Below are 144,179 nucleotides of genomic sequence, written 5' to 3'. Positions count from 1 at the left end.
CAGAATAGCACACATCCTTTCAACATTTTTCAGAAATCCTAAAAATAATAGTCCACAGCCACACTAACCCCACCTGCTTCCATAAAACCCTTTCACTAGTGGACAAGAAGCGAGGAAGGTGGATCAAAGAAGATGCCGGGAGGCCAGGTGGAAGCTAACCCAAACCCCATAACTGCATTGTCCTGTGCTCTCTTCCGTCTCCAACACCCAGATTCTCCCTGAATTCTCCCTTCCCACCTGCCTCTTTTTAAATTATTTAAACTGATTATGGTAAGAAAAAAAATCCTTTCTCTTTCCCAGGTGGAAGGTGGGGGAGAGTTGTCCTTACAAATACAGAATTCACTCTGTTAGCTTGTGGCAGTTGCGATGACTGTGAACATTCCTGGATGAAGGATTGAAAATTTTTTTTAAAAAACTCCTTCACTAAATGAGGTATCAATAAATAAATAAGCATTTTCATGCCCCCAGGCATCAAGGCATCCAATCAGAATAGAGCATAGAGACTGTGCAGGCCCTGGATGAAGCCTCAGTTCATTCACTACTGTGTGCTGTTGGGCCAGTTACTTCAGCTGAGCATCCATTTCCTCATCTGTAAAATGGGGATGATAATGGTCCCTCCATCAAAACGTTGTTGGGAGAGCTAAATGAGATCATCCATACAAGATTATGTATATAAACGGTAGTCAGTACATGGCACAATATATGCACCTAATGCATGTTAATAATTATCATTAACCTTTTTTTTTTTTTGAGATGTCATATAGGATATGGGACAGGGGCAGGAGGGGAATATCTATAATGATTCTTAGAATAAAGAAACCCATGTTCAAACTCCTCTGAAATGGATTCAGTTAGTTTCTGAACATCAAGATTTGCTGTCCTGGAGGCTTCTGGGGAGAGCCTGAAGACCAAGTATTCACTACTTATGTCTTTCTAATAGAAATTTTTATCATCATAATGGCTATAAGCAGTCACTTTCTATATCAGTCCTTACATGGAAAGCCACAAGTATATTAATTGCTTGCTGTGTTGAATTGCCTTCTTCTAGTCACATGGTCTATGATAGAAAACTGGATTCTCTATACTTGGGAGAAACCCTAGGGTTTGAGAGAAATAAAGTGTTTAGCCTCATAAGGAGGAGTTCACTGCTCTATCTCCCAAGTAGTTTCAAGCAGAGTTCAAATCCTGCACTGACACTTCCTGGAAAACCTGAGCAAGTTATTCACTCTCTCTGAGTTCATTTTCCCATCCGAAAAATGGAGTTAATACTACCTGTCTTGAAGGATTGTTGTGAGATTATGGATAATATATAATGCAAATCTATGACACATATAAACATATGATACAGTATGCCCAGCATGTTGCAGATACTTAATAAATAATAGGGCTTGTTATCCAAATTGGAATGGCATGTCATCATTCTTGGTCAGATTGGAAGAGTTTCCTCACATTCTGCTTCAAGGTGTTTGACCAATATTAGGCTTGATTCATTCTGGCCTAGAAATGAATCAAGTCCCCACTTACTTGCTGTGTGACTTTGCACAGTTCACTTGCCCAGGCTGAGTCTCATGCTTCTCTAGTAAGAATGAAGAGGCTGGATAAATCATCACAGAGACCATAGAGCTCAGATACTTGGAGTGCAGGGTTCTGGCGTCTAGAATTATGCTCCTAGGCTGGTTGTGTAACAATAACATGATCAAAAGTACGTATATCACTTAAATATACGACCCACTCTCAGGTATTTATCCAGCAGAAAAGTGACCACATGTTCAACAGCATGTGCAAGAACATTGATCACAGTGCTATTTGTAAATGCTGAAAACCGGAAACAACACTAATGTTCAGCAACAGTAGAAGAGTTAAGTGAATTCTGATACAGTCACACAATGGAATACTACACAGCAATGAAAATGAGCAAACTATTGCTACATATTACAAAATAGATGGATCGTAGGAATAAAATTCTGAATGAAAGAAGTCAAACATAAAAAGGATACATACAGTTTGAATCCATATATATTAAGTTCAAAATCAGGCAAAACTAACCCATGATGTTAGAAGTCAAGATAGCAGTTAACTTAGATAATGAGTGAAGAGAGGTGAGGGAAGTTTCTAGGGTGCTGTTTATTGATACAGATGTGTTCACTGTGAAAACACATAGAGCTATACATTTATGATTTCTGTGTTTATACATATATGTATATATGTTGTAGTTCAATAAAAAGGTTACATCAAAAGTATACATAGAACCATCTTCAGTTTCCAGGCCCCACTTTTTAATCCCTTCTCTGTGCCTGACAATGTCCTGGAGAGGGATGGATAGAGGCGATGGTGTATACAGAGGCAAATAAGAAGACGAAGCATTGCCCTGGCTGGCGTGGCTCATTTGGATGCAGCATCATCCCGTAACTGGAAGGTTGTGGGTTTAATTCCTAGGCAGGGCGCATACCTAGGTTATGGGTTCTGTCCCAGGTCTGGGCACATATGATTTCCAGTTCAAGCATGTATGAGAGGCAATGAATCAATGGCTCTCTCTCACATCAATGTTTCTTTCTCCCTTCCTCTCTTTCTAAAAAGCAATGAAAAAATGCCCTCGGGTGAAGATAAATAAAAAATACAAAGCACTTACCATCAAGGAGATCACAGTTTTGAGAGAAGACAGACAGGCAAACAAAAAATTAGATGATAAAATGCTACAATGTAGATTTGAGCCAATGACTGTGGGAGCCCAGAGGAACAGAGGGAATGACATTTGAAAAGGGTCTTGAAAAGCACACCAGGCAGAGAGAACCACACATGTGTAAATGCCAAGTGGAGAGGGGGATTAAGGAGGGTCAAAGAGATGATGAGGAGGGAGATATAACCAGGATGCTTATATTTCAAGTCCTTGTGCCTCAGGCTGAAGTTAATGGACTCTATGGTTAGGGCACAATAGGGAGCCATTGAAGGATCTTGAAGTAGCCAAGAACTTCCAAAGAACCTCCCGTCACATCAACTTACTTACATTCTTCTTCCTGTCTTATGGATGAACTGTCCTCTTCTAAGATCAGTTCCTTCACACCTACAATCAGCCCCATCCCCTTTCACCTATTCAAGAACATGGCTCCAGCAATGTTCCTTCTCTATCCTGCATCATCTACTTTTTCTCTCTGTTGGGCCTTTGACACTAGCATGCAAATGTGCAATTGTTTCTCTCATCCAAAAAAATGATCTCAACCTCATTTCCTCGTCCAGCTATCACTTCTTTATGGAAAATCTTCTAAAAACATTATTAATATTTGTGGCTTTTACTTTCTATCCTCCCATTCTCTATTAAACACACCTCAACTGAGTCTTCACTCCCAGAACTCCATCAAAACAATGGCTTCCATTTTATTACACCCAATGGTGAATTCTCTAATCGTCTTCACTTTATTTGACCTAGTTAATGACCCTCCTCCTCAAAGCATTTTCATTCCTTGGCTACCAGAGCATTCTGCTGGCTTTCTCTCACCTTACACTCTGTTCTTTTTCAATCTTTGCTGGTTCCTCTTCTTCCCTGGACCTCTTAATCTTGAAATTACCCCAAAGTTCAGTCTTTGAACCCCTTCTCTGTTTATATTCACTACCCTGGTGATCTCATTCAGTTCCATGCTCATAAGTTCCACCAATAAGCTGATGCATCCCAAGTTTATATCTATGGCCCACATTTCCTCTCTGATTTCCAGACACATGTATTCAGCTACCCAACTGGCATCTCCATTTGGAAATATAATAGGAATCCCAAGTTTCACATACCCCAAACTGAACTCATAATCTGTCCCTAAAACCTGCTCTTCCCATAGCCTCCCTCATCTCAGGTGGGGCAAGCCCATCCTTCCACTTCCTCAGGTTAAAATGGTCATCTGGACTCTTTTCTCATACATCATATTCAATCTGTCAACTAAATGCTTCCATATGGTGGGAAATCAGAGGGGATGTATCAGGTATGTCATGTGCACCTCTCTAAAGGACTGCTGAGCATAAACCTGAACATGAAAGTTGAACATTGACCATTGTTCTTTCAAACAGTGTGGCCTCTTGTACTATATTCTTAAACACCTTTTAAATAGCAAAGTTCTGTGTTTGAGTGAATAAAAGTAGAATAATTGATAGTAGAGAGCAATTGTTCAGCATTAGATGGAAAGGATTGTGCAGACCTTAGTTGGTCTCAAACTAATTGTTTCACCTAATCAGGGAAGCTATCAACTGGAACCCTTTGCCAAAGATAACCAGCTTTGCACCACACGGTGAATTTCCAACATGGGCATATAGTTGCTTAAAAAATAAGCAGCACTTCCTATTGACTAACTGAGGGCTCCTTTCTTTTAAAAACAGAGGGCGGGGGTTTAAGATGATCACAGCAAGTGCTTTGCATTCATGCCGCCATCCCTCCTCTTGTGTGATCTAAGACATTGCTAATCAACCTTGGTACTCTTCCCCGCTGAACAGAGATTTGGCTTCAGGACAATTTGCCACCCAGTAGCCCACGCAGTCACTACCAATTGATCCATGAGCATTGGCAAACAAGTTTAAACCTAATTGGCCTCCTCTGTCTGGTCCTTGCCAGGTATTTTTATACTCACAAATGCATACTCAAAAACCAAAAAGAGATAGTAGCAGTGATGCTATGCTGTGAAATTTAAGCTTAAAATCCACCTGCCTCCAGTGGGGAGGGTATTTCCACTCACACTCATACTCTCTTGCCCTGCCTGCATAGCACATCATATTTCCCACCTTCTAACAAGGCATATCCCTGAAAATCAAATTATAACTGGACTATATTTTTTATAATAACAATAGAATGCTTAGAGGTTGTGTTTCTGACTAAGAACTTTTTTCTCGACATAACAAAAAGCAAAGATGACCAACGATAAGTCATGCAAAGTTATCCAAAAGTAGTAGCCTCTTATGACTAATTAAAGTGTGAAACTTTAAAGTTCCTTAAAATGGGCGTAAGTATACACTCCATATATATGGATTAGTCAGTGTCTATAAAGTACTCAGGTACCACATGAGAGCACCCAACTTTCCTGAGTCACCAGTTTAACCCATCTGACATGAATACGAGAACATCAGTCAAAGGTAATTAACTTCTTAATTTAACAAATTGAGTTTGCCTTCTTAGGAATTAAGGCGGGTTTGGGGGATAATTTGGATAATCCAGATTTCTTTAAAAAAGAAAAGAAGCTGCCAGAGGAAATCTGAACCATGACTTTCTCTTTTTCCTGAAGAGACGACATTGGCCAGTGTTTCTCAAAGGCTGCTCTGGCGGAGGCGCTGTGCTAAGGGCTCCGACAAGGGAAATGATTCAAACTCCTCCCATTGGCTTCAGATCTGCACCTGTGGGACCATTCTTTCAGAAGTAGCTGTTGCACTATTTAAATATTGGAAGACCTCACCACAGAGCTTGATTGCAAACCAGATGTCACCTTTTTGTTTATCTTACTTTCTCTTTTTATTATATATTTTAATGTTTTTACTAACTTTTCTTAATTTACTATAAGCATGTGAAAGTTTCACCCAAATGGCCTGGAATCTGCAGGAACTTCTACCAGTGCTTCTCAACCCTAACAGTACATCAGAATCATCCAGGGGACCTTTCAACAATCCTGAGGCCTGGGGGCAGGCACCCCAGACTAATGAAATCAGACTCTTCTGGGTAGGACCTAAGCAGCACTACATTTCAAGATCCCAGGTGCTTCCAATGTGCCCAGATTGAACACAAGGTTCAATTACCTTCTCTTAATGAAGCAAGCAGGTGTCCCTCCTTACCACTCAATAAATACTTGTCCATGCCTGAAGCAAACCTCCCAAAGCTATTGGATTGAGTCAGCTCTGTTCTCCAGAAGAGCATCTGTTTTTCCTAAAGAAAAGTGGGTTCTGGCTTCCAGTTATCAGTTAATATGATAATCAAGTAACAAGAGAGAAGCCTTTGTGAATTCTGTCCATTCTTGACTTCCCGAAACTGTCACAATGTTTGGCTTCCTTTTCCTGGCCTTTTGATGAAATGTGAGACTGTCCGGAGAACACTTCACCAAATGAGGACGCTCAAGTCCAAAATCAAAGTGTCAGCAGGACCATGCGCCCTTTGAGCAGGACCATGTGCCCTCCTTCCTTGCCTCTTCAACATCTGATGGTTCCTGGCGTCCTTGGCTTGCAGCTCTATCACTCCAGTCTCTGCTGTCCTCTCCCTTTGTGTTTGTGTCTCTCTTCCCTCACAAGGATGGCAGTCATTGGATTTATGACCCACCCTCATCCAGTGTGACCTCATCTTAACTTCATTACATCTGCAAAGGCTCTATTTCCAAATAAGGTGACTTTCACAGCTTCCAAGAGGACATGCATGGCAGGGATAGGGTGGGGGGGCACTCTTGAACCCATAAACCTCATTAATTACTTAAGGGTATTCTTGTCCTTCATCCCCAGGATGGAAGCAGTAGAAACATTCATCCCAGTCCATCTGTAAATCTACTTAGATACTTGATGCTTCTCTAAAATATTAGAAAGAAAGCCATCTGCCCACAGTCAAAAAACAATTTGGCTAATTAGGTTGGTCTTTTAAATATTTTTAAGGCAGATGAAAAAGGCAGGTATTATGCTTGTGGGGTGTTTTTTCAGACTTCATTCCATACTTTTAGCCATTTTGGCTGTTTTATGCCTATTTAGAAACAGCAAACATGTAATATTCGAAGTGTAATCAACTCATTTTTTTTCCTAGTGAAGCTTAACAGACTATATAACACACACACACACACACACACACAGTGAACTGCAAACTTCTTTCATTGTTCAAATTTAACATAACATTCATTTAGATGGCCCTAGGAAGTCAAGGACAGCCCATGCTGATGGTCAGTCTACGTAGGAATTTCTATGTGATAATTGTTTAAAATCACTTAACATTAGTTGCTTCAACTTCATCAAGAACAAATCCAAGGCAACTGTGAGCTAAATCTAGTGTTTATATTGCTCTTCAGCCTCACACCCCAGGAGTATTTGCAAAATTAAACCGTGTTAGGCTTTGAAGGATGCGAAAAGGCATTTATAAAACCCCAAAAGGCCCTAAGGTCCCTGGGCTGACCTACAGGTCTGGGTTTGGGAATTCACTATTGTCATTCCCATTTCTTCTTGTCATTTGAGCTGTTACCTTGGAGATGTCACAGGCCATATGTGCTTCCTTCTGTGAAATGAGGCCCATGAGCATTGGCTATAAAACATCAGGGGAGCTGGAAGAGCAGCCAAGAAACCTTAACTTATTCTCACCCACAAGTCACACTGGCTCTGTGCTCAGAAAGACAGCAGGCAGTGAATAGCAGATCAGGGATGGAAAATAGATAGTAATAAAAAGTCAAAAACAACGATGCAGGCACTGGAGTTGGACCGTCTGGGTCCCAATCTTAGAGGGTGTGGAGGGCAAGATACTTAACTTCTCTAAGCCTGTTTGCTCATCTGTAAAAGGAGGGTAATGACAGCACCTGCTTCATAGAATTGTGTGGAAGTAATGTGATAATGAATGTAGCCCAGCACATAGTGAGCACATAGCAAGGGCTAGTTCTTAATAACTTGAGTACCACCTCTACTGAATGCTCCTGGATGCCTGAATCAGAGTCTTGAGAGGTCATGTTCAGACCTAGTGGGAAAGGATAACCACGATAGATTATTGATGTCTGCCCAGGGTGTAAAAAAGGAAAGTGGATCTACTGGAGTCACACATTTGCCATTCCTGCAAGAAACATGATAGATTCATCTCTGTCCTCCCACAACCCCTTTTCAAGCTCCTCTACATGGGAGGTATTCAGGATATGCGTAGTGAAATAATTACTTGGTTAGTGCTTCTTGCTATAGTGATGTAGGCAGGAGAGAAAATGGCAACTTAAGTGGGTTCAGAGATTGAGACAAAATCTCTCTCCCCAACATGGTTCTTGATATCTCCCTTTTATAAGTCAGGCCATCACCCAGAGTAAGTAGAGTCTTACTAGAAGGTAAATCCTTGCTTTGAAACTGACTGGACTCACATGCAATGCTGAAGTAAAAACCTGGGAAACTGGTGGGCTAATGCTGAACAACTGGAGGCAGATGCAGTAGAGGAAGGAGCCACGGCTGGTCCCAGCTTCTCCAACAACTAAGCCCACACCAGCCCCTCTCTGGACATCAGCTCCCTTATTCATAAACCAAAGATGACCATCTCAATCTGGAGTGTTGTGAGGCTCAAATGGCATAAGACATAAAAACGTGCTCTACATAAATTTGTTTTACAGGAGTAGAGGAGTAAAATAGGAAATTTCACCCACTTGTCAAAAGCCTAACCAAATATCAAAAAATATATTGAACTATAGTAAATCTGCTGGTATTTCCCCCAAATTTTAGCCAGCCATCTTTGGTACTTCTCTGTCTCCCTCTCCATCTATCCTCATCCTGGGATAAGTATTAAACCATAAATGAGCCTTCACCTTACCCTTGACAACCAGTTCCCAGACAAAGCCTTTGGAGAATAGACTACCACCACCTCATTTAACCAGAAGTTAGATTTTAGCCAAACTGCTGATTCAAAGCTAAATGCTGCTCATATTAAGTATGTGGCTCCAGATGCAACACCTCAACCCCACCCTCTGGACAAGTAAAAGCTAAAGCCAAGAATTTCAAGCATTGCCCCACCAACCACACCATTTTGAATTGCTGTGGCCACAGCGGTAACCTTGAGTAAATCATCTCCATTCTCTGGGCTTTGGACCCTCCCTTAGCCTGGAGTCTATGCCTGAAGTTGGGAGAAGCAGCCAAAGAGAGACCTAGAGCCTCACAGTCTAGGTGCATCACACATACCTGGGGAAGGGGTTCAGAGCACGTCTGCCCAGAACGTGCCACTTTGGCATGTAGTTTACTTTGAGCTGACATCAATCAAGACCCAGCAGACCAAACAAATTATCCAAGGTGATGAGAGGAGCAGAGGGAGGAAGAGGAGGAAATGGCTTGGTGGGAAGAAAGAAATGATCAGAACCCAAAAGGCCTGCCAACATTAACTGCTATATCTGACCTTAGGAAAAGTTAAATTATTGTGTTATGTTTTGTGCAGATGCTGTACTTGGAAATTGGACAAGTGAGACATTATACAAGCATGATGTCATGCCAACCTGGTGAGGCAGGGATACATGCCCCGTTTCCCAAAGGAAGAAAGGGAGGTGACATGGTTTACCTACAGTCATTCATCTGCTTGCAGGCTGAGCTGGGACTCCAGAGCAGGCTTCCTGATTCTAAAGCCAGATGGGAGCACTGGTGAGGAGGCTCTGTCTGGATTTTTTTTTTTTTTTTTTTTGGAATATTGGCAGTGACCTGGACTGGACTTATTTCTATGAAAAATAAACATGAGACGGACAGATTAATACAACCAGGACAATGAAGACCTATCTAAGCACATAGGAAAGCCTGAGGGAGATTAAAAATAAAAATCAGGATTCCCAGGCCTCCAAGGTTTCCCTGTCCCTTGGCAGAAGGAGGGTGTGAACCTGTGCTGTTTTTACACAAGCCCCAGGAGTACAAAAGCTGGAGCCACCCAAGGAGAGGCAGGCAGGCAGGTAGTACACCTGTGTGAAGGTAGGCAGAACTGAACCTTGCTGCTGAGACCTGTAATTCCCAGCAGACAGCAGGTCTGAGAGGAGCTGCCAGATCGGACACAAAAACAGGAAGGGGAGGAAGGAGGCGCTGCATGTGCTGGTGGGCAGGGCGGGAGTGTGCACCAGGCAGGGCGTGCACCCCGGGTTACCACGCCCAGGCTCCCTGCCCAGGGCTCGCTGACCCTTCTGCCCCAGTCACTGCTGCCTGTCTCGTGCTCGGAGCATCCTGGGTTAGTGCCCTACTTTCTGTTTGTTACTTTACTTACATTTTATTGTAAAATATTCCCAAAAGCCAGTAGATTATGGAGAATAATATAATTCGTGCCCACCACCAGGCTTTGTCAAATCCTAACATTCTTTTCCATAGCTACCTCAAATAAACATTTTAAAGACAAAACCTCACAGATACCTTTGAAGCCTCCCTGATTTCCTTTCCCTTTTTCTATTCCCAGGGACAACCACTCTCTGGAATTTGATGTTTATTCTTCCTATGCATGACTTCTTACTTTTACTACATGTGGACAGCCATAAATAACCAATGGTATTTTCACATATTTTAAATTAATCTTAATGGAATCATAGTGTTAATATAAAGTAATATAACATAAATAAATTATAATTGTATATTTTATATAATACAAGCACTAGATAATATATGAAATGTAATGGTAAACAAATCAGCTGCTGCTTGCTTTGTTTTTGCTAACATTCTTGATTTGGTATTCATCTATGTTAATGCTAATTCATTTATTTTGATGCTGTATAACATTTCATTGGATAAAAATACTATAATTTATGTATCCGTTCTCCTTTTGATGGATAGGCAATTTTTCCACCTTTTTTCCAATGTTCCAATTTTTAACTACTGCAGACAATGGCACAATGAGTATTCATGCACACGTGTGGGTTCGTCCAGACTATGTACCTAGGTGTGAAATGGCTGGTTTGGGGAACGCCTATCCTTCACCTTATGCCTCAATCTTTTTTCAGCCTCTTTGCCATTCCTGGGCATCATGGGTATTTTCCCAGACATGAGAACTCCTGGAACTGAGAATAAGGTCAGGAAGTGCTACCCCCTGAAACAGAAACTGCTAGCCATAAGCACTCAGCCCATATGTGAATGCACCCTCTGAGCTAGGGTGTGTGTGCTCGCCAGTGGGACGCAGATGATCTCCAGGAGCTGAGGAAATCAAACGGCTGGACTCAGACCTGAAGACTCGATCTAAGCCGGCAGTGACCCTACCAGCTATATTTTGGAGCCCAGCCTAAAATAAACAGCTGCCTTATCTGTATTTCTTCAGTTTAAATATTTAACTTTCTTTTCCCCTATCAAAGTAATGTGTACTCTTCACATAAATTTAAGAAATTTTAGAAAAATATTTTCATGGTAATCACCCAAAATATCACTCCTTCCAGAGACATTAGCTATTAACATTTTAGTCTGTTTCTCTGTAGTATGTTTACTTAGCACTTTTCTCTTACGTATACTGTATTCTGATTTTTAACCTAATATTACGTAATTGTCCATATTGTTAAAAACACTATAATTTTAATGAATTCACATTATTTTATCTATTGCTTAGTTTTCTATTATCTACTTAATTATTTCTATATGTTGGATAATCAGGTTATTCCTAATTTCTATTTTAACAATTAAAACACAGTGGACATCTTTGGGGATAAATCTTGGATGCACTTTTCACGTTCTTAAGAGAGGATCTTAGAAGTATAATTCTCAGAAGGGCATGGGACATTTTAAAAACTTTTGATAAGTATTATTAAACTTTTCTAGAAAGACAACCATGTTACAGGCCCACTGACAAAGTGTTCGGTTTACCTGCTGGCCTACCTTCACCCAGTCAGCTAATTGTAAGATCTCTTTACACTAGGGCTCAGAGGTGGAAAGAGGAAGAACCTTTAAATGCTGGCATGTCTAGCCACAGACTGTTGGGTTTGGTGGAGAATAATGCTTGGCATCCTTCCAAGCAGTGTGTATTAAGCTGCTTCCTTCCATGAGAACTAACAAGACACCAAAATGGATGAATCATACTGTGGGAAAAATTGTAACTCCAGAAACTAGTTCTCTTATGCATAGTAGACAGTGGAAACAGGCCACTAAGACAGTCGTAGGTCATTAAAATTTCTTTAGGTTGAACAACAACAAAAAAACTTTGGCTAATTTAAGCAAAGCAAAAAGGAATTTGTTGGAAGGGCCCTGGCATAGAAGAGCTGGGCCTGCTGTCGGGCAGGTTCTGCGCCGCGCACGCGCAGGCCCTGGGGAGTCATTCGCGTGTCGAGCGGGGTGGCGCTCCCCGGAGCCCTGCCGCGCAGCCTGCACAACCGCCGCAGCAGCCCTGCTGGAACCGCTCACACAGCAGTGCTTCTCAGGCCGTCTGGGCTGAAGGACCAGGTTTTCAAATTATCGTTAAAATCCATTGTACATCAACACTTTGGTAAATTAAATAGACATGAATTACTAGAAAAATGAAATGCTGCTTGATGTCTCAGCAAGGTCCAGTATCCTAAGTTACTGAGCATTCAGTTTTTGAATTTACCTCACTAGAGACTGGTAATACATAGTTTGGGAGACAGCTCTAGCCCACAAACCACACTTTGAGTACATTTTGAATAGTACTGACATAGATTATCCAAACTGCATACAAGGGGAATGGAATGGGAAGTCCAGGATAAGGAGATCAAGTAGTCAAATGAAGTAGACTTTTCATCTCCCACATGTCTCTCTCTCTGCCCGTTGGCTCTGTTAAACCTCATTAATTGCTTTCTCCAGATAGCAGAAGACAAAACAATTAACAGCTCTTTACATTTTGCACCTTATAGGCTATACCACCGGAGGAAGACTTATTGGCCCCAAATCCCAAAATTCCAGAGAAAGGACTCAGTGGCTCAGTCCAAGTCCAGTGCTCAATCCTATGGGCTAGGAGACCACATGTTATATGTGGCCAAGGGTAGGCACCTAAGAAAACACCAGCTCTCTTGGGAACCATGTGAATGGTGCTGGGAGCAGTTCTCAGAGGACGGGTATGATGTTACCAGAAATAAGTGTATTCGCCAGGCATATAAAATAGTACGTTTCCAAATATTAGGTCACTATTTTCCTACATCTATAGTAACTGAATAAATTTCCTGAAATATATTTGACCCAAAAAAAGGGTTTATGCTCAAATAAACATAGGAAAGACTATAGCATTTATCACCTTCATAGAGATTCGAGACATATTAGCATATAGACTCTGAGAAGTCCTGTTTGGTTTTTTTTAACACTTGTTTTATTATGTTTAATCCAGTGTTTATTTCAACTTATTTGATGACTAACAGTTTTTTTGATGTAACATCCAGTAATACCCCATGGAAATTAGTGTTCCAAAAACACTTTTGAAAAACGCTTCTAGGTCATAGATGTTCTCTAGAAAGATGTGGCTCAAATCCATAAATAAGTAAGTAAATAAATAAGTAAATAAATAAATAGAAAAAAAATTAAACAAACCAGAGAGATAGATATTTGCAGAAACTTGTAAATATTTGAAAAGAGTCATTTTACAACATAAGTTAAACACCATCAAAGCTACCAATTTCTAAGCTCTGAGTTTTGTATGTTCAATCTTATTAACATAGAGTACATCTCTGCAACTCCAAACCTTCCTTCTCTGGAACATTCCCTTCCCAGGGCACTGTCACAGGTTGTTCAGAACACTTTTCATGTGACGCCTTCTCTGAGGTTAGGTGTATCTTTATGTCATTATGTGGTTTGGCCACTGTGGTTTGCAAAACCAACCTAATAGCACAGGACAACTGTTCTACCCTGTGTGCTCGTGTAATAAAAGGCCCCCCACTGGGGTGAGCAATACACTTGAGTGCAGCGTTAACAGCACCCCACATCTGGGGAAGCTTGGAGGCAGGGCTGACATTAATAAGTATAATGAAGGCCTTCTCCACTCTAATGAGAGATTAGACTCTTATACCAAATCAGCCCTGGAGCATAGGCACAAGTAAAGGACAGAGTAAACTGCCTGGACAGCCAGCATCAGAGGGCATGATATAGGCTGGCCACCAAGTCTGGAAACACAGGCAACTCTGTAATAAATGGTTTATCGATATTACATTATAATGCATGATAAAATAATATGTATGTTTCCAGACTTGTAGTCACGCTGTACTCAAAGCTATTATTTATATCAAGCCATCACTAAATGTCAGGAGGCACTGTTCTAAATGATTTACTTGAATTAGCTAATCTAAGTCTTACAACCACCCTATGAAGTCGGTATCATCATTTCCATGAGAATAGGTGAGGAAACTGAGGCACAAAGGGATTCAGTATCTGACCCAAGATCCCACTGTTGGTGAGTGGTGAGCTCTGGGCGTCGGAAGCCTCATCCTAGAGCCCGTACTTACCACACTGCAGCCGCCTCCCCTGGAGGCCTAAGACGCCTGGGCGTTGCTGAACAGCCATCAATAACCAGGGATTTTGGATTCTCTACCTTGTCTTTTTTTAACCATGGGTCCATAGGAGTAAATCACCATAACACATCTGTTCTGTTCTTTGCAATTTGGTCCTCATGCAACCCATTACGGTAAATCAAGCAGAAACTATAGCTCCACTTTATAGATAAGGAAGCTGAGCCTTTAATGGGATCCCTCCCTACCAAATGGCAGAACCATGTCTTCTGATTTCAAAAGTCTCATGATTTCAATCATCTCATTTCCTGTGTTGGGTTCTGTGGTAGCCAGCTTCCAAGATGGTCCCCAGTGATCCCTGCCTCTTATCCTCTCTCACATGAAAAAGACTTACTTGGTAAACCACCAAGAAGGTGTGGAAATGACGATGATGACCTTTGAAGCTAAGTCATAAAAGACATCAGAATTTCTGGCTTGATCTCTCTGGATCACTCACTCAGGAGGAAGCCAGCTGCCATGTTGCAAGGATGCTCCTGCAGCCCCACGGAGAGGCATCCCAGCGGGGAATTGAAGTCTCCTGCCCATACTGCACAAACGTGCCAGTCGTGTCCATCAGCCCTCATAGCAGGAGACCCCCCGGCCCCAATCAGGTGACTGCAGCCTCAGCGGACATCGTGACAGCAATTTCATGAGATACCCTGTGATGGTTAATTCCGTGTGACCCCAATCCAATGTGACTGGCCCCGGGGTGCTCAAATTAAACATTGCTGGGGGTGTCTGTGAGGGTGTTTCTGGGGAAGACTAGCATTTGAATCCGTGGATACAGCCAAGTAGATTGTCCTTCCCGATGTGGGTGGGCACCATCCAATTTATCAAGGACCTAAATAGAATAAGAGGTAGAGGAACAAAGAATTCACCCCCACTTTTTCCTTCCTCTCTGCTTGAGCTGGGACATCTCATCTCATAGTCTCTCTTGCCTTCAGACTGGGACTTACACCATTGGCTCCCTGGCTTCTCAGGCCTTTGGACTCTGAACTATACCACTGGCTTTCCTGAATCTCCGGCTTGCAGATAGCAGATTATGGCACTTTTCAACCTTCATAACTGTGTGAGCCAATCCCTTATAATGAATCACCTATAGGCATACTACTGGTTCTGTTTCTCTAGAAAACTCTGACTAATACAGACCCAAGCCAAATTTGCCCAGTTAAGTCACTTCCGAATGCCTGACTTATACAAAAACTGTAAGACTGTGAGATAATAAATGCTTATTATTGTTTTAAAGCCAGTTTTTAAACTTTTTAGAACATTTTTGAGGAAATCTGTTTTGCAGCTATAGATAACTAAAACAAGTTCCAACTCCAAAGTTCTGACCATGATGAAGGTCACTAACCAGCTGAGAGTCTTTGGAGCACTCTCTGGGACTCAGTTCCCTCCCCCGCTAAATGATAACCTAGAAAAACTTCTGAGTCATTCCTAAGGTGACTAATGAACCATTACAACTGAGTTCAGGGATGGCTCATTGTAAAGATGAACTCCTGGCACAAATAATTCAGTTCGTGGCAAACCTGCATCATGTACCTCTAAATATTTAAGGATCATTTCAGTTGTGCATCTCATCTGTCAACTGAAAAAGATCTAATTTGAGACTGTGTTAGCAATGGCCCACAAATGGTCATGTAGTGTCTCTTAAGTGCCCTGCTCTGTGCTGAGATACCCAGGAGAAAACAGACCGTTGTTGACATGCGTCATTCACCAAAAATGCTTCCCCTTACCCCCCATCACAAACACATTCCTTGCTGAACGCCCATCTCAAATGCCTCTGAACCCGCCCGTGTCCACTTCATCTGACCCTGCCCCCTAGCTCAGCAATGGTGTGTTGATAAATGTTTTAAAACCAGCTTTCTTGAGAGAAAAGATCCTGATTTGTATCCTTTCTTGTTTTTTGTGCTGTTGATACTTCTCCCAAGGCTGATTTAAGCTCCCAACATGACGTCCCTAAGTACAGAGTTGAGAAAAGCCATACACTGTCTCCTGAGCCAATAGCAGCCGGCTCCAGCACACCCCCACATTTTGGACACCTCACTCCCTGACTGTCCTTTGATTATTTTGAATTGTCCCTAGGACCTGTCTCCCTCTCCCAACCCCGGCATTCTCTCCCGCAGCCCAGCCCTTTATTATATCTCCTGCCCGGACTATGGTGAAGGCCCCTTCCCTGTGCTCTCCACGTCTAGGCCCTCCTCACCCCCTTCCTTCCTCCCCACCACTGTGGTACGAATGGCATGGTACACCTGTGCCATTGGATGGTATGCTGTCATCTAATGGCACCGCACTGCTCGTTCTTAAAATCCTTCAGACCCACGGTTTTCAATGGAAAGGCCGAAGTTATTGGATATACAAGCTCTTTACAACCTGACCCCTGTCTCTCTGTCCATCTTCACACACACACATACACTTCTCACACGCTTAACCCGAACGTACCTCTCTGATGAATCATGGTACTCGTCGTGCTCTCTTGATATTCCAAAACCTAAAATGCCATCTCCCAAGCCACAAATCCCACTCCTCCTTCTGAGCCCGTAGGCATTGTCCTCTTCCTCAGCCCCTCTTGTCTCCACAGTTCCATGGCGCTTTATTGAGAACTCGATTGGGGAACGTACTGTGGGGGAATTGTGGCTGGTTTTGTGTACCTCTGTTTCTTTCTCCCCTCCCAAAGCCATAAGCTCCTTGAGGGCAGAACCCTCAGGTGAACCTCCTCTTTTTCAGTGCCTGGCACCATGTCCTGGCCTGTCTGGGCCTGGATAGGGGAGGGGTGTTGCTAGGAGGTCCATGGGGTGAGGCAGTAGGAATGGGTAGGACCTCCCTCACCCCAAATCCTAGGCAGGCTCCTGGCAGACAAGGGGATAGGTTGCTGAGGTAGGGGGTGTGGAGGGTGGGGGTTGAGGAACAGAAGCTGTTCTAGAACTCTCTATAGTGTCTGAGGCTCCCGCGACCCGACTCATACCAGCTTCCTCTAACCCTCTCTAAGGGCTGAAAGCCCAGTGCCCATACTTAAAAACCATCTCTTAGGTTCTATGTCTTTTATGTTGCTTTAAAAATAAGTGAGGACTCAACACAAGCACTGGACCACATGTCGAAGGCTCTGGCCCAGGCCCTGACCCAAACGGTGGAGGGCAGCCACTCCCTTTCCCCCAAAACGTTCAAACTTAAGCCATGAATTAAATGGGTAATATCTTGAATTTCAGAGAGTTTTCTTAAAATAATTGCAAAAAGCACCTTGGAGGTTAGTTCTGCTTTAATTACAAAGAGACCTCAGCAAATCTCTTTGGTCCAGGTGGTTTTTCCATCTGAAAAGGAAGTTAGCGACCAGAGATCACTAATATTTCTGACACTGTGATTCTAAGCCACATCTTTCTCTCTGTGTCTTAATTTCATCATCTATGAAATGAGAATAATAATATCTACCCATCTCGGAGGGCTTTTGAAGATCAGATGAGATAACATAAAAATACCATTGCAAACTATACTAAAATATATTAGTTATTATTTATGAAATTGAATTAGTATGCTAGAAGTCTTTAAAACCTTCCTCAGTGATTTAAATGGATTTTAACATGATTATAGTCATCATGGTGAACATTAAGTTAGGAGAAAAGCAAGAGTACAATAAGGGCATGTCTTCCTAAGTGGGGACTCATCACATGATTGGGTAAACTCAGAGGTTAGACATCTATTGAGGGAGCAATGGACAGACACAGCAGGCCAGGCCTTAATCAATAGTTTTCATTATTTCATTTTATTCCCCAAGACCTACACAAAGGATTGGCCATCAGAATCCAGGAATGCTTGTTTTTAAATGTTCAGTCAGCCTTTTAACAAATATGCTAAAGAGAATTAAAGTAACATATACCTGTTCGCCTTTCTCAGGTAGAGAATAACTAGGTCATTATAGTATTTCAAACGTCGTCTTTTCATTACCATTATTATTTATTATTATTATTATTATTATTATTATTATTATTATTCAGCTCTTCAAAAGCAAGGACAAGATTCAGGAATAAGCCCAGTCTCACTTTGATGTTCAAGCCCCAGGGCGACACTCTGCCCGGTAGCCTTCATCCCCTCATCTCCAAGCCCAATAAAAGTCTAATTAGGAAATTGTTACAGCATCCTTGAGAATTGCCGGCCCAGGCCTCCCTGCAGTATTTTTTCATGTGCTACCCTGGCCACCCAGGCCCGTCCTCTGCAGCTGCTACCACAATATTGGGAGTGTAGTTTCCGTTTCAGTCATTCCAATGGATGTTTAGAATGAAAGGTTGAACACTAAGCAGCTCCCTTTTTTATCAATGCACTTCATCTACAAAAGTAGACAGACCTGGGTGGCTAGATGGCCAGTCTGTAGGTGACTATCTATTTTGCAACAATGTAAAAACCCTTGCTGATAAAAGATACTGAGTAAGAAAAAAATGACTTGCTTTTCCCATTATTCCAAAAGCAGGAGTTAGCCAAGGCCTCTAGTCCACTGACTAGCAAATCTGAATCATCCTCTTGGTATCTGAAAACAAGCATGAAAGCCTAATCCAATGGTGCTTTTGTGACAGACTAAATATCATTATCAATAATAACATCTTATTATTATTATTATTATTGTAAAACTTTGATATTTGTACATTATTTTACCAGCAAAAAAGTACTTCCTTCATGACTGATATTCTGCTAGTATAGCCATACTGATAGATAAAACATTGAATTATTTCCATATCTGTTGGTAAATAGTCACTGATTCGAGCCTCCATACGTGACCCTTTGGTGTCACTCTGACCACCCAGGCCCTTCCTCTGGAAACTCCTCTGTCCCCCCACCCCCAGCACACCACACACACACACACACACACACACACACACACACACCCCCATCCAAGATCCAGGAATCAAAGAGTAAATGCCTGGCCAAACAGGGGCTCCCAGAACCTGTGCTAGGCCAGTGCTATGACCAATGTCCATTCAGACAGTATGTGAACATGACATGCTGGTCATTAAATATCTTAATACCTCCCCGGCCTATCTGCCCTGAGGAGTCCAGGATGAAATAGCCTGCAGGGTTCCGGCACTCCATACCCCACACTCTGCTCTCTGGCTCTGTGGCCACCCCAGTGTGGGAAGACAAGCCAGGTGGCTCCAGAAAGCCACAGGGCAAACGCTGAGTGCCTGGCCAGCCCTTCTTTAACTGTGAGGGAGGGGTGGGAAAGGTCCTCAGTGACTAGCCCTTAAAGGTGGCCTCCTTCCCCTCAGCTGTGGCCCAAAGCTCCAGGTTGAGTGCCTCTTAAAAACCAGAAATAATAACACATAACAGTCATATGGGAAAGTCCCCAGCCTGCCATCTACATCAACTTCTCTCTATTCAATCCAATGGAGAGAGATAATAACCTATCTTAGGCTTAATTAACATCCAGGCCTTGCTGCTGGGAGATTCCCAAACCCACGTCTCCCAGTAATTGCAAACCTTTATTTAGTTGGGCACTTTGATGACAGTCACATAATGGGAGCTATGGGCCCAGCCTCACCCACAGCCTCATTCTTGCCAGCTGCCACCTTCCCTTCCCACCCCCACCTGCCCCTCCCTATTACTCTCCTGCCTGTCTACCCACCAGTCCCCCAGTATCCAATGTCCATATCCGTCTGTCCTATGTCATTCTGTGCTTATGGAACATCAGAAGCTGGAGACTTGGACCACAGTCTCAGATCTGGCCATTACTTACTCCATCACTCACCATGAGATACCCACACGTGAACTACCCAGCACTTTGCCTTGCATACAGTAGGTGCTAAACACTTGCCAGTGGCCTTCTCTTTTACTCTATTTTGCTCTTTAATCCCCAGGTCCCTCACGTGAAAATTGTGTCACTGATGCTCCCCTGCCTGCCTTCCTGAGTGGTTATAAGCGTCAGGAGAGAAAATAGCTGAGAAGCATCATTTATAAGTTGTATGGTAGCACACACACAGAGGGTGGCCTTCTCAAAAGGATAGGGGGGTGGAGTGCCGTAGGAATCACTGGCTAGACATGGCCTTCCAGGGGAACCGTTCCTTGGCGGAGCCACCTCAATATAGGTCTGGCCTTTGGGAATGCAGGTCCAAAGGAAATACTGGGTCTCCATCCTCAAGAAGTTTTGTGGAAGCAGGTTACCCAGGAAGCACCGAGAGAATAAAGTAGGCTCAGCCACTGTGGGGCCAGAATCTGTCCTGAGAGCCAACCCCAGCCTGCCCTCCAGGTTCCTCCAGGAGGACAGCAATGAAAATTCCTCATACGTGTAATCACGCTTTCCCATAAAAGTGGCTTATGTTCATGATTTCCTTTGAATTGCACAATGCCACAATGTAGCATAATTATGTCTATTTACAAACAAGGACCTCAGAGAATTGCACCTCTTTGTACAATACCACTCAGGGAGCCTTGTAGAGCTGGGTGTAAACCCAAGGACAGGCTGCAAAACCAAGAATGGGGTAAAACTCAGGCCTCTGAGGTGGAATGCTGTGCTTCTCCTCAGGGGGTAGTTACCTCCACAAGAGACACAACTTATTAACTTTGTTTTCTTTTTCCTTTCTCCTTTCCTTTCTTTCTTTCCCCCCTTTCTCCCCCCTTCCTTCCTTCCTTTCCTTGACAAGGATGCATTTATTTAAACTTTTGGCAGGTTCATCCCTAAACTTATCAAAGAATAGTAATAAAAAAAGTAATGCCATAACCCATTGATACCCATTCCAGTAAATTTTCCAGATAATCCTGTTAGGTACCATAAGCTTTTTTAAAATTTCATTTTGAATTAAATATGTCTACAATGCATTATACAGCTTTTTTATTTTTAAATTAAATTAGATTACTAGTGTAACATGCTAAGAAAATTACAAATCCAACCAGTACAGTCTGGTATAAAGTAAAAGTCCCCTTATCCTGCCCACACTGCGAGCCAGGGTGCTGCTTTGGCCGGTTAGCAGAGGCCTTTCTGACAGCGGGGAGCAGGGCCCCTACCAGACCTCCGGGGGGAGGGCGGGATTCACTCGGAGCTGGAGCTCGCAGTGACCACTGGAACGGCTGTCCATGTCTCCCTCTTACTTGGAAAGAAGAGCCGTTCCTCTCCCCAGGTGTCCAGGCTCCCCAGTGGGAGGAGTTGAGGCCTCCATGGGAGAGGAGGACACAAACCCTCAGTGGGCTGGTCTATCCAAGGACAAGGTCAGAAGGACCTTGCAGAGCTTTTGATCCGCCTGGTGCATTGGGAAAGAATGAGCCAACTTGCTCCCTGCAGTTCAGAGGGAAGTGTGACAGGTTGCAAGGAGACAACTCTTAGAACTTTTCAAGAAGCAGAGCCATCCATCCGAGGGCTGGGTTGTCTTAACACAAAAAGATCTCCCAAAGGTCACAAGAATTTGCAGACCCCCAGAAAGGAGACAGTCCACCTCAAATGTCCCTTCTAGTTTTGAGCTAACGTTTGCAGTGCTTGTTTCTGAAAAGTTGCTTGAGCTCTGGATCCCGAGCTATTTAAAGCAGCCCTCAGGACCGAGTGAAAGCTGAATGATGAATGCCTTCACAGACTCCTGTCAGTAACAATTTCCCCTGATCCTCCTGAAGCCTGAGCTTATATAAACCTGGGCCAGTGTCATGAGATGAGGGCCTCTGTTGCAGAGACTGCGTACCTCCTTCCCAAGCCCATTTCCCTTTTCTTCTGAGCCCACAGCTAGACTGCATTTTCCAGATGCACTTGAAGTTACATGTAGCCACGAGCTGAGTTCTGGTGAATGGAATGAGGTCAGAAGTTGTATGTATCACTCTAGGCCTGCCCATTAAAAACCTTCAAATGATCTTGCACACTCTCTGTTCACTTGAGGACATTCTCTGACCAGAAGCCTATGACCCAGAGAGAATTCTGAGGTACTAAGGTAGCGGTCAGCAGACATTTTCTGTAAAGAGCCAGACTCTAAATATCTTAGACTTGTGGGCTGCAGTCTTTGTTGCAACTACTCAGCTCTGCTGCTGGGGTGCAAGGTAGGCATAGACAACAGGTAAATGAATGAACGTGATTGTATTCCATTAAAAGTTCATATACAAAAACATCCTTCTCTTTGGGGAGTTGGGGTGAGTTGGCTGCCCCCCACTGCATCCCCTCAATACTGTACGCATGAGCTGACCACTCCTCTTCTTCTATAGGATAGGTATTACGTGATTTTGTCTTTTCCACCAGATCATGAGCTCCATGAGAGCAAAGACTACTTCTTGTTCCCCTTTCCTGTTTCCTTCTTGTTTACCACCTCCATCCCCCACGTTACACTCACCCCACTGTACCCCCAAAGCTAGCACAGTGCTTGACACACAGTTGATGCATTACATATGTTTCCTCAGTGAAGGAGAAAAGAGGACTGAATGAATGAAGACATGCACAAGTTAAGGTCAAAATTACCTGTTATAAGGCAGAAAAATGATATCATTTATCATCCAAACTAAGATACTTTGAGAGTGAGAGGTAGCTATGTGCCACATAACAGTTTTGATCAAGGGAGGAGCACATATACAATTGGATTGAAAAATTCTTATTGCCTAGTGACCCTAGTGACATCACAGTCACTATCGTGTTGTAGCACAGCACATTACGGTGGTTTACAGCATTCAGTACAGTAACAGGCTGTACAAGCGTATAGCCCCGGAGCAAATAGGTTACACCATACAACCGAGGTGTGTAGTGGACTCCACCATCTAAGTTTGTGTAAGTGTACTCTATGGTGTTCACATGACGATGGAATCACCTAATGACGCATTTCTCAGAACATATCCCTATCATTAAGTGATACATAACTGTAATTACATGAGGACATCAGGCGTAAATGAGGACTGTCTGGAGCAAACCAGAGCCTATGGTCATCTTAGCAATGGGCCCCTATGAGTCATAGTCTCTAGCAGTGCAGAGCCTTCCTAAAGGAAATTGGTGATTTCTATTAGTCTAAGAACCTTTCGGGATTAAAAACAAACAAAAAAACCTCAGAGTGCAATGGAAAGGAAAGGGTGATGTGATGTGAAGTTTTCCTTGGCAGAAATCTGGAGGGTCAGCATAGCTCTCTCATTGCGCTATGAGTTTTCACTGATCATTTCACACTAATGCCAACCACAACAACTTGAGTTTACAACAGCTCATGTTCACCCTTGAGCACAGTCCCAGGCATACCAGAGGGACACACACACCGCAATTTCATCAGGACAAGAGGATCCTAAATATTCCTGTGTGTACTCTATAGAGAATGCCTCCAAGGAAAACCTCAGAACCTCCACATTTCTAGAAAGCAGTCTAAAGGATTACTTTAGAAGGATCGTGTCCGTCTCAGGAACATCTGTTTGAAGGGTAAATGAAATCATGATGGCAAAAATATGCAGGAAAACTATTGGGGAACTGTGTGTGTGTGCATCTGTCTGAGTATAGAATACTAATCACACTGCAAATATTGATCTGGGCTAAGAATCACATGCTGACAAAATGAATCCCGTTACAGGAAACCAATAAATTCCAGTTAGAGGGCCCAGGCGGCTGCCCTGTTCTCCTGTCACAGCCAATGGAAGAGACTGAGCTGGAGATGGAACCTCACAGCACATATGGATAGCTAGCGCTTCAGACGTCTTTCCACGGAAAGCCTGCCATTTAAACACCCACCTACCATTTCCTATGTTTAATAGGTTACTCCCTCTTTTCTGCCTGCTTTCCCTCCTTGGGCCCTGGGATACGTTCATGGAAAATGTCCCTGCCCACGCACACACTGGCCCTGTGGGGCGGCCCCACGGAGGCCCACTCACCCCAACTGTGTTATTTCAATCTGAATATTCCAGCAGCAACCACTCCTTACCTGTACTGCACTGTACAAAGAAGCACTTACTCACACAATATTTAGGTTTGGAGCCTCCATACCACCTGAGAGGTAGTTTGGTTAAACATTTCTCTCTCCATCTCACAAAAAGAACGAGCTGCAAAAGGAAACTTGCCCAAGGTCAAAGAGCTAATATATGAGAAAACCAGGGCTAGACCCGCGTCTCCAGTCCAGTTCTCTTTCAGCTATACCTTGCAGCCTCACCCTTGGGAATACACTGCCCTCCCCACCCCCGCAACATAGGTCCCTCCAATCTCACATTTGTCAGTTAACATTGGTAACTTGCTAAGACCTGGGTCAAAGGAATAGAACGGCAGAGCTATAGTCTAAGACTGAAACCTGTTTTGACTTCATCAATGTGAACACATCCAAAAGGGTCTGACCAGCCATGGACTCTGCGAGCTTCCTTCATCTATAACAGCTGCTGCTCAGATGAGAGGAAAGACCCCCACCCCTTGGTGTGTCTACACATCTCACAGGGCAAGCAGTGTGGTTTGCTCCAGGCACAAACAGGAACACCTAGTAACGTGGTGCTCTTTTACAGAAATGAGCTTCTCTACTGGAAATCAGGTGATGAGCAGTTTTCACTGGGAATCAGGGACACTAGGGACAAGTTGGCATGCAAAGGCTGAGACAAGTTTATCTGCACAGGAAGCCTTGGAGGACGGACAGCAGCTGTGGATAATGAAACGATGACGGTTTTGTAGATCTGTAGACAGTGCTTGGGAATCATTTGCAAGCCCTGAACTGCAACACAGAACTGAGAGCGTGCTGGTGCAGTCGGTATCCAGTGGCCCTACCCAGCCCCCATCCGCCCCCATCCCTGTGAACTCATGTGACCTTGGAAACATCACTTACTCTTCCTCTGTGTAAGAATTCAGCTACAAGAGTGGAACTTTTAGGAATACGGATTATGATTCTAGGAGAATAGCTGTAATATTAGGAGAGGTACTCCCTGCACCAAAATATTTCTTCTTGCCTATTCTAGCTTCTTCCCATTGTGGTCTTTGAAATACACTTTTTATTTGGCATTTTATCAGGTTGGCCAAAAAGTTCATTTAGTAACTTCTGTACAGTGCTTCTAGTAGTGCTTAGCTGTCTTTAACTTCATTCAAAACAATTCTGTCAGACAGCTGTCATTTAGTAACTTCTGTACAATGGTTCTAGTAGTGCCTAGCTGTCTTTAACTTCATTCAAAACAATTCTGTGACAGCTGTCATATCAGTGTGCATTTTTTTTAAAAAACCTTATCAATATTGGTTACTTTTTGTGCAGCAATTTTAATATTGAAGATGAAAGAATACAGGCAACATTTTTTGGCATATTGTGCTTTGCTATTTCAAGAAAGGTAAAAACACAACTGAAACGCATAAAAGAAAAAGATTTGTGCAGTGTTTGGAGAAGGTGCTGTGACTGATTGAATGTGTCAAAAGTGGTTTGTGAAGTTTCTTGGCACTATTGACATTTTGACCAAATCATTCTTTGCTGTAGAGCTGTCTTATGCATTGGACGATGTTTAGCAGCCCCCCGGCCTCTACCCACCAGAAGTCAATAGTGGGGTGGTAGCCGACATGCTCAAACATCCAAATCAATAAAGTTATTGGTGAAAATGAAAATTGTGTCTCTTATTTTTTGGAAAAAACTAAATGGAATTTTTGGCCAACCCAATATATCTCAAAGCCTTTTAATATTCAAGAGTCCTTCATTAAAGTACGAATTCTGGGCCTCAGTTTCCTTATCTGTAAAAAGAAGGGACTGGACTGGAGAAGCTTGGAGTTTCTGCCTGACTCTCAGGCTCTCAGAGCAAGGGAGGGGAGAAGATCTTGGAGTGAGCTGGTGACCTCTTGAGCCATTGTTGGCTAATCCTAGAACAGAGGGAAGGAAGGATCCCTGACAGGCAGCTAAGAATAAATTCTCCTCAAAGAAGAGTCCAGAATTAGGGCGGCTCCTGGACACCTAGGAGCCTGCTGCAAGGATTGATGGGGAAGCTTGCCTAGGCTGTCAACTCCCTCTTATTCCCAGACTTGGCATAGGTGGGTTCTGGTCACCATTGTTAAGAAAACAAAACACCCTGCTGCCAGGTGCCCTCATGACCTTTCATCAGACACTTGGGCTCTGCAACATTTCCTTGGAGAGTGTCTGGGTCGCCTCCAAACTCTCTTATCCCAACCCAAAAGATACAAGAAAAAGAGTGTGAAACTTGGAGACAGGAGACCTGGGTTGTGGCCCCAACTTGCCGAATGTTCTTAGGCAAATCATTTCATGGGTCCCAACATGTCCCTTACATTCACTGTCAGTCCCTATTTTAAGACCGACCATGGTCTCCGAGTTTTGAGGTAGTGAAAGGGGTGCCTAACAGACAACTACCGATCTGCCTTGGTCATGTCACCTCCAAATTAGGCTCTGGTGAAGGTCCAGGCCACAGTGGGTCCTAAAGATGGGCTCTGGGGACAGAGAGTTTCTAGCCCATGGTCAGAGGTTTCTTCTTTCTGTCCCATTAGGGGATGGAAGAAGACAGAAACACACTTGACCTTAACTTTTGCTCCTTCTTCAATTCAAAACATTTGTGCTAAAAGTCTTGCTATTATCTAATCCAGCCCACCCATTTTGCCTATGAGAATCCTGAGGCCAGAGAAGGGAAGTGACTTGAAAGGGTCAATGCAGAGAGAGTCCAGGTAGTTTAGACCAAGGCTCTTCCAGCAGGTTTTCTCCCTTCATTTGGCTAAAATTACAGATCTTTGGCAATAACCTGGGAGCAGAAATGAGCCATTCAAAGCCAGTTAAAAATAAACCATCCTTCTCCAAACTAGAACCATCTCTTTCTCAGAAGGTCAAAGAAATTCCAAGGAAAATCTTCAGAACTGAACCTACCTCATGTAGAGGTAAGGAGTCCATTGAATCCTAATCTTCTTTGCTTTCCAAACATATATCCTTAAAATCTTGGCTCTGCCATCTGGATGATGACCTTGAACTTTATCAGATCTATTTTCCTAGGCTAAAGTAGAATCACTTCCTTATTCCATCCTTAGCATTTCCTGAGCATCTACTAAGTGCCAGGCTCTGTGCTAAGTTTGGTGAATCAGAGATGCCTAAAGACACATGTCTGTCCTTGGATTACTCAGCCAACCAGTAGGGATACAGATGATTAATAATATTCATGATGCAATGAGGAGAGCTTGCCCACCTTAAACTAGACCTGCTCTTCTAGGGCGAGGTCTTGCCTGACTAGATCTCAGGTGGAAGCAAGAGGAGACCATGTCTCTCTGGGGGCTGCTACTCACCCAGAAGCAATATTCTCCCCAGGAGGACAGGCATCTGACTTCTCTACCTCCAGCACGGTGCAGCTAGTACAAACTCATACCCACTTGGTAATGGAAGTGGCATGTTGATGGATGGCATCATGTATATATATCATCAAGCATTTGCCATGTTTGAAATGTAGGGTATAAAAGAAAGGGAAAAATAAAGAGTTTAGCTGTCAGTTTCTGCCATCCCAAAGATCTGGCAATAAGCCATAAAAACTGGAGGAATGTGGTTGGGGGGGGCGGGGGGGAAGCATGAGCTTAAGAGTTTGGACCCCTGGGCCTTGATCCATTTTTGTGTAACCTCGGGTGGGACATCATCCTTCCTTGCTTCCGTTTGTTCATCTCTAATTCCAGCACGCCCTGGAATTGTAAGAGTGGTGCTCCCCAATAAATGTGCGCTTCGTTTGGTTTTCCCTTAAAGTTTGGGTTTTCTTTCCTTTTAGGTGATTTAAGGTCTGAGCTAGGTTTGTGGAAAGGAAGAGAAGTGAAGGCAGGATCAGGGGGAAAGCTGGACAATGAGAGAAACCAGAGGAGAATGATGTGTTACAGGAGGAAGTGGGCTGGGAAAGAGATGACGAGGAGACATGGGAGAGGGAGCTGTCAGAAGGACCACTCTCTGTGGCGGAGAGTAGAAACAAGGACTTTTGCTAGTGCCACTGAACAGCCTAGAGAGAGGAAGGAATGAGCGCCAACGTGCAGGGTCACCTAGCCGTTCAAACCACCAAAATAAAATGGTGGTTAAGCAAGGCTGCTCAAATTGCGTTACTTCAGAGCTGGTGGTGGTGTTCGGTCCAAGGCACATTGTGGCCTGTGAACATGGATGAGCCAGGAGGAGCAGGAAAGGTCCCAGATAACAGTGAAGCAAGATCCAGATATGGCCATGTTGCAGAAAAACCTGGTACCTACAGCACGGAGCGCCCTGGCCCCAGCAGCCTCCTGCCTGCCTGGGGCCCGGAGTAGTTCCACGCATGTCAGACATGGCTCCTCGCCCCAGCAGTCCAAGCACATTTCTAACTCTGTCATGCATCACCTACCAGCAGATGCTAGGGCTACTGATGCATACCACACAGAGGAAAGAGTTGTGCTTATTAAATTACTAAATCCTGTTAGAAATGAGGGCAACTTACTCCTAATAGAATTTTTAGGTTTCTCGTGATCCTTCGTAACTCCCATGAGGTTTTTAATCTCCAGTGTGGTACCAGGGACGGATTCCACCAGCCAGCTCTCTCTTTCACAAGCAGAACCCTTAAAAGCGACTCTGTCCCTGGGAGGGAATTGTGCTTTCTTAGTAGAACAGAGCCTTTCTAATTTGTTTAAAATCTGCTGTTCTGCTACCTGTAGGGCAGTGAGAGGAATGTTTTCTTTAGGGAGGAACATGTGTGCGTGTGGAGTGGGTGTTCTTTGAAACTCTAATAGTTGAGAGGGTATGTAACACTATCGTTTATTTTACCCTGTCCTACTCCTCCCTCCTTCCCTCTCAACAACCGAACAAGAGAAGTTGATGTGTGGGCTCACACTGCCACCCTGCAACAGTCTCTCTTGCAGCGGAAGTCACTCCGCTTTTCAGTCAAGGCTGCATTGTTGGACATGGAGGATTACTGAGGCCGGAAAAGAACCTGGAAAGTGTCTCACTGCATGTAAAGGACCATCAGGTTGCGGAAAGGAGAAACACAGGTCTCACCTTGCATGAAGGAAAAGCTAAGTTTGATGAATAAACTAAACAGGACTCAGGTGCTTTTCTGGCATGTGTATTTCATCCGGCTGTATTTAGTTTTGCTACTGTCATACCACTCCTTCCACTCTGAGTGTCAGGAGCAAATTTTGTTTTTGTTTGTGGTTTGTTTGGGTTTGTTGCTTTTTTTTCCATTTAAAACATCTCTTCTTACGTTAGTGATATCATCCCTGGAAGGCTGAGCCGTAAGAAGAGTGAATCATGTATCACCTTCACATCTCTTCTAGAATTACATCAGCCAGAACCCTAGGGTGCAGTGAGGATAAAAGCCAAAAAGTAGAGGGGAGGAAGGAGGGGAGAGGAGGGCACCAGGAGCAGGAAGGGAACTGGTTTTGCAGTCTGCCTATTACTTTCTTCTTCCTCCTTCGTCAATCCCTAAGCCCCCATTTCCCTGTTTATAAATCAGCTAACGGGAAAAAATCAGACTTTAAAGAGACAGTTGCCTTATATTCACTGATGGCGTTGGCTTAAATGTCATTTGTCTGCACTTTTTGACCAGTCACCATACCCCCATCAATCACAGAAGAAAGCCAACCTTACCATTCTCACTGGACACATAAACTGGATAAAAATGAAGACATGCAGACCCTGCCCCACCTCCAAGTATTAGCCCTATGATCTTCACCATTTAATGTTCTCATCAGTTTCAAATAGCAAAGGAACTTGGCAATGTGTAGAAATAATTTGAAATGTGAAATCTAGCCATGCAAGATAGCGACGGCCCATACAGCTGCCAGCCAGGTGAAAACAGTGTGGAAGGTACATGATGTGGGTGTCCAGGTAGGATGGCATTTGACTTTCCTGACCTCTCTCTAGCTGGAGGTTTTAAAATGTCATTCAGTGAGCTCTGGCCAGTGTGGCTCAGTTGGTTGGAGCGCTGTCCCATACACCAAAAGGTCGTGGGTTCAATTCCCAGTCAGGGCACATACCCAAGTTGCGGGTTTGGTCCCCAGTTGGGGCGCATGTGAGTGGCAACTGATTGATGCTTCTCTCTCACATCAATGCTTCTCTCCCTCCCTCTCTCCCTCCCTTCCCCTCTCTCTAAAGTCAGTAAGCACCCTCAAGTGAGGATAAAAAAGAAAAATAAGATGTCATTTAATGATATGTATCTGAGGTTCTCAGGGAGAGAGGGACTCTCAACTAAACAAAAATATGATAGGTTCAAAGGCCTGGACCTTGTCTTAATGCCCCTAAAAAGTGACTCCAAATATTTTTAAAATTATTTCCCACCCACCTTCCCAAACTTGGCTTTGCTTTCCTAAAGATAGTCTTATGCCTGAACTGTTCCTATTAATTAGGAGGAAAGATCTTTCACACCCCATTCCTCTATGGTCCCAGTGAATTCCAGACTCCTTAACATTTCTGGGCCTAGCTGCTTAGAACAAATTTATGATGAAAACAAAACAAAGTGGCCTCAGGGCACCAGGGAAGGCCAGGAGTGCGATCCATTTCTGCAATTCATAAAAAGGGGCCCAAAGGGGCAAAAGGAAAAAAATAGTTTGCAGAAGGCACAGTTCTGGCAGCATCTTATGACAACTTCTAGCTGACCGGGTGTAGCCAAATTAGAGACATCTGTTCGGAGTTTACAACAGAAACAAACACACAGAATCCATGAAAGCCCTAAAACACACACACAACAAGCTGTAACGGCTCTTCTCTGCCTTGACCCTCACACCATTCCCACACTGGGTCATGCTGGGTGGTAGAGGGGAAGGAAATAGGTTCTTCCACCTGCCTCCGCACCCACCCCACCTGCACCTCTACTCATTCGTGCCATCATTGGAATGTCCCAACTTTCTTCTATTCTTGACTTACCCCCTGGAAAACAAACAAAACAAAACAAAACAAAGATGGTCCTACTCCCCAGAGAGCCCAATGGAGACTTTCTTTAGGTCTTTAGTTGACCTTTAAAGCTCCTCAAGCTGTTTGTAAAGGAAGATTATATTGCATTCTTACACTTGATCATTAGCCCATGAACCACAGAAGAAGGTGGTAAACCCTCACAAGATGCTTTAAGTCACTTCTCCATAGATAACCTCACAGGTCTGAGAGTCAGGAACAGACTCACCCTGCATCTCCAAGAATTAACTCAGAGTCAAAAGAAAGCCCACTCTCCCAGAAATTAACTAAGAATATGGGACATACTTGAGAAGGCTGTTCCCAGCCACAGTACCCAGAGTGGCAAAGAGCCAGAGGGGCCCCTGACTTAAAGTAGGATCCCCTCCCCGAATCACCTCAGAGCAAGGCAGAGACCACGCACTGACCACACCATCGCACGGCCGCGCGCTCTCAGCAGCACTTCCAGACGTTCGCCTGATCTGTTCAATTTTCCTCTTTATTCTCTCCCCACGGGCGGGCAAACAGAACCAGAGTAGTGCTACTCTTCAAAAATAACAAAATGTTTTATACACACTTCTGTATATACAACTGAACAACATTTTACATGTCCCTTTTGCACAGCAAAAGATATAAACATCCAGCTCTTGAGAACACAGTTATGTACAAAAACAAAGATGTCAAAAATACTTCACAACAGTGCAAAAATATTTTTACACAGTATCATGGAGTGAGATCTTTTGAGCAGAAGGAAGGTGTGTGTTTCTAAAGGAAAACTCCTTTTTTAGATATTAGATGTCTTTAACTGTAAACAAAATACAACTTTCTTTCCTTTCCCTCCCCACCCCACCCCCACCAAACAATTATCTGAGGAATTTGGCAGAATTTCAAGGGTCTTAGTCTGAGGTAAACAACCCAAGCACTCGCACCAAAAGACTGGGGGCTAAGAGGGGGGCACTAAAGCCTCAAACCTTGTGAGTAAATTCCCTTTCCTTTTAAATAACATGCCAGTGACAATGCGAGCCTGCTCTCAGTGAGAGGGATGGGGAGGAAGTTAACCCCTCCTCCCGAGGCCCCAGCTGCCCCACAAACAGGAAACTGGCCGGCAGGCACCTGACGCCTGCGGGGCTTTGCTAAATTCAGCGGGCATTTCCCTCACCCGGGACCCCGGAGGGCTGCCTCGCTCCTTCCTTGTAGGGTCCCCACCCCTGCACATCCCACCCAATCTCCACAGGCAGCCTGAGCTCCACTTAAAACTGAGCCAAATATGTTCGCCTTAAGTGTCCATTTCCCCTTTCCTGGGCGCGAGCTGGGGCCGGGCGGCGGGTGGGGTCAGGAGGCGGTCGAGAGACGCGGGGGGTCATGCCGCGGCGCCAGGGCGCGCGCAGAAAGTGGCGGGGAGCTCAGCCCGAGTTCGGCTCATCTGGGTTGGCGCGGTCCGTAGGGCCGGACTGGTCCCTGGCGGTGGCAGGGGTGGCGTCTGGGCCCCCGCCTTCTATGGAACTCTCGCTGCCGGTGCTTTCACCAGACAGCAGGCGCGTCACACGCAAGTCGGCCTGCAGGCTTCGCACGTCGTTGCCGAAGCTGAGCTCGCCCAGGTCGTTAATAACCTGCGACAGCTCCGCCTTCACGTCGGAGGAACTGCCCAGCAGCAAAGGTGGCGGCCCAGCCCCGGGGCTCAGCGACACCCCGCCACCCCCCAGCGCCTCCTCCCTGCCACTCTCCAATGTGTCCAGCAAGTCCCCGCATTCAAAGTGCATGGCCACCATCAGGGCCCGCTGCTCCTCGACCTCTTCTGCCGGGACCCCCTCCCTGACACGGTCATCCTCCTCCTCCTCCTCCTCCTCCTCCTCCTCTTCCTCGTCGTCCAGATAGCCCTCGTTCTGCTCCTCTTCCTCTTCTTCCTGAAGCTCCTGCTCCTGCTGTTCGCCGACCAGGTCCTCAGTGATGGAGCCGAGCTTGGGAGCGCTGCGGCTGCGCTCCACCGGCGGCTTGTAGCAGCAAGGTCCGTGCAGGAGCAGCTTGCGCAGCGGCACTAATGGGATGGTGTGCGCGCCCACCAGCTCCTGCTGCTGGTGACGCGCGTCGTCCCGCCGCTTAAGCCGTTTAAATTCCGCCAGTGCGTTGGCCGAGGTTTGGTAGAGCAGCAGGGCCATGGCCTGTGCCTTTTCGGGCTTCGACACTAGCACCGCGTGGCATCGCAGCATTACCGCCTTGTGCTTGAGCTCGTGCCGGTACACCCAGGCGAAGACCTTGGGCAGCCGCGCGTCCGCCACGCAATAGGTAACGCGGTGCAGCAGGTAGAGGTGGCCCGGACGGCGCATCGCGCGCTCCTCGGCGTGCACCATGCGGATACCCTGCGCGCTCACAGTCAGCTTCATCTTGGTGCCCTGACGGCCTGCCTCGCTCTTGCTCCAGATCTTGCCCACCGCTAGGTCGGTACAGCCGTCACCCCGTGCCTGGATGGTGGTGGCATTGCCCAGGTAGAGCACAGTGTAAGTGGGGTCCTCGCTGGTGATGTGCAGCTTCTTTCGCTTGGAGCGGAACATGCTGCCCACTCGGCTAAGCGCGCCTTCGGGGCACGCCCGCGCCAGTGAGCTGAGCGCTGAGTAGTGCAGGCTCACCGCGTAGTGCTTGGGCTTGGACGCCTGCCTTGGCGGCGCCTCGGCCAGCAGCTCGAACTTGTGTTTCTTCCACGGCAGCATCTCCGGAGGGCGCCCCCGCGCAGCTGGGCGGCGGCGGCGGCGGAGCACCGGGTGTGAGCCCCGCTGAGCCACCCGCCTAGGCCGGGGTCGGCCCGGGCAAGACCGAAAAATAAAACTCTGCTGGGAGTGGCCCAGTGGTAGGGAATGGGGGGTGGGGAGGCAGGAGAGGGGTGTAGTGCTCGGGAGCCCTGCAGGGGTTAGGGGTAGAATTTTTTTAAAGGTCAGAAAATATTCGGCTGCGAGTGTGGAAAAAAGCGCACACAGGATTTACCCCAGCCTGGGCAGGGACAGAGGCAGAGTCTTAGGCAAGCAAAATGAGAAAAAGACCGAATGAGAGTTGTGTGGAAAATATCTTTAGGAAACAACAACAACAAAAAAAGATGCGCCTCTGAAAATAAATAGAGGGACCCCGAAGCAAAAGCAGCCGAGATAGTGCGAAAATAATGCAGGAACTCCTCGGCAAATATGCGAAGGGCCCCCTTCTCACACACACAAAATTCCCAGGGCTGGGGCGAGAAACCTCGGAAACTCAACAGCAAGTGAGCCTAGGGGCCAAGGGGTGCTGGAAGCGGAGAGCCTCTCCGCTGGGCTGGTCCCAGAAACAGCTGCTTGCCGCAAGCGCGGTCAGATGGTGGGTCCCGCTGGCCGCGGAGGGCCCCGCGCAGCACTCCCGCCGTGGCTCTCACTGCATCTTGGCTCCGATCGGAGGCGGGGGACTCGCGCTCGGCCGGCTCACTGTCCGGGCAGGTTCTGCCGGGTAAGCACCGGGCTCCAAGGGCGGGGCGCGCGCATGGTCCGCTCCGGGGACGGTCGCTACCTCATTTCTTCCTTCCGGGGTTGTCCAACTCCGCTCCCGAGCTCCCCTTGGTCTGCTACTCGCCTATGCACCGCGACCCCACCGGTGCTGCGAGAGCTGGCCAGCTCGCCAGCCTCACATCCTTGCGATCCGGGAGGAACCTCACGGGTAAATATAGGCCGGCGCGAACCATTCGCCGCGCGGGGACAGGGGAGGAGCAGAGAGGATTATCCTTTTCGGTCTCGGACGCCCGGCGAGTTCCTGGTCTCTTAAAGGGACCTAGTTGCAGCCATTAGTCAGGGGAATGGGGAGACTGGTATAGTCCAGCAATTACACCTCAACATTACCAGCATCTCTTATCTACAGATATCGCCAAGACCTGGGGTTACCCCTCTGGAAAAGCATCTTAAATTATGACACTCCACCCTCAGGATGAATTGCAACTCACTGAATAAATGTCTCCATCGAAACTTATGGAGGAGGTGGTAGAAGGTAGGATTTTATACTATAATTTACTATGCAAAAAGGTTGGGGGAAATAGTAGTTCTTTCATTGTGTGACAGCTTTCTGAGAATGGCTAGGGGCTGTTTAGTATTTTTTTTTTCCAGAATTATATTCTATTAAAGAAAGTAGAGAGGGGCAAAGAAAACACCAACAGGTATCTTTCATTATCTGGAGTCTTTCTCCACAGGTAATAGTGAGATGACTGGAGTGAACAATATAATATATGGTCTATAAATAAGGTGCTACCTGCTCCTAACCCCAGCAGTACCCCCTGCTGCTGTCAGGTTTCAGACTATCTGTTTTCTGAGATATATTCAGTTTCCAAGTAATGTTTATGTGTGACCAGAACTCAGTTTATTTGACAGCCCAGTCATTCAATTTGATTACATCATTGACACCTCTTGGATAAGAATTCCTATTAAAAATTCAAGTGACATTTTTTACCTGAGTGTCAAATAATGCCAGGCCACCCTCCACTGGGAATGAATAATCACATAAATCACACTTTTTTATGTGCCAACTAGACAAGTAGCTTTAATCACCTGACCATCTTGATCTTTGGCTAGTAACTCATTTCTGGGCCTTTGAAACAACCTGCTTACCTCTATGGTCTTCTCAGTCAAAGCAAAAAACGAACAAACAAACAAACAAAAACAAACAAAAAGAACCCTTCTAGCTAGAATGTGTGGTAAACACCAGATGATCCTGTGTCGAATTCCCAGGTTCCACCTGGAGTCGGACAGCGTGACCTGCAATCCTCAGGCCGGGTCCTCTGGGGGATCATGGATGTTTCTGGCTTCCATGCCAGATTTCAGAAGCACTGTTCTCCTTCCTGGAAATTCCCTGGCCTTCTACCTTTGCTAAATTATAACCTTTTTTAAAACTCCAACCCAGTTTTTTCAGTCACTGAGGCTGAGTTTCAGTTTAACTGACTTCTGAGTACCTTTTGGTGCCAAACCCTGACCTAGTAGTCCCTTGCAGACTCACTTCCCGTCTCCTCTAACAAGCTCCCAGTCCAATGCAGGACGTAAACTCCACCCAACTCTGGGTTTGTAGGTTCTATGAGACTACCCTGTATCCCTAGTGCTTGGTGCAAATAGGCACTGCTTAATTGTTGAATTAATGAATGAGACACGCATGTGAACAAGAAGACAGAATGGGCTACGTGCTCTGAGAAAGACCCAAAGCTGGAAGAAGAAAAGGTTCATTGTGACTAGGAAAATCAGAGAAAGCGCCACAGAGGTAGTAGTGTATGAAGGATTAACAGGATTTCTTCAAGCAGGGAAGAATTGAAGGGCTTTCTGGGTAGAGAGGACAGCAAAGTTATGGAACATGAAAATGCATGCACATGTGCAGATTAGGATGGAGTTTAACGATTGTAACAATGGAAGAAGAAAATTTCCTGATCAAAGAAGAAAGTCCGTTGGTTGCGCATTTCGGGCCCTCCTATTCTCTGGGGGAAGGGATGCTTCTTCGTGGCCAGCTGGCCCCAGGCTGTCATGGGACCAGAGCTGTGATGTCTTACTCTTTGGTTGCATGGATGGAAACTAGGCATGGTGCTGGAATGAGCTAGTTAGGGTTATAATAAGACATACAAGCTGAAGTTAATACCTTTTTCTCTCAAATTTCGGGATATGTTGCAGTGGCAATGAAATAGACAGTACGTGCTCCAAACAACAAATTCCAGTAAAAATCCATCAAATTAACTTGTGCTAAGTGACCTTTAACTGTTCCATAATCTCAAAGTCTAAACTCTACAAAAATATACATCCTATTCAACCAGTTAACATTTCCAAACTGCTTGGAGGTTCAAGGGTCAGAACTGTTTGGGGGGGGCGGGGGTAGGACAAGTGGGAGCTAAGGTTGGCCTCAGCGTCTGCAAGGGGTGCCACCAGGGGCTTCGGGCGGTGGCAGGGAAACCAACGGCAGATTCCCCTGGCGGGCCAGGTTTTTCAGTGGCAGCCAGAGTGCCAGTCCCAGACACACAGGCCCTCGGAGCTGCTCCTGTGGACTGGTCTCTGCCACAGCTGGACTACCTTCTTAGGAAGCTTGTCTTCAACCTCAGGAGGATAGAAAGATTCTAGACAAATGGGGACACTCCTGTGTGTGAGTCCCACTCTGTGCCTGTGCTCTGAGACCCAGGAGGAGGACCAGGCTGTCTCCTAGAAGCCTGGATCAGCCTCTGGGACCCCCCTCCCCCGCTTGGAAAGCACAAGTCACAACTGAGTCTTTGTTTATTTTGTTGGGAAAGCTGATGGCGCCATTTATGAGCAGACACCGCAGGTCTGAGATGCAGGGCATTTCCAGAACAGAACTTCAGCAAAGTGAGATGGGAAAGGGGTTAGACACCCCACTGGAGGGCAGGGTTTTTTTTTGTTATGACACTGCCCCATCTACTGGTGCCAGGCAGAAGTACCACTTGGGGAGGTGGTTCTCACAGAACCAGATAAACCAGTGGTTGAATCAACAGGCAACCAAGTCACAGCTGCAAAGCAACCGGGCTTCTAACTTGACACCTGAGAGTCGGCATTTTAGCTCACAGAAAGCTTTCAGGCTGGCTTTCTCCCACCTAATTGCTTGCATAATGCTCCTCCCTTCTGGCCCCCTCCCCCAGCATCCTACTAAAAGAACATTGGCTTCAGGGACAACAAATGATGAATCTGGAATCTTCAAAGTCATTCAGCAAATATTTGTTGAGAGTCTATTGAGAATATGACGTAGTTGCTGGGGATATGGCACTAAAGAAGACAGGCCTTTGCCCTCATGGGATTTATATCCGTTGGGGAGGCAAATAATAAGCAAACAAATAGCTTACAAGACATCAGATAACAATAAGTCTCTGAAGAAAAGGGGGAAAAAAAAGTGTTAGGAGTGGAAGGTGGCTGGTTTAGACAGTGTGGCCAGGAAAGATCTCTGGGCAGAAACCTAAATGAGATGGAGCCAGCCATGTAAAGATTTGGGGCGGGGGCGGGGGGTGTGGAGAGAGACATTCCATACTGTGCTGGCAAATACGTAGCCACATGAGGTTAATAAGCACTTGAAATGCAGTTGGTCCAAATTAAGATGTGAAGCAAGTGTTAAATACACACTAGATTTTGAAGAGTAATACAAAAATGAAATAAAAATATCTAAGTAATCTCACAGTAATTGTATATTGAATGATAATGTTTTGCCTATGTTGCATTAAATAGAATACACGATTAAAATTAATTTTGCCGGTTTCCTTATACCTCTTTAATGTGGGTACTACAATATTAACAACTATATATATGCACAGCATATTGCTAAGCAAAGGGCATAGCTAATATGAAAGCCGTAAAGTGGGAATGAGCTCAGCAGTTTCAAAACTGAACTCCAGCTTCAAAAATCCCACTGTGTGATCCCAGCCTTTTTACTCTGCCAGCCCTCTTGATTCCTCACTCCCATCACATGAGTTCTTTAACCTCAAGACTTCCAGGATCTATATCAGCATTCCTCACAGAGTGTATTCACCCATTAGCTGCATTCAGAATTTGCTGGGCCAATTCCTAGATGCCACCGATAAACTGAAATCTCTGCTTAAACTTCCCCCGTGACTGAACACATCCTAAAGCGCAGGGGCCCCCGCCCTAGCTCACTTCATTTCTCCCAGGGTCAGCTCCTTCCTAGCCTCTTATCGTTCTGCTCCTCCTCACCCAAGACCTTCCAGATGAGTGTCTGGCCCACCATTTCTGTACACCACACCACCGAGCAGAGCCCCGCCCTGCACCCCTGCCCTGGTCCTCGTGCGCGGCTTCTGGAGCTGGACGGCCCAGTAGATTCCCTCAGATACTTGACCCTTGTCACACTGTGGCCTCTCCTATGGTAAGCAGATTAATGATCCCACCGCAGAAACGCCTCTGTCCTAATCCCCAGAACCTGTGATTATGTCACATTACCTGGCAAAGGGGAAGGAAGGTTGTAGATGGAATTAAGGATGCTAACTAGCGGACCTTGACATAGGGAGAGTAATCCCAGTTAGCCAGGTGGCCCAATGAGATCACCAGTCTCCTCCAAAGTGGAAGTGGGAAACCTCAAAAACATTATGTGAAGTGAAAGAAGCCAGACACAAAAGCCGTGTATCATGGTAGTCCATTTATATGAACTGTCCGCAACAGGTGAACCTATAATGACAGAACACGGGTTGGTGGTTGCCGTGGGCTGGGAGAGGCGGGAATAGGGGAACACTGCTTAACAGCTATGGGGTTTCCTTCTACAGTCATGAAAACACTTTGGAACTAGATGTAGTGGATGCACAACACTGTGGATATGCTAAATATCACTTAATTGTTCACTTTAAAATGGTTAATTTTATTCTTTATGCCTCACATTGTGATTTATTTTTAATTGGAAAGATGGAGGCAGGAGGGTATCAGAGTCATGCATATGAGAAAGGCTCATCCTTCCCTTGCTGGTTTTGAAGATGGAAGAAGGGGCCAAAGCCGAAGAACGCAGGCGCCTCTAGATGCTGGAAAAGGCAAGAACTAATTCTCCCCTAGACCTTCCAGAAAGGATACCCTATGACCCCTTGATTCTAGCCCAGTGAGACTGGTGTTGGACTCCTAACCTACAGAAATATAAATTTGTGTGGATTTAAGCCAAATTCACGGTTATATGTTACAGTAGCAATATACCTCCCATCCAGCTATCTTTTCTCTTATCTTGACTCTATTTCCTCTCCCACCCACTCCGTGAGTACCCCGAAACTTCACCACTTTTCCAAAGCTGCCCACTCCTCATCAGAGCCAAGCAATGGACTTGGTGCTTCCTTAATAAATCTGAGCCAGTTACAGCAACTTTAACTGTGTGCCAACCCATTTAAGCCCCTCACTGAGCCACATCCACACCCATTCTCTCTCTCCCCCAGGCTCAAAAGTCTTTCTTCTTTTGTACCTGTCCCCTCAAATCCATCCTTCAAAGCAGATCTGACCTTTGACCTCTTTCCAGCACAAGCATTCAGTGGCTAACCACCAATCACAAGTCACAGGCTCTAGTTCTCAGTACAACCCATGAGAATTTTCAGGTGTGGCTCCTGCCTACCTCCCCAGCCTCATTTATCACTTCTCCTGGCCTTGTAATTTCTGCACTCACCATTCCCAAGAGACTGTTCCTTCTCTTCCGGCCATTCTTATGTGGTTCTGTTTAACTACAATGATCCGCTCCTGCCACTTCTCCTGGCTGACCCCCACTCATTTTTGAAGAGCCAGCTCAGGTTCCATCTTCTCCAGAAAAATGCCCTGGCCTCCCTAACTCCTCTTCTATGCTCCCTGTGTGTACCTGTACTTCTGCACTCGCCTTATTGTAATTATGTCTTTGCCTCCTTCACTAGGCTATAAGTTCCTTGAGGAAAGTGGCTATATTCAATTCACCCTTCTCTCCTCAGCTACTAGCACTATGCCTGTCAAATCAGTATACCATAACTGTTTGAGGAATGAACACTAACCTTGTGTTTACTTTCACAGCAATTACACCATCATAAACACAGACTGTCAGAACTGAAGGAGGCCTTCCAGACAATCATCTAGCCACCACTGCCCTCCAGATTTTACAGATGAGGAAACTGAGGCCCTGAGAGTGATGTATGTGGGCATACAGTTATTTAGCAGCTTAACCAAGCGTAGGACCCATGTAGCCTGAACGTAAATTCAGGGCACTTTTCTTCCACTGAACATAAAGCCAGAGGCTTTTAAACACATAACTGTGTAGAATACACATTGTACACTCTCTCCCCTTCAATGAAGGGCTGTGTTTTGGGGCTTATGGGTCCATTGGATAGACTGGGCAAGAGCAGCCCTTATTAACTAAATATCCTTCTCCCTGTGATGTAAGGGCTGCCACCCCCATTGGACCCTTGTACCCTGGCCAGGTAACTCAGTTGCTTAGAGCATCATCCAATATGCCAAGGCTGTGGGTTTGATCCCTGGTCAGGGCACATACAAAAATCAACCAATGAATGTGTAAATAACTAGAACAAATTAATATCTCTCTCTCCCCACCGCCACCTTCCTTTCCTCTCTCTCTAAAATCAATAAATTAAAAAAAAATTTTTTTATTAAAAAAAAAACAACAGTCCCCTTGTTCCTGGCTCTCACTGCCGCCAAAGAGGTTAGAGTTAAGCAAGACTGTAGAGGTCACGCTGAGGCTTTGATGCCCTTGGTGATCAAGGTCATGCTCAGGTCTATGAGAGTCTGTGGCCCATTGGATTCCTCTGCTCTGCCCAGTGACCCTTGACCTCTCTGGGGTTTTCAAACAGTGAGCCTTCAGAACAGTGAGAGTTGTAGCAGTTCTTATTCCTCAGGAAATAGTATAAAGAAGTACCAGTGAAATTAAAGGTATATGGTAAATACTTGGAGACTTTAAAATTGAGAATAGAGAGGGTGTTATGCAACCTATGTTTTAGTTTGTCTTTTGTTTTTGAATTCTTTCTGGGCATGTGGGCCTGGCACATCTTGAGCTAGGCTATGCATTTGACCTGGCAAAGTAACACCTATTCAATCACAAATGTTAACTGTACTGGCCTCTCCCCACCAGGTGGTAGGTTGGTGCACATGGCCTCGCCCTTAAGGTCATAACCCAGTATTCACAGATTCAGAGTAGACGCAAGGAGGTGCCATGGGTGCGCTGCAGGAGGCGAAACACAGGTGCGAAAGAGTCTGGTCTGGGGTAATGATGTAGGAGCTAAACACAGTACTCTAGAGGTTCAAAGGGAAAACTAACTTCTAGCCAAGCAGTGAAGAGATGATGGTGCTCATCAGGGAAGGGGTGGGCTTCATGCTTCAATGAAGGATGAGCAGGTTGCTATGGATAGAAACAGAAGCAAGAAGTCCACAGGGAGAAAGTGGTTCACAAAGATAATAGCTGCTGCTGAATGTTTATGACTGAAGCAAAAGCAGGAAACTGAAGCATATCAAGCACCTACTCTGTGTCAGACACTGTGTTAAGTGCTTCCGGATGTTTCATCCTCATCAGTGTTGTGAGGCCCATGATATTCTCCTCATTTTACAGAGGGAATGGACTGAGGTTTGAAGGAGTTACGAAATCTGCCCAAGATCCCCACAGCCTATGCTCTTTGTGTTTGCGTCGGGTCAGGGCCTGACTCTGGAGGCCTTTGACTAGCCAGCAGAGGTGAGCTGTGGTGAGTCACTGGAAGCACTTGAGCAGAGATGTGACATGATCAGAGCCAGGGTCCAGACACCCACGTCCCAGCCCTGACTCACGAGGGTCCCAGGGCACGCTGCTGTGCTTCTCTGGGCCCTCGCCTCCCTGTTTGTGAGCTGAGTAATCCCCTTCCAGTTCTAAGATTGTATGAGGCTGTTTTGGTTTCCTAGGGCTGCCATAACAAATTACCACAATCAGGGTGGCTTAAAACAACTGGAAATTTTTCTCTCACAACTCTGGAGGCTGGAAGAAAGAAGCATGCCTCCATGCGCTCCCTAGCTTCTGGCAGTTGACTGCAATCCTTGGCTTGGAGACAAATCGCTCTAATCTCTGCCTCCATCTTCACATGGTGTTCTTTCCATGTCTTCTCTGTGTGTGTCCAAATTTGAATCTTCTTATAAGGACACCTATTAGTGCATTAGGGCCCACTCGAATCCAGTATGACACTGTTCAGCTCAACACAGGAGCCATGACAAGAAATTGCTGGAGTGAGAGAAGAGCAATAGACAAATCAGATGTTTACAAGTTCCAGAGGTCACCATGTGGCCCAAGCCTCCAGAAATGTTCTCACCATGACCCTCGTTTGCCATGAAGCCCCACCGTTCATGGCCTTTTACTAGGAATGTTTGCCACCTGAATAAGACCAAGGCAGAAATGCAAAGGCATGAGAAGGAAGGCGAGAAGGAAGGCATGAGAGCCTTGCCAGTGAGCTTTCTCATCAGTGCCACTAGAGGCAATGACCAGGAAAGAAGGAGCAGAGTGGGCTGTCCTCCCTGAAGGTGGAAGGAGGAGAAACCACTATCCCCGCGTGGTTGGCTCTAATACAGAATCCTTGAATGGTAACAATTCCATTTGTAATAATAGTATTTGTGACTAATGATGATTGAATGTGCTAGATGGTCATTCACAGTGTCCTCAGCCCTCACATGACAAAAAGGGGAGGATGTAATTTTCTCCCCAAGTTACCGTTCATGGTGAAAGTACAGCAAGCCAGCCCAGGCACCCTTTCTGAAACCATCATTGTAACTGTTATCTTATATTTAAGGTAAGGAGTCTGTTAAGCACCTTAGCGGTCCTCTATTCCAACACCCACTTTGAAGTATGAACTTACTTTAGAACACACTGACACTTGATTATTCAGCCTTTGCTTGAACACCTCCAGTGGCAGGGATCTCACTACCTTAAAAAGCTGCCTCTTCCATCTTTGAACCATTCTATCTGCAAGAAGTTTCAAACAAAGTGAACCTAAAATTGTGACTCTGTAGTTTCTCCCCATTTGTTCTAGTCCTGCTTGCCTTATTTCTACTCAGAACAATTTTCTCTCCCTTCTCTATTTGTCTTCACATAAATAGCAACTGGCTCCCACATACCCTAGGAGTCTTCGCCTTTTCCTTGTTCTTTAACTATCCAAGTTGATATAGTAACACTTAATAAATTTGTTACAGTGATTTAAGCGGGGAGTGGGGGGGTCACATTTAGGGACAAAAAATAAAATCCCAGTGGTCAGAAGGCCTTTATGGCAGAGTAAGGTCTAACTGGTGGTATAATTCATAGCTCCACCACTGACCTGAGCTGTTTAACCTTGGATGAGTCCCTCTGTCAGACAGATGACGACTAAAATGTAAGCTCTTGGGGGAAAACAGGGGGAGGGAGGGAGTTTGCCCAATGCTAACTCCCAAGAGTCTAGTAATAAATCAGTGAAGGAACAAATGAATTGAAGAAACCTGGTGCTATCTTCAGATTTTAAAGTTGGTGATTATTAATTTTACTTCTAGCCTCCTTTATGTCGTTTTGCTTTGCTTAGCTTTATTGGGTCTCAAAATTTACAACTAGCCCTGGCCAGTGTGGCTCAGTTGGCTGGGCATCCGTCCTGTAAACTGAAAGGTTGCAGTTTGATTTCCCCTCAGGGCACATGCCTGGGTAGTGGGTTTGGTCCCTGGGCTTGTGTGAGAGGCAACTGATCAATGTTTCTCTCCCTCTTTCTCCTTCCCTTCCCTTCTCTCTAAAATCAATAAGTATGTCCTAGGGGTGAGGATTTAAAAACTGTGCAACTAAAAGTTCAGAACAATAACAGTGCCCTTTCCCATTTGACTGTTGTAAGGGGAAAAAGTAATCTCAAAATCACCTCTGAACAAAAGACCCTAGATATTCCGCATATAACTACAAGAATTGGAGTGGTAGGGAAGGAATTCACAGGTTCAAACACAGTGTGCATAGGATCTTGTAGCCTGTATCACCAAAGCAAGAGGTCTTTTACACTTTTCATTGCACACACAATGACTTGCACAAGCATGCAATCAATGTTTGATTGAAGTGATTCAATGATTCATAATAACCATTTTCAATAGGGATAAATGGAGAATGACAGATAGTCAAAGGGAATTTTCTTACTGATTCAGTGGCTCTGCAGAGACTGACAGACTTTTATTTTCACAATTTTCAGGCTTATGCAGACTGCTTTAATGTCCCTGTGGAACGTGGTGGTATAGAGTGGGAGAGGGGAGGAGCAGAGCTGCAATCTTGCTTTGGAACGATTTTTCTGCAGCTGACACATTTTTGGCCAACGGGTGAAAAGAAAAAACAAAAACCCCACCCATTTTCACCTCTTTCCTCCCCAGACTGATGTAGAGCCCAGAGGCACAACAATGTGGAGTTGGGGTGGAAAGTAACTTCAAGGTTTGTTCCTGGGTGTGGGTTTCAGGGTTGTAACTACATTTGTTTAGCCACAGTAAATCAAGTATTATGTAACATCACAAATGAGGAGCATTCTCTGTGTTGCTTTTTGGAAGCTGGATAGGCGGCTTCCAGCCCTGAAATCAATGCAAGCTCCTTCAGGGGTCAGCTGTTTACAGAATTGTGGCTTCATCGCAAGGGGTCAGCTATGTGGGGAATCAGGAAGATCTGACCAGTCTTCAGACATAAGCCTGGTGGATGAGTGTTTCTACTGTCCTGACAAAGTGATGAGGGAAGTTTGGCTGGGTTGTGTTGTTTCCTGAAATGTGTGGGTGGAATGACTTCTACAGCTGGAGGGTAAGGACCTGGGCTGATTCATCTTTACACTCCCCTCACTTGGGCAGCAGCCAGCGCCTTGCTCCGCCTTTTACCACCACCACCGTCACTCCTCCCTCATTCTCACTTTTTTCCTCTAGGAATAAGATGGCAGGTCTCATATCTTTTTCTTATTATTCTTAGAATGTAAAAGTCATTTAAACTTAATGAGTTTGTTTTATCTTTAACTGCTATGCTCCAAGAGAATTCCAGGAACTGTCTGCTTATTCTCTTCCATGGGTCTTTTCATATTTTACTTCTGGAGATTATGTTCAATTTTTTTTAAAGATATACTGTTTCTGGGTTGAGAAACGGGAGGAACCACGTTCTGATGCATTCCATCACTGATCTGTATGCACTGACTTCCCACAGCCTATGTAGTACACAGGATTGGCAGGAAATCCAGAGATGGGTGGATGATGTGGTCCCAGTTCCGCGTTCCCTATCTTGCTGTGACTGACTCGCCAGTCTACTTCAGTGTCTTCACCAGCATCACAAGAGAGTGGACTTATCTTGCTACTCAAAGTGTGGTCCATGGACCAGACTGGCAACATTAGCATTACCTGGGAGTTTGTTAGAAGTACAGAGTCCCTGGCCCCATTCCAGACCTTATAAATCAACATCTGCATGTTACAGAGATTTCCAGGATTCATATACACATTAAAGTTTGAAAAGCGCTGGATTCTGAAATACATGTTAACAACCCTCTTTCTCTCCTTTCCCCAGGAACATGCAGCATAGTTAATGAGACTTGGGTTTGATTCCCAATATCATACATATCCCATCTGACTTGAGCAAGCTGCATCCTCTCCAAGCATCCTATCACTGAGGTGGTCTTCGGATTAATGAAACGTAGATAAAATGCCCAGGGCCTCCAACACTCTAACTCAACTTTTACATTCCCATTATTGGGCACTAAGGGTAACACGCGGAACAAAAGCCCAGGCCACAGGGCAGAGCTGCCTCACTGTTTTCATTTTAATTATAGGAAAGTTTTAATGCAATTATAACTGGAACTTTTAAACTTTTTTTTTAATATAGTTGGTTGACCCTTTAACATGGGGGGACTAGGGCGCCAAACTCTCGTGGAGTTTAAAAAGATTCTCCTATAACTACAATTTGATCAGTAGTCTCTTCCACACCCCCAACCAGGAACTTGGCCTTTAAGCTAGGCACACACCTTGACCAGGAATTGTACCAGCAACCTTTTGGTTTGCCGACCAGTGCTCAGTACACTTGGCCACCCCAGCCAGGAACTTATCCTCCTATAACTACTATTTTGAAATAAAGCTTTTAAGTCAGTCAGATCCTGTTGGCTTTCCCTGCCATTTTGCCAAGCTCTGGAAGCTCATTCATCCTTACATTCCGAACTCCCAACCAGGCAGGGATTTTTGTCTCCCCGATTCGCAATTCGAGAAGACTTAAGAAAACGAAAAGCTATTTAACTGCTGGCACTCTGAGCGGCCAGGCCAAACCTTCGCACACCCGCCGAAAACAAGAGCCAAAAGGAAACGTAACCTCGTGCGGCCCTCAGAAATACCCTTCCCTCAAGTCTCCGCCTTCTCCGGACGAAAACAGCCGGGAGGCGGGGTTTGTACCACGAACACAACGGGCCATGTTTTTTAGCTTTCGTAGGTCTTCGCCGGACTCTGACGACCGACGCACAAATCTGGAAGGTACCATTCTTTGATTCAACACCTCTTTCAAAATTCGAGCTATTACTGGAGATAGCTATAGAAAGTTAAGTTTTCATAAAACCTTAGATTTTTTTCTCGATTACAATGGCAAATTTGAGATATAAGGAGCACTTTTGGGCGAGTTATTTCTGTTTTTGTTCAACGCGGTCCTTCACTACTTGGACTAGCTGATGACGTCACTTCCTGGGATCCGACGCTTGAGTGCCCGAAAACGTGCCCATTCGGCGGAGAAAGTTTGGCGGTCGCGTTGCAATGGGCCGGAGGAAAGCACCAGGTACTGGATCCCTTGGCCGGGCACTTATCCGCCATCAGACTCAGCGGAGCCGTAGCCACCGTCACACCGACTCCTGGGTGAGACAGATCTTATCATCTTTCTCAGGCTTTCTGTCCAGTTAAGAGTGAATGCTGTGAATCTTCTTAGGGTTTTGAAGGATGAGTCTGTCCCAGGCCGATAAACAGGTCCTTCTTACAGGAGGGACAAAGGGCACAAAGGTGGAGGCTTAAAAGTAGGACTAGTGTGATGAAGCTGGAGGGAGAGCTGAAGGGTCTTCATGTCAGGATAATAGTTTGGTCTTTGCCTTAGAAGCCATGGGAACGTTTGAAGTTATGAACAGGAAATATACACATTCTACTTATTTTTGTATTAATTTGTTCAAAGAAATGATTCCAAGAGTGGCTGGCTGCTACTAGAAATACAGCGTATCTCTAATTCCTGCTTCACCCTTATTATTTCCTAGTAGTGGCCCTTTAAGATGAACAATTCATCTTCAGAATGTGGTTGGCCTATTATTTCCCCGGGCCTAGGAACGATCATAGTTTTAGGACCTCGAAAAATGGACGAAGTAGTTTGACTTGTGCTTGCTATTTTTGACTATTCTTAACCCCAGAAATTTAAGACAAGAATCTGCTGAAGTTAAAGATGTCCCTGGTGCTAACTGTTCATGTGCCTCTATCACACCGTCTGATTTCCATCCATATAATATGCAGAGTAAGCCTCATTCAGGGCTCACCGATGTTCACCAGGTCAAAGTTATGCTGGACGTTAGATTACTGATCATTTCAATTGACTTTGAAGTAGCTTGTTATTAATGTAGCCTTTAGGAAGTGGGAGGAAGATTGAATATGAATTCTAAACGACTGGATTCTAATCCTTACTCTGACTTTTGCTGATTCTGTGGCTTTGGGCAAACCCTTTAACCCTCAGGTTTTTCTTTTATTTGTACCTGTACTGAGCATGTAGCTAGAGTGGTGTTTTTCAACTCCGAGCTGTGTCTGGAAGTCAGTTAAGTAGATGACAACTAGCAGTTTCTTAACCCAACAAAAAAGAATTCAAAATGTCAGTGTATAACATGTAGTAAGAGAACTTTGTTTTTGGATTCTTTTGTTTTTATTTTACTCTACTAAATGGTACACAATTGTATCATTATGTGCATCACAGCATTTGGGTCACTGTATAAAACTTACTGTGGATCTCATCAAAAAATTTTGACTAACTGGCTGCCAGGACCAGAGAGTCTATGTTCAAATTCTACCTCTATTACTTATTAGCTGCAACTATAGGCAATTTATTTTTATCTATGTAAGCCTGTTTCCTCATCAAGTAAAATAGAAAGACATTAAAATTTACTTCAAAAGATTTTGAAAATTAAATGAAATAATGAGGTAAGAAAGTGCTTGTGTAAATGTTAGTTATTACTAACACTGATTCTAAAGATGCTGACGTCATGCTCAAGGCAGCAAACTAGTTCCTTGGGGGGTGAGAGTGTGGATGTCAAAAGCAGAGAGAGAAGCTATATTTTTACCCTACTTTGTTCATAGTTGCACACAAGCGAACTCAACGATGGCTATGATTGGGGTCGCCTTAATCTTCAGTCAGTGACTGAGCAGAGCTCCCTTGATGACTTCCTTGCTACTGCAGAACTTGCAGGAACAGAGTTCATGGCTGGTAAGTTGTTTATCGCCAAGGGCATGCAGCACTGGTCACAGTTCTGTCTTTGCTGACTAGACAGAAATAAATCTACTTGGAACTGTTTTACAGACTCTACTAAACTCATCAGTGAGCTGTCTTTAACCAAAAGGTATATATCCCAGAAGCATTGTAGGGAGGTCCAGTAGTACTCAAGCTGTGAGCTACAGAATGTGCCACAGTTTTTCAAATCAGCTCTGAAAAAGCACTTCAGATTATACACTATCACATCAAATTCCAGAAACTCAATCTCTCATAGAGAAAAAGACCAGTCAACATTATGGTGGACAATACTAGTATTTTCCAGCGTGTTTTGTGATACCATTGTTAAAAGCAAAATTCTGGGCCTGCTGCTGTTACTCATGTAGTTTGAATTATACTTTAAAGTACTCGTCAACACATTATAGTAAATTTTTCCATGTGTGTAATTTGTTTTAGTCACTTCCTTGTTTTTTGTATGTTTTTCTGAGCACTTAGAAAAGTACCTGGCACAGAGATAAAATTATAAACTATTATTTCTATTGCTCTTTTATTATTGTAAATATTAAGTTCTTTAGCAGATTCACTCATCTGTTAAAAATGCTTTTGTCGGGCCTCAGCTACTCTCAGGCATTGTACTGGCTACTGAGAGTACAGTGTTGAATAAGACAAATATTGGTTCTGCCAAATATTTTTTTTAGGTGCTGTGAAAGAAGTCTAGCAGACAGTGGGGTCATAAAGGCTGGAGTTAGTATTCGTTTCTATTTGAAGGAAGAGTAGAGCTGGTCAGGGAAAGTTTTACCCCGGGGGTGGGGTCTCAAAAGATGAGTAGATGTTAGAAGGACAGGTGAAATGACGCAGGATGTTATACACAGGCAGGCACAGGAGTCCAGCTGAGATGTGGGCATGAGCCTGCATTGTTCAGAAAATGGTTAGAAGTTTGGCCTTACTGGTCCTTAAAGTACGGAGGGGTAGGATGTGATAAGCAAACGCTGGGGAGGTGGGCAAGCGTCAGATACTGGAGAGAATAGAGGCTTCAAAGGAGTCTTTAAGCGGTTTAAGCAAGTATTAAACATAATCTTTTTTTTTTTAATCTTAATATTACTGGTGAATTTTAGGAAGACCACTTAGGACACTTCTTTTAGTTCAACAAGATAAGTGAACCAGAGCTCAAATAATAATAGTAGAAGAATGAAGAAAAGACCAGGAACGCTATTGTTAGGGAGCTCGGATAAACCAGAGTTTGTGGAAGGGGTGGAGTAAGTGAAGAAGAGTGGGGAGCGATAGATCCATAATTGGAGGTGAGAGAGAAAAGAAGTGGAAGGTAAGGAAATAGAGTTAATGAGAGCATTGTATTCTTTTGAGATATTTGACTATGGCAGCACAAGGGGTGGGGAGAGCGAACAAGGTTAATATTATCGTGTGCATAGGTTATGGTGTGAGCACCATAGAAAGGGAGAGCTTAAAAATACATTTGGTTAGGCAGTGACTATTGAAACATTTAAAATGCATATTTCTCTGCCCAGCCATTTACACTTTTTTGTATCTGCTAAAGTAGTGGTTTTTTAGTTTTATTGAACATCAGAATTACCTGGAAAACTTGTGGCACAGATTTCTGGGCTACTTTTCTGGAAATTCAGTAGATGCAGGTTGAGCCTGAGAATTTGCATTTCTGACAAGTTCTCGGATGATGTTGTGTATTAGCAGTGAATAATTGGAAACAACAACCTAAATGCTCAATAGGTGGAAAAATTGCTAATTAACTGTAGTATGGACAGGCTATGCAATACTATATGATAGTTAAAAAGAATGCAGTAAATTTCTGGATACTAATGTGAAGGATCTCCAAGACCAATTATCAAATGAAAAGAAGAAGTTGCGGAGTCGTGCATATAGTATGGCATTATTTGCATTTTTAAAATCTGACCTGGGTACTAGACTTACCAGGATGATCACTTTGTAAGTTACATAAATGTCTAATCATGAAGTTGTACACCTAAAACTAATTAAAATACTGTATATCAACTGTAATTCAAAAATTTTTTACATTATTTTAAAAAACTGACTAATCCATATATGTATGTGTATTAGAGGGGGAAAAACTTGGAGAGTTACACACTTAATCAGAAACTTCCGGGGAGGGAACTGGGAGTGCAGGGGTGGGGAGAAGGCTGGGCACTGGTCAGGGAAAATGGGCGCCTTTACAGCTGAATTTTTATAAGGTGAGTCTATGTATTGTGTAAATGTATAAGTAAAAGTTACTTTTTAAAACCATGAAAGAAAATAGAGATTCATGAGGAAATGGACAAAGTTTGAATCTAGAAGGAGATGGGAATAAAACGTGACCAAAAACAAAGTTGGGGGTAGCTTTGTACAAAAGGAGTGCAGCGTCCTCTGAAGCTGGAAGAAGGAAGCTGAAGGTGGGTGCACACATTTAGAAATGTGTAGGTGGGAAGTTGAGAGGGTGCATATCTAACAGTTTGAATGTTTCTCTTCTTAAGGTAGAAGACCATCTTCTGAAAGGAGGTGGGCAGAGGAGGAGTAGGGGGTTGAAGGAGAGTATTTACAGATTAGGGAATGAGAGAAATAAACCAAGAACATGGAAAGATTTTCCTCCTTCTATGGCAAGTCCTAAGAACTTAGCTGATGTTAAGCCCATACATTTATAGTGATACTGATACTGTGATACAATAAGAAATATATATATGTATATATTTGGTCTTCTCCCTGGGTTCTTGACATGAAAATTTCAAAATTACCTTTAGAATCTCTGGTGTGATTGGTGTGCCTTTTTGTACTCTGTGGTACTTGGTCGTTAGGGAGCCCTAGGTAAGTTCAGGATGAGTGTTGGTCTTGAAACAGAACTGGGCGTAATTAGGGTTGGAACTTGCAGCCCCACCTCTGGGGCGGGGGGAGAGGGTCTGTAGATATAACCACCGATGGCCAACGATTTAATTAATTGTGCCTGCTCACTGAGACCTTCATAAACCTTTTGAAAATGCATTAAAATTTCTTCTTAAAATTTATTTTATACCTTCCCCTTCCTTTTCCTTAATAATGTAAAGGTGATAGAATTTTTTTCGTAATTCTCTGTGGCCTGCAGACAATACTTGTCTGCTAGACACACAGGGACAGTGATTCTTAACCTGGAGACTACAAGCTTCAGCTGTCTGTGAGTCGCTAGGATTGCATGTAGAGTTGTACGCGTGTGTTTTTGTACATTTATGCATTTTTTGATGTGTTGATGGTATATAGTTTTTAATAAGTTCTCTTAGGAGTCCCTGACCTAACAAAGAAGTGCCAAATAATGACACGTGTGAAAAGCTCACTGAGGACTCTATTTTTCAAAAGATGGCATATGTAGCACTCATTTCTTATTTTCAGCTAATAAGGCAAGGTTTGGTGTTGTGATACAATAACATATATATTTGGTCTTCATCCCCAGTTCCTGATACAAAAAGTTTCTAAAACCCTTCTATCTTCTTGAATGATAAGGGATAGAGGAGAGCTTGTGCTAATGAGGTGACTAGTGGGCCCTCAGGTACCTTCTGGCAGGGGTGGTGGTGAGGGGGGCCGATTACCACAGGAACCAACCCAGTGATTAGAGTGTTGGAATTTTCAGGAACCTGCCCCTGCCCCCGGTTCCCAAACCCCTTGGAGATGCCGATGGTTGAGTTAATCACCACTGACCAATAATTATTCACACCTATGTGAAGCCTCCGTAAAACCCATTCAGATTTGGCAGCTGAAGTTAAGTCGTGGGACAGAACCCTTATACTTATGGAGTCTGACAGAATAAAATTGAATTGTAGGACACCCAGTTGATGTTGGAAGAATTGGAGAATTCGTTTTTGGTGTGGGAAAACCCACATATTTGGTGTCAGAAGTGTTGGTAGTAAACACAGTCCAGAGACAGGTGGCTGTATTATTATATGAATACTTGCAGCAGCACTGATAGCATCACTCCTGAAATGAGGAGAAAAGGTAGTTGGCTTTATCTAAGGTTGGAAATTTGGGAGTGGGTGCAGTGGAGTCGTGGATTTGGGTGTTCAGTCGGAGAGGCCGAATGTATGTACCATATGGCTTTAGCCAAATAAGGAAAGAAGTGAAGCTATGAGTTGGACAATGGGCAGGGAAAAGAGTAGACAATCAAAAGGCTAGAGGTGTTTACAGTGGTTGGCCATTGGGCGGGAGATCATTGGAAGGAAGATTAATGTGAAAGAATTACCAGATTTGTAGCTCAAGGTGTGTGTGTTTTGACTGTTGGTTGAGGGTGACGTGTAAGAGAATGGTGGTTGGGTTGACTGTACTCAGTCTAGGTTACTGGACTGAGCAGACCAAGGTCCTAGACGGTATTGGTGGTCTTACGACAGTAGCAGACTGCGGTTTTCACCTAAAGGCCATTAGAAATGTTGCAGAAGATGTGTCGTCTTTGAATAGGAACTTCCCTTGGCATTTTTTGTAAATTACTTAGGTGGTCTCATACGTTTTTCTCTCGGTGAAGTCGCCTGTCTGAGGAGACTAGGTGGCTGTGTGTGGTGAAATACAGAGGCCTGGGCAACTCTGGAGCAGCTGGGTGGGGGCGGGGGGCAGAGAATAGAGCCCCAGAACTGAGGTCTCTGTAGTTTATACATGGACTTCACATTTATTTTATTCTTCTGAATTCATATAAAGCATGAATTGGGTGTTCATCATAAATATTTTATGTCAATTATAGCAGTGTAGTAGTTCACCATTTCTAACTGGAGTTGAGACTACGGAATATTGGCTTCCCCACCCGTTCCCACTGGCGTACAATTGCTCTTGCTGTATAAAATGAAGAGATTGGTGGTAGTAAATCTTTACAATTGCTTCCCACTCTTACTGCATTTAGCATATGGAGTTTCATAAAATTAGTACTTGAAAAAATGGTTAACCTTTTGAAGACTATTAGATCTTTTTTCTTTTGGTAGAAAAATTTCATTTGGAAATTATAGTTTATCCAAGGCTAGAGGAATCTAAATCAAAAAAGCTTAAATTCTGTTTTAGGTGCTCATGTTTTTAGTTTTTGAAGTAATGACTAACATACAGTATCTATACTGCCTCTTAAGTAACAGTACTTTTCTATTCTGTAAACAGAGAAGCTTAATATTAAGTTTGTGCCTCCTGAGGCTAAAACTGGACTGCTGTCTTGTGAGGAGAGCCAGCGAATTAAGAAGCTCCATGAAGAAAACAAACAGTTCTTGTGTATCCCACGGAGGTGAGTTGAACAACAAAGTAGGACATTATGAGGGCCACTGAGTACAAATTTTTTAATATGGTGTTCACTTTTTTTCTGCTCTCAGCAGCCATTATTAAATCCAAATCTCCTGTTTTATTTTGGTAACTCATGTGGAGTTTTTCTTTTCCTCTGATTGTTTCAGACCAAAGTGGGACAAAAATACTAGCCCCCAAGAACTCAAACAGGCAGAGAAAGATAACTTTCTAGAATGGAGACGTCAGCTTGTCCGGTGAGTGTTAGACTACCTGAAGATTTGCCTTGAAATTCCAAGTCAGACATTTTGTTGTGTTTGCGTAGCTGATGTGCATTTTGAAAGCTTGATTCTTTTTAAAAAAAAAGAAAAAAAAGTAGCTTTCTTCTTTAAGTGCAAATTGGTGTGTGTGCGAACAGCATTGCTGGCTGCGGGAGCCTCCTTGCACAAAGGTGGTGAGTTGGTTAGTCTGCTCCGTCTCTGTCCTTTTCTCTCTTTTATACTCTTGCCTCGCCCTAGTCACCTGGAGTTGATCACTGCTCTAGCGCCTTCCTCCTGGAAGAGAGAAATGCCTTGGAGAAATGTCACTTTGTGTGATAGATAACCTTCCAGGGTTTAAATAGATTAAGTATAAAATTTTAATGTACATACTTAACTGCCTCAGCAGAAAGTATATAAAAATAATTTGACAGTTGATATTTGTGTACTTATTTTTTAATGCAATGCATTCAAATATTTATATTACTCAAAACCTTCTATTATAATCTGGCAAAGGCATAAACGTATCATTTTAAAGCCAGGCTAGAAGAGGAACAAAAGCTGATACTGACTCCATTTGAAAGAAATTTGGACTTTTGGCGCCAACTCTGGAGGGTGATTGAGAGAAGGTAAATTACCGTTGGGGGGTGTGGTGATGAAGTTGTTGTTGTGTTATATTCGATTTGGGTGTTAATATATGTTTGTATGTCCAGAGATTGGGGGGAGCAATATTAAGCTATGCAAGGGGCTGTTGAGAATTATTTTAAGAACTGAAAGTATGATACTATTTTTTTAATATAGATAGTTTCTGATGTATACATTGATAAGCTTGTGAGAGTGAACATTTTCTGTAACATGAATTCTGAAGCAACTGTAGTTATTAAAGCAACTGTATATTGAATTTCTACTGGTAAAGTGGAAAATATGGGTGTGAAAAGGGATAGGTGCCTGCCTTCAAAGAACAAATACATTATTGGGGGAGGGCGAGCAAGCAGAGCGCCAGGCACCCGGGCACACAGATGACTGAAATGCACTCCTTGCGCTCAGGTGACGCAATACCTGGTAAAATACAAACCAGAGTGTGGTCCTGCTCTGTTGCAGATAGAAAGGAAGTGGGCCAAGTCATAGCAGGGGAAGGAACAGTTGATAGGGTTGGGGGCGGGGGGTGACGTGATTTATTTTAATTGGAATTTGAAAAGAGACTGACTCTGAGAAATTAAGAATGGGAGATTTTCAGTCTTTTTTTATGTCCTGATTGTTGGATGTTGATGAATCAACTTTCTCCAGTCTTACTTCTTGGTATAGTTCAGCGATTTTCAACTACTGTGCTGCAAGAATTTTTAAACATGTAATACCTGACTATTTAGTCAGGGGCACTAATCTCTCTACCCTTAGATTGTCAAATTAAAAAATAACGATAGACAACACAATAGCTGTCCAGTGTGAATGAATCAAAATTACACCAATTTTTTTTTCCAGCAGATTGGCAAAAACCATTATTTGGTGTACCACAAATTTCAGAGATTAGTTTCTGCGTGCCATGAGATGAAAGAGGTTGAAAATCACTAGTATAGTTAAAAGGTTTTTGTTTTCTTAAAAGTGTTTGAATTATTTACAAGGATACCATAAATAAACCTTATATTTGAAATGATTTTTAACAAGGAACCCTCAGGTTGTTTGTTTGTTTGTTTTTTAAATACATAAAATACACCTAGTAGGAACGTTAGGAAACAGGATGCTTTACTGGTTCTCAGAAAAGATTATTGGCACATTTAGCATTATTATGGGGGAAAAAACAAACAAACAGAAAACAAAACTTGTATTAAATTTGTGAAACGGGTGGGGTGTGGTTGCCTGGTTGAATGCTACAGGGGAATGTCCTGAGAGCCCCGTGTTCGGGTTGACTTCAGGCCCGTACCCCACCCTCGCCTGGAGAGCTAGATCTGATTCTTCCAACCCTGAGCTTTCTCTTGGGCACTGGGGCACCAACAGGCTTGCTTATTGGTTTGACATTTCTTAGTTGCTGTCCTTTCTTTTTCTCTGTCCTAATGAATTCCAACCTTTACTTTCATTTTCTTTACTTTTTGAGGAAGAACAGAGGTAACCATATATGTTCTTCCATGTTTAACAAAATGGCCCTTTACCCACTTTTTATGCCGCTAAATAAGCAATTGGTTTCCCCAGCACAAGCCTGTGCTTGTGAAACTTTCAGCGTCAATTGGATTACAGTATTACCTGCTTTGTTGGCTTTATTATTATATTTCTCTTTTTATAAGAGAACGTTTTTTCTCATTGAATATATTTTTATATTTTATTGATTATGCTATTACAGTTATCACAATTTTCCCACCTTTGCCCCCCTCTACCCAGCAGCCCCCACTCCGTCAGGCAATCCCTGCTCCATTGCTCATGTCCATGAATCATGTGGATAAGTTCTTTGGCTACTCCGTTTCCTATACTGTACTTTACATCCCCATGGCTATTCTATACCTATTTGAACTTCTTAATCCCCTCACCTTTTCACCCCTTTCTCCCATACCCCACTCCCATTTGGTAACCATCAAAACACTCCCTGTATCCATGATTCTCTGTTCTGTTTGTTTGCTTAGTTTGTCAGTCAATTGTTGATAGATTCATAATTCATAGTTTTGTTCATATTTTATTCATAATTTTTATCTTTTTCTTAAATAAGTCCCTTTAACATTTCACATATTAATGGTTTGGTGATGATGGACTCTTTTAGTTTTTTCTTGTATGGGAAGCTCTTCATCTGCCCTTTGATTCTAAATGATAGCTTCGCTGGGTAGAGCAATCTTGGTTGTAGGTCCCTGCATTTCATGACTGAATATTTCTTGCCAGTCCCTTCTAGCCTGCAAAGTTTCTTTTGAGAAATCAGCTGACAGTCTTATGGGAACTACCCCCGAGGTAACGAACTACTTTTCTCTTTCTGCTTTTAAGATTCTCTTTATCTTTAACCTTTAGCATTTTAATTATGATGTGTTTTGGAGAGGGCCTCTTTGCATCCATCATAATTGGGATTCTCTGTGCTTCCTGGACTTACATGTCTATTTCTTTCACCGAATCGGGGAAATTTTCTTTCATTATTTTTCAAATAGATTTCCAGTGTCCTACTCTTTTTCTTTTCTTTCTTCTACCCATATGATATGAATGTTGGAATGCTCGAAGTTGTCCCAGAGGCTGCTAATACTATCCCCTTTTTTTTTTATTCTTCTTGCTGTTCTGATTGGTTGGGGGTTTTTTGTTTTGTTTTGTTTTGTTTTGCTTTCTTATGTTCCACATCATTAATTTGATTCTCTGCTTCATCCTCTCCACTGTTGTTTCCCTGTAAAGGGTTCTTTGTTTCAATTAATGTGTCCTTTGTTTCTGACTGGATCTTTTTTATGCTGCTGAGTTCCTCACTAAGTTTCTTGAGCATCCTTATAACCTGCATTTTGAGCTCTTCATCTGATAGATTTCTTATCTCCATTTTGTTTAGTTCTCTTTCTGGAGTTTTGATCTGTTCTTTCATTTGGGCCATGTTTCTTTGTCTGCTCATTTCGGCGGCCTCCCTGTGTTTCTTCCTATGTGTTAGGTAGAGCTGCTTTGACTCCATGTGTTGGTAGTGTGGCCTAGTGTAGTAGGTGTCCTGTAGGGTCCAATGGCACAGCCTCCCCTGTCACCCAAGCTGGGTACTTGAGGTGCACTCTTTGTGTGAGCTGAGTACATCCTCCCCTTGTAGTTGAGACGTGATTGCTGTTTGCAGGACAATGGGAGAGATTTACCCAGGTCTGTCAACTGCAAAGACTGGCTTTGGCCACTTACCACCAGCCTCCGCCCTCTGTGGAGGATCAGCTGCACAGGGGCAGGGTGATGGTGCTCTGATGTGGTCTATAGCTGTCCACTGAGTGAGCAGGCTCTGCGGTTTTCTGGGTGGTGCAGGCCAAGGTTAGCCCCCACCTTTGTTTTGCCCAGGGCCACCCTGCCTGAGCTATAAAACGGTCTGAGAAGGCTGCTAGTTGTGCTGGGCTTGGAGATCCCAGGTGAAGCCAAGCTGTGAATCTAGACTGGTTGCTGCTAGTGTCAGGCCTGGGGCCCCTTAAGGAGAGATACGTGGCTAGGGGGGCCTTCGGACTCACTGAGCTGGGCTTCCTGAGGCTGGCTGTTGCTTCTTTGAGAGGATTTAGGAAATTGTGAAGCAAGAGCCAAGACCAGTCATTCAAATGGAGAAAGAGCTTGGGTGGGATGGAGTCTCTGGGGATTTCGAGGGCAGGGCCTACAGTGTTAGCCAGATTGATGGAGTCTCAGATATAGCACCAGCCTGTCAGCTCTGTGGCTCTGTGCGGGGAGGGCTCAAAAAAGGGACAGTGACCTGCCTTTCTGTCTGGGAAAAGGCTGTCCCCAGTTCTCGCTTTGATGCTATATGCTTACTTCATTTTCTCCCTGTATGCCGCTGTAGCCTTTCTCAGTGCTACCTCAGAGCTCAGAGAGAGTGAGTGAGTCTGAGTAAGTTCATGTGTGGGTTCTTTAGGAGGAACTGCTTGGGATTCTACCAGTTTCTTATACAGACTCAACTGCTGCTGTTTTTTGCAGCCAGAAGTACGGGGACTTATCCTCCTGGCACTGGAACCCTGGGCTGAAGAGCCTGGTGTTGAGTTGGAACTCCTGGCTCCAGAGATACCCCTCCCGAATTTTTATCCACCACATGTGGATGTGGGTCCAGCCAGTTCTTTGTCTCCGCCCCTCCCATCAGTCTGGATGGATATGGTTTAATTCTGTAGTTGTCAGACTTCTATTCAAGTTGATTTCTGATGGACTGAGTGATGGTTCAATGTTTTAGCTGTAATTTTGATGTAGTTGTGTGAGGAAGTGAGCCGTGTTTACCTATCATGTATAAAATATAGTGTATTTTATATGGCAGTTGATCTGAGTTACATAGAATTATTATCAATAAAGTGACTAATGCCACATCTTTTAACAGATAATATGTATTGGTGTGTTCTGTACAACAGATGTCTTCTGTTTGGTGACAGGCAGCTAAGCCATCTGTCTCTTTAATTTCAGAAGTAGTTATCAGAAAAGGTTTGAGTATAACATGTCATTGAAATGCAGGAAGCTGCAGTGGCGCTGAGGGCAGAACACTGTATTCCGGTGACATAGGCGCTTCCGCTGTGTTGCACAGACCCTTCCTGGTGCGTAGTTGGCACCTTTCTCTGTATCCTAATTCAGCACAGGAAGCAAGCTGTCTTAAATTTGCCTTCTTTTCTTATTGGTGTTTCTAAGCTGATTATTCTTATTCCTTCTGTGTGTTTGGTAGGTAGACATAATGTTTGTGGACCTTGTAATTTTAGTTCATTAGGCTTTGTCCATTTTTTTGCAGCCATTCTTGCATTTACCCTTAAATCCCCACAGTTTTGAAGTGGTAGGGTTATTACCTTAAAGAAGAATATATTAGAACCTGCTTAATTTGAAAATTTAAAAACAATTTATAAATTAGCAAGTCTGTGAATTCCTTTGAATCACCTGATTATTCTGGAAATTTAACTGCTCTGAAAGAAGTGCGCTTTGATTGTCAAAAACCCTGCCCTGAATGATAACCATGATTCCATGCATTTCCATGGCATTCAGCATAGTCGCAGAAGAGCTACCTCAGAAAAGGCTAACCAGACGTGGATTTGGGGAGACTGCCGTAAGGTGTAGGTAGTATATCTGCAGCCTGTTCCTTTCTTCCAGTGGCAGTCACAGCTGGCCCTTAAATAAGCATCTTTCCTGCTCACAGAAGCTGACAGAGGGGGGATCCTCCCAGAGAAGGGAAATACTTATTCTTGCAGTGCTGGGCCCTCATAGCCCCCACCGCATTTTTTAGTGATTCGAGGGGCTTGCTATCAGCTGCAGAAGGTTTTCTTCATTTCTACATCTTCTTGTATGTGATTGAAGAAGTTGGACTCATCATTCCTGCTTCAGGATGGCACCTAAGTGTGTGTGGGGGTTGTTTTGTTGTTTTGGGGTTTTTTTTGGTTTTTTTGTTTTTTGGATTCTTGCTATCTAAACACATTCTTAGAATGAGTGGATGATTATTTGCTGGATACATGCTTTGTCTTATCAACCCTGGGTTTAAATAAGAGACAGGCTTTGATAGTGGCAGCTGTCAGCAAGTGATAGAAATATTAATTTTCTTTTGAAGCCTTAGCTCAGTGTAGATTAGGTACTGAATATACAGCAGACCTCACTTTATCTTTCCTGGAGAGGTTGCTAGAAGATAAAATTAAAATTTTAGCAGTGAAACATCATCAGAGCCCGTCTGGACCATCCGTATAAGGGCAGGAGAATATTCTGATAATGAGCGTGGTCCCTGGTCCAGACTGCCTGAGTTCCCATTCTGGCTCTATCTATCACTTAGCAGCTGGTGACCTTCAATAAGTTACTTAATTGTTCTAAGCTTTAGTTTCCTCATATATAAAATGGGAGTGATTGTACTTTGCAAAGTTAAATATGTCAAATGCTTAATATATGGAAATTGTTTTCTACTGTTACTATATAGCTGGTATTTCCTTTCACTTCACAATGATTGGAGTATCTCACATTTGTTTTGCAGTGATATCGTGGTCCAGATAGTAGATGCTCGAAACCCGCTCCTATTTAGATGTGAGGATTTGGTAAGTAAAGTGTGACAAGGTTCAAACTTACTGTCCTTGGAGGAGCAGTAGGAGGACAGCATCCCCGATCGCAGTAACTCTAGGCCTGCACTCTGTACTCTCCTCTGGCTTTGTTTAATTAGGCCTCCCTCTCCTCCCAAGGTCGGGGAGTTTGCATAATGCGACTGTTTAGACAGATGTTTTCTCCTCTCCAACAATTGTTTCCATCTACAGGAAGGCACAAACAGGGACAGGAACTTTCTAACTTTTAGTTTAGAAACCACTTTTTAAATAGACATTTGCCATTTTAGTCACTTTTTGAGACATCAGTCAAAATAGCATTTTACTTCAACATACTCCTGGTCACTTTATTTCTTATCCGTCCCCGTAAGTTTTCTCACATCTTAATTATTACCTCCTGTGGTGATTTACAAGTAAACTAAGTTTGTAAGCTACCACAGGGGGTGTTACAGTGTGAGAATCACATGAAATGATGTAACAGAGACTTTGAATTAATAAAACACTCTACACACATGAGGTTTTCTACTGAGGACCATAGTAGTAATAGTGCAGGTTATTTTTAAATCCACTGGTGAATAACAGTCTTAATGGGGAAACTCTTATGAAGTCAGCTCTTATAATTCTGGTGTATTTCCTAATGATGAGCCAAATTTGGGGGTGAATTTCAGTTCAGAGTCTTAGTTGTCTTTTAGACTTCAGAAATAATTTTTACATTAAATAGTGTTGGCTGTCATCATTTAGCTGAAAAATAGTCCCTGCTGGCTCACGAATCTAGTTATGCAGTCTCTAACTTTGTTTAAAAGAAACAGTTGAGCATTATTAAACAGAGGAACTGCATTATTTAAAAAAGGACCTGTTGCACCCCAAGAGGGCAGGAAAGCATTGCTTTTTACCCCTTCCCATTTCTTATGTGATGTAACTACTTTTCAGAGCTTACTGAGAGGATCAGTAGAATGTAACATGATTAAAAATATTTAAATTAAGAGTGATTTAAAACTGGGGACAATGAAAACTTTTAGTCATAGTTGAGTGGGTGGGATGGGCGGGTCTTCAATATAATTAACCTAATTTTTACTTGTTTGAGGGGTCCTTCCTAAATATCTTTGTCTTGCCAGGAATGTTATGTGAAAGAAATTGATGGCAATAAGGAAAATGTTATTCTGATAAATAAGGCGGACTTGTTGACTTCCGAGCAGCGGAGTGCCTGGGCCGCATACTTTGAAAAAGAAAATGTGAAGGTTATTTTCTGGTCGGCTTTGGCTGAAGCCCTTCCACTGATTGCTGACTCTAAGGTAACGTGGGGGACGTTTTAAGGTTGGGTTTCATGGAAGAAGATATCATTTCCTGATAGTGTGTCTTGCTTTTCTTATGGAGATTTATGGAAATTAGGGGGGTTTGTTTGATCTTTTTTTCCCCAAGTGCTGTGAGGATTGTAGGAGGACCTGTGGAAAAGTGAGTCACAAGGCGTCTTTTTTCCTGCCAGCCTCACAGCTCTGTGTGACACACTGACATTCGCCATAGTATCTTTTATCCCAAATATTACATTAACTGTTTGGGATTTATGTTTATAATAAAAGTAACTAAATATAAAAAGAAATTAGTAATAAAGTCTTACAACTGGAAGAGAATTAAAGTAATATCTTTTCTCCTATCCTCCTTTCCTTTCCTATTTATCAACCATCTGTTGACTCTTTTGTGTGACTAGCTGTAGTGAATACAACACCCACCCTTTGCTGGGCTCACAAGTCAGTGAGCTCTGACTCTGAAGGAGTTTCTTCTTCCACCTCCCTGGCAAATAGTCATATAATCTCTCTGTGACTACTTTAAATGACAGAGACCAGGCAGTTCATTCTTACCTCTAAATTTTGAAAGTTCTTTAGTTTAGTGAAGCTAAGCCATTCCCTCACCTTTGATCTGAGGGCCCTTCCGTTGTTTCCTTAGTTCTGCAAACTATAGATTTTCTGCTTTCCTGTTGTTCATAGACATCACCTTCGGGGCACTTACCCTGAATGCCCATCTGCCTGCATCAGGATAGCACACAAAATTAGTGGAACCTAATTGAATACATTATTCCACGTGTAGCTTGCCCAGGGCATTACGGAGGGACTGTTATTTCTTGTGATCAGGATACTCCTGAAGATTCAGAGTGTATGTTAATTCACCCTTTTTCAAAGGAACTATATTATGCTCCTAGCTCATTGAAGCTGTGGACAAGCAACTCTGTCCAATGTTTAAAAGAAAGACTTATACACCAATCTCAATATTATTGACTGTATTGATTATATTCCTATCATACTATCTTTTTCCATGTGGAAAAAGTTTCATTTTGTTTTTACCTTAACTTAGGATATTACTGTTCCTTTTAAATATTAGTGATTTGGGGCCAGGGTAACGTTCGTTATGGTTGGGCAGTTTGCTTTTCTCTCCTATGTTTGAATCATCTGCACAATCTGAATGTTTGCCCTTCTTTATAGTCTTTCTAGTAATTAATAAATAACGTTGAATAGAGTAGGACCAAGGATAGAGCTCTCTGTAACCTTTTCTGGACTAAGCACTCCCTGATGAATAGATGTTATTTGCAAGGATGTAACAATTATAATGTTACTGTTGTTAAAATCTAAATCATAGAAAGTTTATTCTCTACCAGGTACTATATTCTAAGCACTACAATATTTTATTCCTTTAATCATCTCAACAATAAGTATAAGTGCTCATTATCCTCAGGCAGTCTGGCTTCATAGTTTGTCCTCTTAACGATCATTTCTGTTGTTTCAAAGTCAGTGTCTTGCTGAAGTTTTTGAATAAATATTTATCACTCTATTGCTTAACTCTGATGTACCAACCCAACAACCCTGTGAAAAATGAAAAGAGGATTAGTTTCTGCATCTGTGATATTCCCTGCACTGTTAACCAAGTAGTAGATTTCAAAGAGAATTGGAAATTTGCTGGCATGGTCTGTTCTCAGGGAGCCCCTGTTGCTGAGTGTCTCTCCCTTGTAGGACTCCCCAGCTAACTCTGGAATTGTTTCCGGGTTAGATTCTGGATTAACTGTGTGGTTTATGGAAGATACTCTTTTTTTCCTTTTTAAAAGTTAGGCCCCATTTACTACTCCAAAGACTACTGAAATCTCTGTTTTGCATGATTTCCAAAGACAAAATACCGGTTACCACTGTGATATTATATCTGTGATCACATCTGTCATTTGGCTGTCAAACGTGAACTTATTAAAAATAGTTTGATATTCACTGTTTTCTCACCTATGTGAAGTTTTTTTTCCTCTACAGATATTTAACATCTTCTTATATTTAAAAAAAAAAATTAGAACTTTTTTTTTGAGTTGAGGACCTCAGTTTTCTCTTGGTCATCTGTTAAATTGCACCTCATTCCCCAAAAGATTGACTTGCTCCTTCTTTTATTTTTAATGTAACTACTAGAAAGTCCTTTTGTTGTCATTTCATTTTTCCTGAACCTGAACATTCATGTTCAGTTCACATTCTTATTTTCTGTCTTTTTCATATTTTCAAATGGTTCAGAAGAGCTCACAGTGACTTCCTTACATTCCTTGCTCATTTACTGTAGAAATATCTTCCAATTCCATGTTTCCTTTTGAGTTGCCAAGCATTATCATGAAATCATACCTACTTACCCTCACATTTATTTACATTGCCTTCCTAAAATATAGGATAACTGTTTAAGTGAGTTCATCATGTCCCCTTCTGTAATGGCTACTCATTCTAACAGTATAGGTTATTTGGAAACGATACAAGGTTTATTTACATTACTTCTAAATCCAAACCAATTCACCCTTTTTGATACAAATTAGTAATACTATAAATTGCTTTATTTCTGTTTTGTTATCAACAAGAATTCAGAAGAATTAATACACCATCAGTAGTATGTGGTTTTTATCTTTCTCTCCAAAGGAAGTCTTTACTTGGTCAGTGATTTCCACATACAAAGTCGAGTTTTGTTAATCCTTCATTTTACACACAGGGAGCTATTTCCATGGTGCTTTGATTTATTAAAGGCAATTATAATAAAATAGCAGTTACTTTAAACATGCAAACCACTGTCTTTAAAAATGCAAATGTAAAATGAAGCCCAAACTACAAATTAAACCTTTCTTGCTTTGTGCAAAAAAGAATGTTTTATCATTAATGAGAAACGCTTTGTTTTATTCTTCAGCCCAATGCAAAATGATGTGCAGCCAAAGAATTCAGCTTGACACAGGCTTTCTTCAGCCCTCGCTTTCTTTGAAGATTTGTCTGTTCCAAAAGTAGTACCTATTATTGTACAAAGTTCGAATACCAGAGAAAAGTATAAAGTGAAGGTCCACTGCTTCCCCCGTCCCCTGAGGACACGATCGTTGACAGTGTGGCTGTGCCCTTGCACTGAAAGGCTTACATTGTCTCCTCCCTGTGTTCACCTTAGCTACTAGTCTCCTTCATAACTTTCATTGGCCTTTATTCATCTTGGATGACGAGCTTGAATATTTTCACTGGAGTGAAAACGTGCAGTTGTACACTTCTGAACTTTTCTGTTTTCTATTATCTCATCAGGAACAATCGAATGGAGATGCTGACGAAGCCAACAGAACTGACTTTGAAAACTGTAGTCGTGATGAGGCTGAAATTCCACATAGTGAGACTAGCCACATCCTAGACAAGGACTGTCTCTCACTCAGGGAAGTTGTCACTAGTGATGAAGAGGAGAGTGAGTATGAGGACTGCCAAGAGGAGGAGGACGAAGATTGGCAGACGTGTTCAGAAGAGGACAGTAACCCTAATGAAGAAGCCTGTAGCCAGAACTGGAAGGAAAGCCATGCTGTGGACTCCGAGGCCCAAAGCATGAAAACCCCACAGAAGAGGCAAACACGCAATTTTAGCCACCTGGTATCAAAGCAGGAATTACTGGAGATCTTGAAGCAGCTGCATACTGGGAAGAAGGTGAAGGATCAGCACCTTACTGTTGGACTGGTAAGATGAAATATGTGATAAATTAGTTACCATGGGGGTCTTTATTCTCCACCCTTTGGAAGCTGTACCGGAACCCAGGTTTCTGGCATCACAGGAAACATTAATCCTCCCTTAGTAGCCACTGCCCATTGTGAGAATAGGCAGTGTGACAGGCAAAGCCCAACTTAAAAGGGTGAACTTTCTCAAGTTGTTTATTGGTTATAGCCATGTTCATATTAGTCTTCTCCAGTCTCTTTCAGTTCAGCTCTACCTGACATGGCTTACCAAGAGATACTAGAATGAGAGCTTTTAAGGTTGTCTTTGGACTTCTCGTCCAGTGTTCTTACCTTCAGGTAAGGTAGGCCTTATAGGAAGGGTAGGCTTTGGGCATCCTGTGATCCTTGCCAACTTATACTGTAAATGTTCCAGAAGTATATTAGGGAGAATCCCAATATCTGGGGGCCAGGGAAAACATGATAAATGCTTTAGTTGCATAAACACTACAAATAAGGGGAAGGAAATGGCATCTCAGCCCATGTACCCTGATTCCAAGGTGGCTGTGAAAAGTGCCCAGACCCCAAGGGGGTACAGCGTGGTTCCAGATGGCCGCATCCTTAGCTGAGGAAGTGTAAAGTGTTAGAGCAGGTATTTATTTCAAAGATCTTTCCTCAAAGAGAATAGAACAGTGGAGGAAAGTAAATTGTGACAGTCTTCCAGCTCTTAAATTACACATCAAGTACAGCTAATCCTAATTATTTTTGACTCCCTTCCCCCATCCAGAAAAAGATAAAGTTCTGTTTTACAAATTTTATTTTAGTTCAGTGATTAAGAGAGTTGTCTCTGAGGCCAGGCAGACCTAGATGTGATTCCCAGTTCTTCAGTGGAACAGACTTGACTTGCTACGAACCTTGGAAAAGTTACATAATTTCTCTCAGATTTAAGGCTTCATTTTTCTATATTATCGCTAAAAATTTATTTTCCATGTGTACCAGAAAGCCCAGCTTCCCTACAAGTTACTTTATTTCTTACTTTTAGGGAAATGGCGAAGCAGCCTCCCTCATTTTTTTCAGGTTTTTTTAGTAGAAATCCTGGCACAGGTTAATTTATTCATTCTACAAATGTTTATTAATCAGTTGCTACATGCCAAGTGTCCTGCTGGGCGCTAGCCATATATAGATACAGTAGACAAGACAGATACCGTCCCACCCTCATAGATCTTGTAATTCCAGGTGGCAAGAGCTAGAGAAGGGGGCGTTCTATTCCCTGAGGTTAGGGAGTTACCATGAGGGAACCTGATTGGAGAGAGGGGGGATGACAGTAACAGAAGTCATCACCCGGTCCCTCCCGCCCCCGCCCCAGTAACATTTAAACATATAATAATATATCATGTATTCAACCTATAAACACACAATGCTAGGAGAATAATGCAAGCAGTTACCTAAAATCTTTAAGAGGTGGTATCTCAAAAGTGTGAAAGTGGAAAAGCATTCCAGATGGTCAAAAAGTGTTTAAGCAAAGCCTGAGGAATGGAAGAGTGTGTTCACGGAATGACATGTGATTGAGGGCTGAAGTTGGAAGAGTGGAGAGAGTTGAGACTGGAATGGTGGAAGTATGTCCACTTATAGTCTTGTGATAGAGGTGGAAAGCTTGGGATTTTATATTCAGTAGAATTGGTATTTTATTACCTTCCAGTCATGTTGATGGAGGATTCTTGGAACCGTGTTAAGAATGGGAATTGGATTTGGAGGCCTGCGGGAAAGCCTGAGAAAAAGCAGAGAGCAAGGGTGGCGTAGTCTGAGCAAAAAGTTTTCTTGTCATTTTAGAACTTCCTTTGTTCCTGTATATGATCCTCCTTGATCTGAGGCAACATGACATTTCATATTTATTGATAGCTCAGGGAGAGGCAGAGGTTAAAAAACAAAAATAAAACAAAAAAGAATATTGTTTCACCCAGGACACAAGAGTAATTGAAGACTTTTAGTAGCTTGATAACCCACATCAAGTCATTATACCATTTGAAATTTTTGGCCAGGGAGACAAAAACTTGGTACTGTTGTTAAAAATAATTGTGTGTTGTGATGATGAAAATACCTGATGCTCAGCTTCACCCAGTGTGGAAGATCAGTGGAAACAGTGAAATGCCTGTAGGTGGGAGGTGGGCGAAGAGCTGAGAACGAGGCGGTGAGTTTTACTGTAGCATCTGCTCTTATCGCAAAACTTACAAAAATGAAATGTACTTATTTTGCTTAACCGTTCATTACTGGAGACAAATCTGAATAAATATACCCATACCACAGGAGGGGGGCAATGTCTGACTATAAACAACGTATGTTTCAGATAATCTTCTGAAGCAAATAGACGCTTATGCTTGTATTGCCACTGTTTATATAGTATCTTTGGATCTTTGGTAGATGTACTGTTTGACTGCTCAGTAACTTCTCAGTCTCTTCTAGGTGGGCTACCCAAATGTCGGTAAGAGTTCAACAATCAACACTATCATGGGCAACAAGAAAGTATCTGTGTCTGCCACACCTGGTCACACCAAGCATTTTCAGGTATTTATTTCTAAGCATCGGCCTCCGTATTTTCTTCTCGGCCAGTTCGTCCCTCTGCTCTGTGCCCTGGATAGACCTCTTACTTGTCTTTCAGACTCTCTTTGTGGAACCTGGCCTCTGCTTATGTGACTGCCCAGGCCTGGTGATGCCATCCTTTGTCTCTACCAAGGCTGAGATGATTTGCAGTGGAATCCTCCCAATCGACCAGATGAGAGATCACGTCCCACCTACATCACTAATATCCTTTCTGCTTACAGAGACCCTGGTTGTTATGTTTGAATTGGGGCTGTAGGTTTATTTTGGACATTGCCTTGCATTTGATGTGTTCAGGACTGGTATCTGAGAATGGAAAATCTTAAATACTTACTAGTGCTCTGCCCAAGTTTACACAGTGAGACAGCTTCAGGACTTCAGAACTAGAGCCTCATGTCCTGGTTGCAGCAGGGCAGCCTGGTGCAATGGGGCATCCCAGACTGGGATCTCAGCCTCTGATTGCAAACCTGTTTGAATTCTGACACTGCCATTTTACGGAGTGACCTTGGAAAACTTGCTTCATCTTCCATAGTCTTTCATTTTCTATTAGTAGTAGCTACCTCACGGTCAATTATGAGAATTTAATCATTGTAGCTAACACTCATTGGATGCTTATTGTGTATTTTGCTAAACACCAAGTTATACCTCGTTTAATTCTCAAGACAACCCTTGCGGTGGGTACTGCTGTTGAGAAAATTGAGGCACATAGAAGTTAAATAATTTACCTGAGGTCTCAGTAAGTACAAATTAGGAACTTTGCTGCCTGTCAGCAGCGGAATGAGTTAACTTATATAAAGCAACTAGACTAGAGCCTGACATGAAAAAGGTACTCAAAGATAAATCTGTTATGAACTGTAGGGTCTAAGGTTTAACCCTACTGACAAGCTAACAAATTAATCTTTCTGATTTGTGGGTGCTGGCAAAAGACAAGAGACTCTGTGAAACCTGGCACGCTAGTTTGTTAGTTTTTAAGTAGGGTAAAATGCCAGGCCCCGCATGATTCTTGACAGGATTCTTAATGACTACACTTAAGGCCACAGCTTTTTGTTTACCCCAGTTTGTTTCCTCTTTCTATAAGAAATAATGAGTAAGAATTCATTTATTGTGATAAATAAAACATGGTGCATCTCTAACATAGAGTACAGTTATTTAAAAGAATGAATAAAGTATAATAGGAATATAGTCAAAAATATTGCAGTAACTATGGATGATGCCAGGTGGGTACTGGAAATATTGGGGGATCACTTTGTAAAGTGTATGATTGTCTAACCACTATGCTGTACACGTGATACTAGTACAAAATAATATTGGAAATAAATTAATTGAAAAATTTTTTTAAAAGAAGCTATTAAAAAAAGAGAATGTACTAAATCTACTTGTAATAACCTGGATAAATATCAAAGCATTTATTACAAGCCAGATTTGGTTGGGTTCTGTGAAGGATGTGGGCATGAATCAAATATGGATCCTGCCCTTTCAGGATTCAGCCTGTTGGGAATATGCGGCATGTACATGAATAACTACTACAAGATATTGATAGAATGTCACACGTGGATTAAGAAAAATCTATTGGTAATTAGACAAGAGAGGAAAAATAACCTCTCCTTACATAGTCATAGGGATCAGAAGCAAAGACTGTGCTTTATGTCTGAATTAGGATCATCTTACAAATTGATAGTTAAAAATATGTTATCTTTAAGGTGTATTTCAGAAGTATTTTAATGTTACTTAAAAGGATTCATTTGGAAGGGATTGCTGGTGCACAAGGTTTTGCTTAAAAAAGGCCTTTAAATTAATGCATAACTAACTTCTCTTTTGGAGAGGTGAAAATATTTTTGCCATAGTGCTGAATGAAGTACCATGTTCTTGCAAGCATGTGTCAGATGCCATGGGGAAGAGGGGTCAGTTCAATTGAATGGTTTCCTTGACAAGCTTATGTTTGCCAGAATATTCCAAGACATGTTTTAGAAGCTACCTACGGCATTAATATCATAAAGCCTAGAGAGGATGAAGATCCCCATCGGCCTCCAACATCGGAAGAGCTGCTGACAGCTTATGGATGTGCGTTGTGATTTATTTTAGAACACAAACCAAAAATAATATAGCTGATGAGAGAAATTGTCCTCCGAATTTTTTCTTAGCATTTTTCACTTAATCTTCCATGGTTGATATTTTTGTTTTGCCTATAAAGTGGCCTCCAGGTAGCTGGTTTGATAGCGGCCTCAGGGTCCAGCAGTAAAGGAGAAAGAGCTGAGCGCTACCTGAGTGGTATATTTATTTCAGTGTGTTAAGTGCTTTTTAGAAGTGAGAGAAGGAGATACTTTGTACCCCTTGCCTCTTCCCCAGGTCTGCCCTTTCCTAAAGTTCACCACAGAAACCAATCCCTGGGGCCCAAGCTCAGGCCTCCTCCATATATGAAGCCTCGGTGTGGGCAGCATTCAGAGCTGGCCTGTCAGTACCTGCCACAACCTTCTGAAGAAAAGGCCCAAGGACAGTCACTGCTTTGTGGTACCCAAGTGCAGACACAGATTGTCTGATCTGTGGCTATGTTGGCTTTTTCTGGAGACTTCTCCCAAACAGGGAAGAATGGGGATACTGGGAAGGAGATGAATATGCTCACCAAAGCAGGATAGAAGAATTATGAAGGGAGTGTCGGGAGGGACAGCCCTCAGAGACGACAGCGGAGCTGGTTAGGATAGGGACCCAAGACATCTTCCTTCCCTTTTCACCAGTCCCTTGTAAGCCTTGCTTAACATTAAAATGAGTCTGTGGCTCTCCCACCTCCGTGTTTTGCTCCAATTCCATAAGGGAGTTATCTTAGCCTATCAGTTTTCCAGTTGATTGTGATTTCTTTACCTTAAATACAAACTATAAAGGTGGTCGGGGGAACCTGTGTCTACCTAAAAAAATAACCATGTTAGAAACCTTTCTGTGCACGTGTGACCTGCCTTCAAAGGAATTGTCGCCAACTGGGAAGGAGTTCGGTTTATTGGAGTATTTACTGGCAGAGGAAGATGATTTGATAGGAACAATGCTTAAGTCAGACCTTGAATTTCACCTTAGCTGAGAGACTTTAAAGAGGATAAATACTAAGCCCTTGTGGTAAGACTGGTATAGCCACAAAATCATAGAGCAAGAAGAGACCTTAAGGATCACTCTACCTTTTGTTCTTTTTTTAAGGCAAGTAATCTGAAATGAAAGCATGAAATGACTTGTCCAAGACAGTGTCTGGTTGGTGGCAGAGCCTGGATGCAAACCCAGATTTCCTAATCCAGACCTGTCTCTGTGCACTGTCTTATGAAATCAGAGTATGGGAGAAGCCAGCTTGTAAGAAGGGAGGACCACACGTGTATGGTTTCTAATTACAATCTGCAGGCCCGTAAAGAACGGTCTCTGACAGTTCATTTTAAAAGATGTTGCTAAGTCTCAATTTAATTTGTATTTAAATCCGAGTGCGATTGAGCATCTCTTCATGTTTGTTAGTCATTTATACTCATTTCTTTTGGGAATCACCTTTTGTCTGTGCGTTATTTGTTTTTGTCTTGATTTGTACTTCTTTGTCACATGTTTCACAAACGTTTTTCCCAATGGCGCTACGGATGTTAATGATTTTAACAGACTGTTTTTTCTTTTTCTTCCCCCCCCCCCCCCCCCCATTTTGACTTGATTGGGTTTGGTGTTTTACTTGTGGAAGGCCTTCCGTATCCCAAAAGGATAATACTATTATCTGTAGTATCTTTTGTTTTTTAAGACCTTAAGATTTTTAATCTGCCTACATGTACTTCTGTGTGTGAGGTTAACTCTAGGATTCTGTTTTCTTCTAAACTGAAAGAACCAACACACAGCTAGAATGTGAGGGAGCTGAGTTTTGAGCCCAGCCTCTCTGTCAAAGCCTATATTCTTATCCACTGTGCTCTGCTACTCCCTTCTAATTGAATTAGTATTAAGGGGATCTTTGTTGTATGTTTGGGAGACTGGAAAAAGTGGGGGTCGGGGGCGGGAGTGTATGAAGAGAACTTGCCCTATTGCTTTTGGTTTTCTAGTAATACTGATAACATAGTATTCTACAAATAGCCTCCTTGAATAAATATTTAAAATAAAGAAATGGAAGAAATAAGTGGAGTGGAAGGAAGTTGCATGTGTCACAATGTGGTGCTAGGATATCAGATAAAACAATATGGTCTGTTTTCCTGGGTTTTATAATGCTAACCAAAATATTTTCTACAATGATAATTGACCTTTTAAAGTAAAGAGTAAGAATGCATAGTTAGGTAAGGGAAAGGACCAAGTTTCAGTCACCTCAGTTGTCTGTTTTGTGATGTTCTGTCTACTGACTGAGGTTTTGCAAAATTCGTTTCTCACAGATATGCGAGGATTCATGACCGCGCACGGGCAGCCAGACCAGCCTCGCTCTGCACGCTACATTCTGAAGGATTATGTCAACGTAAGTGACCCCTGCTACCTGCTCTTGAAAAAACAGGTCTTCTTTCTCCACGGTATGATTTTAGAATCTGTTATAAAGGAGATATTTCATCATTGAGATTGTTTTATAACTGGATTTATATTCTTGATGCAGGAGAGCTAGCATCATATAAACCAGTGAAGTGACTGATAATAAGAAAAGAGATGAAGATCTCTGGACACCTGTGGTCAGCAAAAGTGATAAATTAATGTCTTTGGTTTTTCCAACTCCTATAGCAGGCTCTTCCATATAATACAGCTGTTTATATGCTCTATGCTTATCTAGTAACAATAATAACAGCTAACACGTATTCAGAGCTAACCCTGCTAGGAGTAGTTTCAAATGTTTTACATGTATTATCTCAGTAAATATACTTAAGTCTGTGAGGTTATTCTCATATTATAAATGAGGACATGCTAAGTTTTGGATTTTCCTCACCAGGGGAAGAGGAACTTACGGTACCTATCTCATGAGATTATTATGGAAAATAAATGAGAACAATGTGCAGGTGTGGAGATACACACACCATGAAGCTCAGTGCCTGGCACATAATTAGCCCCAATAATTTTTAGGTATTAAGCTTAATTCTTTCCACAGACTAGCATTACAGGGCCCTAGTAATAACAGAGGGTTTGTTTGTGAAGTTTTGGCTTTATTCTCTCCTCAGTACCACATTAGCAGGGCTCTTGGAGCGTAGTAATAAAAGTGGACAGCCACACTCTTGCCTTCAATTCAGAAAAAGAATAGTGGAATATTTTATGAATGAATTATTTATTTACAGTTTATAAAACGGGAGGATGGGAAGATGCGTTAAACATAATCTCAGCTTTTGGAGTGCTCGCGGTGGCGAGGGGGAGGCCTGCGCGCAGCGAGCGGCTGCAGCCAGCCCAGCACCGCACTGGTGCGCTCTTCCTGTCCAGTCGCGTCCTGCTTTTCGCTTTGGAAGATACTCATCATAAATAGTCATAGAAGAGAACTGACGCATACTGCAGTAAAAATGCAAATGAGATAAGAAGGAGCACAAGAGAAGAGAGATTTTATTCTTGTCTGGGGGCGGTGGCAGGAGACTTGGCCTCTCAGCACCAAGGCTCGTCATCATGAGCCTTGGGCTCTTCAGGTGCAGTTGACCAACTCAACTCAGCTAGTACCCAAAAGCAGGAGCTCTATCAGAGCTCCTGGTTGGAGATGCCTTGTCCAAGGACTGTTTCTTTGTCCTGAAATAACACAGATGACACTTGTGCTGTTGTATCATTCATGTTGTCTTTATAGGGTAAACTTCTGTATTGTCATCCTCCCCCGGGAAGAGATCCTGTGACCTTTCAATACCAACACCAGCGACTACTAGAGAACAAATGGAATGGTGATGAAGTAAAAATACGGCTGGCTGGAAATAAGAAAGCAGAACAGATTGAAAATGTTGTTGATAAAAGTTTTTTCCATCAAGTAAGTTTTAAAGTTTTTCTTAATTTCTCATCCAGTGCATTTTGTATAACATTTTCTTGGCATACAATTCACACAGTTACATTAAATTCATCTTTTTAAAATACAGTTCAGTGGTTTATATTATAGTCACAGAGTTGTGCAATCATAACCACTATCTAACTTTAGAACACTTTCATCACTCTAAAAAGACACTCCAGACCCATTAGCAGTTACTCCCCATTTCCCTCTCCCACCAGGCCCTGCCAACCACTAATTTACTTTCTCTTATAGACTTGCCTATTCTGGACAATTTTTATAAAATGGAATCCTACACTATATGATCTTTTGGGACTGGTTTCTTTAACTTGGCTTTAGTGACTTCAAGGTTCATCCATGTAGCAGGACTTTATTCCCTATAATTGCCACATAATATTTCATTGAATGGATAGAGCACATTTTGTTTGTCCATTTAATCAGTTGATGGACATCTGGGTTGTTGCCACTTTTTGTCTTATGAATAAGTGTTGCTGTGAACATTCATGGGCCAGTTTTTGTGTGTACGTACACTTTTTGTTCTCTTGGGTATATTAGGAAGGAGATTGCTGGGTCATGTGGTAACTACACATTTAACTTTGCAAAGCAGCTGCACCATTGCATTCCCACTAGCATGTATGAGGGTTCTAATTTCTCCACATTCTTGCCAGTATTTTTTTTTGTCTTTTTTAATTTATTTTTAAGATTTTATTTATTTTTTTTAGAGAGAGGTGAAGGGAGGGATCAAGAGAGGGAAAGAAATATCGATGTGTGAGAGATACCCCTATTGGTTGCCTCTCACATGCCTCCGGGTGGGGACCTGGCCTGCAACCCAGGTGTGTGCCCTGATGGGGAAATACCAGTGACCTTTTGGTTCACAGGCCAGTGCTCAGCCCACTGAGCCACACCAGCCAGGGCTGTCTTTTTTATTTTAGCCATACTGGTGTGTGTGAAGTGATACTTCCCTCGTGACTACTAATGTTGAGCACTCCTCCACGTGCACATGTATATAGCTCTTGTTTGTAAGATTGTTCATTGTTGAGTTGTAAGCGTTCTTTATGTATTCTGGATATGAGCCTTTATTGTTTATGATTTGCAGATTTTTCTCCCATTTAGTGGATTGTTTTTTCTCTGAGCCAACACATTTTAATCACTTTGTTTACATCACAGGTATTTTTTAATTTAAAAAAATTTTTCACTTACAGTTGGCATACAGTGTTACATTAGTTTTAGGTACACAATGTAGTGATTAAACATTTATATAACTTACAAGTCGTCACCGTGATAAGTCTAGTATCCATCTGACACATCACAGGTACAATTTGTATATAGCATTTTAAAGACCAAATATATGTGCAGAACAGGTAAATCACATAATCATACCTAACATATATTGAATGCTTTTGTGGCTGCTCTCACCAAAGTAAAAATAGGATGCAGGACTCAGGTGTATGCAGAGAATGACTTCTGTGTTTATGTGGTGCCTTATTTGTGCACCTCACACGACGATCCTGGTGAAGCACACCAAGCAGGTCCCATTATTCCCATTCACCATTGACGACACTGAGGCTGAAGGAGGCAAAGTGACTTACCTAAGGGCATTTGGTTGTAATGGCAAAGCTGGACTTGGACTTTTGTTGTGGCTCCATGTTTGGAATTATTTCAAGTCTGCCAGTATTTAGAAGGAAATTTACCAATATGCAGAAAGAATAGAGGTTCTTTCTTGGGTCTCTTACTGCCATAGAGGACATTTAAGTTGAAGTTTTAAGTTTTTGCAAAAACTTTCTAAAGATCATGTATAAGAAAGCTGGAAAGTTACAGTTAATTATAGTATAATTGTGTATATAAGCTTTAGTTTCTAGAGTAATATTTTACTGTTCTAAGAAGATCATAAGATACCGCTTTATTCTTGCAAATCATATCGGATTAAATTTTTTTCTACTAAGTAAACTTAAAATTTGTTTTGTTTTACTTAAATAAAATCATAAGTTTACAACTTTTTTGAGCATCTACTATGTACCAGCTACTACACCAAGACCTGGGATATGAAAATGAATTAAGGCACAATTAATGCTTTGAGGGGAATCACACCCTAGCACAGGGGAGATAGGCAGGTTTACAGATAACGTGACATGTTGGGTCTGGAAGAGAGGTATATAATCAAGGACTCTGTGAACCCAGACTGACGAACAGTTATGTTGGGGCTGAGAGCAGAGGAGGTGAGTAAGAGCTATCTATAGAGAGGAAGTGATGTGTAAGCTGCACTTTGAGAGACAAATATATGTACCACTTGGAAGGAGTGGCGACGGCCAGATTTCCAGGCAGGAGGAGTTGCAGGAACAAAGGCATACAGCTATGGGAGTGTGGGGTTTATCATTAAAGTGCCCATGTTGTAGGTGCCATTGGTGCCATGTGAGAGAATCTGAACTCGATTCCCCAGGCTACAAGGAGCCGTCTGAGATTTGTGATACAGGAATAGAGAGAGATGTGATTAGAGAACTCTTGTAGAAGAGAGTCTTGCAGTGGTCCAGGGAAAGCTAATGAGCACCTGGGTTAGAGCAGTGGACACAGATAAACAAAATTCTAGAGACCGGCATCAACAGAATTTAGAGTCCCACCAACTGAGTGTGATAGATGCGGAAGACAAAGAGAATGTGCCACCTTGGCAGCTCGGCAGATTGTTTATGCCACTCACTAAAATAAAGAATAGAGAGTTGGTTCCTAACAAAATTTAGATTGAGGCAGGCTGAATTTCGATACCAAGATAGAGATTTCCAGGAAGTAGCTAGGACTATGAGTCTAGTTACAGACAATATTTGAGGTTATGGAACTAAGCAAAGTCGAGGAAAAAAAGAATGAACTGAACACACAATGCTGGAAACTTATCATTTAATGGGGAGAAAGGACCAGTTAAAGACATGGATGTCCACTATCTTAGAGTTCTCCATAAATAATACTCTCCATATCTTCTAAAGGAGACTGCTGACATCTCAACATTTTCTCTTATTTGCTAGGAAAATGTGAGAGCTTTGACCAGAGGAGTCCAGGCTGTGATGGGCTACAAGCCTGGAAGTGGCCTGGTGACTGCAGCCACAGTGAGCTCAGAGAGCAGAGCTGGGAAGCCCTGGAAAAAACATGGCAACAGAAATAAAAAAGAGAAAAGTCGTAGACTCTACAAGCACCTGGATACATGAACACAACAAAAATTGTGTTCTGCATTGTGCATCTGGAAAAGAACGGCAGCTTCTTCTTGCCTGTGGTGCTGCAGAATGGACCGAGCTCCTGGGAGCGCCAGCTCTGACCACTGCAGACATCGGGGCGCCCTGGAAGCCTCCCCTATTGAAGGCTGGATTTAAGATGGAAGAATGAATATATATATATACGTGTGTGTGTATATATGTATATATATATGTATGTGTGTGTGTGTGTGTGTGTGTGTGTGTGTGTGTAGAATGAATATGTGTGTGTGTGTGAAGAATGAATGTGTGTGTGTGTGTGTTTTCGTGGAAACATATACCCAAACTTGTAAGCTGGGAATTTTTTGAAAAGATATTAAAATTAAATTTCTGGATGTGTGTGTGTGTGTGTGTGTGTGTGTGTGTAGAATGAATATGTGTGTGTGTGAAGAATGAGTATGTGTGTATGTGTGTGTGTGTGTGTGTGTGTGTGTGTGTGTTTTCGTGGAAACATATACCCAAACTTGTAAGCTGGGAATTTTTTGAAAAGATATTAAAATTAAATTTCTGGATGTGTATTTGTTTGTATAAACATACACACAAATGTATACTAATTTGTAAGTTGGGTATTTTTTAAAACGGTAATAAAATTGTCACTAATGCCTTATTGGTTTATGTAGATACACTGCCATTTGGATATTCTGCATTCTTTATAAACAGTTTTAATTTGCTAAAACCTGACGGGTTTTAGATGGATTCTTTTGAGCACATTATTTAGATTAATGATTCTCAACCTCACACAGACTCGGCACACCCCTGGTAGGGCAGAAGGCATATCAGCTCTTGGAATGGGGGGCTGGCATATGTTTTTCTATAGCTAACCCACAGGGAGTGAGGAAAGAGGCAATCGGCTTTTTATTTTAGGCATAGGGATCCCTTATGTCCTTAGTACTTTCTTAGTACTTAGACCATTAAGAGTAAAACCTTTTACAGTCATACTCATTCTAATACATTTATAAAACACTGGCTGTTTAAGCCTCTGACTTCTTTACCTTTGTCTCCCTTTTTCTCTGAAACTTTCTCTTCAGATAATTGCCTTGTTTTCGGTCATAGATGTTTTTGGAAAACTAATGGAAGTTATGGCCGCTTTCTCTAGAAAAATGCACATTCCCATATCCACAGTTTTGCAAAATGCAGAAGATATACAGGCTCCCTCCAAAATTCACCCATGAGTCCACAGTTAAGCCTTGCCTTGAAAGGGGGGGTAAGGTAGGTAAAAGTGGGCGGGGGGGCAGGAAATGTGGATGAAAAAACCACGTGGGGCAGTGGGCACACAACACTGCAGCTGATGAGTTGTACACTTGAAACCTGTATGGTTTTGTGAACCCATGTCACCCCCAATAAGTTCAATTTTAAAAAGATTTGAAAATGTGTTATATCTGGGGAGTGACAAAATTACATTTATTTAACCAATATTTATTGACTACCATGTGACAAGAACAGTGATCCCAAAAATGACAGCAGTGGGGTAGGGCCCTGGAGCAGGAAGGAGACCGCAGGATGGAACACAGCAAGAGCCAGGCCACACGGGGCCCTGGAGCCTGTGAAGGCACTCGGGGTGTGCTCTCCAAAGCAGCCTGCGAGCCAAGGGACGGTGTATGCGAGTGAGGCATGAGATGTGTTCTAACACATTTAAACAGAAGGTGAACGGTTATTCCAGATCAAGGCTGAGGCAGACCTAGAAAAAGCAAAGCTGAAAATGTTCTAAACTTGTGTTCCTCTCTCTGTAACAATCCGTGCCCAGCCATTCCCTTTCACCTGAGAGAAGTGAGACCATCTTAAAAGCTCATGATAGAAGAAAAAGCATTGGCACGTGAAAATGTACTTAGTTCCATTTATTGAAGAACAGACAGACGTAGGCATACAGCAGAAACTGCTATGGAGTGGACAAAGCATGTGCTCAATGTTTTGTTCTAAGGACAATGTAATAGCTAAAACGAGGCCTTTTAGGAAAAAACCGTGCTTATTCTTGGAACAGGTTTATTGAGAGAGTTCACATATGGTGCAAATTCACCAATTTAACATGTACAATCTAGTGGCTTTAAGTGTATCCACAGAGTTGTACAACCATCACCACAATCAATTTTACCCTATCACCCCAAAAAATCCAATACCCTTTAGTACTAAGTCCCCAGTCCTCTCATCCTCCCAGCCCTAAGCAACCATTCATCTAATTTGCATAGAGTTGCCTATTCTACACATTTGATAAACGGAGTCACACTGTGTGACCTGTGACTAGCTTTCACTTAATCTAACATCTTCAAGGTTTATCTGAGTTATAACATCTATCAGTATTTTATTCCTTTTTATTGGTGAATATTACATTGTATGTACATACCACATATTTGCTTATCCATTTATCAGTTAATAAATATTTGGGTTTCCACTTTAGTTATTATGAATAATGCTGCTGTAAACATTTATGTACAAGGTTTTTGTGTGGGCACAGGTTTTTCATTCTTGGGTATACATCTAGGAGTAGAACTGTTGGGTCACTGGAATTGCTATATATTTAACCTTTTGAGCAGCTGCCAGACTGTTTTCCAAAGTGGCTGCACCATTATACATTTCCCAACAGTAATGTATTGGGTTCTAATTTCTCCACATCCTTGTTACTTACTGTCCTTTGTTTTAGCCATCCTAGTCGGTAGGAAGTGGTACTTCATTGTGGTTTTGATTTGCATTCCCTTGATGATTAATGATGTTGAGTGTCTTTTCATGTTCTTGCAGGCCACTTGCACATATATCTTTGGAGACAGGTCTACTCAGATCCTTTGCCCATTTTTTAACTGGGTTATTTGTCTTTATTACTGAGTTGCAAAAGTACATACATGCTAGATACAAGTCCCTTATCAAATATATAATTTGCAAATTTCTGCCATTCAGTGGATTGTCTTTTCATTTTCTTGATAATGTCCTTTGAAGCACATTTTTAATGTTGATGAAGTCCAAGTTCATCTGTTTTTAATTTGGTTCCTTATTGTTATATTTTTAAAATGATTGCCACATCCAAGATTACTAAGATTTACCCCTGTATTTTCTTCTAAGAGTTTTATAGCTTTACATCATAATTTAGGTCTCTGATCCATTTTGAGTTAATTTTTGTATATGGTGTAAGGTAGGGTAATGGACCGACTTCATTCTTTTGCTTGTGGATATCCAGTAGTCCAACACTTTGTTAAAAAGACTAGTCTTTCCCCACTAAATTGTTTGGTACTCTTATGGAAAATCTAATGTAAATGTGAGGGCTTATTTCTGGGTGTGTACCTTTGCTATTTAACATGCATGAATGTGGAACAATTGAGAGGAGCATCTAACAACCGTTACTGGTAAGAGATGTCTGTGTAGATGGCCCACCCAACCCCACATCCCTTAGCCCACTTCAGTTCACCTGCAGCCCTGTTGACAGCTTCCCAACACAAGCCCTCTGTTTTCTGCTTTCCTGCCCCACGGAAACTTGCTCAGCCTGCACATAGGGCTGTCTACAAGGGCTGGGAATTAACTCCTGCAGAGCACCCCCCAAACGGGAATGGGGGCTGGTTTAGTAAGTACCCCAGCTTCCCCATCACTCAGTGCATACATTCTACATGATCCTCACCAGATCCGAAGTGGAACTGAGCTCCACTTGCCCTCAGCTAAAACTATCTCGTTAACTCCCCCTTTGCTGCCTTTCTCCCATCCCTGTCTCATTTTCTCCACTCCCTCGCTTCTAATTCATGGAACTATCTCCTAAATTAACTAACTGAACCAAAGTCCTTTGCTTAGAGTCTGAGGAACCCAAACGAGGACACCTGAAAGGAAAACTTTTATTACCACCTTTGCTTCTACCCAGGATATTTTGTTAACATCCTTTGCAATTTTTTTAAAGTATTCCCACCCTTGTTGAGCATAGTACTTTCAACTTAAAAATTGCAATTATTACTTTATTGTTTTGACATTTTCCCCCCAGCACTTTAATTACAAGGCATGTACCACCCACTTAAAGTATAATCTGCTATGTATCTGTCACCTATTAACATTTTAGGAAATTAGATGGGAGTTGAAGTTTTGTCAGGAAGCCAATGGCAACATATTTTCTTGGTGGGTAAAGTGGAAAATTTGGCAGCAAGCCAGCAATTTACTTAACCGCCACTTTGTTTCCATAGCCTGTCCCCCTCTTCAGTCTTTGTGGAGAAGCAAGGAAATGCATTCAAAATTTCCACCCTTAATAATCTCCACTATTTGTCTGTTGTGTTCAATTGGTGAGTTCCAATTCCACCTTTTCTGTGGTTTTGAAATTTTTCAAAATAAAAAAAATGGGGAGTGTGAGCTCATAAGAGAGTTAGACATTATCACAAGGGCTCAGTCATTCAGAACAGACAGAATTGTACTGGGAGACTAGAATCCCATAGTGACCATAATGAACAGAAACTAGCTTCTGTCTTCCCTCTGCCTTTGCTGACCTGCGGAAAGTGGGCTCATCCAGCTGCCACACTGGCCTGGAGGAACTTGGTAGGATGCTGGTCTCTTGCTGAGTATAAACTGCAGTGAGAACGTACATTTCTTTTCAATAATTATTTCAATGCAAATGTTCAAGAACTGCATTCTACTTAATTGGCTCTTTAAATGGGAAGTTGTCTTGCTATTAGTCAGCATTCATTGAGAATTACCTCTTTAAAAAGGGAGGGATTTCCGTGGTACATCTGCTAGGTCCATTAGGTCTTGCTGAGCTTGCACTGTGTTGATGACCGTTTTAATTTTTTTTAATTCTCATCCAAGGACCTTTTTTTCCCCTCATCATTTTTAGAGAGAGGGGAAGGGAGAGAGAGACATCCATGCAAGAGAGAAGCATTGATCGATTGCCTCCCACACACACCCAGAAGACCAGGGACGGAACCCACAACCTAGGTACGTGCCCTGACCAGGAATTGAACTCACAACCCTTACGTTACTGAACAGTAACTCCATCCACCTGGGCTACACTGACCAGGGCCAGATGACAGACTTTTAAACAAACCCAGGACCCCAGTAGTCAGTCCTACCACCTACTATAATCATGACACTGCAGCATGTCTACAATAGGATTAAGATTTGAAAATGCCATTATTTCAAAATGGGTTCTCTTAGAATTGACTTCTCTACATTTATAGCAGGTAAATCAAACGGATGGGAGTTTCTTTAATGTCATTGTTTGAGGAGTAGCCACGAGCCCTTCCTGTGAGTAACGCATTTTACACGAACATTGGCAGAAGGCAACATGTCCTCAGAAGGGAAAGCTGTTGAGCTGCTGGGCTCTGTCCCGCTAGGTGGCTGGGAGTCATGGCCAGGGCTGGCTGCCCACTCACGGCACGGCCCACATTGCCGCAGCCCACCCTCCGTCAGGACAATGCCCATGGGCGCGGTGCCTCTGCCAGCAGGAAATGCCTATTTGGGGGGGAGAACATGTGTTATGATCCGCTTGTTAGTTTTTCTTTTCAGCAATCTCATGGCCTTGGCCAAAAGAAATGAGCTTCTGGGCGGGGCAGCTGCCAGACCTCGAGAGAGCCTGGTAAAGGAACTGATTCGCTTCCTGACAACCGACCCTGCGGAGAGCCCTCTGGAAAGCCCTGGGACGATTTGGGAGGGGTCCTCATGTCAGGGAGGCAGCTGGTTACGATACCTAATCCTAGCATTCCCTGCAGGGTGAAGTCCAGGTAGCCTCGTGCCTGAGCTGCAGACTGCCTCTCTCACCTCATCTCCTACCCTCTGCTGTTTGCTGGTGGCCACAGGCCACGCTCTTCCTGCCTCCAGGAGGCCCTTGGCAGGACTGGTGCCACGGCCTCCTTGCCAAAAGTAACCATTCTCCAAATTCCAGATCCTGCATCTCTCAAAAGCCTTCCCCAACACACCCACACACACAATGTTAGGTGTCACCAAGCATTGTAAACATGCTCCTGCTATAGTACATAACAGATTTATATTAACTTTAAAAATCAGCTTATTCATTCAGTAAATATTGTCTTATTATATATCAGGCACTGAGCTAGGAGTTGAGGACACAGGTACAAACTAAACAACTCTGGTTGCAGGATGCTCACAGCCTGGTAGAAAGACAATGCTTGCCACAACTGGAGAGGTGTCCTAACAGAGGAGGCGCGTGGGCACAGGGGCTTGTGTCCCCACAGGACCAGGACACCCAGTCAGCCTGCAGAGGGGAAGCTGTTGGTGGAATAGCTTTGGGAAGGAAAAATTACAAGTTTGATTTTAAACATGTTCAGTCAGACACACTAAAGATGTCGAGTAAGCAGCTGCACATGTGAGTCTAAAGTTTGGGGGCGGGGAGCGGGGGGCAGGGTCTGACCTGGGAGATACTCATTTGGGAGACACAGGGACAGGGATAGTATTTAAAGCCAGAAGACCAGATACTTCTGGCACCTGGTAGAGGAGAGAAGAGAACCAACAACTGAGCTCTGTGTCTTCACCATTAGCTGACCTTTCTCTTCACGTTCTGGTTTTTTTGTTTGTTTGTTTTTGTTTTTTGAACCATTTTCTTTTTTAGTGGCTCTAAGGCTCTTGCTAGGAAAGGCAATAACAATAGTAATTTCTCCTAATGACATGTGCCAGGTGCTCTATCTGCAAGCTTTCTAATAATCACAGTAACTCTAAGGTAGGGTACTATCATCCTCACTTTAGGGGTAGGAATACCCAAGTGCAGAGAGGGCCGGTGCTTTGACACAAGTCACAGCTGCCAGGAGGTAGAGTGTGAATTCCAGAGGACAGGGATTTCGGGCTGTGGGTATTTACTTTTTATAGACTATGAGAAACTTGGGTTATATTTTTTTTTCCTTTTAATTGAACGCTTTAATCTTGTCTTAGTTGACATTCATTTTATATCACTTAATCATAATCATTTTATCATTTTAATTTTGGCCCCTTTTGTTTAATAACATTTTAATTTTACCTTTGATTGATTGCTTATTTAATCTGTCTGTCTCCTCCACTGAACTAACTGTAAGCTCCACAAAGATAGGGACCTTGTCTATTTTTCTCAACAATGTGTCCCCAGTTCACAGCACACTACATGACATAGAGTGTTTCATTTCTCCTGTAAGTGGTCATAAGTTTTAAAAATCAGTAAGCCAGTAAAATAGTATAGCCACTTTAGAAAACAGTCAGGCAGTTCCTCAAAACCTTAAACAGAGTTACCATGGGACCCAGCAATTTCACTCCTAGGTATATGCCCAAGATAATTGAAAACCTAGGTCCACACAAAGACTTGTATATGAATGTTCACAGCAGCACTATTCGTAATAGCCAAAAAATGAAAACAACCTGAATGTCCATCAACTCATAAATAGTAAGTAAAATGTGCTAACTCCATAGAATGAATTATTATTCAGACATAAAAAGAAATGAAGTGCTGATATAAGCTGCAACATAGATGAATCTTCAACAATTAATGCTCGGTGAAGGAAGTCAGTCACAGAAAGGTGACCTGTTGGATAAATTCCACTTATAAGGAACGTCCAGCATAAATAAATTCATAGAAATAGATGCAGATTTGTGGTTGCCCAGGGCTGGGAATGCTAAAGGGAGTGGGCAGTAACTGCTCATGGTCCTGGGGTTTTTTGGCAGGTGAGGAAAACATTCTAAAATTAGATAATAGCAGTGGTCACACAACTTCATGGATATACTGAAAGCCACTGAATTGTATACTTTAAAAGGATGAATTTTATTTGAGGAAATTAACATCTTCACTACAGCGTTGAGAATGCTTCTCATTTGCTCTTTTCTGTTCTTCAAGAACTAACACTTTTTGGGGTTTTTTAAAAAAAAAATTTTAATCCTCACCTGAGGCTGTGTTTAGGGAGGAAGAGAGAGATGCAGGAGGGAGAGAGGGAAAGAGGCATCGGTGTGAGGAGGAGACATCAGTTGGTTGCCTCTCGTTGGTGCACTGAGTGGGGATTGAAGCAGAGACCTGGATATGTGACCAGGTCAAGCTGGCGACCTTTTGGTTTACAGAGATGATGCTCCAACTAACTGAGCCACCTGGCCAGGGCTTTGGTTTTCTTCATATAGATTAAGTACATTTCGTATTAATTTTATTGCTAGGAACTTTATATTTTTAATAGTATTTAAATATGATATTTTCTTTATTTTTAACTGGTTTTGTTGATATACTGTAGAACTATTAATGTTGTAGCTGGCCATATAGTTCTTTAACTAGTTTTCTTAAATTTCATAAAGAAATAATCACACCATCTGAAAATGATTTATTTTTGTAAATAAACTTGTAGCTCTTTTTTGTTTGTTTTTCTTGTTAGTTCTTTCCTCACTGTATGCCCCACAACGGTGTTGCCTAGTCCATGGTCCACAGACCCCTCGTGTACCATGAATTTGGAAAATGCTAGGTACTTTATCTTCCTCTCATAGGTTCACAAGTTACATACTTGAGAGCATTCAATGCTATATAGTAAAGAAACCTAGTTAAACTTATTTAACCTTGTATCACTACTGTACTAGTATCCCAGAAAACAGCCATTAATGTACCACAGAACAACAGCAGTCCCAGCCTCAAATATCCCTGTCCCACAAGCGCACGTCCTTTTAGCCTTTCCTAGCTAGAAATTCTACAGTCACCACAGCTTGTAAAACCTGTTTTCAGGGATCAAAGTTACAGTAACTCTGGACAACAACTTCCAAACAATGTTGAAAATGGTTGTGATACAAAGGCATCCTTCGCTCTGACTGGAGTGGCTCCGTGGGTTGGGCGTCATCCCACAGATCAGAGGGGTCGCCACCTGGATTCCAGTTCGGGGCACAAGCCTGTGGTAAGGCCAGGTCGCCAGCTGAGTGCGGGAGGCAACCAAACGATGTTTCTCTCCCTCTTTCTCCCTCCCTTCCCTTCTCTCTAAACAATAAATAAATATCTTTTTAAAAACTAAATAGAAGGGTGAATTTTATGGTATATGAAGAAGCTCGCCATAAAGCTGCAATTTTTACAAATAAAAAAATTATACAGGCATGCTCTTCTTTAAGAAAACTTACTAAAATCAACAGGAAATTTAAACATTATGATAATAGCTTGTTATAAAGGAAAACAGCCCTGCGTACCTCGTGCGGGGGTGTAGCCGCGGGGAAGGGCGCGTGGCTGCTGCGTCGCCGTCTAGGAAGCCCGGCTTGGGCAACTGAGCGGGGCGCAGGCTGCCATTCCACCTTCAGAAAAGAGGGAGAGAAGACAGAGAGGCATTTGCTCACCAGCGCGTTTGTCTCCTACCTGCCGGCCTCCCACCACACCTTCGTATTGTACACTTTTAACCTCAGTGCCAGGCTCCACTCTCCTCGGCATCCTCGGCGGCCAAGCGCCTCGCCAGGCACGCAGGGTGCATTGTTTGGCCTAGAAAATGTGGCGGCTTGATGAACCGACAAAGCGCCTTACGGTGACCCAGCAGGTCACTGCTTTCCGCTCACTCCGCGGGTTCGGGGTGGGGGCTGGCGTGATGGGTGACAGCGAGGGGGTCCGCCGGAGCGACGCCGCGATGGCTGTCAGGGGGCGGGGGCCGCAGCCTTTGTGCGGAGGCTGCTCCCGGCTCCCGCCGCTGGGGGGCGGCCTCCGGCCCGCGGACCCCCGACAATAGCACGAGGGGTGGGGAGCCGCCCGGTCCCGGAAACTTTAACCTCGAGTCTTGGCTGCCGCCGACAGCTCCCGGGAGCGCAGAGCGGGACGTGTCCTCTTCCTGCCCGCGGTCGGGGCGCTCCGCGGGGCCACCGCAGAGGGCAAGCGGAACCTAACCCAGAGAAGGGGCGAGGGGCGGCAGCGCCCGGGGCTGCCTGCGGCCCGGGAGGCTGTGCGCGGGTCCCCGGCCGCGCGCGAGGCTCCGGCGCTGGACCGGCGGAGCCGAGCCTGCCATGGAGGAGGCACCCAGCCCCGCGCCCGCGCCCGCGCTTTGGGACTGGGACTATCTGGACCGCTGCTTCGCCCACCACCGTGTCTGCATCTCCTTCGGCCTGTGGATCTGCGCCTGCTGCTGCTGGGTCGCCGCCCACGCACTGTAATGGGGACCGGGACCTGGCGGCGCCAGGGTGGGGGCGGGTCGGCTGCCGGGGGCGGCGGGGAACGGGACGCTTCCCCTCACCACTCTCCTGGCGCCCCAGTTCCCTGTTGGAAACCTAGAGGGAAGGGGGCAGAAAGGGAGGTTGCAGGAGGCAGCACAGTTCCAGGATCGAAACTAACATTTCGCGGTAGACTGAAGTCGGATACTTCTTTCCGGATAACACGCGCAGGGAGGCTAGGCTGTGGGCCAGAGGAGGAGGCTGGGTGGTATACTGGGCAGGACCTGGACGAGAGGCCGCCAGTCCTGGGTTCTATTGTCCCCCTTTCCCCATGGACTGGAGGTGTGAGCCGGGCAAGCTGTAAATCCTCCGGGCCCTGTTTTCCTCACGTAAATGGACATCATAACTCATAGGACTGAAAGGAGGATTAAAAGTTAGCACCGATAAAGCACTTAGTTAAGTGCTCTTTAAACATTACTATTACTCCAGCTCTGCCGCCAACCCTTGGCAGAGGGCAAGGACCTTGAACAAGTATCTTGACGTTTCTGGCCTCCATTTCCCAGGCCCTCTTAGCTGGGAGATGGGGGAGGGATGCTCTCACTCTGGCAGCAGAGTTTGCCCTGGTCTTTCAGCACCTGGAGCCGTGTGGTCAAGGAGTCACCAGCACCTGGGTTCTACGGGTGAAGTCTGGCTAAAAATGGCCTCCCGGTCTTCAGCCACCCTGTCCCAAGCTGGGGGGATCACGCCACCCAAGTGTATGCGGGCAGAGGAGAAAGGACTAGCATCCCCAGGAGGCTGGCACTGCCTCACCTTCCGCACCCCGCGGATGTCCCCCGAGACGTTTCATAGCGTTACAGATTCTCAGCCTCACTGCTCAGTCACTGGAATAGGACTAAAAAGACGCTAGCGTTGCATTCATTAACTCATTTAATTCCTGCCGCAGCCCCAGGAGGTAGAGACTGTAATTACCCCCATTTAGATCAGGAGACCCCAGATTCTGAGAGGGTAACTAACTTGCCAGAGTGAATGGAAAGAACTGAAACCGCAGATCCTATTAGAAAAGGGCAGGCCTGTGAGGATTAAACTAGCCAGACCAGAGGATGGAAACCACGGAGGCACTTTGCATGCATATGTCATTTGTTCTTCATAGCCACCCTCCGAGGTCTGCGTTAGTAGACATTTTACCAACCTGGAAACCAAGGTTTGGTGAGGATAAGTAATTTTCGGGAATGCCCAACCAGTCAGTCTGAGAGCACAGGCTGCTTTCTCGCCTCTCTCAGGTCTGGACACACTGTTTTTAGGACTTCACCTTCCCTGAAACTTCATTCACTTTTAGGGAGTGTATCTCCTCCAAGCTGTGTGTGAGCTGGGTTGGTGTCAGCCCAGCATCCCTAACCCCTGAGAGCTGGAAAAGGCTACATAGCAGCAGGGTACATACAGAATGAAGCCTCCATGAAGCTAGAAGTCCCACCGTTAACTCTCCTTTCACCGTAAGCCTCAGTCTTCTCCACTTTCAAATGGGAGGTTTGAAACCAGGTATCTCTAATCTGAGTCTACCTCAGAGAGTTTCTAATTCAGAGTCTTCAATCCTAGACTTTGAATCCACTTCAGGAACCCCGGGACCAAGTTAAAGGTTGACCTTTCTACTGTGAGCTTCAGGCTTCCCCTGGCAGGTCAGGGGATATTTGGGAACCTAATATCTTCCATCCTCATCCATTATTTCCAGCCACATGGTCCTCAGGATGTGGCGTAAGTACCACCCTGTGAGCCCTAAGGATGAAGAAATGAAACCAGAGTTGCAATTGTGCCTTGGTTTCTCCATAGAAATGGAGCGGGGAAACACCTAAAACAAAGTGTTCCCGAGATCAAATCAGTGACGCTGACAGAGAGACCTCTAGCCCCTTCCAGCATGTTCTGCCTTTCTGAGCTTGTGTAGGGTGTAGGGGGTGGAGGCAGTAAGGGAGATAACCCAGAAGGTTGTGGAAGGGGCCGTAGGGAGAGGTTAGCCCAAAGTTCCATGGCATCTTCTAGGAGTTTTGCTAACCCTCTGTGTAAAGAACGTGTACCCAGAGTGAAATCTATTTGGATGTGGGCCGGCAGACGCCTGGCCACTTCATTACACAGATGGATTAGAAGGATTTCACTTTAATTTCAAAGAAACAAGTTGCTTTTTTAAATTTAGGCAATTAGTTCTGCTCTGTAGCAAACTGCAGTGATTGGGTTACTTTTATAACCCTCCTGCTTCCTTTCATGAAATGAAACCTGACAGCTAGTTAATCAGCACTGAAAGGTCATCATGAACTTGAGTTGGCCAGATTTGTATGAAGGAAGAAATTCCTCTTCACTAGAGATGTGGGTCTGGGAGCTGTTTGAGCCTTTCTTTTTTAATCTGTAAGTTTAGTTCAAAAACACTACTGAATACTTGGGGGAGAGGGTGCTTCATAAGGACACACAGTCACTGTTGGCTTTCTCAGCCACATGCTCTGGGAGCCCAGACTTACAGTTCCCATGTTTTGTCCACACCCGACAGGCTCCTCTATCTAAGATGTGCAAAGAGATCCGGACACGACCAGTCGGCGCTTTGTGCTGCGTGCTGCCTCTTGACCAGCCTGTGTGACACGGTCGGGGCCATTCTGGCCAGACAGCTCACGATCCAGGTGTGCCCAGGCTTGTAGGTGACCGTGGCTTCTGTCTTGCGCCTCCACCCTGCGAGGCGCAGCTGGCCTCAGGGCTCGTGATCTCAGTGGTGTTTTGACCCCGCTCCAGCGCTCTTGTCGGGAAGCTGCGTGGCTCCCTGAGCGCCTCCTTCCACTCGTAGCTCAGAAGCTGCTTTCTCAGTGAGGCCTCCCCTGACCGCCCTTCACCCCCACCGCAGACACCCTCATCCTCTTTGTCTTTATTCCATCGCTTACCCCCAGTACGCTATATGCTTTACTTACTTAGTGTGTGTATTGCTTATTGTGTTTAACCCCTACTAGAATGTGAGCTCCACAAGGGCAAAAATTTGTACTCACTACTGTATCCCCATCACTTAAAACAGCAGCTGGCACATAGTAGGTGCTCAATAAATAGGGACCGTGGGTGCTATTGTTTTTAGAGCCGGGGCCCAGCCCCACCTCATGCAGGGGTGCTTGAATCTTTCCCAGGTGGTGATGAGAAGCCAAAGTCTAGGCTCTCCAACAAACCTCTATAAGAGGGGCCTATCCAAAGGAAAACCTGTGGGCTCCCCTGCAAGGCCACCTCATAGGGCTGCTCCTGACCTTTCACGCACCCCGCTGGACATGAAGGAGGGCAGCTTAGTAATCGAGATACAGCCCGGGAGAATCCTTGACCCTGCTTTGAGCAGTATTGCCTCAGACACAGATCACCTTCCATTTCGGGTCCCATTCTCATTAGGTGATGGAAAACAATGAGGCCCAGCTCAAGTCCAATAATAATAGCTGACATTTATTAAATACTTCACTCTGTAGTTAGCACTGAGGGCTTTTTGTGTATTAACTCATTTGACTCTCAGATCATTCTATGACAGGAGAGCTCTTATCCCTGTTTTACGCATGAGGAAACTGATGCACAGAGAGGTTAAATAACTTCTGTAAGGTCACCATCTAGTGGGTTGCTGTGCCAAGAGTCAAACCCCAGAATGAAGATATCTAGCACTAACCATACCGTCTCAGAAGCTAGTGCATTTATAAGTGGGAGCACTCTTCCAGGGGATGCACTCAGCACTTTCCACATACTGGCTCACATAATCTGCTTACATGGTGAGGGAGCTACTGTTATTCTCCCTGTTTTGCAGGTGAGGAAACTGAGGCCCAGAGGTCAGTGGCTGGGCCAAAGGTACACAGCGGAGATTACACCATGCGGTGGAGAGAGTGGAATAGGAAGCGGAGGGCTGGGTTCCCGGTCCATCTCTACGGATGGGCAGGTTCACTGCTTAAGATTAATCATTTAAGCACCCACCGTGCCTCCTTTATCAGTCAAATGGAGGTGATCTCGACCTTTCTTGGTGTTGGGAGGCATCGCTGGGAGCACTAGTCAGTGGACCACATGTGGTAGATGAGATCCAGGATGAGAGGTGCTGTAGTTGCTGAAAAATATTTGAACACTAAGACTATCTCCATTTGCTCCCAGGTATTCACGGGTGCCTACCTGGCAGCTGTTGACTTGATGAACTTTGTGTTCATTCTTTTCCCCGTCTGCGGCTCCAAATTCAAGTCTAATTCGGGTGAGTGTGTGGCCATCTGTTCCTGTCTCCATTCAAGCTCTCATTCATCAGCACACGGAGTGCCTACGCCTCCTCCCGCCCAGCTGGCCCCCTGCCAGGCACAGACAAATGAACAAGCCAGAGGAGGGAGGCAGGGCCCTAAGCAATCTTTAGAGCTGCTAGTGAGGAGGTGTGTGCACGCCTGCTGCGGGCACCAGAGGGAGGCAAGGGGCTGCAGGTGTCAGGGAAGGAGGTGACGTTGGAACTGGGACTGCTGGGAAGAACATTCCAGGCAAGAGTCTCAGTGTGAGCAAAGGCCAGGAAGAGAGATGGTGTCTGGCTTTGGGGGTGAACAGTGATATCTCAGTGTGCAAGTCCCGGGGCGGGGAGGAGTAAAGCCCTGCAGCTTCCAGAAATGGTTGCCAGGAATGGGCATGGGCCACGCCAGGCAGCGCGGGGGGTGGGGCTCTAAACAACTGAGATGGGATGGGTAGTCAAGTATGTGTGACTGGAGCGTTCCCAAGAAGGGGCAGCGATGTGCTTGGATTCTTGTCCAAAAAGCAAATGCCTGCATCAGTGGGGTAATATAAGATTCCCTCAGCTGCTCAGCACTGCCCAGGGGAGAAATGTTCTTAGGATTGTTCAGAAGAGTATATTATACTTCAAGGGGACTTTCAAAGATGACGCTCCTTGTCCCGCTCAGTTTGTGTCCTGGCACAGACATGGTCACTCATTGACGCCTTCACCAGGCTTGTGCCAGGTCTGCTCCGTGCCAGTCTCTGAAGTGATTGTACGAACCGCCAGGGCACAGTGCCTGCCCTCAGAGGGTTCCAGCCGAGGAGAAGCGATCCTGTGCAGGTAGATGCACATATCTGATAAGGAAAATGTCATCCCGCCTTGAGCATAAATGTTATAGGAGGGCCAGGGAAGGAGAGAGCAGCAGTCGTGTGTGAGGCGGGTGGGGGAGAGGAAAGACTTCTTCGCAGAGGTGGCGCAACCGTAGGGCCTTGAAGGGCTGGGAGGATCTGGCCAGGAGAACAACGTGGGAACCTGTCCTGGCGTCGGGGCTCGGTCAACACCAGTTCTTCCCAGCCTGTCAGGTTCCCAGGAACTGTGTGGGATTTTGGCGTCTGTTGCAGGTCCCAGATCCCAGGAGAGGAAGAGGAGGCAGCGGCTCACGGCCAGCATATTCGCCCTGACCCTGCCGCTGAGCCTGGGCCCCTGCTGGGCTCTCTGGGCTGCTGTGCCAAAGGCTTCAGGCCTTGTCCAAGGGCCACAGCGGAGGCTGCTGGGAAGCCTGCTGCAGGTGAGGCTGAGCTAGCTCGGGGCACGTGGCGGGTGAAGGTCCCTGCCCTCCTCAGGGTCGCAACAAAAGCCTCAGGGGTGCGGGTAGGCAGGGTTAGCCTTTGTTGGGAGGAACCTACTAAAAGCAGAAGAGGACGGGTCCGGGGTGCACACTGGTCTCTTCAGGGTGCTGAGAGTAACACCTTTTCCTGCAGGACAACACTGAGATTTTTGGCTACTTGCTGGGTGGCATCGCTGCCTTCGGCTCCTGGGCTTCCCGGATCCCCTTACTCTCCAGAATCGTGAGGCTGGGATTGGGGCTGGGATGGTGGGTCACCGTGGCAGGGCATCTGGGAGCATTGTCAAAGCTCCAGGTCACCAGCACACGGGGCATCGCCCCAGGCGTGTGGGGGTGGGGCTGTGTAGGTAGCAGAAGTGTCCTGAGGCCTCTCACTGGAGAGCCCACTGCATTCTCTCTGTTTCTTATAGCAAATGAAAAGCAGGCTCTCGGGGAAAAGCCACTAGGGTTGGACCAGCAAATATCCCATTAGGGAGTGAGAAGATTTTAGAGGATAGAATCATGGAGCTACTGGGGTTCTGTGTATTTGAGAGCATCTTACTGACAGATATCTTCCAGGCATCTGGGGCGAGGGAAGGCCTGTGTTGGCCAGCCCCAGGGGAATACAGATATGACTGGGGACACTGTGCTTGCCCTTGGGAAGCTCGCGGTCTCACAGAAAATGCAGAAATGCAAAGCAGGATGATTTAATGCTCTAAGAAATATCACATCAAATGTGTGGGGTTTCAGAAGCTGGAGAGAAGGCTCCTGCACTATTCAGATGACTGAGGCTGAAAACTGTTCACACTGCCAGGCCAGGGAGCACTGGGGAGGCCTCAGGTCGCTTGGAAGGGAAGGTGGGATTTAAAGAGGCAGAGGCAAGGGAGGGAGGAGAGCGCACAGAAAAGCCTCCAAAGCAATAAAGAGCAAGATTTTGTGGACGCACACACACACACGCTCTCCCAGGGGGGTCTTGCTGAAGGAATAATGGCCAAGCCTAATTCCAGAAACATAATGGGCCTATCGTTGTGTCTAAAAAAGAAATCACTTGTTAAAGAGCATCATTTAATGACAGTTCCAGAACAGGATTTGAGAATGTCAGGTGCTCAGTTGATCATTTGTGGGAAGCTGTAGCCTGTGCTGTGATGGCCAGAAACCTCACGGGACACAGGGCCTCATCACAAAGCTACTGTCTTCAGACCAAGGGAAGGTCGAGTAAGAAGCACTGCTCTGCCTTCAGCGACCCCTGGGACGGTCTCCAGGGTGGCGTGGGGCTGGGAAACTGTGTCACATGAAGGGCTTAGAAGAAACTGGTGCAGTGCTCTGACCACCTGTCTTAGTTCCTAGCGCTGCCATAACAAAGTATCACAGACCTCGAACAACAGAAATGTATTGTCTCAAAGTCCTGGAGATCAAAAGTCCAATATCAAGGTGTCAGCAGGGCCACACTCCCTCTGAAGGTGCAAGGGAAGGGTCTGTTCCAGGCCACTCTCCAAGCTTCTGGAAGTTCCTTCGCTGGTGGCAGCATGATGCCAGTGTCCATGTGGCAGGCTCCCTGTTTGGGTGTTTTCACAAGACCTTCCCTTTGTATGTGTCTGTGCCCAACTTTCTCCTTTTTATAAGGACATAATCCTATTAGATTCGGGCCCACCCTACTGATCTCATCTTAACTTGATCATCTGCAAAGACCTTGTCTCTAACTAAGGTCACGCTCGCAGGCTCTGCGGTTGGGACTTTCCCATTTTTGGTGGGGGACACAATTCAACCCAGGACACCACCCCACCTAAAACAAGCCAGGCCCGCGCCACCACTGAGTCCCTCACTCTGCTTCATTTTCTTCACAGCATTCGTCACACCCTGAAATTAGCTCCTTCCGTTATTTACCAAGTTGTTACGTTGGTAACAGGATAGAAGAACATCAGCCCCATGAGAGCAGTGGGCGTGTCTGTTGTATTCCGCATTGTGTTCGAGGTGCTTGGGGCCTGTAGGTGCCAGCAAACACTGGTTCATGGGTGACTTGACCTGGCCTGGAAAAAAAGGAAGCTCATGGGTGTAGGAATCAGGAGGGCTGTCTTGGGACAGAAAGAGCAGCCTCGTTCTCTGCTGTCTTGGAGAAACACACTGGGAAAAGGTTAGGGGAAAGCCACTTCCCATTCATGGGTTCAGGGGTATCCAGTCTTTTGGTGGGCAGCTCTCTTGGGCCACACGTTAAATGCATTGAGACACAGAATAACAAAAACAATCTCATGTTTTAAGTAAATGTATGACTTTTGCATTGAACCACATTCATAGCCATCCTGGGCCGCATGCAGCCCATGGGCCACTGGTTGGACACCCTGGGAGACACTGTGCGCAGTCCCTGGCATGTTGAGAGCAATCAATATATTGTTATTCCTACATTTGGAAATAGTTGGCTCCCCATCACTAAAGGCGTTCAAGCCTGGTGGCCCCTTGGCAGGAAGATAAGTGCACCCTGGCGGACTTGTCACAGGTAGAGGGTTTGCCCTCCCATCTGCTATGCCACCAGGACCCTGAGTCTTAGCTCTAAGGCAGCTGGGGGTGGCGGCAGTGTTCCTCCCTGCCCAGCTCTCTCCTCTGTGTGCCCAGTGCCGGGGTAAGACGTTCTCCTCCATCTACCTGTGGACCCGGCTCCTGTCGGCCCTGGCTGGCCTCCTGTACGCTTCAGCCATTGTGGCCCATGACCGGAGGCCCGAGTACCTGCTGCGGGCCATCCCCTGGTTCCTGACCTCCCTCGGCCGTGCTGCGCTGGACCTCGCCGTATCTACCCCAGGCCCGGGGGCACTTGCCTGCCTGCCCCATGTCCTCCCTCCCCTGTCATGCCCTCCTACCCCCTTGCCAGACGGAACTCTCTCCCAGTGGCCAGGGAGGTGATTTGAAGCCTGGGGCAGGCAGGCACAATCGCAATGTGCAATTTTGTGTTTTGTTTCCTTTTTTTTTTCTTTTCTTCTTCTTCTTTTTTTTTTTTTAATAATAATTATCTCTTGGCTGGAGCTCTGTGAAACAGCAAAGGGGGCTGTGACGGTTTCTGGCCCTGGGCTCAGAAGAGCCAGGTTCCAGTCCCAGTTTTGCTCCTGACCGAGGTCGGTCCCTCTGTGAACCTGTCTTCCTGTCTTGGCCTCTCCTTTCACGCAGGCTGGGAGATGGCCTTGCGAGCCGACTGCTGTGCAGGGGTGATCACTCCCTGGGTTCTCTGTGGTACCGGAGCCTGGGTCGGGGAAGCAGAGATAAAAGTTGACAAGGGCTGCCCTTCGTCAATAATTGTGAGCACCATCCCGGCTCCCCGGGGGGTGTTGCATAATGTGCTGACACATCAGTAACCTTGGCCTGAGGACCTCAAGGGCAGCTAAGTGCAGACAGTGGGGGATGGAGATGGGGGGGTGTGTGTGTGAAAAACCTGTGGATTTAGCATTAATAGTTCAGAAACTAATTTTCTCATGATTATGCTAATTCGCTAGGAAATGGTTTGGGGGAGGTAGGAGCGGGTAAAGGGGGGATAAGTGGTGATGGAAGAAAACTTGGGATGGTGAACACACAATATAATATACAGATGATGAATTACAGAATTGTACACCTGAAACCTATGTACTCTTATTAACCAATATCACCCCAATAAACTCAATTTAAAAAATTCGTTAGGGCTGCCATAACAAATTGCCACATACCTGACAGCTTAAACAATGGAAATTTATTCTCTCAGTTCTGGAGGCTAGACGTCCAAAATCCAGGCGGGGCACATTCTCTCCGAAGGCTCTGGGGGGACTCTTTCCGCTGCCAGCCCCTGCTGGCTCCTGGAGCTCCTCGGCTCGGGCGGCGTAACTGAACCTCGGCCTTCATCTTCACAGGGCCTCCTTCCTTCTGTGTGCCTCTGTGTGTCCTGAACTTTTATATGGACTCCTGCCATGGGATTTAGGGTCTACCCTCATCCAGTATAACCCCATCTTAACCAATTATATCAAAAAAGATCCTTTTTCCAAATAAGGTCGCATTCTGGGGTCCCAGATATGAATTTTGGGGGGGGGCACTATTCAACCCACTATAGGTATGGTCCCTGTAAGCCAAGCTCTTCAAAGAAGATGTTTTTCAAAATACTTTTTGTTTAGCAAGTATTTCCTAAGTGCTTGAGAAAGGCAGGGTCTTGTTGGGCAGTAGGTCCTTGAGGAGAAAGTAGAGAGAGTCGGACCTGGCCCTGTCCTCGGATGAGCTCGCCAGGCCGGGGAGTGAGAGCCCAGGGTGGGACCCTCGAGTGTAGAAGTGAAGGTGGCATTGGGTGGCTGAAACTCTGCGCTTCCTTGGACCTTAACTCCACTTCCCAGATCATTTTCCTTTCCTGGGTGATGAAGAGCAAGCTGAGGAAGGCGTTGGGGTTTGCCTCTGACTCCAGAGAGAGCCCCGACACCCAAGCCCTCTTGACCTGTGCAGAGAAAGAGGAAGACAACGAGGAGGCGAGGAACCAGGCAAGGTCTCACGGGCTGGAAAACCGCAGGCCTCACCAGTGTTTGCGCATGGAGGGCATAGAGGCGGGCCTAGGATGCCGGTCCCTCTGAGCTTGGCCACTTGGTCACTCGAAAAAACTCCTGTTTATGCCCAGTGCTGAGGGGCCCTGAATAAATAGGATCCTCCACTTTCCCAATTACAACCTATTTTTAAAAGTTTTGTGAACACTTAATAAACTTCAATGTATTTTTAGTGATGTAGATGAAATAGTCAAATGTCCACTTATGCTATTTAGTAATTAACTTACACATATACAGGGTCTGGCACAAATAACATCCCCCCCCTTTTTTTATTACAAAATCATAAGCATGTAATTCTGGAACATAATATCACACTCAAACACACCATATGACATTTTAGGTGAAGTGTTCAAATTAAAACTGTAAATTATTGCACCCATAGTATGACCCTACCAACCACACTCAAGCAGGCGTTACTTCTGCCGGACCATGTTTATTTAAGTTTACATGCTACATAACTTAACATGTAATCTGAGTTAATGAAATAGAAGGTAGCGGTGGGTATGGCCAAAGTAATAGGGGTTTTTATCTAGGTGCTTGGACCAAAGATCCAAGTCTGCATGAAGGGAGGTTATTTTCATTCCGTTCTAGAAAATGTTATGAAATTATAACCCAGAAGGGAGCTAAAATGCGTAAAGAGAGCCGTGTGTGTCTGGCTGTTCTGAGGGGTTCCGAAGAGCCTCTGCAGCCTCTTTAGCATTCTTCAACAGCAGTGGTTCTCAGAGTGCGGTCCTTGGGCCGACATCATTAGAAATGGAAATTCTAGGGCTCCACTCAGCTCTCCCAAATCCAAAACTCAGGGTGTTTTAAAAAGCCAGCCCACGGGGTGCTTCTGATGCACACTGCAGTTTGAGAACCACTGCTTTACAAAAGTATTTATTGAGCACCTACTGCAGTGGTTCCCAAACTTTAGAATCATCTGTGAGGCTTTTAAACCCTCCAGGTCATGTCCATACCGATTAAATCAATATCTGGGAGGAAGGAGTGGAGAGATAAACATCAGTTGTTTGGTTTTTCAAGATGCCCAGGTGATTCCACTGTGCGGCAAAGTTTGGGAACGACCTGGTGCAACCTCAAAGAGATAAGATACATTTTATAGGAAGCAGAAAGTGAGATGTGCAGATAAAAGGAAAAAACCACTTTAGGGATTTCTTTTGGAAGAAAAAGGGACCTTGTTTTTAGAAAGTGTCTCTTAAGAATTCCCCTTTTTGTCTCTCCATCTCTGCTTGAAAGAATTTGGATTGGGTGCCTCTCACAACACTAGCACACTGCAAGTCACTCAGGACGATGACAGCCATCAGTCGCTACATGGAGCTGACCATCGAGCCGGTGCAGCAGGTGAGTGGCCGTGGGCCACAGCCAGATGTCCAGGGGGTGGGAAGTAGTCATGGAAGGCTTACTGGAAGAGGTCACACTTGCGCTACAGGTTGGACAGGATGAGGCAGGGAAGCATGAAAAAGGGGAAGGGAAAAACAAGAGAAAGAGAAAGATTTTTTTAAAAATAATAAAAAGGGGAAAAAAGGAGAGAGCGTTCTCACTGGGGAGAGTTTGGAGGTGACAGGTGGCGAGGAGACAAGGGTGATGGCTCACTGCAGAAGCTGTCATTGAGGTGATGGGAGTCTCGAAGGCTCAAGGTCAGACGTGCATCTTAGAGCCATCAGTCGGGCACTATGGACGACAGGCTAGGGGACAGGAGGCTAGAGTCATGCGGTCAGCGAGGGACAGTTGTAAGTCCAGGAAAGGTGTGGTGCCACCGGAACCGAGGCTGGAGCCGGGGAGAGAAGTGGAGATGGGGCGGAGTTGGCAGGTAGAGCGCGGGGGGCAGTGAGGGTGTGGGGGTGAGGGAGACGGAGGGCTGCAGATGTCTCCCAGGGGTCTGGCCTGCACGCGGGGGTCTTCAGGAGGAAGGGGGTTAGAGAAAACAGAGAGAGGCGTGGCAAGTCCAGGTCCCACCACCCCACTAAGACTGTCCTTGTCGGGATTACTGGTGACTTCCAAGTTGCTAAATTTCAGGATCATTTTTGTCCTCATTGAGATTTAACTCACTTGACCACTAGCTCCTTGTGACTTCTGGGGCCCTCCCTCTTCTGGCTTCGCTGTCACAGGTGTTCTTTCCCTGTCACTTCTTCTGCCTCCTCCTGGTGAGCTTGACTTTAAGTTTGCAGGACCCTCTTCTCTCTTTATCCTCTTCCAGTCCCATAGTCCCACAGCTCACACACCAGCCCTTGCTATTTCCCTTTGCATGTCTCCATCCGTTTACTCTCCCTCTGTAACCGAAAGCAGGTCCCGCTGCCTGCCACTGTGAAAGCCAGTACTTGAGAGGCAGGTGCTGATGTAAAGGAGAGTGACTTATGTTTAGGTGCTGGCCACCTGGAAGACGGGGACTCCTGTCTCAAAGCCCATCTCCACATCTCAGTGGAGGCAGAGGTTTTTATCAGGAGGGACAGGGGAATAGAACAAAGATATCAAGGGAGAGGGTTGCAAAGTTCTCTACGTGCAGGTAAGCACAGTCCATTCCGATGAGGCAAGTGATGGCCTGGCGCACATCGTCCTGGTTTAGTCATCGTGGCTTCACACCGCCTCAGCTGCACGTCATCCTAGCTCCATAGATGAAGGTCAGCAAATCTCCCAGAGGTGGGATGACTAAAGGTCGGAGTCTGTATCTTTTGAAGTTCATTCCTAGGATTCTTATACAAACATGGCATTATCTACAACCTCCATATGAGTCAGAGTCAGCACTTTCAGAAACAATGTCAAAAGAATGGCGAGGTGGGTTACTGCTTCCCACCATTACAATTTTCCACTGTTACACCCTCATTTTAGTGTTGGCTGCGAGCTGCCCGTTTGGACACACCACATGGCATCTCACACCGACAATGTCCGGTACCGAATTCTGGATTCCCGTGGCCAAGCCTCTCCCCGCCTTCCTGATCTCAGTAAAGGACACCACTGTCTGTGCTGTCGGTCAAACCCCAAGTCCCCTCCTCCCCTCACTACACACCCTTGTCCAATCCATTTGCAAATCTATAAATACATGCCTCGTACTACTTTTTAAATAGATGCAGCAGCTTCCTAACTTGGTTTCCCCTCCACTGCTATTTTGGTCCCATCCTCTCCATCTGCAAGCGTCTCTTACAAATGTAAATTACATCTTGTTCCTCCTTTGTTTAAAATGCTCTTCTGGAGCCATAACTCCTGTGGCTCAGTTGACTGAGCACCATCCTGCAAAGCGAAAGCTCGCCAGTTCTATCTCCCATCAGGGCACATGCCTGGGTTTCGAGCCAGGTCCCCAGTTGGGAGCGTGCAAGAGGCAACTGATGGATGTTTCTCTCTCGCATTGATGTTTCTCTCCCTCTCTTTCTCTTTCCCTTCCCCTCTCTCTTAAAAAAAAAAATCTAAAAAATAAAATTAGTTAATTAATTAATTAATTAAAATACTCCTATCGATTCCCATGTCATGAAGAATGAACTCTAAACCTCTTACATAGACTTCCCAGGCCCTGCCGGCCCCATGCTCCCTCTCTGGCTGCCTCCCCTGCTCTTTCCCTCTTCACTGTTCTCTTGAGGCACAGGATCTCTCCTCTTTCCTCTGCCTGGATGCTCTTCCTTCTGACTTTTTTAAACATGGCTGCCTCTTGTCTTTTGGTCTTCCATCCAAATGTCACTTTCCCAAAGGCCTTCCCCAACCACCCATTCAAAAGCAGCCTCCATCTCTGTCATATTACTTTATTTCCTTTGTAAATGCTCTGCAAAAAACACTGCCCACCATCTTTTACTTTTGTTTGTTGTCTTTTTTCCTGCTGGGATATAAATTGTGTCTCCTTCTGTGTCGTTTGCCTAGACCCTGGTGCATCCTGTCACAGGGTCTCTGGAACGGTGTGTTTGGAACAGAGTTCAGTCGTAGCTGCCCCCACTGAGCTGCCCACAGGACACACTGACCATCAGAGAATTTGGGCCTGAGACATAAGTTTAACTCTCTGTTGTTCATTGGAGAGTGGGTGCAAATAACCCGCAGGTGCTATAAGTCAAGTTCAGGGATATCTGGCGCATGCTTTCTCAATTAAGAGCCCGCTTCAGCTGTTAAATCCTTCCTCTGATGGGAGGGTGGGTGCGTGATGGGAGGCCCTGGGGACAGCACAGGGAACCCTGGCGGCACTTGGCCAAAGCTTTCACATTTTAAAATCATGGAGCTTCTGAAAAATAATAGTGCAGAAATGCATTTACTTTAACCCTTGTAGTACCTGAATATTGAATAGATTCCTCCTGGGGAACAGACTCCGTGAAAGAAGAATGTGTTCCTCGGTTCTCTTTCATTAAGACCCCACTAGCACATTTTTGAGCAAAACGTATGCCCGGCATCGTCTTTCTGTGTCCACCAGAGGGCGAGAGGTGTCTTTGAAATAGCTCCCTGAAGGAACCCTGAGCCCCACCGTCCTCAGGGCGGAAGCCTCCTCCCTGGGCTCTGGGGCCTCTATTTACATGATGGTCTGTTTATTGAGAGCTAACTACTTGCCAGGCTCTGAGTAAATATTAGCAGCCGATGTTTCCATGATGTTTAGTGTACCGGTCATAGTGCTTAGAGTACTGGTCTAAGTGCTCTACCTAGATTAATTCATTTAATCCTCACAGCCAACCCCTTATTTTACAGATGAGGGAAATGGGGCACAGAGAGGTTAAGCACCTTGCTCAAGGTCACACAGTTTGTCAGTGGTAGAACCAGGATTCAGATTTGTCTCTGCGCGGGTCTGTGCCTTTAACAACTCTGCACACTGCCCTTGATGCAATGGCTGACACCAAGTAAACACTTGATAAATGGTTGCTTTTTTAAAATTACCATGAACACACATTTTCATAATAACCTATGAGATAGATACTATTATTTCTATTGTGATTATTTATTAATAATAATTTTATTACTTTAAACTGAGGCACAGAGAGGTTTAAGTCACTTGCCCAAATCCCATAGTTAGGAAGTCACAGATACAGGTTTTAAACTAAGCCTATCCGATTCTGGGACCTGAGCTTGGTTGGCAAATTTTTTCTTTTTTCTTTTCTTTTTTTTTTTTTTTTTTGAGAGTGTCCCAGGGGGCAAGGTTGCGGCCATGGGTATTGATATATGTCCTGTTCGGACAGCCATCTGGAAGTGGCAGCTGGAGCAGAAGGCTACTTAGTCATCTTCCCAGTGCCACTGCCAGACACTAGTCCTAAGGAGAGACTTCCCAAAGGATGCATCCGGGTTCAGGCTGAGCTGGAGGACCAAGGGCTGTGGGTTCTTGGGATCAAAGGATTAGAGCACGTGAAAACTCCATTTCACCTGTTGACTCGGGTGCGATCAGGCCTGGAGGTTTCTGTAGAATCTGTTGTTGCCTGGAGGCCTCTGTTTCCCCCAGTTCCCACACCCGCCCAGGGGCCACCTGGAACATTGCCTCTGCCTCCTTTGGGGACTTTCTCTGCCTGTCTAGCCAACTCTCACATGAATCTGCACTTACACCAGAGTCACCCTCCAGTCACACTCTAGTCACTCCAGTCACACTGGAGCCCCGCGTGATTTGGGGTCCAGTATTTGGGGTCCAGTAGGTGTTCTTATGTGTCCAGGACATTTATATCTGAGCCTTGTGACACCATTTCAAAGGAGGCACAGTAGGGATTACCACTCCCTTTTATCGATTAGGAAACTGAGACTCCAGGAGGATTAATTTCTTCCTGAGGACAAATGGTTAGTCGGTGAAAGATATGGGTCCAGAGGCAGGTTTCTCCCCTGTGGTGTATCAGTGGAATGACTGCCTGGCTCTGAAACCCCAGCCCTCACACCTTCGAGTCCACCTGGGAAGCCCTTCCCCGAGTCCTGTGAGCCCTGCAGGGGGAAGCTGTCTTCTGAATACAGATAGATGGATGGATGGATGGATGGATAAGTAGGTAGATAGAGACAGGCAGATGATTGACAGAATACAGATAAAAAAGATGATAGATACATAGAAAATACAGGAAGCTGATAAGTGATAGAGGGATAATTGGTCGAGTAATAGATAGTTGACAGATCATATATAGAATTTATATAGATGATTGATGGATAGAGACATATAGAAGCTCTCTTAAACCTTTCTAACTCACTTTCTGCTGCTGGTGGGTGTGAGTCGATAAGGCCTCCGTGGAGTGCATTTTTGGCCACAGCTGTCCACATTACAGAGGCACATACCCTCTGAGCCAGCAATTCCACGTCTAGGAATTTATCCTTTATAAATACCCTGCAGTTTTGGATGTGCAATGTAATCTACTGCAGTCAGTGATGATCGTAAAAGCAAGAGACTAGAAATACCTTAAACGTCCATCAGTAGGGGACTGGCTGACTAGATTGTGAACACCTATACAATGCTACCAAAAAACATTCTGATACAGTACTACCTGAGACATATTAAGAGAGAAAAAAAGAAGATGCATAAGAGAGTGTTGGGCATACTACCATGTGTGGAAGTCGGGATAATATATATGCATTTGGTTGTATATGTTAGGCTACCTGGAAGGGTACGCAGGAACAGGAAACAACACGATGGTTGGGGGGTAAAGGTGGAGGTAGGCATTGCCCTCTACAACCTGCCCTACTTTTGAATATTGGAGTATGTGAGTGCTTTGACAAATCAGAAATAAAGACGTAAATTAAGTGTGCCTGGCCACGCTTCCCCACAATACCTTGCAGGCAGGCTACAACGCCTCCAGGCTGCCGGGCGACGGGCAGATGAGCACCGGAGCCACGTCCCTGGAGGAACCCCCCTCGTACCCTCCCATTCAAGTCATCCGGGCCCGCGTGTCCTCCAGCAGCTCCTCCGAGGTCCCTTCCATCAACTCCGACCTTGAGGTACACGCTGTTGCCTGCCTGCGGGTGCATGGGCGTCCTCCTTCGTGACCCCTGCTGGTGCCTGCTGGCTGCTTGCGCTGCGGTTCTCGAATCCGCCCACTCTAACCTCACGCCTGCTAAGTAATGAATAATGAATAAGCCTGTGCTGCCACCTGCCTGAGGAGTTTCCCACACTGACAGTGCTGAGAAGGGCTTTCCATGGTCAGATTCGTCAGGGAAACACTGCATGGTGCAGTGCGGTCTCGGAGAATCACTTGCACATTCATTTACAAAAATAAATGCATGAAGAATAAACTTTGAAAGGGTCTCAGTGTTTCCCAGACCCGCGTGGCCACGGGAGCATTTCCCCCTGCCTCCCCCAGGAGCACAGCTGCACCCTGTGGTGCCATCAGAGTCATGGAAGCCTGGCGCTGTCAGAAACTTGACCTTGTTTTGATTCTTGGATCTGCGAACAAAGCGTGTCACATCTTGAATACCACAAACAGGTGTAACCCTCAGGTCTGAGCTGTCCTGTCACTCGGTCCCACAGCTGTGGCCTCCTGCCCTGTTTACCAGGCAGCTTCCCTGATTCTGGAAAATGAGAACAAGAACGGTGTAGTGCACGCGTGCTGCCGGCAGGAGGGTGTCAGCTGCCCGTCCTGGGGGTGAGGAAGGACTGTCCTTCATTCTGGGTCTGTGTTCTACTATTTGGTGTTAAAATACTCTTTTATGAAATGATAATAATATGTGGTAATTAGTGTTTTTTTGTTTTGATGTTAATGGCCGTATTTGGCAAAATAATCCATTAACTGTCCTAGGTAGGTCCCCCAAATTTATTAAACTCATAGTGGGCTCCGAAGTCTGAAAGACTCAGAGCCGTTGATCTGTAGGATAAAGTCCAGATCCCCTAGTCTGAGGTTCCAGACCTTCACGCTTGCCCCCACCTTGCGTCTCTCCCCTACGACAACCTAGGTGTCCACCTTGGCTGTGGACGGTACCCTGTGCCCGGCCTGTAGGGCTTTGTACCTGGGGTTTTCTCTGGCCCGGTTTCCATGTGTCAGAATCCTACCCACATGCCACCTGCTGTGTGAAATTAATCTCCTCCCTGGCGCCCCGTCCCCCCTCCCCCCAGACACACCAGAGATGAATGGCTCCTTCCCTTGGACGCCCAGAGCCTATACCTCTCTCACACACAATTTCCGCTGTTTGCTGTGTAGATGATGAGCTGAAGGGGCCTGTCTCTCCGCCAGGCTTGTGTAGGAGCTTTCAGGTGTAGGACTTGGACCGCTTTTCTCTTTATCCGTTGTTCCTGGAACACAGCTGGTCATTGTGAGCTGGGTTTTGAGTGAGGAGACCATGTGGGGCCTGTGGGGCCTGAGTCATTCAGTATTGTTTATCCCTTGGGTTCATTCACTGAAGACACATGGCCTGGCAGCTGGGAGCCAGCAGTTGGGGCAGTGATCCAAGACTAAACAGCAAACAAGGAGCCTGGTGGTAGAGTGTGTTTGGGGAGGAGAAGGGACAGTTGGTGAAGTCAGCGGGTCAGGGAAGTCCTCCGGAGATCAGGGCTGGGGGTGACATTTGCACTGTGGAAACAGGTGATTTTTGTCCTCCACCCACAGTGAAGGTCAGGACTGGACGGTGACCTTGAAAAATTTGAACATTTGTCTTTGTGGCTGGTGTGGGCCCTTTCTCTGTTTCACAGTCCTTGTGCTTCCCCTGCTCTAGTGACTCTCTCTTTTTATACATTGATTTTTTTTTAACTATATAAATTCCAAGGGCACAAGGTCATACTCTTCAATTAAGCACATGGAAAGGGATGCTTTTGCACATGTTAGAAGGAATATGTTTTAGAGGCACAGCTGCCCCGACCCCCCGACCCCCCACCCTCACCCCGCCCCACCCCTCCGCGCAGCCCTCCTTACCACCTGAAACATACGGGCACTGAACGGCCAAGTTGCCAAGTCCCGTAAAGGAACAGCTTGCAATTTCACTAAACATATACACAAGCAGGTCAAACGGGCTGTAAGGGTCCCGATACAAATAGTTGAATATATGAGCAGGACACAGTGAAGCTTTTGTCAGGTATGTGATTTCTTGGGCCTCTGGTAATCTATAGTTTCTGTTTTTAGAAGTAATACCTACTTATTGTAGAAAATTTGGAAAATGTGAAGGAGAAAATAAAAATAAATTCACAAGCCTACCAACCAGTGGAGGGATTGTGCAGACTTGATAGCCTCCCCTGTTTTGGGGGCAATATTCCTTAAAGATCCTGGCCCCTTTACAACCGAACGTGAGTAAGAAGGCGTCTTTTAGCAGACAGTGTAACACGGCACCTGACCGGTCCTTTGAGACACTCATTCAGCAGGCATTTTCTGAGGGTGAGGATTTGAAGGAATAACGCCCAAGAACTGATGGGCTGGTCCAAACCCCCCTCTCAGGGTGGGAGGTACTTGGTCAGTGGGTCACAGTGGGTGTCTGACTCTTGCCTTACTCCTCCAGGCCACATTCCAAAGGGCCTGGGTCATACGAATCAGTGCAGGGCCTTAGGTCATCACTTCCCTGGCTGGTGACTTCTCTTGCTCCCAGGACTTCACAATTTAAATATTTTATGACATTGGACTAAGACATCTGGAGCTCCTGGCCCCCTCTGTGGGGCTGCGCCCCACCCGAGCTGTCTCTCCTGGAGCCGCTGAGGAGGGCTTCCGTGCCCTCGACCACCTCTGCGTCTGCTTGACCCCGTGGGTCCGTCCGTGAGTCCTTGTCAGTTCCCGCTGACAGAAGGTGTGTGAGCCTGGGGCCGTTCCCCGACAATGGAAGAGGAGTGTTTATCTTTTCTGTGGTTTTCATGATTTTGTAACTTAACTCTCGGGCAGTTTTTTGTCCACGTCCTTGGGACGCTCCCTGCCGGTTCTGAATACCCACTTCCTGCTGCGCTGGGGGCGGTGGGGGACAGCAGTGCCTCAACATCACGCGGCATCCACAGCACTCGAGCTCACTAAGTGTTTTAAAATCCATTAATAAGAATAACAGGACTCGGTGTGTGTGTCTAACAGTGACTGTGTGCATCAAGAGCCAGGCACTTGATGTTCTGTACTTTACAGACCCTGTTTGGTGTAATCCTCTTAACTGCCCCAAGGCAAGTATCTTTGTTATCCTTGTTTTCCAGAAGAAAAGACTGGGGCGGTGAGTTTAAGTAACTCACCCCTCCCCCATATTAATATTAATATTAATATTAATAATAATAATAATTGGCAGGCCTGGGATTTGAGCCCAGCTCTGCCTGGCTGGGAAACCCCTGTTGTAGCCACTATGCTCCTCTGCCTTGGCAGGAACTCCTGCCTCGGGAGGTGTGCGGGACCAGGTGTAGTACCCATCATTCCCTTTTTACAGGTGAGAAAGCTGACTCTCCCCAGGCTCTTTCCACTCACCTGTGCTCCACCTGGATTCTCGGGGTGCCCTGTCTAATAAACAGGATGAAACACTGGGAATTACAAGTAATTCCAGTGATGGCAGAATAGGAGACAGGGTGAGACAGACAGATGAGTCCGTGGGAGTTCACGTGGAGGGAGAACTTGAGTATTTCCACCTTTCCGCAAGTGTCCACTGGCTGGGCTGGTCAGGGCACCAGAGGAATGGCGTTGGAGCCTCAGGCCATTTGCTTGGGCTGTGAGTTTCCAGCCCTCTCCACCAGAGGCGGTGCACTCCGCAGACACTGTGAATCCACTCATTCATTTGTCCACTTGCTCGCCCCTTCAACACAAGGCAGCCCTGCTCCTGGCATGGCCTTCCGGACAGCGTGCTGAGCAGATGTAGAGGAAGGGTGACTGTCTGCCCGTGGTCTACAGGTGGCAGCCGAGGCCCAAGGGCAGCAGGGCTTTCAGGGGTGGCCATGTCCCTTTCCGGGGCAGCCAGCACCTGTTTTATGAGTGCAGGGTCACTTTCCCCCAGCATTGATACAGTTCCTCTCTCTATTAAAGGTTTTATTTTGTTTTCCTTTTTAGTCTCTGGCATGATAAAAAAGATGACGTTGAACTTCATGACAAAAGCACATGTAGTTATTTTTTCCCTCTGTGCTTCCTAGCAATGCCATAGACCTGGCATAGGAAGCTTTGCAGGAATTCCACAAGGAGGCTGTTTCTGTCATTGGAACAAAATCTGCATGTTGGAGAATGACTGTGACTCGAGCTGGTGCAGTGGTGTGGGGGGCGGGGCGGGGGACAACGCCCAGCACCAGATTGCTCTGTCTGTAAGAGGGTCAAGTCCTGGGTCCATGTGCCCTGCTAATTCTGTGCCCATGTGAACGAGGCTCTTGACAACTGGGACTGTTTGTGCCTTCTCCAAACCCTGTTTCCAACAGACCAGGACAGTTTCCTTTGGACATTTGCCATTTTTAAAGCCAAAGCATTCTTTTAAGGGATAAATAAATACACACATGTGCACGTGCACAGACTATACACGTGTTCATGTGAGCCCTGGCCGGGTGGGTCAGTTCGTCGGAGCATCATCTCATGCACCAAAAGGCTGAGGGTTTGATCCCCAGTCAGGGCACATACCTAGTTTGAAGGTTTAATTCCCATTCGGGGCGGGTGCATGAGGCAACCAGTTGGTTGATGTTCTGTCTTGCATCAATATTTCTCTCTACCACTCTCTCTCCCTTCCTCTCATTCTAAAATCAATAAACATACCCTTGGGTGAAGATTTCTTAAAAAGCACTCATGTAGTCCTGGCTGGTGTGGGTCAGTGGATTGAGTGCCCACCTGCAAACAAAAAGGCCGCAAGTTCGATTCCCAGTCAGGGCACATGCCTGGGTTGCAGACCAGGTCCCCCATAGAGGGCACTTGAGAGGCAACCACACATTGATGTTCCTCTCCCTCTCTTTCTCCCTCCTTTCCCCTCTCTCTGAAGATAAATAAATAAAATCTTTAAGAAAAAAATCTAAGAAGCACTCATGTTAGGAGAAAATACATGTAGATAAGAAGAAAGAGGCCAGAACATTACAATAGGTACCAAAGGCTAGATAGAAATGAGGTTAAGGATGTGGCTTCCCCACTGATCTGTTTCCCCCCGGGGAAGGTAGCATCACCTGCCATGAAAGATTGAAAGACAGTACGTCCTGAAATGTGTCAGCCGCCAGCTAGCTCCCCTGGGAATGAGGAAAGCAGACACAAGGGATTCTCTCTTGACTTTTCGCTTCTACCTCAGTAAATGGGAATCATGAGACCTTCCGTGCCTATGTTACAGAGTGACTATGGGGGCCAAATGGCGGTGCTGATGGGGCTTTGCAAGACCCGCAAAGGCGATATATGTCGTGCATTGGAAACCGAGCTGGTAGTGGGCTTCACTACTCACTCGAGCCCTTTTGGCCATGGAACCAGGCAACACCCACTTATTTTCCTGAACCTGTTCTGAAAACACAGATAATGAGTTCAGGGAGGATGGGGATACTCCACCAAGGTCAGGGTGTGAAGGAGCTTTGATGCAGTAGAGCACTGGTCACATAAATGTTCCTTGTGGAACCCCAGCTGTGGGCTAGGCGATCTTTAAGGTCCCACTTAGCAACATGACCCTAAGTGTCAAAGTGTATTGTTGAAAGGAGCAGGATGAAATTACACGAGTCAATTCATAACAGTAGAAAGGCTTCCAGCAGGAAAACAGAAGGGCCCTGGCCAGTGTGTCTCAGTTGGCTGGGCATCGTCCCACAAAGCAAAAGGCCACCAGTTTGGTTCTCTGTTGGGGCACATAGGGGAGGCAGCAGTCAGTGCTTCCCTTTCACATCAGTGTTTCTAACCCACTCTTTCTCTCTCCCTTCTCCTCTCTCTAAAAATAAATAAATAAACATCTTTTTTTTTTTAAGAAAGAAAAAGAAAACAGAAGGGTCAACCACCTGCAAAACTTGTTGTTGTTTTTTAAAGATTTTATTTATTTTAGAGAAAGAGGAAGGAAGGAAGAAAAATATCATTCAGTTATCTCTTACACACCCCAAACTGAGGACCTCGCCCATAACCCAGGCATGTGCCCTGCAAAGGTTACGGTAGCCTTTCAGTTTGCAGGCTGGTGCTCAATCCACTGAGCCACACCAGCCAGAGCCCAAACTCGTTCATGTCCTTGATAGTACAGCAGCTCAGGCTGCTGGGTGTGCCCAGATGCCACTCTTGGCACCTCTGGCATCCTCAGTCTCCAGAAACATTTCCAAACGCACTGTCCGAAATTCAGGGAAGAGCATAACTACTTCTACTTGAACCAATACAGATGCTCCAGGCTGAGATCCACCTTTCCTTTCATTGCGTCCGACCCAGGGGCTTCCCAGCCCTCGGCCCCATGGCCTCCTGGCTCTAAGGCCTTCTGTGGCTCCTTCCCACTTACAGTTTAAGTCTGGGCCCTTTATCCTGACCTCCAGGACACTTAGTCGTCTGGCCTTGGGCCAGTTCTCTGTCTCTCCCACATCTGACCTGCTTTCTCTTCTCTGGGTTTCTTCACTTATTGAGGTCTTCACGTCCTGTCCCTCAAGGCACTAGCTAAATCCTGCGTCCTCCAGGAAGTCTTCCCTGCACTCCAGAGTACGGTTGCTACATTTAACAGGCAAAAAATACAGGACATCCAATGAAATTTGAATTTTAGATGAACATGCCTACACTAAAACATTTATGATCGGAAATTCAGGTTTCACCGGGCATCCTGTGTTTTATCTGGCAACACTGCTCCTAAATCAAACTCAATTATTTGCACTTCTGGCCCATCCCTAGACCTCTTCTTCAGTTCTTCTGAGCAGCATTTGAACAGCGAAATTTCTTCCAAAAAATTAGGTACATACAATGTGATATTATCAACTATATCTCAAAAACTAGAAAAAAAAAATGGGCTTTAAAAAAATGAGAAACAGGAGGCAAGATGGCCAAGGCCTTTCGCTCTTGGTGAGTGGAGCTGGAGGTGCTGCTCCCGAGGCTGCTGCGCTCCATTTTAACGCACGCGGCTTCTCTGTCTTGGCCCTTTTATTCCAGCCTTCAGATGTACCTGAAGTGAAACTGTGTGTCATCTTTATAAAAGAAACTGCCCCACTGTGAGTCAGAACTTCCCTCTCGCTGATCAAGTTCACGCTAGGCCTTTCACACAGCGCTTCACAGCCTGGGACGCATGTTCGCATCTCCTACCCCATGTTCCCCACAGCGGCCCGGGAAGAAAGGGCAGTGAGGGCAGTCTGGGCAGTTAGGAGGACAGAACGTGTGAGGCTTGCAACACGGTGCTTGATACAGAATAAGTAGCAAAAAAACTCCTTAATTAACTAACTAAAATATTTTTCAGGTTGGAAAAAAATGAAGTAGAAAGGATGAAATTTTGAAGCATTCGGTGGAATGTTTTTTTAATTTTATTTATCGATTTTAGAGAGCGAGAGAAAGGAAGGGGAAGAGAGAAACATTGATTTGTTGTTCCACTTATTTATATATTCATTGGTTGATTGTTGCATGTGTGCTGACTGAGGATTGAACCTGAAATCCTGGCATATCAGGATGATGCTCTAACCAACTGGGTTACCCAGCTAGGGCTATGGTCAAATGTTTAAAAGTCTGTAAGGTACCAGATCAAAAGGAAATCCACTTAATAAAATTAAGAGAGAACTGTGGCTGGTGTGTCTCTGGCCAGTCTTAAAACTTTATACTCGAAAACAAAAAAACTTTATAATTGGCCTTGAGTGCCGCAACCTGTCACCTCTCCGATGTTGGGGAAGTCACGTTTCCCGAAGGATAAGAGGTGGAAGCTGGACAAATGGGCTGTGAGGCACATCCAGCTGCTGTGGTCTAAAACGTAAGCCTGGAAAGTGATTGTTTCCTCAAAGTCTCCAAGAACAAAGGAAAAGTTACCATATGTCCTGTGCACAAGGGCTGAAGGATACCTCCGAGTTTCAGAAGCGTGACAAAGTGTGCTTGTAGAAATGAGGTAAACTGAAGTAAGTACTCTATGCTGTGGTTCACAAAAGGTCCTCTTTAAGGAAATACTCATTACATTTTAAGTAGGGACAGCCATTTGCACAATTTGGGGGGGGTGTATTTCTGAGAGCTATTGAATCACTTCATAGAGGCTCTTTTGGAGATAAAATTATGGGCAATCTGTAGTTCTTTTGAAAAAAATTTCTATACAAAAATGAATATATTTCACTCTTGAAATGAAGAAGAGATTATAAAGTTTGATTTATTTTTACTTTGAGGGCAGTGGAGAGAGACCTCAGTTACAAAGCTTTGGGTTAATGGCACTCAGGCACACTATCATTGGTTTAAACTTAAAAAAGAAACCTTGACTACTAGCTCCACTAGAGGGCACTCTTCTTAAATTTTAGATTGTCTATGATGCTGAAGGTTTGGAAAGAAGTTTAAGGTTTCATGTCAACCCAGTTGGGGAGACTCTTAAGCTTTATTTGTTTATTTATTTGTTTGCTTGTTTGCTTGTTCAGCTTTAAATAAACGTTTTTGGGAATAATTTTGATTTACACACAAGTTGCAAAGGTAGCACAGAGAGTTTCTGTAAACTTTTACCCAGTTTCACCTGACATTAATGTCTTAGAGAACCATGCTACATTGGTCAAAACTCAGAAATTAATGTTAGTGCATAACTATTAACTAAACTACAGATTTTATTTAAATTTCACCAGTTTTCCATTAATATTCTTATTCTGTTGCAGGTTACATTCTAGTATGCATTCTAGTATATCACATTGCATTTAGTAATTTTTTTAACAAAGCACCCACTCACTGTAGTAACCACAGAAAGCCGTTTCTATTTTGCATGAACATCTGTATTTATCTGTAAGAGATATTTAACTTTTTGAACCCGTATGTTGTCATCAAGATTCCCATCTTTTGCAATGTATGTAGAGCCATCACTTTCAGTAATTTTGTGTCTTCTCCAATTAATCTTTTCTTTTTCAGTTTATATCCCTCCAATCAGGATGTCATTAAAATATGAATGCTATGGAGTTATTACTAATTTTGTTAGGTATAAAAATGACATTGTGCTTAGAATTTTTTAAAAATGTCTTTATCAATAGGATATATGCTGAAGTATTTACAGAAGAAATTATTTACTTTAAACTACTTCAGCCAATAGAAATATCGAGGCGCCAGAGCAAATAAAACAGGGTGTGTCCAGGAGTGTTTATGAGGTTATTCTTTTGTGTATGATTGAAAATCTTATCATTAAAAAGTTGTTTGAAATGGAAATGTAAGAATTGAACAGTAGAGGCTTGGTTTTAATGTGGCAGTAATGCCAAATCCCATGGACTGTTCAGATTGGCAGCTAACCTAATAGACATTCACAGATCAATATAACTGACATTTGCAGATTCATAGCTCTGTCAGAACACGTCTCCTAGGCGCTGTATGCGGTGCCAGAGGACAAGAGCCTCTGTAAAGCTGCCCTACAAGAACTGACTCAGGCATATTTGAGGCTTGGAGTGGAACCAACTGTGCAGTAAAGGTTGAGTAAAAATGAATCTTGGCTGATAGCAAATGCCCTATACTTCCAGGTGGGGATTTTATTTGCATTTTTCTTTCTTAGTTTTGTGGTTTTGAGTTGACTCACCTCTGCCATGTGGTTAATAAATAGAAGACTTATTATTATTATTATTATTATTACACCTGGTATTAATTTCTAATAATGGTAATTTAAGAATCTGTATGGAGTATAATTTTCCCCAGGACCTGCAGCCTTCGTAATTATCACAATTATCCTATTGATCATTAAACTCAGCTGTAGCTACTGGGAGCTGCAGCCTTTCTGCCTGCTGTACCTTTGCCCTCGGCGTCAGAGGGGCCTGCCTCCTGGCCTCACTGAGCAGTCAGGGCAGGTGCTGAGTTCTGCTCTGCTCAGCAGCAGTGGCAAAATCTATCAAATGCTTCTCTGTCTCTCTTTTTATTCTACAGCACAAGTATTGGGAAACCCTAAACTTGGAGCAGGTATGGACAGTTGTGCACTCTATTCCAGGAGGGACTTCCTGTGGCTTGATTTCAGTTCCTGTTTTTGTTAGCCACCTCCCTTGGGCGGCTGGGACCATGCCAGATTCCTTTAGGGCAGAAAAAAGAATGTGAAAATGAGAGGCGGGTCTTGGGGTCAAGGGGTTTTCCCCGTTCTCTCAGTTCAGAGCTCTTTCTGCTTTGTCCAAACCATGTAGTAGGAACTCAGAGATGTAGCCCAAAAAAGAAACGTGGTTTGGAAAATAGGTTGATCAACAAGAAGAATAACCGCAGGTTGCTAATGGTAGTGGTGCTGGGCGTGGCTGTGGTAGTTGAGATCAACACTCTGAGGCCTTGGGCAGCTGGCTGCTGCCTCCACGCCACCCTTGCTCTGAGTGATACATGAGCACATGTCTTTTGACAACCACCTGTGCCTGTTGTCTCCCAGGATTGTTCCTGATAAGATGGTAGGTCATCTTTTGCTCAAACTCTCTTTATGCCTGGATAACAGTAATGTTGTTAGGACTTAAAATGAAATTTTAAAACACATTATTCTGGGGATTTCAGAAGAAAGAGATTTAAAATGTTTTTGAAGGCTCAGCCCACTTCAGAGAGTTTAGTTGAGCAAAGTAGTGGGCTGTTTCTATTTGCCGGAAGCTGAGTTGGTCAGGTATAGCAAGAATTGGGGCAATGGTTCTGAAACATCAGGGCCAAACCTTAGGTCTCAACCCACAGATGGGGTCTAGGGTGGGTCACCAATATCAGCCCTTTGAATGAGCACCCTGGGTCTTCTGGTGAGGCTGGTCCAGAGCACACTCAGAAATATGATCTAGATTAACGTGGGCCTCACCTGGATAATAGGGAAGCTCTTTCACGTGGGATCTTTGATAAAGTCAGAAAGGAATTGGCTTAGAGATGTCTCCCCAAACCTGCAGCCACAAGTGAATGAGAATTAAGCAGTGGAATTGGCTGGCACAGCCCCAGACAGGTACAGGGGGCTGAGCTGCAGCAGCCAAATCAGCTTAATCCCTGGCCTGCAAGGCTAGTGGGGATGAAGTGGTCTTTCTAACATGATGCTGTTTTCAATCACCAAGTAGTAGAACTCGGTTCAGTTAATACCAGTAACTCTCTCATTGAATCCGGCTCTTTCATTCGGTCCAAAACAAAACTATAATTTGTGTTTTACAACTGGCCTAGTGCAGGCTTTACCTGGCTCAGGGAGCCTTGAAGATCATATTCTGGACCTCCAAGGACTGGATTGATTGGTTCAGATCAAACTTGAGTATCTGGTGGAGCATTTTTCTTGGAGTGCATGTCCATACCTGCCTCTGTTTTCTTACCCAACTAGATAATCTGGCCTGTGGCTGAGAGAGTTTATGTGGACTTTGCTTGTTATTTTCTGGGTCTTTCGACGCTGTCAAAAGTGACCTATAACTCAGAATAATCAGTCATAGAAACTCAGAAAGGAAAGCGATCATATGACCTAGTTACTGATCCAACATGCCCACTTAACACGTAGAAAAACCCAGAGAAGAGAAAGCAAGTTAGCGGCAGAAGAAAAACTTGAGCCCAACCCCTCTGCCTCCGTGGCTGGAATCACAGTGGGGATTCCCTTCTCTTTGTTCGTGTGTGAAGTTCTCTCTCTCATCCATCACATTAGAGCACTAGGAGGGCTTTGCAAATAGCTTCATCAGTGCTGTGTGCCAGCCTCTCTTTTTTACCCTTTAGCCTATTCGCACAAATTTCAATTTCCCATACTTGTCTGAGAGCGATGAAAAATATTCACTGGCAGTAACCACTCTGAATTAGGTTTTAAATGTGTGTTTTTGACAAGTCTGCTGACCTCAAGTTTAGAGGGAACACCATGGGGAGGCGGGAGGTGCAAGTATAGACCAGTGCCCTGTTAAGGAGCTCATCATCTACCTGAGAGGACAAGGGAGATGCCCAGAGGAAGGCAGGGCTGCAAATGAGTGGCATGGGCAATACAAAGAGAAGGGGGTGAGAGCTCACTGTGTGTAAGCAGTCAAGGTAGGCTTCCTGAAGAGAAGTGCTCACCTGGACCATAAAGAATGGGTTATGTTTGCCTAGTCTTTTCCAGAAAGGAGTTAGGGATGGAGGTGGGAATTCTTAGAATCAAGAGACTATGACTCAGTCTCACTAGAGAAGGACTTGGTGACAAGGAAAGAGAGGGTGGTGAGGGGGTGGGGTGGTCTATTCAGGGTGGCTGTCCATTAATTCCTTTATTTAAAGTTATGCTTGCCCTGACAGGTCCTAGAAACACACGTTTGATTAACCTGCCTTTACTTGTTCATGCTCGTGTGTGCCTGGGCCATAAGAACCAGGATTGGAGCTATCGTTGGGGGGTTGTAGGAGATAAGATGGGCCCGTTCCACCAAGATACCTTTTGTTTTTTCTCCGCCGTGGGCCCCTGAAGATATAAACCTTGAAGGAGAACAAAGACAATATGGAGATGCTCAGATCCCAGATGCACAGGTGCTCTATGAGGCCAGTTGACTTGATCTCTGATGAGTGGAACTTTTTGGAGCCACCTCAACAACTCAGAGCCCCAAGTCAAGGGTCAGCAACTTAGCAGGCATCAGCTGGCAGTGACACCCATGGCGGGAGTTTAAGCTTTGCTGAAGCTGCCCAGTAACGTGAGGAACCAGGTGCGGTCACTGACGTTGGCTTGTCAGTGCCATGGCTCATAATGGAGCTAAGACTTTGAGTCCTGTGGACAGACCTGACATGCCCAGAGTTCTGAAAATTTGAAGTTTGCACAGCACTCTTGTGAAACATAAATCTTCCTCTAAAGTTACACTGGACCCTCTTTTCCCTTTCCCTTTTGATTCAACCATGCTCTGAACACCTGCTAGGTTCCAGGAATGAGTTCATCTAACAAATAGCTAATGCATTTGAATCTCAGTAGAGCCCCATTCCGCAAGACCTGACTAAGCCTGGATGGGGCGGTGCACCCACGTGCTGGGGATCTGGGACACAATCACATGTACTGATGGGAGCTGGCCCCTGCCTTCCGCTCACGAGTCTTCTGATAGAGGTTAAAGGTAGAACTTCTTGGTCAACCAAGTGTTTGTGAGGGCAAGCAAAGTAAGTTGCTGTAGGCACCAGGACTTGCTCCACCCTGACAAGGTGTGTGCTGGGGCAGGGTTTGCAGGGGAGGGGGACTGTCTGCTCCAGGAGGTAACTGAAGGCGTGCAGAGGGTAAGAGGCCCAGCAGGAGGTGTTAAATTCAAACACAGCAATCCCACTGAAGGATTGTTTTGATACTGTGATCATGGGTCGGGGGAAGAATGGGGCTCAGGTGAGAGGAACATTGGAGTGAATAAATCCTGAGCAAATTGAAGAATCTCACTGTGGAGCAGAGATAGGTCAGAATCCCAGCACAGCCACACAGGTCTGCACAAGGGAAAGTGGGAGAAATGCCGAGAAACACAGCTCTGCCCCTCGCTGGCCCCAGCAGCCTGTATGACTCAGCCGGTGCTGTCCCGTTTCTCCAAAGGGGTAGTGCTAGTTCTGGCAGAATGAAGGCTGCACTTCAGGGAAGCAGGTTGGTTCCGCAGATCTCTGCAGAGGTCCTAATTCCCTGGGAGACCTCTGAGCTAGAAGTGAACGTAAAGCCACCCTGTATATCCCCATTATCCAAATGCTTTGGTCCCTGGTTGTCTTGGAGTGGAGTTTGCTAAAGTCAGTTTTGCTTTATGATCTTGAATCACTGAGGCTGTACTTGGAAGATGAAGATTTGAATTGGTGGGGTATGTGGGTGGGGGGACAGGGGGAGAATTCCAGAAGATGAAACCTTGCAGAGGATTGGAAGCAGGGAAGGGTGGAACCTAGTCAAGGAAGAAGGAATCTGAGGTGACCAGAAGGGGTGATGCAGTATGGGCTGTAGGGAATGAGTAAAGAGGCCAGAAAGAAACCAGACTGTGAAGGCTGGGTAGTTGGTACTTAATTCTGTGGCTAACTGGCAGCCATGGAAGATACCAGAGTAGGCAGGTGACTGCCATGTGTCAGGCAGGCTGCAGCTGATGGGTGTTTTTCATCTTCATGGCCACAACTTTTCAGGATGCAGAAATGTAGTCATGGATGCAGTATGAACATGGGGAACATGTTTAATCTGAGTGGTAACAGCAGGACAGGAAGAGCGTTCATCTTTAAAAAGGCAGGGATAGGATGACATCTCTGAAGTTTGCCTTTAACACATACCCCCTTTCTCAAGGGGATGCTGACTTACACTCCCTGAGGCACCAAAATTGGTTGGATCCTGATGGAAATGGCCATTCACCCAAGAACATCAAATGATCTTGCTTTGTGTGGGACATCTCACTATACCTTCCTTTCAATTTTGCTGTAAATTAGAAACTGCTTTTAGAAAGTATTTAGAAAATGATCTTGCTGACTTTCAGCATCATAAACTAGTTGAGCTCCAGATGTTGTCTGACTCCCTAGATCCCTTTGTTCCAGCTTCTTTCTTCCTAAACCAGTTCCTATCATCAGGGTCTAAGCTTGTCTCAAAGCTGAATCCTGTGTCTCTTCTTCCAGACACAGTTCTATTAAACCGAGAATTTTGGAAGAAGCTTGGCTTCATAGTTCAATGAGAATCTGTCTGTTATGCAAAGCTTGCAACTCTGGAGCCTTTGTGAAGAGGTGCCAGCCTAAATGCCTTTCTCCTAGTAGGAGTATCCCTGCCTCCACTGCAGCCTCATTCCTAGCTACTAGGCCAGGGGGATAATGGGAGTTACTTGCTCTGAAGACTCACTGAGCAGTGCAGAGGGTTACTTACACTGGGGAGAGGATGGGGAACAAATGTGTAATCCTCTTCTGCCCACTTATCTGAAGATGAGAGATGGTGTCATACAGTGTTAGTTGTGCCACCTATTTTTTGCATGGCTTGGAGCATGTTACCTAATCTGTATGAACTGCTGCGGTAGACTGAGTATATATAATACCTATCAAGAAAGCTTGTAGTGCAGATTAAGTGTACTAACATCTATGAAATGCATAACAGAATACCTGACTCAAAGTTGACACTGAGGCAGGATATTTCCTTCTTCCCTATACTTTCTGGCCACGTATGCCCTGAAAGGCAGTTAGTAACCAAAGAATCAGGCTGGAAAAGATTCCAGTGATTTGAATCCCCTTGATAACCTTAATAAGTGATTACCTGTATCCTGCTTAAACTCCCTAAAAAAGATTTCACCCATTTTATCTCCCAAAGGAATTTGTATCACAATGGGAGCTCAGATCACAAAGATGTTCTTAAAATCCTCTCTAAGATCCAAAAAAACCAATCCTCTTATCCCTTGCCAGTACTTCAGTATGACGACTAGATTTATGAATATCATCTGATGCCTCACTTACATCATCCCTTTTACAATGGGGTACGAGCTCCCAGAATAAGAAGAGGCACCGTGCCAGGGAGCATGGCTAGGCTCCACCCCCCAGGTCCGATTCACTGTGATCCTTGAGAGTCATTTCCCTTTCTGAGTCAGTTTCCTCATCTGTAAAATGAAAATTAGGCCATCTTTCTTTCCTCTTCCCCCTTTTACGAATATGCCAGTGAATTTTTGTTTCCCTGAAAAGACTGACATCTTTATAAACTCTCAATAACCCACTCTTTACTTCAACATGAAGAAACCACAGCATTTGACATTTACAAATTTTGCACATTCCTTCCAGTACTGAAAACTGTTAACTATTAACACCTTGTTTCTGAACTTGGGGACTCTGGTCACTTTATTTAGTTTCTTCATAGTCAGAGGCTCTATTATTGGTGATTTATTTTGGTCAAGCTTCATTCTTGCTAAACCATCTCTTATACTTAAGAACATATGAAAAATATTTTCCCCAGTCTGAGAAAAAGAATCTATAAATCATTAAGGAAAAAAAGGTATGTTTTAGCAGTGTCTCAAGACTAATTTCACAACACTTCTAAGATTCTCCGCACTTCATTTTCTTGATCAATTCCCTTCTTGATCATTCCCTTCCACATTTTCCAACTATGCAGTCACTGATCTACTCTTCTTCAACTTTAAATTATTTTTCTCCCCTAAGGTTTAGGTCTAGGCTTTAGCAGAGGAGCCTCTGCCTTGAAGGAACACAAGATTTGGTGTAATGTTGAAGATCTCTTGAAGGAGTTTACACGTCTATTCTGTATTATTCCAAGGATCACCATCAGATGAGAGACGTTCATAGAGAAGTTAAAAAAAAAAATGCTGCTAAATCAAATGATTTAGAGAACATCTGGTTTGCTTTTTTCTTTACTAACTTTGAAAGCCAAACAAGCCACCAGGCGTCCCGGATGGCCTCCTTTGGGTCCAGGCACTTCATTCAACGGTGTATTAACTTCAAATACCTTCGGATTAATTGACGCTTGGAGAACTCAACGTACCCTCCCGTTCCCGACGGAAATTTTCCACCAGTCGTCATTGGCAGAAGACGGCCCAGCCCTTCTTTTCCAGGTCCTCAAGGTGTGCAGCCGTGATTGCCACGGGGCGCGCGCGCTTGCCGCCCCCTTCAGCCTTCACTGTGCTCATCCGCAAGTGTAAAGCCGGGTAGTAAGTGGTCTCCTCAAGCTGCGAGGGGCGGTGGCCCCCGCTGTTGGCACCTTCAGAGCCGTATCCTGGCTCTTCCTGCCTTCTTTCTCAGACAAGCTGCGGACCCTCCGCGTCTCGTGGTCCATTCAGAACTCCCGGGGGATTTCCGGGAAGGGGAAGAAATACTCGGCTTCGCGCCTGCGCACTCTGCCACCGCCGCGCGCGCGCGAGCCCCGCTGGGCTGGCCCCTCCCCGGGGCGCCGCGGAGCGCTGGTTGCTTCCAGGCCGCAGGGGCGCGCGGACCTCGAGGGGGCTGGCCAGAAGGGCCTCGAGCGTACGTTTCACACCCCTAAATTTTAAAGGGGATACCTTTATAGTGTAAATCATTTTCTTTGTTTTTAACTACATTACACATGTTTTGTTTTGTTTTTAAATAAAGATAGAGCAGGAACACGGTTTGTTTTATTTTCCTAACAGAATCAGATTGTAGCGAAAGGTTTATGAAGAAAAATAAGTGCCTCGCTCCTCCCCTCTGCCCCCAACAGTCCTGCCTCTCTGGCAACCTTTTTTTTTTTTTTTGAGGCGACCAGCTTTAACGACGTTTTTGTTCTACTGGTTTTCTCTCTTCTTTTCCTTTTTTAAAATTGAACTTATTGGGGAAACACTGGTTAATAAATTATATAGGTTTCAGATGTACAATTCTATAATCCATCATCTGTGTGTTGTATTTTGTGTTCATTATTCCAAGTCAAGTCCCTTTCGGTCACCATTTATTCTTCCTTTACTCTCTTCTACCTTCCCCCACCCCCATTTTCCTCTGGTAATTACTTTATTGTTGTCTGTGTTTATAAATTTGTTTTGTTTTGTTTGCTTAATTCTTTCACCTTTTCCACCCAGCCCCCATTTAGGTTTGAATTCAAACATGCTTTCCAGCTATCAGTTTCTAAGATTATCTTTTTCAAAACAAACAAACAAAAAAATTGCAGTGGGATTATCTCCAGCTTCCATTAAGTGCAGACTAATGAGAAGCTAAGACAGGGCCACTGGTGTACTGGGACCTGTGTACTGAGATGTGTGTTAAGAGTGATCATCTGCTCTGGCTGATGTGGCTCAGTGGATTGAGTGTCAGACTGTGAACTAAAAGATTGCCAATTTGATTCCCAGTCAGGGCATATGCCTGGGTTGTGGGCCAGGTCCCCAATAGGGGGCACATGGGAGGCAACTGATCCGTGTATCTCTTGCACATCAATGTTTCTCTCCCTCTCTTTCTCCCTCCCTTCCCCTCTAAAAATAAATAAAATCTTTAAAAAAAAAAAAAATGTCATTCACATCCTGAAGGTTGCTTTGGAATCATTCAGGCCAGGGCTCCCTTGGCCATACCGTTTCCTGAGCGAGAACCCAACTTCTGAGTCTACCCAGTCGAACTCACAACAGCCTTCAGGACAGCCTGGCAACTTCCACTCCTCTGCTCTGGACTTGACCTTGCCCTTCACCCTTCTGTTTCTCCTACTAAAGGTATCCTAGCACTTGGAGCATCTCCAGTGCAAGTCTGAGGGATTTTCTAAACCCAAAACTGGAGTAAGCGCCCTTGTACACCATCACCAGTCTTTCCGAGGGGACTGCCTGGCTGCATGTAAAAAGAGCCATTCCATAGGCCCTTCCTCCTGACTAGCAGTTTCACTTTGTGAAATATGTATACCCTAAAACTCTGATATGTGTAATACCTGTTCAAATATAGGCTCTCAGGCTACACCCCTGATGATTTGGGCAGGGACTGGGAATCTTTACTATTATTATTTTGAAATCGTCAACCAAGGATATGTTTATTGGTGGTTGTTTTTTTAAGAGAGAGAGGACATTGGGGGAAAGAGAGAGAAACGTTAACATAAGAGAAACATCGATTGATCGGTTGCCCTCCATACACACAATGGCCCCTGCAACCTAGGTATGTGGCCTGATGAGCGATTGAACCTGCAAACCTCTGGTGTACAGGACAATGCTCCAACCAACCAAGGCCTAAGAATCTTTTAAAAGTGCCCCCATTGCTTCTATTACAGATGATCCAAGACAACTCTGAGAAATGCTAAATACCCTAAGGAAATTTGTTTTTAAATTTATTTGTATGAGTTGTTCTTATAAAACTATTCAGAATAGCAACAAAAGAAATGTGATAAAGCCCCCAAACCTCACTGTTGGGAAATATTAAACATTATACTGGTGCTCTTCAACTTATGATGGAGTTACGTCCTGATAAACCTATTGTAAATTAATATTATAAATTGAAAATGCATTTAATATACCTAATCTGCGGAACAACATAGCTTAGCATAGCCTAGACTACCTTAAGCATGCTCAGAACTCAGCCTACAGTTGGGTAAAGTCATTTAACTCAAAGCCTATTTTATAATAAATTGTTGAATATCTCCTGTAGCTTTGAATGTGCCTGTAGCTTTCAAGCATAGTGAAATCAAACGTCCATGTGTTGAACTGTCATGTAAGTTGTGGGCTATATGTACTTTAAGGAAGAAATGATGTTTTTTCATTAAACCTAAAAGATCACATAACCACAGACCTGAATTACCTTGAAATAATCTAGTTTATTGTGTGAGTGGCTTGCTTTCTCACAACATGAATTCCCAGTTCTAACATGGCAAAAAACTACAATATCAAGTAACAAAAGTAGATCACAAGAGAGTGTCACTATTAGCAGTTATTTAAACAAAACATTTTCTACTCATAAGATCAGAAAAGTCGTATAAGTCATTATAATAAGAATTTGCATTGTAAAGGGATGATGTGGATTCTTGTAATAGTGGTTTCTTCAAAGTGGAAGCAGTTAAATATATCCCCCAAATTAAAATTTTCTTCCCCCTAAATTCCCCTTTCTTTACAATTTGCAGCATAAACACCCTTCTAAGCACCTTCTAAGAGCACCCCTTAGCTCTAGCTGCTGCTGTAGTTCCAGCTCATTACTAATCATGTCCCACAAGACCAGAGAAAGGTAATGGGAGACCAAAGAGAAACTACTCCCAAAACAGGGAAAATAGGCAGGAGAGATCCCCCAGGGGAGTGTGGCAGCTAAATTACTATTTAAAAACAGGACAGAAAAAATAGTAAGAATAAAAGCAGGACAGGAAGATTAAAAGGACAATTTCTTCAAGCGTTCTTAGTATAAATAAGAAAAGAGGCATATGAAAAAGAAAACATGTTTCTTTGTCATGGGTATATTTATGAATTTTATACTTTGTAATGCTTTTTGGTACTTTATAGACTTTTTCAATTAATATATATTTATTATATAATTAAACATATTAACTGTATTGTGTATTGGTGCATGTATTTTTTTTTATCCTCACCTGAGGACATTTTTTTTTTCCCATTACTGAGAGAGAGAGAGAGAGAAACACCAATTGGTTGTCTCCCATACACACAAGGACCAGGGATCAAATACACAATCCAGACATGTACCCTGACAAGGAACCAAATCTTTTGGTTACAGAGACGGTGCTCCACCCAGCTGAGCCACACCAGCCAGGGTTGGTGCATGTATTTTAATCTTGCTCCCTGTGTGTATGCAGAAATACATTTCCTTTATAGGTTTTTTAATTTAGATTTTTTCTGTAACGAGTATGTATTTCTCATAAAATTAGATAAAAACAAACAGAAAAAGTGATTCATACTTTTGATAGACAAGGACCTCCATACTTGCTAAAGGACTTGGGTGAGCCCTGACTGGTGTGGCTCAGTGAGTTGGGCATCATCCCACAAACTGAAAGATTTGTTTCCCATTCAGGTCTCTCCCCCATCACTGTTTCCGTTCCTTTCATTCTCCTCCTCTCCCCCCTCTCTAAAAATTAAATAAATAAAATCTTGAAAAAAAAAGAATTGGGTGAAAGATTGTTGGGAATAGGATATTCATACAGTTTCAAAATGCCACCATACACATTCCTTTATTAATTACAAATGGAGAAGACTTTGAGATCTTGATATCCAGCTTGTCATGAGTTTTGGCTCAAATAAATTCTTATAATTTTTTTTAATTACAAATGGAAATTGGCTTCTTTACAATTATGAAATCTGGAGGATATGACTTTAGCTAAGTAAGCAAATTTACATCACCAAAATGGGGTAAATTGACAAGTGCCTCCTGATGTAATACTCTGAACAGGATAAAATACCACGTATGAAAGATCCTTTTTCTTCTTTCTTTGTCATCCTTAGCTGAGAATATGTTTATTAATTTTATAGTGAGGGGAAGTGGGGGAGAGAGAGAGAAAGAGAAACATTGATGTGAGAGAGAAACATTGATCAGTTACCTCCTGTACACACCCCTACCGGGGATCAAACCTGCAGCCTAGGTATGTGCCCTGACCCAGGATCAAACCCACAACCTTTTGATGTATGGGGCGATCCTCCAACCAACTGAGCCAACTGAGCTTCATATTCACATATGAAATATTCTTGCCAAAATATTTTAATTGGGGTCCATTTTTCTTTGGAAACAATCAGACAAATCCAAATTGTGGGATATTCTGAAACCAGAACAGTCAGCATTCATGCTGCCTGTCACTGTGAGAGAGAACCAATATGTAGAGACAAAGATTGAATCTTTATGTGTGCTTTATTCAGATGCCAGCAATCTGAGAAGTTGGTGGGTTATGTACCCTCAAAAACTGTCTTCTCATCTCATCTCATGAAGACCTTTTTATAAGGAAAAAAAAGGGTAGATAAGGGATTTGGGGAAAAATGTAATCAAATGGGAGTTGCATTCCATGTAGATGTTCCTAGTATTTATCTGTTGATCAATAATTCTTCATCTTCATCACTGAGTTCCCTTCCTGGAACACAATTGTTCAGACACTATCAATGGCTTGCAGACCCCCTGGGACACAAAGGTTGCATGCTTGTAGACCTTCTGGAGTCACATAGGTCTTGTACTGTATTCCAGTTCTCCGAATAACAGCATTCCACATGCATTAATCACTTAAGCCTGTCAATTATAATTGTAATGAAAATCTTTAACTCTTGGTACCCTTACCAATTCTACAAAAAAATCCTCTGATTTTTAAAATGTTAATGTCATGAAAGAGAAAAAAAAGACTAGCAAATTGTTCTACTTTAAAGGAATCTAAAGGGAGGAATGGGAAGCTATATGGGATTATTGAGACAACTGAGGGAATTTGTACAGTATATTAGTTAACATTGTTTAATATCTTTTTGTTTGACCCCCTTCACCCGTTCCTTCCTTCCCCAACCTCTTCTATAACCGCCAATCTGTCCTCTGTATCTGAGTTTGTTTTTGTTTTGTTTGTTCATTTGTTTTGTGTTTTTTTTAGACGTAAGACTCCTTACAGACATAAGAACATGTCATGTGGCTAAAAATAGTCATTTTTACTATTTTTGTGTAGATTTGCAAAATTATTTTGAAAAATAATTTTAACACATTCTAACTTAAATTGTAGGTAACAAAACAGATCAAATAATCATGCTCCACTATCTGATAAAAGTCTGAATGGTCAAAAAACAACAACAAAAAAATTCATTAGTTGACTAAATATCATTAAGGAACACTTGGTTTTCCAATATAACAAATCACATAATAATAATTAACATTTATTGAATATTAATTAGTGTCACAAGTCTCTACGTTTTAAAAACTCTAACAAAACTCTAATATCAGCACAATTTTTTTGATTTTATAAATAAAGAATAAGCCCTGGCTGGGGGCACTGTTTGTTGGAGCATCGTCCCCTACACCAAAAGGTTGTGGGTTCAATTTCCAGTCAGGGCACATGCCTGGGTTGCGGGTTTGATCACCAGTTGGGGCATATATGGGAGGCAACTGATCAATCTTTCTCTTTTACATCAATGTCTTTCTTTCCCTTCCTCTCTCTCTCTCAAAAAAAAAAAAATCAATAAAAATTATATCCTTTGCTTCTAACTGGTGTGGCTTAGTGGGTTGGACATTGTCCCTCAGAGCAGAAGGTCTCTGGTTCAATTCCCCATTGGGGCCCTTGCCTGGGTTGCAGGTCAGGCCCCTGGTTAGGGATGTGTAAGAGGCAACCGATTGATGTTTCTCTCTTTCTCTTCCTCTTTCTCCCTCCCTTCCCCTCTCTTTAAAAATAAATAAATATAAACCTTTTAAAAAATATCCTTGGGTGAGGTTTAAAAACAAACATTTTTTTTAAATGAGGAATAGGAGGTACAGAGAAGACAAGAAACCTAGCTGAAGGTCACACGGCTATCAAGAGATGAAGCTGGTACTCAAAGCCAGAGCTCACACTCTTAACCACCACCTATATAATAAATCACTTATTTTAACTACCTAAATGTCAGTCTCCTTACCCAAACTGACAAAGGTAAAAATAGATGGGAAAAATGGGAAATAAAGCTCACTAAAATGGTGAATAATAAAAAATCAGTTTTTAGACCAATAAAGTATTATATGTTACTTAAGAAGCTGAATATTCCTCTGGAAATAAATTGCTTTGTCTAATAATCTTGTCAGACTTATTCCCTAATACAAAAAAGTATTTCCTAATATAAAAACTGATTTTTAAAGATATAAGAAACATTACAATAAGCAAACATAACTACTTATTGCATGCAATTATTAAAGTTTTAATATATATTAAATTAATATATATATATTTCTTTAGCTCAGGTCTTTTCTCATCATCCTAAAAACATGGGCATATAACAAAATTTTAAAAAGCAATGAAATGAGTAAGCAAATATATTTCCCACTTAAAAAACAACATATTCTGTAAAAATAATAATCCCAGCAATACTGTATCATTGCCCCAATAACCCTTTGTTAACTCGAGCACTTAATTTACAATACATTTTCAGATGTTTTTCAACTTTTAAAACTAGCAAAAACCATTTGAACTCAGAACAAATTTTTATGTTATGCAAAGCAAAAACACTAAGACAACCAGTGAACAACATGACTTACGTTATTTCCCTTTCTGAGTAAACAGCTATTTCTTTGGAACTCTCTTCCCATTTAAATTTTGTGGAACCAAGGATAAACTACGTACAGCCTACCAACATGTTGTTCAATGTGTCCATTGGGGCAAGGGTAGCAAATAAAAATATTCATCACATAAAGCCCACCTTCCACTTGCTAAATTGAGAAATTATTTGTAATTCAAAATCCCCTTCCATCTTCACATCGAATATTTTGTCAAATAGCTAACATTAATTTGAGCTACTTTAATTTGAATTTCTAATTGATTAGAACGTTGCCTGGTGGGAGGCGCAGGGCACTAGGGCCCAAATAATCTAATTACGGGGTCCCAACCTGGAGGTGGTCTAAAGCTTACAGAACAGAGTGGATTTAAGTTTACTCAAGTAATGGCCAGTAGAGACTCTTTCCAGTTGTGGGCAAAATTGGTGGAGGCTGACAGCCATTGTTTCATTTCTTGAGAGTGTTAACAGTATTATAGTTTTACAGGAGATTGTCCTATTCCTGGGATATAAAGCTGAACTATCGAGGAGAGAAGCATCATTATTAAGCAACTTTAGAATGGTTCAACAGGGATTAAAAAAAAAAAAAAGTATGTATTTGCGGGGGAGGGACAAACTTTCCTCTACCCTCAAGGTTCTTCTGGTTGGTCTCATAATCAAATAGACATGAGGATTAGCAGGACAAAATAACCAAATTTAACATATACATATATATATGGGAACCCTGCACACACGAGAGAGTCAGAGACCCACATGCAGGAGAGCTTCAGAGACCGAAAACCTGGGCATATAAGACATCCTGAGTTGGGGATGAGGTAAGGCACCTTGGGTGCTTCAAAGGGTCTTTGCAGCATAATAAGAACAGATGTTTAGTAAACAGAAGATTGCCCTGCACTACAGATAGCTCAAAAGAAGTGATCTCTGATAACATCCTGTTATGGGCAGGGCCCCTGACTTGAGTTCTTCTAGGTAGTTTGGGAGTGAGGTGGGTTGGAGTTTCTCTTGAGCCTGTGACTAGAGTTGTCCTTAACTCAAGACAATCTGCATATCACAGAGACACATTTTGGGGTGACTTGTCCTAGAAGCCCACATATTTTTCAGGTATGTATGAATATGGGAGAGAGAAAGCAAGTATGGCAAAATGGGAACAAGGGGTGAATCCAGGTGAATGGTGTAAACACGTTCACTGTTATTATTCTTTCAACTTTTCTGTAGGTTTGAAGTTTTTCAGAGAGAAACATTGGGGGAGAAAGCCCAGGAGTAGAGACTCACCCTCCCCTCTATCCACCCCGAGGTGGCTCTCCACCGCACTTGCCAAAGAGGACCCTGAAATCCCAGGGCTTTGCAAAGGAAACAGCTGGCTTACTGCTTTTAAAACAGCTTCCCAACGTCGCCAGATTCCGCTAATTGCGGGACTGTGTCAGGCCACAAAGGGTTGACAGATTCCAGTTTGTCTGGTATTGAGAAAAAAATAGGACCTATATCTTAGACAACCATGATAAGGTACCTCCATGGATATGAATAATGGTCAGACCCAGGGGATGAACCCAGGCTAAGAAAGCTGGACAATGGAAAGCCTGGAGCACCGTGACAAGGAAATTCTTCCCCTGAATTGCCTTTTCCTATTGAGATAAGATAGTACACAATAAAACTCCAGGCTCAGATGTGCTGCCACCAGTCCCAGCGCAGCAGCCGGTGGAGCTCAGGCCTGAGCGCTTGAGTGCCTGCCTGGCGCTGTCAGCGCCTGGGGGGCCTCCCTAGAGGGCTTGCTCTGTCCTGCCACAAACGGGTCAAAGTCTTTGCCCTCAAACCCAGAAGGCCTGGGGGCAAGTCCTGGTCCCTAACACTCTCCAGCTGTGAGACTGATCCCTTTATTTTGTTCACACAAAGAAAGCTTACTCCTCTCCTACCTGCCTTTCTGATAGGCTGTAAAAACTGAAAAGAAATTATGATAGAGCCTTTTCGCCTCCTAAAGGCCACCCCAATGTCGATTATTATCATTACTTCCTCGACATGAAGCAATTCACTTTTCAGCTTCCCTCAGTTTTAGGACCCATTCCCCTGGGATGACTGGCCCAGAGTACATTTTCATCAGGGGGTTGCATGAGTAAAGCCCTTTGAACTTCAGAGAAGGCAGGATTGAAGTAACTTGGAGATGATGCTCCACTTCCTCCTGAAATAGCAGACAGCAGCAGAGGATGTTACCCCTTTGATATGCCTTAATTGGGAACTAGAGCCCCACAGGCAAGCAGTGACTCACCCAACTGTCCGGAGTGAGTCAGTCCTAGCTGAGTGAGCACTGGCAGGCCCGTGCTGGGCCGCAGCCAGGGCCAGGGGAAGGAGCCTCCGCCGTTGGCCTAGGTGTCGCAGGGGTAGCAGAGCAGAGCTGACAGAGAGTGCAGGGACCAACGCCTTTGAGTGACTTTCAGGAGGAGAGGACTGAGCTCGCGGGTATGTGCTCCAGAGACAGAATTTAACTCAGTACGAGGGAGAACCCTCCTTTCCCTCTGTTCAGGCTGCCGTGGTTAGTGGGAGCTCTCCAATAGTAGAGCGATTCCAGCACCCCTCCTCTAAGATGCTTTGGGGAAGATGCCTCATTGACCAGAGCTGAATCAGATGATAGGCCAGGATTATTCCATCCTTAAGAATCTGAGCTATTTTTATCTAGCAATGACTTTGAATGAACTCATTCTCTGCTTACTAGCCATGTGACCTTGGACATGCTTATTAGCTCTGTGAGCCTTAGTTTTCTCAGCTGTAAAATGAGAGTATTAACACCTACTTATTTCACAGGATTGTTTTAAGCATCAACAGAGATAAGAAATGATTCTCGGTGAAATCATAAATGTTCTCACTTCTCTCTCAGTCTTCTGCCCACAGTTCCAGGTGACCATGTGCGTGCCTGGACTGGCTGTCCCACCAATCAGATCGAAGGTCACGTGTGCTCAGGGGTCAGCACTAAATTAGATTTTATGAGCCATCTCCATCTGTGGATGTCCCTTTGCCCTTTTTGTCCTCCCTATCCCTCAACCTTCTTTCTTTCCCTGAAGTTCATTCACTAGCACTTTCTGAGCAGTTTCTGTGTCCCAGAAACCCTGCTGCGTCAGCAGAATGCGTAAATAACACCCAGTCCTGCGAGAGTGCCTTGCCTGGTGGGGGCGAGAACAGAGGAGGGACGCGGTGAGCGGTGCTCTCAGGGAGGTTTGTGCTGTGGGCTGACTGACGGGCAGTTCTCCCGCTGGGGCGAAGCTGGAGGAGGGGAAGCTGGACTGCAATGTATTCACCAAAAATGAGACCTGGGCCTGTCTTTGAAGCCCAGATCCTGATTATCCAAGAAGGGAAGACAAGGCGAGGGTATAAACAAAGCGCACCATGTGAGTCCTGGACCCATGGACATTGCTTCTTTGCCATAGTCCTCACTCCCTCTGGTTAGTTCCCACACACAGCTTCTTTTTACGCATGAGGATTTGAAAACTAGACACAGTTTATGGAAACACTGCTGCCTGCTCACTGGGGGCTGTGAAATACTACTGTGAAAAAACGGGCAGCAATTCTCAACCTTGGCTGTGTGCCACACTCACCTGTGGCTGGTTTTTGGTTTTTGTTTTGCTTCACCCTTCATGTATTCTGATTCAGCAAATCGGAGACAGAGCTCCTGGAATCGGAATGATCAGCTTTCACAAATTTCTAAGTAGAAGGGCCGTGGCATCATCTTTGGTTTTTTCAGTTCTCACTGAAGACTGCCTGTGTTTTATTACAGGAAGCCCGGTATCCTCTAGCAAAGATTCCACCCAGCTTTAGTTTTCTGAGAACCCTAAAGGCTTAGAAGTTCCAAAAAGAGGAGGAGCTGAGGGGGGATTAGGTAGGATTAGTCTAGCCTCCATCCCCAGGGGGAGAGGGTGGACAAGGAGCAGTCCACTGTTTTTCTTCCCCGCACCTCACTTTCCTCATCTGTGAAATGGGAATAAAAAGTTCTCACCTAATTAGGTAGTGGTGCAGACTAAAAGAGCACGGAGAGTGGAATAGCGCCCGGTAAGTGCTCAGATGATGACGGCTGTTGTTATGCAGGCATCAAGGCCTGCCTTGTGGTCAGCGGTGTGGGCTCGAGCCAGACTGTCTCCATCTCAGCCCAGCAGCTACTCTAGAACCTCCGTGCCTCAGTTTCCTCCTATGTACAATAGGGGTGATAATAACTCTCTTACAAAACTGTTATTAAATTGTTATTAAATGAATGAATAAGTGTAAGGCACTTACATCAATGCTGGGCAAATAACACCCGAGAAATATTAGCAGTTATCATCACTTCTATGACCACTCGTTGCCTCATGGTGTCACTGTTGGACACTGGTCCTACGTTGGCTGCAGCTGGTGCCCACCAGCTGTTTCTAGCAGCCTTTCAGGCCCCCTGTGTCCCTTAGGGAAGGGCACACTTTGCTCACTGTGGCCAAGTGTACCCCGACTTAGTTTCCTTGGCAGTTCGCCTGCATAGCCTCCTCCCAGGACACCAGCTGGACCTGCAATGCTGAGTCAGCCCGGTTGCAGCGCGCCTGTCGGGGGTAGACAGACTCTCCACTCTCCCCGTTCTTCCCCAGAGATCCACTCTAGGGTCTGCAGCTTTTCTTTGACCATCTCGGAGCCTAAAGGGTCCAAGTACATCCCTTTCCCCAATGAGGCTACCGTTTTAAAGAAAGTTTCCGGGGCAAGTCCTGGGGTTCCCATACCCCACTTTGTTCAGAAGGCTGTCTGTTCTCTGTGGCCCAATGTGATTGCCCCTGCTTAGGGAAATTCCCCAAGGGGTTACCACGTGCCAACACTTACCCTTTTGGCAGGTGATTCTAAGGCACTTTTTTGCTTCTTAGAGAAAAGAGGGGAAACCCACACATCTAATCTCTGCTTGGAAACCGTATTACGTGTAATTTTTTAAAACCCCATGCATGATTCTCATATGCAGCCAAGGTAGAGAATCATAGAAGAAAGAAGACTGAGACCTACTGGTTATTAAACTCACTGGTCCAAGTGGAAGGCTGTGTGCTTTTTACCCTGGAGCCTGCCATCCGTCAGAACATCATGATTCTAGAATATTGGAGCTAAATTTGTCTTTAGAAATCAGCTGACTCAGTGATTCTTAAATTCAGTGTGCAGCAGAATCCCGGGTGGTCTGCTTATCATACGCATTCTCAGTCTTGCTGATTCAATCGTTCTGATGGACAAGTACAGAGAAATCACAGACTCTACTGAGCCACAGAAAGGGACCCAGGGAGGGTGTGGGCAAAGTGGGTGGCGGGGGTGGGGGCTGCCCACACAGTCATGCCCAAGCAGGGAGTTATGAAAGGCAAGGGTGGCACTTCACAAGTGAGATCAGATGTGAGGGAATTGTCATCAGAGGCTGAAAACAAAATACAGTTCTCAAAGTTAATTCTCAAATCTCTTGACAAATAACATGTCCCCTATCTGGCTACTGGGGCATATTTTCAGAGGGAAGAACGTGTATGTCCAAAGCAGGAACCCCAATATCAGAGCTCTCCGTGGGAGCGGAGATGAACCCTTGGGAATACAAGCCAGGAAGACAATTGCTGCCAATGGTCTGCAAGGAAAGCCTCGGGCTCCGATGACCTCATGGTTCTTTTCTGTCGCCGGTGACCAGACACTCCCTTCCCCTCTGCCCACCTCCACCCACAGGCATATCAGACGGATGACCACATGAGCTCAGGGGAAAAGTGTTCCCATCGATAACACACATTCTCACGTGCTGCCACCGCCACTAGCCTCCTCTCCCCAAAGTCCGGTGATGTCAGGCTGAGCAAGCCTCCCTGGAGACACAGGAATTTTGAAAGTTGCATAAGGGCAAATGCTTGTTCTTGCATTGAATTCTTCATGCAAAAACAAACCTTCAGCTCTGCAGCTCAAGTCACAATCACCCCTGGCTCACTGCATGTGGTTTCTCTGAGCAGTGTTCATTGTGAGAGGCAAAAGAACATTTCCATCTCTCCGAAGGAGTCAGCTCCTCAGCCTGTCCAGCCATAAAGAAGGTTGTTGCCCTTCAATATAGGTCTAAATGCTCTCCTCCGGAGCCCACACCTCCGAAGGACCCCCTCCCGCCTCTCTACATTCCACCAGTGACCCTGAGGTATCTCCTTACTCCCAAAGAACTCAGTGATAAAGAACTCATGTTTCCCAGCATGCCCTAAGATCACCAAAAAAGTTTTTTCCCCACATTGTCATGCTCTCAAACCTCTGACCGCTCCCCAACCTTCCCAGCCTCCCACTTGGCTAAATATTTGGGCGCTGAAACAATAGCCTTACTGAAGCAGCGGTGGGCAATTACTGGAAAGTCATGTGATTGTCCAAATTGAACCAATTTGTCAAAGACCATTTTCCTTTCACTCATCACCTCCCCCACACCCCACGATAAGATAGGGTCCCCAGAGCACAATAATCCTTTCCTGAGATACAATGACAGACTCCTGAGAAAAGAAACAAAAGTGAGGCTAATTTTGGCTTTTCTGGGATTGAAGGAAAGCAGGCAGGCCTGGTCCAGTCTGAGGAAGCCAGGGTGGGCCTGGTTCCTTAGCTCCAGGGTATCTGCTTAGATCACCAGGGATTTGGAGAACAATGCTAGAGGGGAGGGGGTGCTGGGAACCGAGTCTCTGCCCTGCCCGGCTGCAGGGGCAAGAGCCTGGTCCAGGCTCTGACAATCTCTAAAATGACAACTCACGGCTTGAGACTTGACTTTTTTTATCTGCGAGCTCCTCACCACTTCCTGCCTCAACTAAATAATTATTTATTTTATTTTTAAAAAATATTTTTCTGTTTTTTAATTACAGTTGACATACAATATTGTATTAGTTTCAGCTGTAAAACCCTGTGATTGAACATTTATATAACTTATGAAGCGATCACCTTGATAAATCTAGTGTCCAGATGACATTACATAGAGTTATTACAATATTACCGACCGTGTGCCCTATGTTGTACTTTACATGCCCATGACTATCCCGTTAACTATAGCAATTTGTACTTCTTAATCCTGTCACCTTTTTCACCCAGTCCCCCGAGCCTTCTATGTCTCTGTTCTCTGTATCTATGCGTCTGTTTCTGTTCTGCTTCCTCTTTTGTTTTGGTTTTTAGATTCCCATATAAGTGAAATCATATGATATTTGTCTTCTCTGTCTGACTTATTTCAATCAACACAATATCCTCTCAGTCTCCCATGTTGTTGCAGACGGCAAGATTTCATTCTTTTTTATGGCCATCATTTTCCATTACATATACGCACCACTTCTTCTTTATCCATTCAACTGTCGATGGACCCTTAGGTTGCTTCCACATCTTAGCTATTGTAAGTAATGCTGCAGTGAGCATATGGATATATATGTCTTTTCAATTTAGTGTTCTGGGTTTCTTCCGATATATACCCAAAAGTGGAATTGCTGGGTTCTTCTTTGCCTCTTATGATAGCCTTAGTTTTGTTTGTTTGTTTGTTTGTTTGTTTAGAATTCTCAATTGAGGACATGCTTATTGATTTTAGAGAGAAGGGAAGGGAGGGAGAGAGAGAAGCGGAGAAACATCGACATGAGAGAGAAACATCAATAGGTTGCCTCTTGTATGTACCCAGACTAGGGACCAAACCTGCAACCCAGGCATGTGTCTGACTGGGAACTGAACTGGTGATTTTTCACTTAGCAGGATGATGCCCGATCAACTGAGCCACACCAGTCAGGACAAGAACCTTGTTTTGTTACCTATTGAGCCACTACATGTCTTTTGACTAAAACATTTAATCATTCTCATTTAAAGTAATTATTGATAGGTATGTATTTATTGCCATTTTATTATGCATATTTTTTATCTTTTCTTCCCTTCCTCTTCTTAAAGAAGACCCTTTACGATTTCTTGTCATATTGGTTTGGTGGTGATGAACTCCTTTTTGACTGGGAGAAGCCGGGGAAATTACTGAAGAGCAAAATAACACTTTTGCTCAAAGTTTCCCTTGTAAACTTTCACCTAATGGTGTTTTGGAGTTCAGTAAAAATCTATTCATTCCTTCTACACCTGATAACTATGTGTTCAAGCCACAGAGAAGCAGGTTATTAGTATCCACTGATGAAGAAAGTCTCCAGGTAGAAAGGCTATGGCTTGCCCTGGTCACATAGCACAATCACAGCAGGAGCTGAGTCATGAAAACAGAAGCCCTTGTTTTCCTAGAGGAAAATTCTTTCCGTTTTCATCACTTCATGACTTAGGGGCTTAGAAGCAACAGGTCTCAGCGGCAGTGAGCTCCACTGAGAACAGAGGCACAACCATCTGATGGGCTCTTCACCTTTCAACGTCCCAGGAAGAAGAGAGAGCCCATTCGAGCCAACACTTTTCTAATGGGGAACATCTGAGGCTTTGTTTTTGGCACCTAAGTATCTCTCCCATGTTTACTAAGTCCTTTCACCTTTTGTCCCACTGGTTTTCCCTGTCCTTGTGTTCAGTCAGGAGCTATCTCAGCTGTCCCCAGTTGTACCATTCTGTCCGGAAAGGCAAAAAAGCAGGAAAGCTCCCCACAGTGGGTGGAGGAGGTGATGAGAAAGAAATATGATAGGCTTCCAGTTGTCCTGTGGGTCAGTAGAACAGCTGCAGAGGTGCCTTAAAACCATAAAGTGCTAAAGTGGAAACTCCTGCTGGTTCCTGCGGAGTGTTGCATATCACCACACATACATATTTATTGCATTCTGTTTACAAAGTATGAGGAGACTATGCTCAATCCAAACCCACTAGGCCATGTTAATTTCTTTTTAGGTTTGCTCAGCACAGGATCCTTTCTAAAGCCTTGCTGTTGTCTCCCAACCCCTGCTCACTCAGCTCTAAATTCATTAGCAGCCACAGACATTGTGCATCCGGAAACTGTGCATCCCACCGACATGTAGCAAGCAAAGAGCTTGTTCAGCCCAGCAAAGTGGCTTTGTGCGGTTTTGTTTTGAAGATCCCAGCTGATACTTCCCTTTCAGGAAACTATAGACTCTCCACTCAGGAAGGTTATTTGGGCTAATGAAAAATCTGATAGACCAAGGACACCATCTATAGACCCTTTGGTTGGAACAGCCGAGACTGTGAACCACCTCAGTCAGGCTTGGGCTTCTGCCAGTTGCCTGCTTTTGAGCGTTCTGTCAGTACTGCTCCAATCTGGCTTTAAGTGATCTCTGTCATGCCAAGTGTGGCAGCCAGCCTCCAAGGTGGCCCCTACTGATCCTCATCACTTGGTTTTTACATCTTGTATCGTCCCCTTGGGCAATGACAAGGACTGATCCACATGACAAATAAGATCGTGCACGCCTGATCATGGTACTCAAGAGAGATCATTCACAAAAACTTCAGTTTCTACCTTGGGCCCTTGAATTGCTCATTCAAGGAGGCCAGCGCCACATTGTGAAGACATTCAAGCAACACTGTGGAGAGACCATTTCAGGAGGAATCAACTTCCGGCATGAACTTGCCAGGCACATGAGTGAACGATGTCTGAAGGCAGATCCTCCCATCAGAGTTAAGCTTTCAGATGATTCTAGCTCCTCAGTGTTTGAGTCTTTAGCCAAGACTCAGGGACACAGAGCAGAGATAAGCTATTTGTGCTATGCCCTCTCTGAATTCCAAGCCACCCAAAATAATGAGAGCGTAAGTCATTATTGCTGTTTTCTACCACTAGCTTGTAGGGCTGATTTGTAACACAGCAGTAGATGTCTCTAGCCTGCTTGCATAGGAGCCATCACAAAATTGTATCTCCAAAGCCCATCCCATTTTATAAAACAATAATTCAAAGCTGGATTCTTCTACACCTACCTTTTAAATTGCATTCGCATAGTCTTGAATATTCTTAACAGATGTAGGTCTTCCACCTGCAAGTATCGAGCAAGGCTCAAAATCACCTTGCTAATGGAGGAGGTCATACAAAGTCCACTAAAGGAGACTTTGCCTGAACAATCAACACTCTCCACCCTCCCACCAAACCTGTCTTGGCTTCAAGAAATCAGCTTCGGTCTCTATCACTCCTTTGGCACCATCCTCTCCTCAGTCATCAAGGAGACCCCTCATTTAACTACAGGAGTCTAAATTCTAATTCTCCCGCACCTTCTTAATCTGCCCTTCCAGGGACTTCCCTGATACCAACCTTCCTGTGTTCCTCTTTGGTCCGCCTACTGCTTTCTCTGTTTTACTGGCAAATCTTCCCCCTTAAATCCTTTGCACCCTGAACTTCTCTCAAGAATCAGCCCTTTTGTTTTTCTGACTAGACAGAAATGAGCTGTCTTGGGAGGGAGTGAACTTCCTGTCCCTGTGGCCTTAGTAGATACAGGGTGACCACCTGGCAGGGCTGCTGTTGGGGCAACTCCAGCACTGGTGTCTGAGGCACCACTCAACAACGTAAATCTGTAATTACTGAGTGACTTAGATACCAAGATAACTTTAAGAATATTTGGAACCAGAACTGTTACAATCCCAGAATCCAAACTTACCATAGTCAAAGCTGGACAGGATCTTTGAAATCATCTACATGGTCTCATCCACTCTAAAATTTCAACTGTCCCTATAGAGATGATCCCCACGGACCAGATCTGTCTTCCAAGAATTAGTCCCAAGTTCCCTGCAGGAACCTATACATCCGCCCCTGGATGTATCTCATGCCTCTCAAACTTAGACTGGTTAAATCAGCGGCCCTCTCTTTCCAACCCTTCTAATTAAGCAGATTATCCTGTTTGGGTCTCCAGGGAAAAACCTTGGGATCATTCTTGTCTCTTTCTCCTGTCCTCCAAATCCACATTTTATTAATTGCCAAGACTTACCTACTCTTTCTTCTTAATGTCCCTCTCATTCTTCCCCTCTGTATTAGTCAGAGTTCTCCAGAGAAACAGAACCAGGTGGGAACAGTGTCAGGGATGGCGGTTTTGCATGGGCTCAGCAGCATGGATTTCCACTCACCAGTGCTGATCTGGCTATGGCCACTGCTAGGTGCCCAATCAGCCAGCAGAAGATACCAACATCGAGCCCCCTGTGTGACTCTGGGGTGATCTGCTGGCTACCTCATGGCAAACTGATTACATTGATGGCAAATTGAGACCATTTCCATCATGGAAGGGTCAGAACTTTGTTCTTATTGGAATAGCCACTTAGCCTGAATATGGATTTGCCTTCCCTGCACACAATGATCCTGTCAAAACTACCATATGTGGACTTATGGAATACTTTATACACCATCACAGTATCCCACGCAGCATTGCCTCTCATCAAGGAACTCACTTGATGGCCAGTGCAGTGCAGCAGTGAACATCTGCTCATGGAATTCACTCATCTTGCCATATTCCTCATTGTTGGGGAACGCCCTTCCTGGTTTCAGGAACTGCAGTCTTGGTGACAGGCAAGAGGGCTCCAAGGCTGGAGCTAATCAAGGAGGCTTTGGGAAAACAGGCCACTAAGAAGATGAAACCTGTCCCTCTGGCAGGGGCACAGCCCCTGCCCCCCTCACATCCTCCTGCTTGACCCTGTGATGGTTGGTGATCCATGACAGGTAAGTTTTTCTCATGAGGAGAAAAAGACCTAAGACTGACACCGGCCAGTATGGGCAGCAGACATGGGCATGGGAGACATAGAGAAAGGGCAAAAAGGCCCGCGCCCCTTGGCTTGGCTTGGACATGGTCAGGGGACCTCATTCTATCTGAAAGAAGTCTCATCATCTCTTGGTGGCTCTGCCCCGCCTGCCTGGCTCAGGCTTGAAACAATGTTAAAGGCAGGTACAGCCCTAAACTGGATAGAACGGTTCCTGGGGACAGTCAGGCCTAGAAGTAAGTTCCTCTAAGCATGCTTGTTCTTCCCTTGAAGTGATGATAACTGGCTCATAGTAGGAGATTTACTTATTAATAGACCCTGACCTGAGGCAGATCTCTTGTGTCCCTCCAATTGTTATCTATGATCTCTATCTGTTTTCTGTAAACATAGCCTTTTGACATTGATTGATGAGCTTGCGTCCATACCCCTGTGCGTATGGTTCTCAATAAAAGCCTTTGGACATGGAGGATCGGGGCCTTCTCCCCTAGAGGGGAAAGCCATGCCCCCTCTTCTGGCAAAAAGAGAAGTGTTTGTGATGACTTATGTTTATTCCCCCCATCCATGACAACCCCAGGACGGTCTCTGCAGGATTCAGAGCCCCGCTCCCTCCTCAGCTGGCTCCAGACAGTGACCCTCAGATCCAGGAGCCCCGCGCTCTACCACGGCGCTTCCCACAACGTGTCACCCCCTCTGACACCTCATCATCCTGAATCAGTTGACTTGAGAGAATGGTGGAATGGCCTTTTGAAGACTCAGTTATAGCACCAGCTAGATGGCAATACCTCATGGGTCTGTGGCAGTGTCCTCCAAGACGTTATATATTCTCTAAATCAGTATCCAGTATGCAATGTTTTTTCTCCTGTAGCCAGAATGTATGGGTTTAGGAATTAATGGATTCAACAGTAGAATTTCCATTTTCTTTTCTGTGATCTTAGGCCCTGCTGGTCTAGAGGTTTCAAAGGGAGGAATGCTTCCACCAGGAAACACAATGATCCCATTGAAACAGACATTGAGACTACCACCCAGTCATGTTGGGCTCTGGACACCTCTGTATTAACAAAGAGGGGATTACTGCCCTGGGCAAAGGATGTGAACATTTCTAAAGAAAACTGATACATTAAGACACACTTTCTACCAGTTCTTCTTTAAAAAAATAGAAATAAGAAATAAACACAGGTATACTACATATAAAATGAGTCACTTCCAAAGTTCCAATATAGGTATTTGGGAGACATGATGGTCTTTTTATTAGATTTGATTAAGGTCTTTGACTGGTTGATTTTAAATAAGGGAGATTATTCTAGATAATCAGTCGTTTCAATCAGTCAAAAGGTCTAAGAGCAGAGCTGAGGATTCCCTGGAGGAGAAGAAATCTACCTGAGAGACCCAGCCCACCTTCCCTGATGGTCTTCCATATGGGTTTCACACCTTCCTGGCCAGCCACCACAATTGCATAAGCCAATTCCTTACAATGACTCTCTTAATATATTAATACATATCTCTTACTTGCTTTTCTCTAGTTGAATTCTGACTGATAAAGGCATTAGAAACCCCTCTCTCCAAAGACCCTCCAATCTCCCACCTTTCCATCCAACAGAGAGACCTAGGAATTAGTCAGGAGAATGTGGGCATAATTTTCTCAAGGTAATGGAAGATAACATTTCAATTAAAACCTAAGCAAAGGCAGAGCGACCTCTGTTCCTTTACAAAACGAAAGATTAAAATTATGTTGAGAAAAGGAATATGAAGTACTTGTGTAGACCAATTAAAGCTTAACTAGTCCTTTTTTCTTCCTGATTTTTAAATTGAGATATAATTGATATATAACATCTTATAAGTTTACAAGGCATTAAGTATAAAAGGTGTTAATTTGACACATTTATATATTGCAATATGATTATCACTGTAGTGTTAGTTAACGCCTCTACGACATCACATAATTTTTTGTGTGTGAGAACAATAAAGATGTAGTCCCTTAGCAACTTCGAAGTATCTAACGCAGTATCGTTGACTATAATCACTACACTGTGCGTTAGATCTCCATGACATACTTAACTGCTAACTGCAAGTTTGTGATCCTTAAGGTGGAAGGCATGTCTGATTTTTTCCTATCATATTTGGAGGGAAGGCTCACAGAACTCTGAAATGGGAGCCCCCTTTATTCTGGATGTTCTCTCTTCCCATTGTTGGGCCTCAGAACCTCCTCTTGTTTGTACCCAGTGGCAAAAAGTGGAGAGAGAAGAGCGAGGTGCTGGAGGCTGCACCATTTACAGACAGAGGGGACGTGGCCAGGGAGATTTCTGGTAAGAGTGTAAGAGTGTTGGTAACTCAGGAAAATGGTGTAGGGAGATGCAGGTATTCCAGGGGGGTTAAAAAAAGAAAGAGGGAATGTAAGAAGAGAGGTAAGAGCTGATGTTAGGAAAGAAAGGGACATCCACATGGTGATAAGTCAGGGCAGGAGGCCTCAGGCTTTGCTCAGGGGGAAAGGACAAAGTCTGAGAAAAGGGACCCCGTGTCTGAGTTGCGCACTCCAACTCTACATGGTTCACATCCATCACCGGAGCTTTGAGTAAAGAACTGCTTACCCATGTTTGCGTCTTGAGGTCTAAAATAGAAAGGGGGAGACTTTCTCCTCCAAGACTGGTATCAGGAAACACCGTCATTGGGGCTGTCAAATGGGTAGTGAATCAGGACAAAAGAAGAGTGCTTTTTGCATGGCCTGTGAGAAGTGACCCAGAATGCAGAACCCTGGGTAGCAGCTACAGGGTGGTAGATTTCAGCTCTGCCAAGAAGCACATTTTAATATGTTTTTCTGACTAAAGGGAAATGGGCTGCTTTGGGAGGAAGTGAGCATCTTGTCCCCATAGGGGTTAGTAGATAGATGCAGGGTGACCACCTAGTACAGGTGGTGTGGGAGGGATTTAAGCAGTAGGCTCTGAGGCACCATTCAAAAACATAATTCTATAATTATTGAAAAACTTAGATATTGAGATGACATTAAGAATATTTGGGAGCAGGACTATGAGATACTCCTTCATAATCTCAGAGTTCAAATTCATCATAGAGAGTCAGAGATGAACAGGATCTTTAAAATCATCTTGTCTAACTTCCCTCCTCTCCCCATTTTATATAAATTTTAAAAAGTGGAGCCTAGAAAGAGTGACAAACCCAAGGTCACACAGCTAAAAAGTGAAGGATCTGGGCTAGAACCTGGAACTTGCAGGCATGTTCCATCTCTTCACGTCTGCGCTGGACTCATTATCAAATCTGCCCAGCAATATCTGGATACTTACCAGGAAAAAAATAATGGAAACAATTAAACCTTGACAAATGACAGCTTCTTCAGATATCATTTAAACACAAAGAAATATAAGGAACTCAACTGCTGAAACTCCTTGATAACATCAAGGAAAAGGAGTCATTTCACATAAATCTCAGAGATGATGTCATCTAAACATATAAGCAGTTAGTGGAAGTTCAACTCATTATGCAGGAAATGATTCTTATAAATAGTTTTGATCTAGAGATACTGTTTGGCGTCTTTGAATCATAGATTCTTGAAATAGGAAGACGTACCATAGAGGTCATCTGACCCAGGCACGCTGATCCTGCAAATATTGGGCAGGGTTAATGTCACTTTCAACTCCGTGTTTCCCTGGTACCATGTAGCAGCTGCTACTCCAGCATTTTGTATGTTGAATTATATCAAATCGAATGGCATTTTTTTCTTCCAAACCGAAAGTAGTTTTTCCTAATTATAAAATAAACATGCTTACTTTAAAATTTGAAATACAGAGGAGGATAAAAAAGACTTACCAGAAATCTCACCACCCAGATATAATCACTGTTAGTATCTTGAATATCATTTAATTATTTCTCCATGCACACATGCTTACACTTGCATGTCCATATTTTTTTAAAATTGGAACCAGAGTATAAAGTGAAGTTTTGCCCTGACCAGCGTGGCTCAGTTAGTTGGGCATCATCCTGCAAAGTGAAAGATAGCTGATTCACTTCCCAGTCGGGGCACATGCCTGGGTTGCAGGTTTGGTCCCTGGCCAGGGTGCATACGAGAGGCAACCAATCAACGTTTCTTTCTCACATCGATGCTTCTCTCCCTCTCTTTCCCCCTCCCTTACCCTCTCTCTAAAAATAAATAAATAAAATACTTTTTTAAAGTTCAGTTTTGTCACATTTTTCTTTTCACTTAACCATTTGTGTAGATCTACAGTTTCATTTTAATGGCTGCATACAAAACTTTAATATGCTGCATAATAAGCCTTAATACGCTGTATGAATGAGCCTTAACATAGTAAGCCAGATGCTGGCTGATGGATTAGTGATCCTAGTTTTTTTTGCTAAGTTGGGAGGTTATTTTTCCTGCTTCAAGAGAGAGGTCATCTTGGTCACCCTTGGGAGGTTGAATCACCCTGGAAACTAAAAGTAACTTGCTTCCTCCAAAGTGGGGAGAAGGGTGATTGTAGGGCCAAGCTCCTGCAAAGTGAGTGGGTGGGTGGACTGTGCCACTGTCTCCTCTGTGTAAACGAATATAGAGGGACCTTTGGTTTGTTGGAGAAGCTGCCATACTCCAGGGGGTGGCCTCAAGGAGATCAGTGACTGGAGCCTATCTGGCCTTGCAAACCTGCACTACAGAGCCCACAACAATAGCAAGAATAGGGAGAGACTCAG

The 144,179-nt window shown here is 44.3% G+C and overlaps 3 protein-coding genes across 3 annotated transcripts; 2 read left to right on the top strand and 1 right to left on the bottom strand.

The window, feature by feature from the left end:
- Positions 1-31,213: 31,213 nt before the first annotated feature.
- FAM43A (family with sequence similarity 43 member A) lies at positions 31,214-34,456 on the bottom strand. Its single transcript, XM_054585151.1, has one exon. It carries the CDS (start codon positions 33,517-33,519, stop codon positions 32,218-32,220), a length of 1,302 nt encoding a protein of 433 aa, XP_054441126.1. The 5' UTR covers positions 33,520-34,456; the 3' UTR covers positions 31,214-32,217.
- Positions 34,457-46,964: 12,508 nt separating this feature from the next.
- Positions 46,965-77,641, top strand: LSG1 (large 60S subunit nuclear export GTPase 1). Its single transcript, XM_054585149.1, has 14 exons — positions 46,965-47,091; positions 48,559-48,685; positions 53,804-53,924; positions 54,088-54,174; positions 54,717-54,803; positions 60,767-60,827; positions 61,943-62,119; positions 65,387-65,803; positions 68,236-68,337; positions 68,432-68,576; positions 70,309-70,431; positions 72,735-72,814; positions 74,102-74,275; positions 77,302-77,641. Exons 1-14 carry the CDS (start codon positions 46,993-46,995, stop codon positions 77,479-77,481), a joined length of 1,980 nt encoding a protein of 659 aa, XP_054441124.1. The 5' UTR covers positions 46,965-46,992; the 3' UTR covers positions 77,482-77,641.
- A 9,702-nt stretch (positions 77,642-87,343) lies between these two features.
- On the top strand, positions 87,344-116,904 carry TMEM44 (transmembrane protein 44). Its single transcript, XM_054585273.1, has 11 exons — positions 87,344-87,533; positions 90,065-90,191; positions 91,666-91,759; positions 92,878-93,044; positions 93,238-93,324; positions 95,688-95,858; positions 97,415-97,555; positions 98,849-98,953; positions 104,309-104,467; positions 114,361-114,393; positions 116,788-116,904. The coding sequence occupies exons 1-11, from the start codon at positions 87,391-87,393 to the stop codon at positions 116,902-116,904; spliced, it is 1,344 nt and encodes a 447-aa protein (XP_054441248.1). The 5' UTR covers positions 87,344-87,390.
- Positions 116,905-144,179: the final 27,275 nt, after the last annotated feature.

The sequence above is a fragment of the Pteronotus mesoamericanus genome, unplaced genomic scaffold (genome assembly GCF_021234165.1).
Source record: "Pteronotus mesoamericanus isolate MK-2021 breed Mesoamerican mustached bat unplaced genomic scaffold, CSHL_Meso_final contig_82, whole genome shotgun sequence".
Taxonomy (NCBI): Eukaryota; Metazoa; Chordata; class Mammalia; order Chiroptera; family Mormoopidae; genus Pteronotus; species Pteronotus mesoamericanus.
The sequence above is the reverse complement of the archived record's forward strand: the minus strand, read 5'-3'. Positions and strand labels throughout refer to the sequence as shown.

Coding starts and splice junctions, on each gene's coding strand:
- TMEM44 (XM_054585273.1), top strand. CDS start 87,391: ATGGAGGAGGCACCCAGCCCCGCGCCCGCGCCCGCGCTTTGGGACTGG. Junction 90,192..91,665: donor CCAGACAGCTCACGATCCAG/GTGTGCCCAGGC, acceptor ATTTGCTCCCAG/GTATTCACGGGTGCCTACCT. Junction 93,325..95,687: donor TCCCCTTACTCTCCAGAATC/GTGAGGCTGGGA, acceptor CTGTGTGCCCAG/TGCCGGGGTAAGACGTTCTC.
- FAM43A (XM_054585151.1), bottom strand. CDS start 33,519: ATGCTGCCGTGGAAGAAACACAAGTTCGAGCTGCTGGCCGAGGCGCCG.
- LSG1 (XM_054585149.1), top strand. CDS start 46,993: ATGGGCCGGAGGAAAGCACCAGGTACTGGATCCCTTGGCCGGGCACTT. Junction 60,828..61,942: donor TATTTAGATGTGAGGATTTG/GTAAGTAAAGTG, acceptor TTGTCTTGCCAG/GAATGTTATGTGAAAGAAAT. Junction 74,276..77,301: donor ATAAAAGTTTTTTCCATCAA/GTAAGTTTTAAA, acceptor CTTATTTGCTAG/GAAAATGTGAGAGCTTTGAC.